At 46.7% G+C, this 105,917-nt stretch overlaps 1 protein-coding gene and 1 long non-coding RNA gene across 3 annotated transcripts; one reads left to right on the top strand and one right to left on the bottom strand.

Annotated features, from left to right (window-relative positions):
• Window positions 1-20,188: 20,188 nt before the first annotated feature.
• Window positions 20,189-81,083, bottom strand: CMTM7 (CKLF like MARVEL transmembrane domain containing 7). 2 transcript variants are annotated; one of them, XM_012435515.3, is made up of 5 exons: window positions 80,874-81,029; window positions 33,406-33,579; window positions 26,273-26,371; window positions 23,400-23,481; window positions 20,189-20,781 (listed from the first exon to the last, which is right to left on the bottom strand). In XM_012435515.3, exons 1-5 carry the CDS (start codon window positions 81,027-81,029, stop codon window positions 20,768-20,770), a joined length of 525 nt encoding a protein of 174 aa, XP_012290938.1. In that variant the 3' UTR covers window positions 20,189-20,767. The 2 variants fall into 2 exon arrangements, with proteins under 2 accessions (XP_012290938.1, XP_012290939.1); XM_012435516.3 differs by lacking the exon at window positions 26,273-26,371 and having other exon boundaries at window positions 80,874-81,083.
• Window positions 47,217-68,831, top strand: LOC105705607 (uncharacterized). Its single transcript, XR_001104706.2, has 3 exons — window positions 47,217-52,945; window positions 53,032-53,180; window positions 68,399-68,831. It is a non-coding gene; the product is annotated as an uncharacterized LOC105705607 (long non-coding RNA).
• Window positions 81,084-105,917: the final 24,834 nt, after the last annotated feature.

The raw sequence follows: 105,917 nt of genomic DNA on the forward strand, positions 1-105,917 counted from the left end.
TTGTTTTGATAAAGAGCATTGTATCAATATGCAATAAGCTACAAGGAGCAGAAAACCTAATTAAATGTGTCTTAAACAGTAAGAAAAACTTATTTCACAAGACATCTGGGTACGGCAGTTCTACACTGGTAAATTCAGTGGCTAAATTGCTGTTCTACAAGTACAGTGATGTGTATCATAGAAATTGACATTATAAAGGGGGAGGCAAGGTGCAGTGGCTTATGCCTGTAATCCCAGAACTTTGGGAGGCCGAGGCAGGTGGCTCACCTGAGGTCAGGAGTTTGAGACCAGCCTGGCTAACATGGTGAAACCTCATCTCTACTAAAAATACAAAAATTAGCCAGGCCTGGTGGCACATGCCTGTAACCCCAGCTACTTGGGAGGCTGAGGCAGGAAAATCACTTGAACCTGGGAGGCAGAGGTGACAGCTGAGATTGTGCCATTGCACTCCAGCCTGTGGAACAAGAGCAAAACTCCATCTCAAAAATAAAAAAATAAAGGGGGAGAAGTATTGTCTTTTCCCCAAGATTTTTATATTTAGCTACTTTTAAAAATTTTTGAAAAATTTTTTTTTGGAGACGAGTCTCACTTCAGGCTGGAGTGCAGTGGTGCGATCTCAGCTCACTGCAATCTCCGCCTCCCAGGTTCAAGCAATTCTCCTGCCTCAGCCTCCAGAGTAGCTGGGGTTACAGGTGCACACCACTACACCTGGCTAATGTTTTTGTATTTTTAGTAGAGATGGGGTTTCACCATGTTGGCCAGGCTGGTCTCAAACTCCTGACCTCAGGTGATCCGCCTGCCTCAGCCTCCCAAAGTGCTGAGATTACAGGCATGAACCACCGTGCCCAGCCTGAAATATTTCAAGCACTGGAAGCACAGAAGGTACCTGTTGTAGACTCTACTAACCTTTAATGGATATAACATTTTGCTATATTTGCTTCAAGGTTGTAACTCTGGTTCATTCATTTTAAATGCTGTTTGGTATTTCATTGTATGAATATGCCACAATTTACTTACTCCCCTACTGATAGGAAAAATTCTAACATTTTCAGCTTTTGACCATCTTAATGTTACAGTGAACAAATGTACTTGAACGTCTCTTGTGTACATGTGAGAGTTTACATGTTGGATAAGTACTTAGAAGTTAAATTGTTGGGGCCGGGCGCGGTGGCTCAAGCCTGTAATCCCAGCACTTTGGGAGGCCGAGGCGGGTGGATCACGAGGTCAAGAGATCGAGACCATCCTGGTCAACATGGTGAAACCCCGTCTCTACTAATACAAAAAATTAGCTGGGCACGGTGGCGCGTGCCTGTAATCCCAGCTACTCAGGAGGCTGAGGCAGGAGAATTGCCTGAACCCAGGAGGCGGAGGTTGCGGTGAGCCGAGATCGCGCCATTGCACTCCAGCCTGGGTATCAAGAGCGAAACTCCGTCTCAAAAAAAAAAAAAAAAAAAAAAAAAAAAAAAGAAGTTAAATTGTTGGGTGGGTCAGAAGGTACGTTATGATTTCAGCATGGCTAAATATTTCCAAATCGCTCTCCGAAGGGTAGACCCAGTTTATACTTCTCTCAGCAGTGAGTGGGGGTGCTTGTTTCCCCGTTTTTGTCCTGCACTTAATGTTAGTTCAACTTCACAGTTTTGCTCATCTGGCACTGAAATTGTGCCTCTTTTTTTTTTTTTTTTTTTGTATTCTTCCTGTTGCTGGTGAACCTGATAGTCTTTTAACTTGTTTATTGACCTTTATTTCACAGAAATAGAAGAAACAATCTCAAAATTCATATGGAAATGCAAAAGACCCTGGATTGCCAAAGCATTCTTAAGGAAAAAGAACAGACCTGAAATTAGCTAGGCACAGTGGCCTGCTCCTGTGGTCCCACCTACTCAGGAGGCTAAAGTGGGAGGATCGCTAGAGCCCAGGAGTTTGAGGCTGAAATGCGCTGTGATTGTGCCACTGCACTCCAGAGTAGGTGACACGATAAGACTCCATCTTTTAAAAAAAGCCACAGTTTTGAAATTGTACTATCAGAAATTAAGATTTGATCAAGTCTGTGTTATTAGCATAGCTATTTAAAAAAATAGCCCAAGGCCAGGCACAGTGGCTCACACCTATAATCCCAGCACTTTGGGAGGCCAAGGCAGGCAGATCACCTGAGGTCAGGAGTTCAAGACCAGCCTGACCAATATGGATAAACACCATCTCTACTGAAAATACAAAATTAGCCGGGCATGGTGGCGCATGCCTGTAATCCCAGCTACCTGAGAGGCTGGGGCAGGAGAATCCCTTGAACCCGGGAGGCAGAGGTTGCCGTGAGCTGAGATCGCACCATTGCGGTGTAGCCTGGGTAACAAGAGCAAAACTCCATCTAACAAAAGCCCAAGAAAGCCAGCAACAGACCTATCCATCTATACCTACTTAAACAGAAGCGACATTGTCAGAGAAGGGGCCGCCCATTGAAACAATAAACTAGATGGTGTGAGGCATTCACACAATACACCAAAACCAAGGTAGAATCAAGTACTAAATATAAGATGTAAACCTTTAAACATTTTAGAAAGTATAGAATATTCCTTATTATAATTGACACATAATTCTACATACTTATGGGGTACAGTGTGATGTTTCAATATATGTGTACATTGTATCAAATCGGGGTTTATATCCATCACTTTAAACACTTATTATTTCTTAGTGGTGATAACATTCAGAGTCTTCTAGCTATCTTGATATATACACTACATTGTTGTGTTTTGAGACAGGGTTGCTTTGTCGCCCAGCCTGGAGCACAGTGTGGCTTTGACCTCCTGGGCTCAAGTGATCCTCCCACCTCAGCCCCCTGAGTAGCTAATTTTTGTAGTTTTTGTAGAGTCGAGTTTTGCTGTATTGCCCCCGCTGGTCTTGAACTGCTGGGCTCAAGCGATCCTCCCAAAATGTTGTAATTAGAAGGGTGAGCCACCACCTACATTGTTCATTTCTGTAGAACACCAGAACTTATTTACTTACTTTCTTCCTAACTGTAACTTTGTATCCATTGACTAACCTCTCCCAGTCTCCTGCCCTCGCCCCCAAACTCACTACCCATCCCAGATTCTGGTAACCATTCTATTCTCTAATTCTATGAAAAACTTTTTTAGATTCCACAGATGAATGAGATCATGTGGTTGTCTTTCTGTACCTGGCTTATTTCATATAACATAATGTCTTCCAGGTTCATCTGTGTTGCTGCAAAAAAACAGGCTTTCATTGTTTATGATTGAACAATATTTCATTGTGTATATATACACACACATGCCACATTTGCTTTATCTATTCATCTGTAGATGGACATTTAGATTGATTTTTTATCTTGGCTATTGTGAATAGCACTGCAATAAATAAGGGAGTACAGATAGCTCTTCGACACACTGATTTCACTATGATTGAATGTATTCCCAGTGATGAGACTGCTGGATCATATGGTAGTGTTGTGTTTAGTTTTTTGAGCAACCTCCATACCGTTTTTCATAATGGCTGTACTAATTTACATTCCCACCCACAGTGCATAAGAGTTTGCCTTTCTCTACATCCTTGTCAACATTTGTGGTGTGTGTGTGTGTGTGTGTGTGTTTTGAGACGGAGTCTCGCTCTGTCGCCAGTCTGGAGTGCACTGGTGCGATCTTGGCTCGCTGCAACCTCCACCTCCTGGTTCAAGCAACTCTCCTGTCTCAGCCTCCTGAGTAGCTGGGACTACAGGCTCATGCCACCATACCCGGCTAATTTTTGTATTTTTAGTAGAGACGGGGTTTCACCATGTTGGTCAGGATGGTCTCAATCTCCTGACCTCATGATTTACCTGCCTCGGTCCCCCAAACTGCTGGGATTATAGGCCTGAGCCACTGTGCCTGGCCTTACTTTTTGTCTTTTAAATAGTCACCAATGAGATCATAGTTCATTGTGGTTTTGATTTGCATTTTTCTCTGATGGCTGGTGATATTGAACATTTTTTTTCATCTGTTGGCCATTTGTATGTCTTTTTTTGAGAAATGTCTAGGTGTTCTGGGCACTAGTGTTTTTTGTTAGTTTTTTGTTTTATTTTTTTGGCTGTTGAGGGGTTTGAGTTCCTTGTATATTCTGGATATTAACATCTTGTCAGAGGGATAGTTTGCAGATACTTTTCTCTCATTCTGTAGATTGTCTCTTCACTCTATTGATGTTTCCTTTGCTGGGCCACAGCTTTTTGGTTTAATGTAGTCCCATCTGTCTATTTTTGCTTTCATTGCCTGTGCTTTTGAGGTCTTACTCAAAAAATCGTTGCCCAGTCCAACCATGAAAGTGGTTTCATGAAGCATTTCCCCTGTTGTTATAGTTGCGCAGTTTCAGATCTTTTAAGTCTATAATCCATTTTGAGTTGATTTTCATATACTGTGAGAGAGAGGGGTCTATTTTATTCTTCTGCATGGGGATATCCAGTTTTTCCAGCACTGTATTTCTTCATTTCCCAAGTTACCATTAACCAGCACCATTTATTGAAGAGATTGTCTTTTCCAACATATGTTCTTGGTACCTTTCTCAAATACCAGTTGGTGGTAACTGCATGGATTTATTTCTGGGTTCTCTGTTCTATTTCCTTGGTCTGAGTACCAACCTCCAAATTTGTCTTTCCTTCCCTCCCTCCCTCTATCCCTTCCTTCCTCTCTCCCTCCCTCCCCTGCCTCTCAACAGGGTCTTACCCTGTTGCCCACACTGGAGGGCAGTGGTGCAGTCCAGCTCACTGCATCACTGCAGGCTTGAACTCCTGGGCTCAAGTGATCCTCTCACCTCCGTCTCCCAAGTAGCTGGGACTACTGGTACATACCACCGTACCTGGCTACCTTTTAAAAAATTTTTGTAGAGATAGACCTCGCCTGTCTCTTGGTTTTTTTCTTGGAATTGCATTGAATTTGAAGATAAATTTTGGGGGAAAATGGCATCTTACTGGTTGAACTTCACATTCATGAACATAGAATCTCTATTGATTTAGGTCTTTTATTCTTCAGTAATTTTTTTTGTTTTCTTCATAAAGGTCTTACATGTCTTTAGTCAGATTTATCCTAGATACTTTATTTTTATAGTTACCCAGGATGGGATATTTATAAGAAATTACATATTCTCATTAGCAAATTACATATTCTGATACGCATACTAGCATATTACTAGTAGAAGTAACAGAAGTTGTCAGCAAGTTTGCTGAATATAAGAGCAATAATCTAAAATTAATTGCATTCCTAATACTCTACATACCTTTACTAGTTCGTCTGTGGATTTCTGTCAGATAACTCACATTCTGGATTTATCAGTTTTTGTTACATTATTTAACTTATTCCTTTATTTCCAATATTTCCTGTAAACTGAACGATAGCCCTGAAGGCATGCTTAAATTCAGACTAAACTTTTTTTTGCAGGTGGTGCTGTATTCTGTGGTAATACCACACTCAGTACACACTTAGTGAGTTCAAGTGCTGACTGCGTGGTCCCCACTCACTGGAAAGTTTCCCATGAACTTTTTAGCTAAAAGGTTTCATCCATTGATCTGTTACTTTGTTAGCAGTTGCAAAATAGCAACTGTATAATTCTGTCATTCCTGCCACTTTTCTTTGCTAGAATTCCTCAGTACTACATAGTATCAAATTTTTAGCATGCATATTTGATTTTATAAAGATGTGTGAGTTAATCAGAACTCCTACTCATCTCCTGAATGATACTAAGAGACCTTAGATGAATGGCCATCAAGTCTTCTCATGTACTATGTTGTTATTGCCTAGTATTTTACATTTATCTTAACAACTTCCTCAAATTAACTATTAATGTTGTTTTATGCAGTCATTGCTTTTTTAGATTTACCAGCATATTTTACTCTTTGCATCTTACCTTATTTTTGGTTACTGTTTTCTAACTCTAGTGTTGGTGTCCTTTCTGCAAGAGTGAAATTTTATTTTGCCCTTACTTTTAAAAATAGCTAAGGTGGGTATAGAATTCTAGATTGATAATGTTTTTTCTCATTACTTCAAAGATACTTTATTTCATTGTCATCTGGCGTCTGATGTAAAAACAGGCTGTCAGCCTACATTTGTACTAGGTGATCTTTGGTTCTTTTAAGACTGTATCTTTGAATTTGGTATTGAGTTTCACTGGAGATGTCTGTGGATTTATTTTATTTAACTTTCTAGGGATGTGTTGTGATTCTTTAATCTGAGGAATGAAATTGAATTTCTGGAAAATTCTCATCTGTTTTCACTTTGAAATTACTTATTTTCTCCAGTTCTAGATTTCTTATGAGATGTATGTGGGACTTTCTCATTTAATCCTCTGTAATATTTAACCTTCCTATAATTTTTTCTACTTTTTTATCTCTTTGTGTTACAGATATTTGAAGCTGGGTGGTAGCCTCAAACGCTAATTTTTTTCTTAACCTGGTTTTAACTTACTCATTGAATTTAACTTGCTGTTTGGCAAGTCCATTGAATTTTTGATTTCATAGACTACATTTTCTTTCAAACTGTTAAGATCTTAAGTTCTTTTGCGCTAATTCTGTGTTTGTTGGATTTACGGAGTCTTCCTCCTCATATTGGTTCCATTTGTGACTCTAGGTTTCCAGTGGCTCAGCCCTTTTTATTTGATCCTCAGGTACTTAACCACCTCTGCACTTGGCATAACCTCTGGATACCTTGCCCAGCCTTCCTTCTCTCATGTGAATTCAGAGTATTCAATACCCAGAAAGACTGTTCCACTAGAAGCAGAATGGGACCTGCTATTGGCAGTGGACAAACCCATGTCAACTGATTGCTTCTTCCCTTGGAATCCTCTTAAGTTAAACCTCAGGTTTATGTGGGCAACAAAGAAAGAAACTAGCTCTTACTAAAACCAGCCTCTGTGGGTAGGTGGCATGGATGGAGATCCTGAAGTGTTAAATCACCCCTGGGTCTAGGTGTAGTGGCTCAAGCCTGTAATCCCAGCGCTTTGGGAGGCCAAGGCGGGCAGATCACTTGAGCTCAGAAGTTTTGAGACCAGCCTGGGCAATGTGGCAAAATCCCCATCTCTATCGAAAGCACAGAAAACTAGCTGGGCGTGGTGGTGCACACCCGTAGTCCATCTACTTGGGAGGCTGAAGTGGGAGGATCACTTGAGCCTGTGACGTGGAGGTTGCAGTGAACTGAGATTGTGCCACTGCACTCCAGCCTGGGTAACAGTGAAACGCCATCTCAAAAAAAAAAAAAAAAAATCACCCTTGACACCTCTTGTATCTCTCACCACAAAAAAATGATGAATACTGTCACCCCAAAACTCAGTGGCTTAAGAACTAGTTGATGGATGTATGGTCATGGTGTAGGCTGCCTGGTGTAGGGCTCTTTTGGTCTTGGAAGGGCTTACTTACATATCTGGGTGCAAGCTCGCTGGTGACGGGAAGCTCCTGCTTCTGGGTCAGCTTGTTGTCAGCTGGGGAAGCTGCCCCCCGCCCCCGTGTCTGTCATCCCTCCAGCAGGCAAGCCTGGGAGTACTCACATGGCAGTGGCACAGAGGCAAGAGGGACAAGCCCCAAAAGGTAAGTGTTTTAGGGCCGCTTTTTATCACATCACATTCGTTAGCATTCCCAAGCCCAGGGTCAGAGGGAGGATACTACACAGTGAGGGGGCAAAGGGCATGGTAAAGGGAGGGATGGAGAATGGGGCCATTCTTCAACAGGCACTCATTCCTTATATCCCACCCATCTATCTGTCTCCCTGAACTTGTGCCCTCAAAATGAAGAGCAGTCGCTCCTGCCATCAATGAGCATCCTCTGATTAAATAATCTTTTTACTGAACAAGGGAATAATTACATTGATGCAGTGAAATACAGAAATTCTCTACTGATATGGAAAGCTGTCTAGCTTAAGATGACATTGTGCCTCGTGGTACAGATAAAAGTAACCCACTGGGGGAGATGAGCAGATTAGAAGTTGAGTATGCAGCCTGGGCAACATGGCAAAACCCTGTTTCTACAAAAAATATTTAAAAATTAGCCAGGCATGGTGGCATGCGCCTGTAGACCCAGCTACTTGGGAGGCTGAGGTGGGAGGATCACCTGAGCCTGGGAGTTCGAGGCTGCAGTGAGCTGAGATCACGCCACTGCACTCCAGCCTGGGTGCCAGTGAGACCTCGTCTCAAAAATAAAAAAGTTGAGTATGCCCAGTTCCCCGAGCTTTCATTGTTTCACAATTCATGCTGGACATAAAGGGACTAAACGCAGAAAGGGACCTGCCCCATGGCGCTCCACGTGTTTATAGGGAAGTTGGAAGGGGCAACAGTAATTATGCAATTCTACAAGAATGGAAGCTCCCTGGTAGAGTAACAAGTGGCTTTATTCAAAAAGGGGCTCCTCAGAGGTTCAGGGGTTAGACTCAGTATATTAGTTCACTGCACTGATTTGGACCTTTTGAGCCATCTCTCCAATAAGCTACTAAAATGAGGGAGGCAACGAACCTCCATGCCATCCAAATTTGTCTTAACCCCTGACCCTTGGGGTTCTAGAGCCGAGCTGGGTCAAGGGTGACATATTTAACAACATGAGAACTAGAGGAGTAGCAGAAGGACATTTGGGATTGTAATGGAAAAAGAGAGTGATTCACTTTCCCTTGGCCTCCATGCACTTCCTAGGGTCAGACATGTTTACACCTGATCAGTTGGGATCTGTCATCCTGTCTTAGGGATGACCCAGGTTGTCATTTTTTCTGGGCCCACGAGTTGCTGTTTTGTTATAGTACATAGCAGGCAGGGGAAGGTGGCCATAGAATACCTGAGAGCATCCAGGTTTTAGTCTATCCACAGAGATCGGAACAAAATGAACCATTCATCTATTTATCCACTGAAGTGAGCTCAGGTAAGCAGAGGGGATTATCAGCTTGTGCAACTTGTAAATAGATGAAGATGGACCAGCTGTCCTGTAGAAGTCAGCATTGAAGAGTCCGGAATAGTTGGCAAATAATACAGTCTTTGCAGTTAAACATGGCTTCCATCATTGACCACTGGGCATCTCAATCCTTTGTGGTGGTTCCATGCCTATGGTGGATTTGAGCACAGGTCCATTGGTCTGTAGTGGAGGTGATGGCCGCGTATGTTTGATTGACTTTTTCATTCTAAATGCTTTTCTCTAGATGTGGTTGCTTCATATAACCATATAGATAAATACTGAGTTTGTAATTTATTTATTTTTTATTTATTTATTTATTTATTTATTTATTTATTTATTGAGATAGAGTCTCACTCTGTTGCCAGGCGCCAGGCTGGAGTGCAGTGGCACAATCTCGGCTCACTGCAACCTCCGCCTTCTGGGTTCAAGCAATTCTCCTGCCTCAGCCTCCTGAGTAGCTGGGACTACAGGTGCACACCACCACGCCCAGCTAATTTTTGTATTTTTAGTAGAGAAGGAGTTTCACCATGTTGGCCAGGATGGTCTCGATCTCTTGACCTCGTGATCTGCCCGCCTCGGCCTCCCAAAGTGCTGGGATTACAGCTTGAGCCACCGCGCCCGGCCTGAGTTTGTAATTTAAATAGTTACATGTCCTCAAGGTAGGGGCCACCCAATATATGGTATGTCTTTTCTGGTCCAGTCCTGGTTGGCCCAAAGATCTGCCATACAGATGGGCTGTTAGTGACAGCCCATGCGGTATATTTAATCTTAGAGCAGTGCTCTCTGTGGCCAGAAGTTCCATCTGGAGTTCAGCCCATTGCACAGAGTGCCCACGGCTGTGGGTCATGAGCCTTGCACCATCACTGGATGGCTGTAGCATCCCAAAGGCCCTGCTTGCTCAGAGGTGGGTGGGCTCTTTTCTTCAGTGATGCTTTCTTGTCAGGTGGCCTATTTCATAGGTTTCACCTTCATTAAAACAGTTTTGAGCCAGGTACGGTGGCTCACGCCTGTAATCCCAACACTTTGGGGGGCTGAGGCGGGTAGATCACCTGAGATTGGAGTTCAAGACTAGGCTGGCCAACATGGTGAAACCCCATCTCTACTAAAAATACAAAAAAATTAGCCAAGCATGGTGATGCACGCCTGTAATCTCAGCTACTTGGGAGGCTGAGGCAGGAGAATTGCTTGAACCTGGGAGGTGGAGGTTGCAGTGAGCAGGGATCACGCCACTGCACTCCAGCCTGGTGACAGAGCGAGACTCCATCTCAAAAACAAACAAAAAAGCAGTTTTGGTAAAACAGTAGGAAAGACTATTTCTGTCCACCACTTGTTTGGCCCACCCAGAAGATGGCTAAAGGCTGAGGGGCTGGGTTTGGTCCTTAATTGGAATATCGATTTTCTTCTCTGGATGAAAATCCAGAGATCAGGAGCTTGTCTCACCCATTTATGGAATTTAGTTCAGAGTTGCAGGATGAGAATGTCAAGTTAAAGACTTTTGATAGGTGAGGCTCAGTAATGCTGGCAGTTGCTTCTCAGCAGCAGGAGGAAATCCTCACGTTCAAAAGCTCAAAGACCTAGAAGAACCTGAGGAGTCTGGTTTGCCAAAGGCTCTATCAACTGTGCTAGTCCCACACCCCTGTAGTTCCTTGAGGTCTGAAGGAGATATAGGCTCTAGGTCAAGGCATCTTTTACTGCTGTCTGGGCTGATAAGATTCTGTTGTTCCGGCCCTCATGCAAATGTGGCCACATGTCTGATGACTTGGGGGATGGAAGCTGTAGGAATATTCCTAGGTTTGGGATGTGCTGTCCAGCAGCCAGCTTTGCTGTGGGGCCACTTTCTTCTTTTTTGGAGTTGGTGGCTATTACAAAGTTTGTCCTTATTTAATTGTGAAATAGCTATTTGAGCTGTGACACAGCCCTCAAGATGGTCACTTGAAAGACAGAGCACTTGGATTTTGTCCTTGTTCAGGGCCCACTGGGTCTTTGGTCAGTGGTGCTTGGTGGCGCGTAATGTCCTGAAAGCAGCTTTCTTTGTGCAGACATGATGGAAACGCCTGCCTGTACCCCACAGTTCACATTGCACTGGGTCTGTCCAACCCACTGATGCCGTATCACTGGGAAATTCAGGGTAATGAAAGTGTACTATATGCTGTGCTGGTGAAAGCAAACTGACATTCCCCACAGAGGGCTGTAAAATAATGCATTAGCAATACCCTAGGTTGCAAACCAAGTACCAGGTATATGATGGCAGCAAAACATTCATTCACTTTTATGACGTCAGCACGATGGAAACGGTGGCCACACTCTTGTTCAAGCTTTCCTAATCCACAGTAGAGCTCCCAGCATCTGTTTGACAGGGATGTTCAGCTTAAAGAAAGCTCTGTAAGGCTGGGCATGGTGGCTCGTGCCTGTAATCACAGCACTTTGGGAGGCTGAGACAGGCGGATCACGGGGTCAGGTGTTGGAAACCATCTTGGCCAACATGGTGAAAATCCTTCTCTACTAAAAGTACAAAAATTAGCTGGGTGTGGTGCTCTGCACCTTTAATCCCAGCTACTCAGGAGGCTGAGGCAAAAGAATCGCCTCAACCTGGGAGGCAAAGATTGCAGTGAGCCGAGATTGCGGAACTGCACTCCAGCCTGGCAACAGTGAGGCTTCCGTCCCAAAAAAAAAAAAAAAAAAAACCTCTGTATAGCACCTCTGTCAGTATAAAACCTGTGTGAGGCTGGGCACAGTGGCTCACACCTGCAATCCCAGGACTTTGGGAGGCTGAGGTGGGCGGATCACCTGAGGTCAGGAGTTCCAGACCAGCCTGGCCAACATGGTGAAACCCTGTTTCTACTAAAAATACAAAAGATTAGCCAGGCGTGGTGGCGGGTGCCTGTAATCCTAGCTACTCGGGAGGCTGAGGCAGGAGAATCGCTTGAACCTGGGAGGGGGTGGTTGCAGTGAGCCGAGATTGCACCATTGCACTCCAGCTTGGGCAACAAGAGTGAAACTCCATCTCAAAACAAAAGAAAACAAAAACCTGTGTGAGAAGACCAAATACTTTTTCTTCTCCCAGGAAGAGGCATTGTTTCAAATGTTAATGGTTGGCAAGCTTTGTGAGTAAACACCATCCTTGGCTATACATCTGACTGCTCCTGATACGAGTCCCCAATGGGTGTCACAATAAATGTATCCGGTGAACAGGTTCTTGCAAAAGAGAAGTACAATCCAGGCAAACACACACACACACACACACCCTCACAAAACCACAACCAGAATGTAGTAAGTTGAGGAGTGTTTGGGGCTTCCTCCTGGGTGGGAGTGAATCGGGATGGAATGCATATCTAATTCTTGTCCCTCTGCTGTCATTTGGCCCAGACTGAATTGTACCAGCTCAGGCTTGGATCTTTGCTCCACAGGAGCTGTGACATCCGCTCCAGGTTTTGTATCAGGTCGTCGGCTGTTCAGAGCACCCTTACGCTAGTCCAGCTCTGCCTGCCTCTTTCATTCCATCCATACCTGGCTTTCAGTCATAACGTGTTATGCAGGGTTTTTTCTGGGTTACTTTTTTTCTGACATGCAGTGGCCTCATTACTCAGGGTTTGCATTTTGTAAGAAATCCACCTCTTGTTGAAATGACTTGCTTGTTTGAGAAGTTTAGTGGCTGAAGACTCGGGTTGTCTCACCCATCCCTCTGGGGCCTTGAGGTCTTTCTCTTTCTAGGCCCCTGGCCAATCAGCCAAGCTGTTCACCACTGCCTTGAGCCTGTATATTTTCTTTCCAGCAGATGATCAGATGCACTGCCCAGAGCTTTGCCCATAGGGAATGTTTTCCTTCACTACTGTCTTTCAAGGCTACCCCAAAAATAAGGCTATTAGTGCAGCCAGCACACATTTTCAGCTTGTATCCACGTGGCCCACTGAGCCATCATCATCATCAGGAGTGAACCAGGGAAGGAGAGGGAGCCAATATGAGGATATTACTGAGTTAGCCACCACTGTGATTGGTTGCTCAGTCCCACAGGACTGTCCTCTGAAAAGCTGTGTAAAATGTGCTTCAGATGGGCTGGTCCAGGAGAGGAGGAGGAAGAATGCGTGCACTGGTTCCTGTGTCCCATTGGCCAATATTCCCTCACAGGGATGAATTCCCCTGTGTGGCTGCTGGTCCCATGCAGTGTCCACAGGAAAGCACTGAGGTGACAGTTGAAGGCCATCTGTCAGGTTCTGCTGGCATGACATGGTCTCTGCCTTGCAGGGCTGACACTGTAGTAGTGACTGAATCAAGGGATAGGTGAGGCCAAGAGGATGTAACATGTTGCATAATGGTAAGTGCATGAAGTCCTGAAAGATTACATACAGTGTGGTATCTTTTCCATTGAATTATAAACTGCCAAGATTATAAGAAATGCAGATCCGTGATGAATGGGGGATTTGGGAGGAAAAAGATGGGAGGGTGATGAGATGAAGCATATTGTTACAGTTAAAAGTAGGTTGTCACAATTCTAGCTTCAGTGCTATTAAAAATAGGGAGGGACGGAGAAAGGAGGCCATACATGGACCATGATCAGAGTGTAAGAGTGTTATGAACTCATGATAGTTAATTTGTGTACCTGAGGTTCAAATAAAACGTGCAAGTGGATGCTTCTAATGTGAACCCTGCCTGGATTCAAGCGAACCTAGCTTTCTAGAGGCGAGGCTCTCCGCGAGGGACGCGGCAGCTATGCTTCCCGCTGGCCGCGAGGGGGCGCGCGCGGCTAAGAGCGGGCACGTAGCCTGTGGGCTCTTGCAGCCACCTGCGCGGTGGGTTTTGTTTTCGCTACAGGAGAGCTGTGTCCAGCTGGGAGGAGTGGCAGCAGGTACAGCTGTTGGCCGGGGACACCGGGGGCTCCCTGGGTAGGGCCTCCGCCCAGCGCGCTGCCTCTGGGTTCGGGAGGAAGCATCTGCCAGACCCGCGGGGCCTCGACTTCCGCAAGAACTGCCAAGATCTTGGGGCAGGCGCTTGCGGGCCCTCCCGGGCAGGGTCGCACCCTAGGGCCCTCCGCGGCAGCTAGCACCCAGCAGGTGTGTTTGACCCGAAGTGTATCTTTGAAAAGTTGTTTGGCAACATTGAAAAATCGGGAAATATTTAGCTTGAAAATTCAGATGACATTTCTCAGGGTCACTTGGGGCATGTGGCAGCACTTGGCCAGCGGCTGCTCCACGCGCCCTCCTGCCCCGCTGATGAGGTTTGTCAGTTTTGGTTAGATCAGTATTCAGCGTGACCATTCTGGCTGTTATCACTATTGAGAACCGAGCCGGCGGCACACTTCACGCTGTGCTAACATTGCCTTTTTTGCACAACTCTACGGGACTATTAATTATGGCCTCTTTTTTTTTATGTACATAGAATATGGCAATAAAACCCCAACAATCCACCGGTTGTCTTCCTGGCCTGGTGCCCAGCGGCCCCTAGCATCTCCCTTTATCTCAGTGGTTTCCACACTTTTTTAAAAGCAGAGACCTCCCCCTTTTCAATCTAAATTATACATGAAACTCCATTATATCAAACGGGAAATGTGGTATGAATATCAATGACTAATTTTCATTTATAACATTGACTTATAAAGTCATTGCATAAGAACAATGGGATTACTTTGGAAAGCCCAGACTTTGGATAAGTAAGGACATAACTGCGGGTGCCGCTCCGCGGTGGGCTTCGTTCTGCTGCTGCGCCTGGGCTGCGGGATGGAGAAGCCCAGGCTCGCCCGGAGAGGCCGTGGCAGGGTCTTTAGCTCTTGCCTCACACTCCGGGTGGCCTTCCGCTGGCGGCGGCTGCACGAGGTGAGTTACCCTGTGCAGGGGGCACGGAGGCCCAGGGGCTCCCAGTGTCCCTGTTTGCTGTTGAAGGCTGGAGAGTGTTTTAAGTGTTTGCACATATTTTACCCATAAAATCGGGTATCTGTGAGTCTGAAGCACCTCTGAGAGTTCACAGGATGCAGTTCAGAAGCTGCCACAAAGGAGGCAAGTGGTGGTTGCTGAGGAGGGGCCCGAAGACCTACTGTGTTTCCATGGCAACAGAAGTTTGCTTTGCTTGTTAGTGAACAGGCCTGCAGGTGGGTGGCCCAGAGAACGGGCAGCTCTGGGTCTGTCTTCCCCAACCTGGGGCCTCTTCAGTGGCCTGGCTGGAGGCCAGACTGAGCTCAGCACAGGGCTGTGGCAGATGGGGCCCCCTCAGGAACACACCTGTTCCCCCTCTGGGCCTGTCTGCAGACACCCAGCTCTGGCCCTGCCCAGCCATCCCAGCAGCCCCTAGTCGGGTGGTCCCAGGCCACGCCCAGAAAACAGCCAGGCCTGGGCTCACACCCAGCTCCATCACTAACCTCCCTTCCATTTGGCTTTCTCCTTGGGTATCCCCACTACACTGTCCTCAAAGATGGGGGTTCTATTGCCACAGGCCCCCCATTACAGAAAACCCCACAGATGCCGTGGTCGTCCAGAGCCTTGCTGAGCTAGTTTTCTGCCACTCTTGTGGGTGGTGAGAAAACCTGGCAGAGGCGTGCCAGAGGGACTGCACCCCCCTCGGCCTTCCTCCTTTCCTCCCCAAGAGCAAGGCCAGGTGGAGGGAGACTCGGCCAGGGAACTGGCTGCTTGTGGTGGGGGATGTGGGCAGACCACCGTCGGCCTCATCTCCCAGTGCCCCTTGTGGTGACAGGTGCCAACACCCTTTCCTTGGGCCTCAGGCTCCCTGCCCCTCCCCCATGGGCCCATCCTTCTCTCAGGTCTTTGCTTGGACCTGCCTGGCCGTGACTGCTCTGGGAGCAGGGGTGGTGGGTTTGGGTTCCACAAGGTCCCTGGGTTGAACCGCTGCTAGAGAGCCTGGATTAGAGAAGACAGATGTACCCCACAGCTGTGTTCCCAGGGCCTATAATGCTTAGCTGTTAGAATATGGGGTGGCCGCTTTTGGGCTGTGGATTGCTGTTTTGGGTTGGAGTAAGTTTTGCTCTTTCAGCTACTGAGGTGCCTATACAAAATCCTGAATTGCCTTTTTTTTTTTTTTTTTTGACAGAGTCTTGCTCTGTCGCCCAGGCTGGAGTGCAGTGGCATGATCTCAGCTCACTGCAACCTCCACCTCCCAGGTTCAAGCAATTCTTGTGCCTCAGCCTCCCAAGTAGCTGGGACTACAGGTGCCCGCCACCATGCCCAGCTAATTTTTGTATTTTTAGTAGAGATGGGGTTTCACCATGTTGGCCAGGCTGGTCTTGAACTCCTGACCTCAGGTGATCTGTTCGCCTCAGTCTCCCAGAGTGCTGGGATTACAGGCGTGAGCCACTGAACCTGGTCCTGAATGGCTTTTCAAAAAAATATGGTAAAAAGAAAAATAAAATTTACCATTTTAAATAGAATTTCCACCTTTGGAGGTGTAGAGCTAAGAAGCATTAAGTGCATTCATTCACTGGCGTCCACCTTTGGAGGTGTAGAGCCCAGTAGCATTAAGTGCATTCATTCACTGGCGTCCACCTTTGGAGGTGTAGAGCCCAGTAGCATTAAGTGCATTCATTCACTGGTGTCCACCTTTGGAGGTGTAGAGCCCAGTAGCATTAAGTGCATTCATTCACTGGCGTGCACCTTTGGAGGTGTAGAGCCCAGTAGCATTAAGTGCATTCATTCACTGGCGTCCACCTTTGGAGGTGTAGAGCCCAGTAGCATTAAGTGCATTCATTCACTGGCGTCCACCTTTGGAGGTGTAGAGCTCAGTAGCATTAAGTGCATTCATTCACTGGCGTCTCGACCTTTGGAGGTGTAGAGCCTAGTAGCATTAAGTGCATTCATTCACTGGCGTGCAGCCCTCGGGACCATCCCTCTCCAGCACTTCTCATCTTCCCAAACCGAAACTGTACTACCATTAAATCATAACTCCCCATGCCCCCTTCCCCTGGCCCCTGGCAACCAGCCTTCTAGTTTTTGTCTCTGTGATTTTGGTCACCCTGGGTATCTCCTGTCAGTGGAGTCAGGCAGTATGCGTCTGTCCACATCTGGCTTCCTTCACTCGGCATCACGTCCTCAGGTTTCATCTGCGTCGTAGCATGTGTCGGAACTTCCTTCCTCTTCAAGGCTGTCTGTATTGCTTTTGACTACTGCTTTATGTCTTATACAAACAGTACAAAATCTGGAAATCCCGACATCAGTGTCTTCTTAAACGCTACTCTTCTTACCTCCAGCGGGGCACAGAAACTCAGGGGTCCCCAGGCAGCATCAAGCGGCCCCTCCATTTCCGCAGCTGCTCCTCCCTGGGGCAGCAGGAGTACAGTCACCCTAAAGGGAGCTCCCTCTTCCTAGTTCACGAAACTCTGCCACATCTGACCTCACACACACATATGTCATTGCATTTTAGGTTTGGGGGTACATGTGAAAAACATGCAAGATTGTTGCATAGGTACATACATGGCAATGTGGTTTGCTGCCTTCCTTTTTTTTAATCAACTTTTAAGTTCCAGGGTACAGGTGCAGGATGTATACAGGTAAACGTATGCCATGGTGGTTTGCCGCACAGATCAACCCATCACCTAGGTATTAAGCCCAACATTCATTAGATACTTTTTTTTTTTTGAGATGGAGTTTAACTCTTGCTGCCCAGGCTGGAATGCAGTGATGGCGCAATCTCGGCTCACTGCACCCTCCACCTCCCGAGTTCAGGTGATTCTTCTGCCTCAGCCTCCCAAGTAGCTGGGATTACAGGCATATGCCATCATGCCCGGCTAACTTTTTTGTATTTAGTAGAGACGAGGTTTCACCATGTTACTCAGGCTGGTCTGGAACTCCTGACCTCAGGTGATCCACCCGCTTTGGCCTCGCAAAGTGCTGGGATTACAGGCATGAGCCACTGCGCCCGGCTCATTAGCTACTTCTTAAAAGGAGTCTTTCCTCCAGTGCAGCTGTGGGTCCAGCAAGAAGTAGGGTTTACTTCAGACACCCACCAACTGACACCATTTCCCGTCTCCTTCCTCCTTTGGTGAAATCAGCCTCAGAGTTGCACCCACCCCAGAGTGTCTTTGATTCCAGTGCCTCACACATGTTGCAGTGCACACACACCACTGGGGCTCGGTTATGATGCAGATGATTCTATTTCAGTTGGTCTTCGTGGGGCCTGGGATCCTGCACTTCTAACCAGCTGCCAGGTGATACCCAGTTTGTGGGCAAGGCTTAGGAATTCCTGGCTCCTGTTTCAGACCTTCTGCATCTCAATTTCTTGGAGGAAGGCTGGTTGCTCCCCCAGGGCGTGCTGTGCAGTGATGAGTTAATGGCTGGGTTTAGAGACTGGTCTTCCCTGGGGCAGCTGAATGGCTCTGTCCTCCTGGCTTATTCACTCCCTAGGGCTGAAGCTGCGCCCAGGGGCAGTGAGACACCATAGGGAAACCAGAGGGTCTCCTTTTCCCTGCTGTCAACAGCGTCTTCAACTGCCAATGGAGAGCCACTATGTGCAGAGGGCGCCAAGATGAGGAGGGCTCAACGGTGCTGGCCCTGCTTCTAGAAAGTCCCCAAGTGGTGGGGGCGCCACCAGGGCTAAAAGAGCTAGAGGAGCAGAGGATCTGAAGGTCATTGTCATACTTCAAAAGTGAAAAGCCAGTGTCCCCTTCGCCAGGTTAGGGGAGGTTAGTGGGCCTCTGGCAGGGAGGACCCTCATGACCCCATGACTCAGAGCCGGCTGCTGGGGGCGTGTTCCCCCACCCAGTTCCCACAGGCATCTCATCATGCCCTCTGTCCACCAAGGGCCCCAGCGCCCGGCTGAAAACTGCCCTCAGCTTCCAATCTTGACTTTAACAAAATTCAGGGTCCAGGAAACTAAAAGTAAATTATGTTCTCCGGCTCCCTGGCGCCCAGATGAGTCAATCACTTTCTCAGCATTCGCCTGCTCTTTCCTGTCATTCTGGTACCTCTCTGGGGATGAAGACTAGAAAGACAGCGATGACGTAAGCACGCTGCTATGTTGCTGAATTCCAGGAAGGTCACAGACAGGCAGGATGGGCTTATTCTGGGGGAACGAAGGTTCAGCGGGATGGCCCATGCCATGTCGGGGGCTAGGCAGTGGCAGAGCTGGGCTCAGCCCTACATCTGCTGCTCCCAATCTGACTTTAGCTCTTTGCTTAAACATTTACTCCCAGATGCTGAGGATGTGGCCACTTAGAAGGGACGGTTTTACCAGACAGTTTTTTGGGAGGCCACAGAAACCCCGGTTTCTAAAAAGGTCCTTTGGCCTCAAACAGCCACCCCTCATCCAAGCCGCTGGCAGCACGGTCTACTGCTCGCTGTCTGTGGAGGCCTCGCCTGGCTCTGCGTTTTGCTTTCCTTCCTCACTGAGCAGACTCTGGCTCCTGCGACTACCCCTCCAACTGTCCCCCACCTTTGCCCTCTTAGGGGGAGGCTCGAATGGTCAAACCCGGATCCTGCTTGCATGGCGAGGTCCGCATTGTCACTCCACAGGCAGGCGGCTCCCAGACCCACTGCCTCACCTGGACAGCGCCCTCCTCAGCCGAGGCTCCTCCATCCCATTGCCCATGAGGAGCCGACCATGCTGGGGGCAGCTCAGCCATGTTTCCGTTCCGGCCCAGCTGGTACCCAGGATCCCCTCCCATCGGCAGCACTGGGGTTCAGATACACCACGGGTGCTGCTTCCTTAGATCATCCCAGACAGAGCCAGTTGCCCCGAGCTGGCCGGCAGCCACAAGCTCAAAGCCCACAGGGGGTGCCTCCAGTCCCAGCAACACTCAGCAGAGGCAAGGACGGGGCCAGCAGTCAGGCAGACCTACATCCTGAGCCCAGCTCCCCACGGGCTTTCCCTGTGCCTTGGGATGGGAGCCCTGATTCATTTCTCAAAATGTGGTCCTATAACTGCCCTCTTGGAGTCACTCTAATTGCTGTTAGATACGGTCGTGAATGCAGGTCCTTGCACACGGGGTTGCCCAAACATTGTTCCGACCCTCCCTTTTCTAGCCAACTGAGCAGCTGAAGACCAGGGAAGCAGCACATTTAGGACAAGATAGTCAGTCATCATAGTAAACACAACCCTTAGCTTCCTCCAAAGCGCGTTCCGAAATGAGAAGACTGGTGTTGCAGGAGGGGGACGTGAATATAATGAGAACCTGCACATGTTTACCTAAAACTCAGCCCTGCTATACCATCCTCCAAGATGGAGAGAAACCTGAAGTCCAGCAGTTCAGCAAGGGGCACACGCAGCATGGGTGGAGGGCCAGGGTCAGACGAGCTCCAGTGGAAACTGCTCAGGCCAGGTTCTGCAGTCTTCTCGTTCAATAAGAAATCCCTGTGCAACTGGCCAAGTCAATATTTTATTAAAAAACACAAACACATGCACGATGGTAACAGAGGCAGAGACGGAGAGGAGACGCGAGGTCTCCTTGGGCACAGGCTGACCACATAGTGTTTCTACAGGCACGCCTCGCTTCAGGAAAGTGGGTATCTCTAAGACCGACTGACAGCCAGATAAATTAGGAGGGGGCTTTGTTTCTTAAGGCTTCACTCCCCTGAGAAGTGAGAAGTAGAAGGGATTTAGGCAGGAGTATTCACAAACCCCTCCAGCTGTGCTAAGTGGGGTGCGTCAGTACCTGAGGTGGTTCTAGAAACAGGAAGGCCGAAAACAGAATTCCCCGGAGGCGCTTTCCTTTCCCAGAAGGGAGGAATGTTCCCCCGGAAGGTGGGAGAAAGTTTCCTGCTGGCTCAGGCGCTCGGGGAGCTGGCTTCCTGGGAAAGCAGGAAGAGGGTGCAGGCCTTTCCTGGTGCCCACCAGCCTGGCAGGACTTTGGCACAGGAACACAGGTCCAGAGGCCTCGCCTGGGGCACTGTCCTCCTTTCTGCAAAGCTCCTGAGGGGCCGAGGGGCTGTGGCCTCGTCAGACGGCTGCATCTTGGGAAGGAAATGGCAGTCAGGACAGCTTGCCACGGGCGGGGCCACCCACAAGCCACACTCCGCAGGCTTGACTCCAACTTCTGCTCGGGGGAGGACTTGTGTCTTCCACCCAGCGCCCACTGTCACTGAGATTATTCTTTTTTTTGGCAGGGGGGGTCGGGGGGGAACGGAGTCTCACTCTGTCGCCCAGGCTGGAGTACAGTGGCATGATTTTGGCTCACTGCAATCTCCACCTCCCGGTTTCAGGCAATTCTCCCGCCTCAGGCCCCGGAGCAGCTGGGATTACAGGCACACACCACCACACCTGAATAACTTTTGTATTTTTAGTAGAGATGGGATTTCACCACGTTGGCCAGGCAGGTCTCGAACTCCTGACCTTGTGATCCACCTCAGCCTCCCAAAGTGCTGGGATTACAGGCGTGAGCCACGACATCTGGCTGATTATTCTATTTTTAAAAAATACATTGCTAATAAAGACAAAAACTTCAATAGTGCAGAGGAGACTCCCATTCCACTCCCCCCACCTCAGTCTTATTCCTCAGCAGTAACCCCCTTAAACCCTTTAGCTGTTTCTTTTGGTGATTCTTCCATAATTTAAAAAACCGATTTATGCCAGTATTTATAGATTTATCCTGTTAGACATCACCTATTAACTTTTTTTCCATATATTCTCTACTTTTAAAAAATCATTCTCTTTTTTTTTTTCTTAAAACAGCTTTACTGGGATATTTTAATAATTAACATATCATACAGTTCTCCCATGTAAAGTGTTTCTCGGTATATTCACAGGACTGTGCAACCACAATTTTAGAACCTTTTCATCACCTCAAAAAGAAACCTTATCCTCATTAGCAGTCACTCCTGAGTCCTCCCTCCCCAGCCCCAGGCGGCCACGGATCTACTTTGTATCTCTATGAATCTGCCTGTTCTAGACAATTCTTATGAGTGGAATCCTGTGCTACGTGGGCTTAGTGTAGGATTCCATGAGTAATGCCCTCAAATAGGAGGCGAGTTAAAGAAACTGCACAGTCACGCCATGGGCTTAATGCTGCAACCCACGCAGCCGCTGAGAATTCCTAACGACGCTGGGAAGATGGGAGCTAGGTGGCTAAGCAGGAGGAAAGAACAGGTGATGAAATAGCACATCAAGTTTGATCCTTTTAAGAAAAGCAACAGATATGAAAAAAGAGAAAATACTGGAAGGATAGACACTCAGAGCCACCTCTGGGTAGTGTGAGGGCAGATGGCTTTTTCTTAATTTTTCTTAGAGACGGAGCCTCACTGTGTTGCTTAGGTTGGTCTTGAACTCCTGGTCTCAAGTGATCCTCGTGTCTCAGCCGCCTGAGTAGCTGGGACTATAGAGGTGCACACCGCTGTCCCTGGCACAGATGGTTTCTACTAAAAATAGTTTTTTGTTATCTGTAGTTTCTAAAAACCTACACTTTATCTGTGTCATTAGGAAACTTAAGAAAAAGTAGGCTGGCTGGGCGCGGTGATTCATGTCTATAATCTCAGCACTTTGAGAGGCTGAGGTGGAAGGACTGCTTGAGCCCAGGAGTTCTAGACCAGCCTGGGCAACACGGTGAGAATCCATCTCTTAAAAAAAAAAAAAAAAAATTGAAATTAGGCATGGTGGTGCATGCCTATAGTCCCAGGTACTCAGGAGGCTGAGGCTGGAGGATCACTTGAGCCTGGAAGGTGGAAGCTGCAATGAGCTGTGATCGTATCACTATACCAGCCTGGACAACAGGGCAAAACCCAATCTTAAAAAAAAAAAAAAAGTAAAGTAAAGAAAGAGAGCGGGCTGGGCACAGTGGCTCACACCTGTAATCCCAGAACTTTGGGAAGCCGAGGTGGGTGGAGCATGAGGTCAGGAGTTCAAGGCCAGCCTGGCCAACATGGTAAAACCCTGTCTCTACTAAAAATACAAAAAATTAGCTGGGCGTGGTGGTGGGCGCCTGTAATCCCAGCTACTTCCTGAGGCAGAGAATTGTTTGAACCCAGGAGGTGGAGGTTGCAGTGAGCCGAGATTGCGCCTCTGCACTTCAGCCTGGGCGACAGAGCGAGACTCTATCCAAAAAAAAAAAAGACGCTGGGCGCAGTGGCTCTTGCCTGTGACCCAGCACTTTGGGAGGCCCAGGTGGGTGGATCACCTGAGGTCAGGCGTTCAAGACCAGCCTCTACTAAATACAAAAAATTATCTGGGCATGGTGGTGCATGCCTGTAGTCCCAGTTATGTGGGACGCTTAGGCAGGGGAATCACTTGACCTAGGAGGCAGAGATTGCAGTGAGCCAAGATCGTGCCACTGCACTCCATCCTGGGCGACAGAGCGAGACTCTGTCTCAAAAGAAAAAGCAAGAAAGCAAGCAAGAGAAAAAAAGTTCAGCCACCTGAGGCTGAAGTGTTAGGGCATCCTTGGACATGTGGAGATGGGAATGTAAGCAGAGGTTCTGGGGTGACATCTCCCCTCTGCCACCCCCTGCGCTCTAATACTACTTCTAAAGTCCCCTTGGGACACCCTTCTCAACAGCAGGGTTCATCCCTATGGTTGAAGTCAAGAACAAGCTGCCCCCCTGTTCCTGAGAGCCTCTGCACACAGATGACCAGAACTCACCTGTGGACTGGGTTACACAGGAGACCTTGTAGGACAGCCACATGCTTGCCATGCAGAGGAAGGTGGCCACGAAACCAAATATCTGCAGTGAGAGAGGGGAGAGGATGTTCACAGCCACAGGGACAATTCCCTGGGCAATCCTGCCTGTTCTCATCTCTGTGTTTGTTCCCTTTACGTCTCTGGCCAGAAAGGAGCTTGGAGAGTCATCTAACCCAACCACCTTGTCCTTGATCGGGTACAGAGAGGAAGCCCAGAGAGGCCCAGCCGCTGGCCCTGGTCCCCTAGGTTGGGCCAGGTCAGGGCTGGCAGCCAGGCCTCTCGGTCTTCACTCCTGGCAGCTCCAGGGCCCGGTTTGGGTTTACATTTACAAGCGAGCTGGGGCTAAGCCAATGGACTTTGATTATCCTGGACAAGTAGAGAAGAAAACGGTGAAATTTTAATTTGGGTTTAGAAAATCTGAGCGTTTCCGTGGTTCGTGGTGCGATGGCGTTGTTTGCATTTCATTTGCAATGGCTTTCTGTTCTGTTCTGGCTAGATAGCCGTGTAAGAGCCAGAAGCCGAGGCCTTTACACCTAGGTTTATATTTGTACATATTAAACAATATTAGACTAAACGAAGTCAAGGCAGCACCCTTTCCCTTTCTCAGTGTCCATCCGGAGCTCTAGTGTGAAGAAGGCTGACCTAGCCCTGCCCCTTCACTTGTAGATGAGGATTCAGGTGCGAGGAGAGGAAGAATGCGTCATCAAGTGGTCGAGGAGAGGCAGGTAGCTTCTTCTGGAATCTCTGGGCTTTGAAGCCTGCAGGCATTTGCCTTGCTTGTGAATAACACTGGCAGCTGCATGGTGAAAATTTACTGACCACTTAGAACAGAGCTGCCAGGGCGCTAGACCCTGGGGGTGTGTCGATTCCTTTAACCCTCACAGCTCTGCTGGCTGGGTGCTAGAATTACCCACCCCTGCTCCTCCATTTTACAGCTAAAGAAATAGAGGTACAGGAGGTCAACTCTTTTGCTAAAGGCCACAGAGCCAGCATGGGCCAGCTATGGGATGGGAGCCCAGGGAGCCTGGCTCCAGCGTCCACGCTCTGCCGTACAGGTGCCTAGGTGTCCTCAGACCCACACAGCAGCCTCTGGTTCACTACACCACCACTGGCATCGGTGGGAATGACGCAGGGGCGGCCAGCTAAGGGGAGAATTTTCAACAAGGCAAGCCCAGCTGCTGCTTTACATAAACAGCTGCCCCCACCAGCGCACACCCACTGCTTCCCCGGGTTCCTTTCCCTGGGCTCCTTTTGTACCAATTGTCTGCAGCACATAATTAGCCCATTAGAGCCTGTCCCGGCCTCTCATTGTCTGTTCTGCACAATTAGCACTTTATATACCGTCCCGGCCCCCAACTGTCTGTGCTGCATAATTGAACAGTTTATTATATCGCTACAGAATGCTATTCTAGACCACAGTGCCTTATTTGCTAATTGTTTCATGTGTCTTGTCTCCTAAGCTAGATGACCACTTTCTTATAAGCAGCGGCCATATTTTAAAAATTCCTCCTAACTTCCCAGAGCCCAGGTTTGGTCCCAGGCACACAGACAGCATGTTATGAGTGTTAGCTATAGAGGTTCCAGGGCTGAGCGGATTCCCAAACACAGTGGGAAAGTCCCCATGTGGGCCCTAAAACACAGTGGGCACAGGTCTGCTGCTTGCCTCTTCCACCAGCCTGCTCTGTACCGGGCAGGCGTTAGCTGCAGGGGCAACCATCCCTCTCCTCAGCGATGGCAGAGAAAGGGGCAGAGGGGTCGGAGGGCGGGCTGTGGAAGGGCCACGCGGAGCGTCAGTGTTGGGAGTTTTGGCCGCTCTCTACAGCGACCTTCTGCCCCCATACTGACCTTCAGAGGAGAAACTCCATCCCTCAGTGGAATTCCAGGAGCCAACCCACTACCAGGCCAAAGTCTGGAAGATTTTGGTAATATGTGTAAATGAAGTACCGTGAGTGTCACACACACAGAGAGCTTTTCCTTTTCTCTTTTTCTTTTTTTAAGACATGGGGTCTCATTACATCGCCCAGGCCAGGCTGGAACTCCTGGGCACACGCATTCCTCCCGAGCGCCTGGGGTACAGGTGCATGCTACCACATCTGGCTTGAGAGAGCTTTTCTTAAAACTCATTTTAAAAATCTCGTCTGCTCATCAGTGAAGCAAATCAGTATTGGCCCACAGGCCACTGAACTATAAACAGTTAGCTAAATCAGCAATCAGATGACAGGAATCCATGAATCTTTAAAAAACAGTACATATGTCTATATGGATATAAACATATATATGTATGTATATATCTCACAGCACTGTATTTTTGTATATTTCCATCTACTTCTATTTATGGCCAGCAAATGGATCAATTTTTGCCTGAAAGATACAGGAGGATTATTTCCTGGCCTGAATCCCGTTAAAAATCAGCAACGGCAAAGCCCAGACTCGTGGCAGATATCTCTAATCGATCACAGTGCATTCCACCCTGGGCCCAAAAGAGGCCACAGAATCCATCTCCGCATAGGGCTGAGGCAGCCAATGAACAAATGATCAGAGTGGGTGTGTGAATTAAAACCCGCCTGGTCCCCTGATTGCAGTAGTGGCTGTAAAAGAGAAAGGCCAGGCTGCTGGGGCTCGGAATTTGCCGGCAGCCCTGACAATCCACCTTCTGGGACTGTGAGCTTCCGCTCACCGCTCTTTGGAGAGAGCTGATGGCTGGATGAAGGTAGGTGTTGACGATTCTGTGAAAGGAATGCTCCAGAAACCAACCCCTTTTCTTCCCCTATCAGGAAGAAAATGAGCATTTTAAATATGAATTCATTCCTAAAGGCTCCCCAAAACGTCCTCACCGCTCCGGCTACCAGTCCGCTCTGGTTGTAACTCTTGGAAGCTGCCACGATGGAGGCGATGAGGAGGAGCAGGGTACCGATTAAATAGTGCAGAAGTTCCTGGGGGCAGAAACAAAGCAAAGAAGTGGGTAGGGTGGTCCAGTCCTGGTTTGGGAAGAGATGAAAGGGAGAGAGTGACGCGTCCTCTTCTCCCTGGCAACACGCAGATGGGATGAGAGTGCAGCTCGCAGGCAGCCAACGTTGGGGCTGACCAGGAAGAGGCCGAGCAAGACAGAAGTGATGCTGGGCAGGCAGGAAGGGAAGGGGAGAGAGAAAGGAAGCTTCTCATGTGAGCAGGGATAGCCACTAAGGACTCCACTCCTGAGAGCAGTCTGCAGACAGGGCTTGACCTCTGGCTAAAGCTACAAACAGCAGACGAGCTTCTTGCAACTTCCAGGCTGGAGAGTTAAACAAAGCTCCAGCTCTGAGAAGCAAAGTGCCTTAAAGAGATGTGTGCCCTTCTCTTCTGCTTCAGAAACATTCTGCGCTAACAATGTGGTGGTCTTGTGTGGCTGACCGGAGCATCTGCCCGCTCTGCGAATGGCCCCGAGTGTGGACTTGAGCGGCATTCACTCCCCCCGCCCGTCAGACTCAGACTCTAGAACGAGGTCAGTGCACTTATGTGAAGAGCCCGTGGACGTGTGGTGCCGCGGCTTCTCACTCCTGAGCCTTCCTGCCTTCTTTTCTTGTTGTTCCCTCTTCTCTCATCTCCAGAAGAGTGCCCTCTGGCCAAGCTCTGCCAATGAATCCACTGGCAGGACTGGCTTCACCTTTGCTTCTCGCCTTGGCGCGTGGGTCGTGCATTTCCACCCATTCACTCATCATGATGAACAAGCATCCTTGCAGGCCCTGGATGAGACTGGGCTTTCCAGTGGCGAGGGAAAGCTTCCACCTCACCCTGTCTCTTCTCCATTAAACACCAGATCAGAGAAGAACTGAGGCTGGGCCACTTCCAGTGCTTACTCTGAATCCAGAGGGCATCCATTGTCAGTTGTCTTCAATGAGAATTTAGAAATCATTCCTTCATGAAGTTTTGTCCCTTGGGGCAGGCAGTAATTACATTTTGGAAAGGCATTCCAATTTAAAGCTGTGGCTCCGCTCAAAGCTATGTAAAGTCAAAGACCCTGGTTTCTCCGTTAGTGACTAGAAACGAATAGCACAAGATAGCTCACAGAGATTTTAACTAAAGAGCAGATGAGGACCTGCAGTTTCCCTACCACCAAGATTCTCACCGATTAAGAAAGAAGAGGAGAGAAGGATGACATGGGACAGAGAAAACCAACTTGAGAGAATCCTAACTGGAAGTATCTAAATACTTTCTCAGCCAAAAATGTGTGGCTGAGTCTGTCCTTCCAGCTTTCATTCCCCACGCGGCCCACTCCTGTGTTTGTCCCTGAGCTTCTGTTCTCTCCTTTGCTTGGTCAGTATCAGGATGAGGGAAGCCCAAAGGAATCTGTTCTCAAAAGAAGCAGAAAAAAATGCCGTAACTTTGAAAGGGGCCTTAGAACTTAGAAGCAAAAGAAATTTCTCTCAAAATAACAGTGGGTAATAATGCTAAATGTGAACAATTACTCTAATCAAGATGCAGAGGTGGTCAGGTCGGATTAAAAAACAAGCAAAACAAGAAATAACTACAATAGGTACTGTCTACGGGAGAGAGACTTTATATTCAAAGCTAAGGATATGGCATGCAAACAGCAAGCAAAAGAAAGCTGGAGTGTCTATACCTAGTATCAGACAAAATAGACTCAGACACAAAAAAGTTACTAGAAATAAAGAGGGATATTTTCTAATAATGAAAAGCTGAATCCATAAGGAATATACAACGATCATAAACATACATGCACCTAATAAAAGAACCAAAATACATGAAGAAACAAATGATAAAATGAAGGAGAAAAACAGACAATTCAAAAATAATAGTTGGAGAATTCAATATCGATACTTTCATCAATGTATAGAACAACCAGGTAGCAGGTCAACAAGGAAATAGAAGATTCAAACAACACCATAAAATGACTAGACCTAGAAATCCTCTATAAAAACTCTTATCCAACAAAAGGATAACATATAAAAGTACATTCTTCTCAAATGTACATAGAACACTGTCCAGGATAGACCAGATATTTGACCACAAAACAAACTTCAATAAAGGTAGAAGGACTACAAAATACGTTTCCTGAACATAATGGAATCAAATTAGAAATCAAGAGCAGAGAGAAATTAGGGAAATACACAACTATGTAGAGACTAAACAACTTATTCCCGAATAATGAATGACTCAAAGAAAAAAATCACCAGAGAAATTAGAAAATATCTGGAGATGTATGAAAATAAAGACAACTATACCAAAATTACGGAATACCAGTACAGCAGTTCTCAGGGGGAGATTAAATGCCAATATTAAAGGAGAAGGAAGTCTCAAATTCGTAACCTAAGCTACGTCATCTCGGTCTGTTTGCGTTGTTATAGAGGAATATCCAGGGCTGGGTAATAAATACAGAACAGAGTTGTATTTGGCTCTTGGTTCTGCAGGCTGCACAAGAAGTATGGCACCGGCACTGGCTTCTGGTGAGAGCTTCAGGAAGCTTCTACTCGCTGAAGCAAAGGTGAAGGTGAGCAGGCATCACATGGCAAGAGGAAGGAAGCAAGAAAGAGAAGGGAGGAAGGTGCCAGGCTCTCTTTAACCATCAGTTCTCACAGGAACTAACGGAGGAAGAACTCACTCACTACCACTAGAATGGCACCAAGTCATTCATAAGGGATCTGCCCCCATGATCCAAACACCTCCCACTAGGCCCCACCTCCAGCACTGGGAATCACATTTTAACGTGAGATTTGGAGGGGACAGCTATCCCAGCTATATTACACATTAAGACCCTAAGAAAAGAAAATCAAACTAAACCTAAGGCAAGCAGAAGAAAGAAAATAATAAAGATAAAAGCAACATTTATTAAGATAATAGGAAAACAATAAAAAACAAAATCAACGAAACCAAAAACTGGTTCTTGAAAAGATCAACAAGATTGACAAATCCTTAGCTAGACTGATCAGAGAGAGAGAGAGAGAGAGAGAGAGAGGGATGCAAATGAAAGAGGAAACACTACTGCACTTACAGAAATAAAAAGGATATAAGAAATACAATAAGCAATTGCATGCCAATAAATTCAGTGACTTAGATGAAATGGACAAATTCCTAGACACATATACTACTGAACTTGACTCCAGAATAAATGACACAACTGAAAAGATTGCAAAATTGAGTTTGAATTAACAATAAAAAAAAATTACCCACAAGAAAAGCCCAGACCCAGATTGTGTCACTGCTGAATTCTACCAAGCATTTAAGGAATAATTAATACCAATTCTGCACAAACTCTTTTAAAAGATAAAAGAGTAGGGAATATCCTAAATTATTCTGTAAAGTCAGGATTACCTTGATACCAGAACCAGATGGACATCAGAAAAAAAGAAAACTACAGACCCATATCTCTTTTAAATATAGATGCAAAAACTCTTCAACAAAATATTAGCAAACTGAATCCACCAGCATATAAAATGGGTTGTACAGTATGGCCAAATGGAATTCACCCCACAAATGCAAGGTTGGTTCAACATATACAAACTAATCAGGCCAGGTGTGGGGGCTCATGCCTGTAATCCCCATATTTTGGGAGGCCGAGGAAGGAGGATCCCTTGAGCCCAGGAGTTCAAGACCAGCCTAGGCAACATCGGGAGACCTCATCTCTGCCAAAAAAAAAAAAAATGCCAGGCATGGTGGTGCACACCTGTAGTGCCAGCTATTCAGGAGGCTGAGGTGGGAGGATTGCTTGAGCCTGAGAAATAAAGGCTGCAGTGAGCCATAATTATACCACTGCACTTCAGCCTGGATGACAGAGCAAGACCCTGTCTCAAAAACAAAAATACACAGACAAACACACACAACAACAACAATGTAAGACACCGTATTAACAGAATAATGGGAGAAAAACCCATCTTATCACCTCAGTAGATAGGGAAAAAAGCATTTGACAAAGTCTAACAGTCTTTTACGATAAAAACTCAACAAAGTAGTACTAAAAGTGAACTTCCTTAGCTTGATAAAGGGCATCTACAAAACGCTCACACCCAAAGTTGTATTTAATGATGAAAGAAGGAATGCTTTCCTCCTAACATGAGGAAAAAGATGATGATGGCTTTGTTGCCATTTCTATTCAATATCTGTCTAATTTATTCAGTTCATTTCTTGCAATAAGGCAAAACAATGAAATAAATGACATTCAGATTATAAAGGAAGAAGTAAAGCCATCTCTATTTGCAGATCTTGTTTATGGAATATCCTATGGAACCACTAAAAATATATTAGAAAAATATATTAGAACTACTAAGTAGTTAAGCACAGCGGAGGGCACAAATCAATATGCAAAAGTAATTGGACTCCTATACACTTGCAATGAACAATCTGGAAATAAAATTAAGGAAAAATCCATTTAAAATAGCATCAAAAAGAATAAAATACTTAGACACAATTTAATTTAAAAAGTTCAGGCCAGGCACAGTGGCTCATGCCTGTAGTCCTAGCATTTTGGGAGGCTGAAGCAAGAGGATTGCATGAGCTCAGGAGTTTGAGGATGCAGGGAGCTGTGATCTTGCCTCTGCACTCCAGCCTAGGTAACAGAGCAAGATCCTGTTTCAAACAAAACAAAAAAAAACAAAAAAACACTTTTGCTCTGAAAACTACAAAACATTGAAAAAAATAAAAGATTATCTAAAAAAAATGGAAAAACTTCCCATGTTTATGGATCATAAGACTTCATGTTAGGATAGAAATATTCTCCAAATTGATCTATGGATTCAACATAATGCTTATTACAATTCCAGCTGATTTTTGTAGAAATTGAAAACCTGGTTCTAAAAATCATTTGGAATTGTAACGATCCAAATTAATCCTAAAAAAGAAGAACAAATTAAGGCCTCACATTTCCTAGTTTTACAATGTACTACAAGGCTACAGTAATCAAAATAGTGTGATAATGGCATGAAGATAGACATAGATCATTGGAATAGAACTGAGAGTACAGAAATAAATTCATGTGTTTAATGGTCAACTGATTTCAACAAGGTTGCCAATACGATTCAATGGGGGAAAGAAGAGTCTTTCAACATATGGTGCTGGGATAACTGGATACCTACATGCAATAGAATGAAATTGAACCCTTACCTCACACCGTATGCAAAAAACATTAACTCAAAATGGATCAAATACTTAAATGTATGAACTAAAACTATAAAACTCTTGGAAGAAAACACAGTAGTAAATGTTCACAATCCGAATTTGGCAATGGCTTCTTACATATGGTAAGAAAAACGAGCTAAAAAAGAAAAAAATAGATAAACTGAATTTATCAAAATTAAAAACTTGTGCTTTAAAGGACACCATCAAAAAAGTGAAAAACAACAGAATGGGAGAAAATATTTTCAAGTCATATAGCTGATAAGGCACTTTTATCCAAACTATAGAAAGAATTCCCACAACTCAATAATGAAAAGACAAATAACCTAATTAAAAAACAGGCAAAGGTCTCGAATAGACATGTCTTCAAAGAAAATATAAAAATGGCCAAAAAGCACATGGAAAGATAATTAACATCTCTAGTCATTGGAGAAATGAAAATCAAAGCCACAGGAAATAACACTTCACACTCACTAGAATGGCTGGAATCGGAAAGTCAGATAATAGGTGTTGGCAAGGATGTGGTGAAACTGGAACGTTCATATACCCCTGGTGGGAATGTAAAACAGTGCAGCCGCTTTGGCGTACAGTCTGGCAGTTCCTCAAACAATTAAATACAACGTGACCCTATGACTCAGCAATTTCACTCAGATATATACCAAAGAAAAATGAAAATATGTCCACACAAAAAACTTGTATATGAATGTTCGTAGCAGCATTATTCATGATAGCCAAAAGATGAAAACAACCCAAAGATCCACTGACGATGAATGAAAAATGAAATGCATTCTGGTCTATCCGTACAATGAAATAATATTTGGTTATAAAAAGGGCTGGCATGGTGGCTCATGCCTGTAATCCCAGAACTTTGGGAGGCGAAGGTGGGAGGATTGCTTTAGTCCAGGAGTTTGAGACAGGCCTGGGCAACACAGTAAAACCTCATCTCTGTTAAAAAAAAAAAAAAATGCAAAAATTAGCCAGGTGTGGTGGCATGCACCTGTAGTCCCAGCTACTCAGGAGGCTGACGTGGGAGAACACTTGAGCCTGAGAGGTTGAGGCCTCAGTGAGTCGTGATCACATCACTGCACTCAAGGCTGGGTGACAGGGTGAGACCCTGTCTCTGAAAAGAAAAAATGGAATAAAGTACTGACACCTGCTACAATATGGATGAACCATGAAAACATTCTGCTAAGTGAAAGATGCCAGTTACAAAAGACCACATATACAACTCCATTTACAAGAAATGTCCAGAGTAGAAAAATTTTAGAGATAAGATTAGTGATTGTTTAGGGCTGAAGGGATGAGTGGTAGGGAGGTGATGAAAATGTTCTAAAATTGACTATAGTGATGGTTATACAACTCTGGAAATATACTAAACTCCATTGAATTGTACACTTGAAATGGGTGAACGATACGGCATGTGAACTGCCTATCAATGAAGCTTAAAAGAATAATAGAGTGGGAAGAAAAAGTCTGGCAACTTCACTGTCTCCTCAGCCCCCATAGTCCCTTTTAGCCAGAAAATCCTATCACTGAATCCTCACAACGGCATCAGTACCCATCATCTTCACCTACAATTTCCTTCTGTGTTTCTTTTCCCAACTCACACACACACAGCCATTCTCTGTCGCTTGAGAAAATAAGAACTGGAGCAATATCCACAGCCTTCCTGTAGCTGGAAAGTGAGTTTTAAAAACCAGCAGGACATCAGGCAGAGATGTCCACCAAATAGGAAATTCAGGGCAGAGGCAGCAAAGAATGGTTAAAGAGGTGAGATGGGCAGACGGGAAAAACTGTCAGGTCTCAGTGCGCCCGCTAGCATCCTGACTTCTGCACGCAGAGGACAGGACCAGGCTCTTACCGACAGGGGCCAGCTGATACAGGTGAGCACGCGGTAGAAGCGGAAGAGGTGGACCAGGTAAAAGGCGAGGATCATTATCAAGTCGCAAATGGTGACCACTTCAAAGTAGCTGTAGGCACTGTAGTCGGTCCACAGGGAGCTCCGCACGCAGATGAAGGCAATCAGCAGGGTGACCTGCCACATAAATACAGAGACATCAGAGAACTGCTTGTCCAAGACGGATACCCAGAGACAAACAACAGAAAACAAACCAAGCATCCCTCTGGCAGGCCCGAGTTGAAGAACTGCTATTAATACAATACAATGGTTATTTCCACACAAACTGGCTGGAAGGTTGGAAAAGTACAATTTCATGTGGTATGCAACTGGAAAACTACATGCTGGTCGTGAACACTGATCACGGCAGAGACTGACTTTGTCCCCTGTGAAGTTTGTTAGATTGTGCCAGCAGGAAGCCTCCTCAGAAAGAGCAGGAAAACAGGAAAACAACAAAGCGGAACCATCCCTTTCATCTGCTGGACATCCACAGAGCAAAGAACACAGCGTGATGGTGACCTGGAGTTTCCATATTAGGTCCAACTGTATGAAGTTGCCAATAATTGATGGTTTTTGACCTACAAAGATGGCAATTCATACCTTACAGCTATCTACTGACAGAGAACAAGTTACCATTTACTGATATCTGACATATGTGATCCCGCTAAGGCCATGCAGAACCCTGCCAGGTAGACAAAATCATCCCCATGGTCATATGGGGAAACTGAGGCATGCAGGTTCACTCATCAGTCCAAGGCTGTCTGGCTTGTAAGCAGTAGAAGTAGGATTTGAATCCAGGTCTGTCTGACTCTAGGGACCAAGTTCCGCCATGCCAGATGCATTTCTACCTCCCAGAAGTGTCAGCTCTCATCATAACAAGCTGAGAAAGGTGGACGGGTGCTCAACGGTGCGGGAATCCTGTTGAAGAGGTGAGGCTGCTCCTGACCAGGGCATGTGGCGAGAGCTCACTAAGAAATATTGCCGCACGAGTGAACGTGCAGAATTAACGGCCTACTACTGAATTAATAATCAGATGAATATTATTAGCAATGCATGAGTACAAGAGAGTACACCAAGTGAGGGAAGAGGCTGGGTTTCTGTGAAGGCCACTCAAAGAGAAGAAATCCTTGTCTACTCCATGCAGGGAACAAACCAGTAGTATACAGGGTTCAATGTGTGTAAAAATCTTGGAATCTATTTTATTTATTTATTTTGTTTTTGTTTTTTTGAGATAGGGTCTGGCTCTGTCTCCCAGGCTGAAATGCGGAGAAACAATCTCAGCTCGCTGCGTCCTCTGCCTCCTGGGCTCAAGCCATCCTCCCACCTCAGCTTCTCAAGTAGGTAGGATTACAGGCGTGTGCCACCATGCCTGGCTAATTTTTGTAATTTTTAGTAGAGATGGGGTTTTGCCATATGGCCTAGGCTGGTCTCAAACTTCTGAACTCAAGTGATCCTCCCGCCTCGACCTCCCAAAGTGCTGGGATTACGGGCGTAAGTCACTGTTCCCAGCCAGGAATCTATTTTAAATGCACAACCAATTTAGGAAAAAGATTATTATTTCATATTGCCTCTTTCGTATAGAGCAGTGTTTTTGTTTTTGTTTTATGTAGATGGAGTCTTGCTTTGTCGCCCAGGCTGGAGTGCAGTGGCGTGATCCTGGCTCACTGCAACTTCTGTTTTCCAGTTTCAAGCAATTCTCCTGCCTCAGCCTCCCAAGTAGCTGGGACTGCAGGCACGCACCACCACGCCTGGCTAATTTTTTGTATTTTTAGTAGAGACGGGGTTTCACCATGTTGGCCAGGCTGGTCTCGATCTCTTGACCTCGTGACCTGCCCACCTCGGCCTCCCAAAGTGCTGAGATTACAGGCTTGAGCCATCGCGCCCTGCCAATGCTCTTATTTTCTAAAGCTGCTAGTCGCTAGCCCTCTATCAAGATCCTCAGCAACAGGTGCAACAGCTAAAAGAGAACCCTCAGCTGGAAGCTTGAAGTGGGCATGGAGAGTGCTCTGCTTACCGGATCAAAACAGAAGAGTGTGGCTCTGACATGCAGAGTCCCCCAGCACTTGTGTATTTCCCTTTGCTAATGAGCAACACACGTGTTTTCATTTTTTCGGTTCCTCTGAAGCTAGCCAGCCATGGCGATACGATGATTCACACCTCTGCCTTACTCAGGAGTGTGCATGGTCGCCAGGGCTTTGCTGTGCATGTCTTACTTCCAGGCCACATCTATATGGGGGAAGTCTAGGGGTCTTCCCAGCCCTACCTGACCTCCTCATGAACTCAAGTATTTTTATTCAAGGCATGACTGAAAATGCAGATAATGTAAGATTATGCAGTGCGATTCCTAGGTAGAGAGGCAATTTTGCATCTCATATAGTGCAAAAATTAAAATAATTTTCCAACTCTTCGTTGAAGACAAAGTTATCTCTTTTTCGTGGTGACACAGGGTTGTGGAAGTTTCCCAACGAACAAAAGGGGCGTGTGCAGGTCTTCCAGCTCTGAGCTGCCAGGGCTGAGCAGTGTGTGGTAGGAAGTGCCTTCCTGCTCTGTCAGAAACATCTCAAACCTCTCTGAGAAACTTGCTCATGAAATAAGACTTCCTGAATTCGGTTCAGTTGGCCTATGGCTGTCTACCAGATGCTCTTCTTTAGCAAAGCCCGATTTTAGAAAATCTAACTAAGCCAGAGCATGGTGTGTGCTTATGTGTGCTCCTGAAAGCTTCCTTTTTTCCCAAGGATTCATTCATTCCAACCTCAAATAGCCAGCACATTAAATTAAAAAAAAAAAAAAGATTTGACTGACACCAAACTTCTCAGAAATTCTTCTAAAGCCAGTAGGTGACTTCTGCAAATGTTGGGTCCCCTTGAATTATTTAGAGACTTAATACCTGGGTGACAAAATAATCTGTACAACCCCCTGCACGACACGAGTTTACCAATATAACAAACCTGCACATGTACCCCTGAACTTAATATACAAGCTAAAAAAAAAAAAAGGAAAAGTGAAGCAGAAGAAGGGAGGAGCAAGACAGCGGCGGGGAGAGGCGCCGGGGCGCGTCCCTGCCCTCCTCCCGCCGGCTCCAGGCCTCTCGGGAACTTCATGTTCCCCGTCAGAAAAGCAAATGAACAAACACGCCTGAATTCAGAGAGGACTGGAGGTCGGGGTTCTGACCGCAGGACAGAGAGAAGAGGCTGGGAGCCTCCCGGAAGACGGGTGTTTCTGTGTAGAGTCGCTTCAATGTGACGCTGTCCAAAGGGTTCACTTGCCTCTTCAGGTGCCTTCTAGCTCCTCTCATAATAATTTGTTCTTTTATATTGAACTGTCATGAAAATGAAATATCTAACATAAATGTCTAGGGGTTATTTTATTTTATTTACTTTATTTTATTTTATTGAGATGGAGTTTTGCTCTGTCGCCCAGGTTGGAGTGCAATGGTACGATCTCAGCTCACTGCAACCTCTGCCTCCTGGGTTCAAGTGATTCTCTTGTCTCAGCTTCCCGAGTGGATGGGACTACAGGTGCGCACCAACATGCCTGACTAGTTTTGTATTTTTAGTAGAGACAGGATTTTACCATATTGGTCAGGCTGGCCTCAAACTCCTGACCTCAAGTGATGCATCCGCCTCAACCTCCCAAAATGCTGAGAATACAGGTGTGAGCCACCACACCCAACCATGTCCAGGGATTTAAAAGTAACACTGCAAGAGCCCTCAACTCAAAGCCAGGGTTCCACAGACCAGCCATGACACTGCAGAGTTAGAATTAGAATTCCAGATTAGAAGCATCACTCCCCAAAACCTGTGTCCATTCTGACTCCATTCTGTCAGAATTCTTAATAGAAAGAAGAGATGAGTTTTTCAAAGGACCAGAGAGTTAGAATTTCACAAGAGATGAAGCAAGCTGACATGATCTGAGAACGGTGATGGTCCCCCGAGGACTCTGGGACCAAACTCGTCTGGTTGCAGCTTGAGTGTACACCCGCAGCCAGCCAGGTGCCGGAAAGTTTGCCCAGGTTCTCAGCCTGGCTGAGCATCCTTCCAGAAAGAAATGAGATTTTGATGTCTAAGATGAAAAATCTGTAGAGAAAACTCGAGGCAGTTTTCAGGAGATGCCCGCTTCTGAGCTGGGATGGAAAGGTGTCTGGTGGTCTCGGGACCCTATCTCCTGCCACCCAGGCTTGGGAGCATTTTCTCAGCAGACCTGAGCCCTCGTGCCTCTGCCAAGTTTGGTCCACCGAGTGTGCCTGTGTCTGGCTGAAGACGGCACCAGACACCTTTTGTTTTGGAAGCCCTGAGCTGGATGCTGGTAGGTCACCCAACCCCACTCTCCCTGCATCTGACCTTGGAATGAGACTTCAGTGAGAGAAGGCAGGAGGAGGGGAAGTAACCGATGAAAGCCAACATCGAAAGTCTCAGACCCGACTCTAAGAGGCTTTCCAGGAAATCCCCGGGAGATGAAAGCCACGCTTGTTCGGAAAGTCAGAGATGTGGAAGGATTCAGTGCCTGGAACCTGGCCCATAAACGACTGCTTGGCAGTGGGCAGGCAGGAAGAGGAACGCGGTATGCTCTCAATGTGGTCTGTCTGAATTCTGCACTGACTGTAAGGCGGTTTACCCTTGCTTCCCTCCCTGTTAAAGTCATCATTAACACCCACTGGCTGAGAAACCTGCCCCAAGGCTTCCTCTAGGCCCTGTCTCACTCACCAACATCAGGATCTCACAGAATCTTGCCCGTGTTCGATCCCCCCAGCACATAGTTTTCTTTTGTATCTATAAATGAAAATGCCATGGAAACCCAAGGGAGGGGGAGTGATCTGGGAAACATGTCAGAGGTCCTCAGCTCCAGGCCTTGGGCAGCTCAATGACCCACCCCTGATTTCTGAATGTAACCGCACAGCAGAGTCACCTGCTTGCAGCATACCAAAAACCAGAGTCTATGTTTGCACTGAATGCAAGGCGGCGCAAACATGCGGGGGCAATTGTGGAAGGACACATAAGAAGCTGGTAACAGCTTGGCTCTGGGGAGGGGAAGGGATATTTAGCAGTTTTAAAAATCCACTTATTTTCTTACATTTTATGAATCACATATTAAGTTTTTAAAAAGCAGTTTTAAAATGACACGTCTTGGCTGGGCGCGGTGGCTCACGCTTGTAATCCAAGCACATTGGAGGCCAAGGCGGGCGGATCACCTGAGGTCAGGAGTTCAAGACCAGCCTGACCAACATGGTGAAACCTCGTCTTTATAAAAAAAAAAAAAGACACGTCTTAGAGATCTACAATGTCATACAAATATAAATCTACCTTTTTATTTTTTTGAGACAGAGTTTCCCTCTTGTTGCCCAGGTTGGAGTGCAATGGCCCATTCTCGGCTCACCACAACTCCACCTCCTGGGTTCAAGCGATTCTCCTGTCTCAGCCTCCAGAGTAGCTGGGATTACAGGCATGCGCCACCACGCCCAGATAATTTTTTGTATTTTTAGTAGAGATGGGGTTTTATGTTGGCCAGGATGGTCTCGATCTCTTGACCTCATGATCCACCCACCTCGGCCTCCCAAAGTGCTGGGATTAAAGACGTGAGCCGCCGCGCCCAGCCATAAATCTGCCTTTTCTTTTCATTGGCTACATTGTGTTCCCCAGTATGGCTTTATTTATCCCCGGGTTGCTCACCCTTGGCATTACTGACGTTTGGGGGCTGGATAATACTTTGTTGCAGGTGGCTGTCCTACAGGTTGTCTTATCACAGCATCCTGGCCTTTACCTATAAGACGCCAGTCTTTACCCACTCCCCACCTGCAACAACCAGAAGTGTCTCCAGACATTGCCACAGGTCCCGTGGGGGGCAAAACTGCCTCTGGTTGAGAGCGAGGCATTCATCTTTTATTGGTGGGTATGTAGCACATCCCCAGGTTTTCATTAATACAAACAACCCTACAAAGAATTAGACGTACTGTTTTGTATTTGCATGAATATTTCTGATAGGTTCCTAAAAGTGAAATTACTGAGTGAAAGCATATGCACATTTAAGATTTTATTATCCAAAAGAGATAATACAAGAGAGTTAAAATTTCACAAGAGATGATTCCCTGTCTTGCTACGCAGGGAATCTTGCCAAAACAGATTAACAGTATTTAAAAAGAATGGAAACTGTATCTTATTGTTTGAATTTTCATTTCCTTAATTACTAGTAGATTGGGTATCTTTTCATATGTTTATTGGCTACTGCCTTTTCACGTTCTTGGCCTAATTTTTTATTGCTTCTATTTTTATTATGGATTCAAAGAACTCTTTATATTCCAAATATTAACTTAGTCTCTTATAGATATTGCAAATATATTCTCTCCATCTCTCATTTGCCTTTTAGTCTTTTGTTTTACTAAAGTTAAAATTTTTTATATAGTCAAATCTATGCATCTTTTTTTTTTTTTTTAACAGTTTCTGGGTTTTGTGTCTTGTTTTCTATCTCAAAATTATTATTATTTTTTTTTTAAAAAGAGGCTGGGTGCAGTAGGTGTAATCTCAGTGCTTTGGGAGGCCAAGACAGGCAGGAGGATTACTTGAAGCCAGGAGTCCAAGACCAGTCTGGGCAACATAGTGAGATCCACATCTCTACAAAAATATTTTAAAAATTGGCCAGACATGGTGGTATGGGACTGTAGTCCCAGCTACTCAGGAGGCTGAGGCAGAAGGGTTGCTTGAGCCTAGGAGTTAGAGGCTGCAGTGAGCTGTGATTGGGGATTGGGTCGTTGCACTCCAGCCTGGGTGACAAAGTGAGTACCTAACTCATAAATAAATAAATAGTCTCCTACGTTAAAAATAAATATTTGCTTCCTTTAAAAATATACATATAGGGCTGGGCGTGGTGGCTCATGCCTGTAATACCAGCACTTTGGGAGGCCAAGGCAGGTGGATCGCAAGGTCAGAAGTTCGAGAACAGCCTGACCAACATGGTGAAACCCCGACTCTACTAAAATCCAAAAAATTAGCTGAGCATGGTGACACATGCCTGGAATCCCAGCTACTCAGGAGGCTGGCTGAGAGAGGAGAATCACTTGCACCCAGGAGGCAGAGGTTGTAGTGAGCCAAGATCGTGTCACTGGACTTCAGCCTGGGTGACAAAGCGAGGCTCTGTCTCAAAAAAAAATATATATATATATACACACACATACACACACACACACACACACACAGTTTTTAGCTCTTTAATCATATCAGGGATTTATTTCTTCTTCTTTTTTTTCAGACGGAGTTTCGCTCTTGTCTCCCAGGCTGGAGTGCAATGGCGCTATCTTGGCTCACTGCAAACTCCCGTCTCCCGGGTTCAAGCAATTCTCCCACTTCAGACTCCCAAGCAGCTGGGGTTACAGGCCCCACCACCACGCCCAGCTAATTTTTTTGTATTTTAGTAGAGACGGGTTTCACCATGTTGGCCAGGCTGGTCTCGAACTCCTGACCTCAGGTGATCCACCCATCTCGGCTTCCCAAAGTGTTGGGATTACAGGCGTGAGCCACCACGCCCAGCCTGGGATTTATTTTTATAGACGGCATGAACTAGGGCACACAGTAGAGTTCTGATTGTGTCCAATTAGTCAATCGGTTGTATGAACCTACTGGACAGCCCGTTCTTTCCCCATTGGTTAAAATGCCACCTTTAACACAGACTTCTACCAGCTCACTTCCAACCCACTGTCCACACAGCAATCATCATCACCTTTAAAACCTTAAAGTCTTACTGTAAAACCCTTCGATAGTCTTATACTCTTGAGTCAGTTCAGCGTCCTCTAAAGGCCCAATGGAGCTACAGGTTCAAATCCCGGCTACCTCTGCTTCTCTAGACACTGGGTTCCCAGAGTTCCTCACATGCTGCCCCTCAGGTAGGTCCCCAGTATTCTCTTAGGGTACCTTTGCAACCTGCACCGTATCTATGTTGGTTAACTTTTTTACTGCTGACCTCCCCACCTAGAATGCAAGTTCGACGAGTACAGGGACCCTGTTGGTTTCACTTATATCCTTTATGTGCCCTGCACATAGTAGGTGCTCAATTCAACACTGGGTGAATGAATGGTTCCTGGGCTTATCCTGCCATCCTCTGTGACAGCTCCATGACACTCTCTTGCATTTAAAAAGCCCATCTCCCTCCCTTACTGGCCTGTAGTCCTTTAGGAGAGGACTGTGTTGTGTTTTTGCCAAATATCACTTAGGGACCTGGCACAAGGTCCCTTGTGACTAGGAGGATGAGTGACTTTTGGAGACGGCCCTTAGAATATCTTTACACTTGGTAGAATGTACTCATCCAATGCCCCCGGGGGGCACTACTCAGGCTCTCCAGGAGGACTACCAGGGCCTGAGTGTCATGTAGAGATTCAGGTTCCAGATTCTTGGCTCGTGATGGGGCCAGAACATTCTCTGCTTGTTATTCTAGCCAGGCCATGTTCTCTTCATCCCTAACCAATTTCTCACAACAGTTGCAGCCCAGACAGATGGTCTGTACCACAGTTCCATCACCGAGTCACCACTGTATTTCACTGGCAAAGGTCATCAGGATCACATTTAGAAAGACTGGGCTAGAAAGCTCAACTTGTCAAAAATGTCACTGCATCCAGAAGGGCAGGAAGCGCCGCCGGCATTTACTGTGCAGCACACCTGGTGCTTGTGCTTGTGTTGAGCTGAACTGAAATCACACATTCTGGTTTGCAGCAAGCAGTGGTTTTTCTCCAGCTTGTTTCTCTTTCAGTGTCTGACACAATTTCCTGGTTTCCTTTGTGACTAAATTTCAAGATAGCGCAAACAGCATTTTCTGCCGCTTGCTCTCGTCATCACGACAGGACACACGTCTTTAGACAACCATGGGACACGGCTGTGGACGGTCATCCCCACAAGAAAATCCCTGGAGGAGTGGGTCATCAGAGAGGACCAAGGGCAGCTGACACAATGTGGGGCTGGGGCATGTGAGGACTGAACCCTAAAGCGAAGGGTATCTGCTCGGGCTGTCAGCACGAATCCCAGGGTGACCAGAAGAGCTAAAGTAATCGCTAACCCTGACTGTACACGCACCACGCACCAAGCTCTGTGTGCCTGGCATCTGTGTGCCCATCTTATCCTCATAAACTTACAAGGTAGGCACTATTACTCTCCTCACTGTACAGAAGGAAGGTGAGACACAGAGACATCGAGTGATTTGAGCTGATCACACAACTAGTGCATCTGGAGCCAGAGCTGGGAGCCAGGCAGCCAGGCTCAGCGGGCACCCTCTTCAGGGCTGCTGCCTCTTGTTGCCATAGCAATAATGCCCCTCACCCTAGAGGCTGTGGCTCCAAAGCATGCCCCAGCCTCATCACTGGTTATTGACGTGGTCAGCAAAAGCAAACAGCATAGAAAGAAATGGGCAGGGAAGATGTCTGGGGGGTCAGGGCCATGGAAACCCCCCGGGGCGTGCGGGGGAAGGAAGCGCTAGCTGAGGCAGGCAGGTGTGGAAGGCCAGGGGGTGATCTGGGAAGCCTGTGGCGAGGGGGCAAGAGGGAGTGGCATCTACTGAACACCTGCTGGGTACCAGGCAGCGCGATCCTGGTGCATTTAATCCTCACAACTGTAGCCAGGTGGGACTCTGCCCAATTCACAGATCTAAAGAAAGTGAGGACCGAGGCAGGTCACTTGCCCAAGGAACATCACCTGGTGGTGGAACCAAGAAGCCAATCAAGGTCTGCCTGACTCCAAGGCTCAGACGAGGGAGCATATCCCAGAGGGAGGCCTCAAGAAGCGAGCTGGGGCTGAAACAAGGCAGTGGCTTGAGCTCGCACCCAACCCACCCAGGGTTAGCAGTGTTGGCCAGGCTGGTCTCAAACTTCTGGCCTCAAGTGATCTGTCCACCTCGGCCTCCCAAAGTGCTGGGATCATAGGCGTGAGACACCGCACCCGGCCTAAAATATTTCACTAAGTCCATCACGACAGTCCTAGGAGGTAAGTACCACTATCATCTTTTTATGTGGCAACTGAGAACAGGTCAAGTAACTCGCTCAAGTCGCACAGCCAGGTTAAGAAGCCAGGCCTGGGCCCTGGCTGAGGCTCACAGTCCCCGTTCCTAACTGCTATGCTGCCTCACTGCAGGCTGCACTTGCTTGTATACAGAGCCCCCGGGCCCAGCTTCTGGCCTCTTTTCAGTTGAGGGCCTAAATTCTGTCTGGTCCCACCTGGGAGTGAGCAGTGAGAACCGAGTGATAGAAGGGAAGTCCGTAATTTAACTCTGCCTGATTCCCTCACACTGGCCAACAGGGCTCTGGGACTCCGACTTACAAGCGTCAGCCCATTCGAAATGGTGCTCATGCCATCTCTTGCTTAAAAAAAAAAAAAGTGTTAATATAATTATAGAACCAATACTTGCTCATTATAGAAATTAACTCAGGCAAGTGTCTATTTAAGAAGATACAAGTTACCCATAATGCTGCTTCTCAGAGATAACCACCTGCCCAGGCATTTTGGGGTATTTCTTTCCATGTATGTATATTTTAAGCACATATGTACTATTTCCTCCTTTCTTTCTTCCTTTTTTTTTTATTGAAATGAAGTCTCGCTCTGTTGCCCAGGCTGGAGTGCAATAGCACGATCTTGGCTCGCTGCAACCTCCGCCTCCTGGGTTCAAGTGATTCTCCTGTCTCAGCCTCCCAAGTACCTGGGATATAGTCATGCGCCAACATACTGTCTAATTTTTTTTGTATTTTTGTAGAGACAAGGTTTCACCATGTTGGCCAGACTGGTCTCAAACTCCTGATCCAAGTGATCCACCCGCCTTGGCCTCCCAAAGTGCTGGGATTATAGGCATGAGTCACTGCCCCCAGCCTTATTTCCTCTTTTCAAAAATGGGATCATACTATACATATGGTTTTATTCTCTGCCTTTTAAAAAGGTAAATATTTTCTCATTTGTAGACGCCACTCAGCTAATCATTCTGCTTCAGAGCCTTATCGCCGCCCAGCAAGTTGTATATTTTACCTGTCTGCTTACTGTCTGTCACCCCTGAATGGAAGTCCCATGGTAATCTGTTGGGTTCACTGTTGTTCTCCCAGTGCCAGAAACCTTGAATGGTTATCGGTTCTCTATTGGGACAAGTCCTAACATGTACGATAAATTATATTGTTTGCTGAGAATGACGGCAAGGAAAACCTAGCCGCCCCGCCCCCAGTGGAAAACTGCTCGGGGCATTCTAAAGCAGCAAAACAGTGTATGTATATCACACACCGGTTAAAACAATTCTTTAAGCAGGGATATGTGACCTGCCCCCGTGGCTCCCTCGTGGAGAATACTTTCTAGTTTGTTCTTGATCAGCGGTAAGCAGGCACCAGCTGCCTAGCTAGTTTATCTTGGGTCTACGAGAAAACACAGAGCACCTGTTTGTTAATAAGAATCACCTGTTCAGAGACTATGTGGGTCAGAATCTACCCAAGGCCCTCAGCCGGAATGCTGTCAGGCCCTGGGGCTCTCAGCTTGGAAGGCTGCTGGGTCTTGGATAGTCCCACTTTACTGTTCTTTCTGGTTGTCTGCATTTTTTTTTTTTTCTTTTGAGACAGAGTCTTACTCCATCGCCAGGCACCAGGCTGGAGTGCAGTGGCACGATCTCTCCCGGGTTCAAACAATTCTCCTGCCTCAGCCTCCCGAGTAGCTGGGACTACAGGCGCACACCACCACGCCCAGCTAATTTTTGTATTTTTAGTAGAGACGGGGTTTCACCATGTTGGCCAGGATGGTCTCGATCTCTTGACCTCATGATCCACCCTTCTCAACCTCCCAAAGTGCTGGGATTACAGGAATGAGCCACCACGCCCGACTGGGTATCTGCTTCTTAATGCCTTCAGCCCCAGCTCTAGGCTGAGCTGGTCTTGGTAGTTCTCCATAGATATTTGTTGAATAAATGAATGAATGAACAAGTGCAATTTTGTATCCTTTTTCTGAGGGCCTTCTGTGGCTCAGGCGTTGTGCTGGGCCACGTTCTTGCTCCCTCTCCAGGTACTGCCTAGAGGAGAGGTAAGTAAAGAAACACAAAACTGGCCAGGCACGGTGGCTCACGCCTGTAATCCCAGCACTTTGGAAGTCCGAAGCTGGTGGATCATAAGGTCAGGAGTTCGAGACTGGCCTGGCCAACATGGCAAAACCTCGTCTCTACTAAAAATACAAAACTTAGCCAGGCATGGTGGCAGGTGCCTCTAATCCCAGCTACTCAGGAGGCTGAGGCAGGAGAATCGCTTGAACCTGGGAGGCGGAGGTTGCGGGGTGTGCGCAGAGAACTGCACTCCAGCCTGGGCAAGAGCGAGTCTCACTCAGTCTCAAAAAAACAAAACAAAACACAAAACCACCACTCTGGTGTGAAGTCTCATCTCTAACACGTGGGATGAGAGCAGCACATTCACACCTTCCTGTTCATCCTGAAACAAGTAGGGGCTTTACACTCAGAAGCACAGGGCCATCAGGAAAGCTGTGTAACACACACACATACACACACACTCAGACATAGATCAGGCCAGAGTGATGGTTCAGTTGGAGACAGCAGCCTACTAAGCTCACATCCCGTCAAGGCTGCCTCTAACCATGGCATCATCAACTGTCTGCACAGTCTGACCTTGTGTGCACACAGCAGAGACTACACGATTCACTGCTGTGTTGCTAGTGCCCAGCACATAGTAGGCTGTCAGTAAGCCATGTAGAACTGAATCTGGGGTTGAATTGAATTCTCAACAGTAAAAACGGCCAGCAGGCTGAGTGCCGCCCCTTTTCCATACTCATTTCTCCACGGGCTCTCTGGGGTTTGTAACAGGGAGCAGCCCCGAACACATGTGCTTTTATAAAGGCAGGAGCAGAATGGGGACTGTCTGAGCAGGCACCGCCATGACAAGCAAATGTGGTCCAACAGTTGAGACACATGCTGTAATGTCCACATGAGATGAAACAGCGCAGGATCTGCCTCACAACAATGTGGAGCAAACGAGTCCAAGGGATCTTTTAGGGGGTGATAGAAATGTCAAAAATTGGATTACTGTGATGGCTGCACAGCTCTGTTTACCAAAAATCACTGAACTGCACACACTTAAAAAGAATGATGTGGCCGGGCATGGTGGCTCATGCCTGTAATCCCAGCACTTTGGGAGGCTGAGGCAGGAGGATCATGAGGTCAGGAGTTTGAGACCAGCCTGGTCAACATAGTGAAACCCCTTCTCTACTAAAAAGACAAAAAAATTAGCTGGGCATAGTGGCAGGTGCCTGTAATGCCAGCTACTTGGGAGGCTGAAGCAGGAAAATCACTTGAACCTGGGAGGCAGAGGTTGCAGTGAGCTGAGATTGCACCATTGCACTCCAGCCCAGGCAACAGTGTGAGACTGTCTCAAAAAAAAAAAAGACTTTTCTGATATTAAGTTTATCTCAATAAAGCTGTTAAACAATAATACGGCAGCGGAACCATAGCTCCACAAGGACTATGAGTTGGTGACTGCTGCAGTCGGGTGACAGGACACAAGCGTTCACTGTGCTAGTCTCTCTACTCTTGTGCATTGCTGAAATTTTCCATTAAGGTTTTTAAAAAATACACTGCTCCAGCCGGGCATGATGGCTCATACCCGTAATCCCAGCACTTTGGGAGGCCGAGGTGGTCAGATCACTTGATGTCAGGAGTTTGAGACCAGCCTAGTCAACATGGTAAAATCCCATCTCCACCAAAAAGTAAAAATTAGCTGGGCGTGGTGGCACACGCCTGTAGTCCCAGCTACTCAGGAGGCTGAGGTGGGAGGATCACTTGAACCCAGGAGGTGGAGGTTGCAGTGAGCCGAGATCGTGCCGCTGCACTCCAACCTGGGAGACAGAGTGAGACCCTGTCTCAAAAAAAAAAAAATACACTGCTCAATAAGCTTAGAGAAAGAACTAATAGGCATTAAGACAAAAGAGGGGAGGGGGAAAAGGATTCAGATTTGCAGTCTTCGCTCTTCCCATAAAGGAACGATAGAAAGTTGTGAAATTATTATTTTTAAAACTATAAAATAATAGTTCTGTTTAATAAGCAATTTGAGCAGTGTGATATACAATGGGGCTCCACCCAAGAGTGGACGATTTTTGGTTCCTTTCGATAAACTGAATAAAAGTGCAATAGTTCACATTCTGACCACAGCCAGGCCAAACAGTGAGGCTGTAGGTTCACAAAAGTCACCAGTGCAAATACCAGCACAGAGCCCTGGTGGAGCGTGTCTCATGCAGTCAAGCGATACTTGACTGGCGTCTGAGTGGGGCCAGGTGGGCAGCTGTCGTCTGCGGCTTTCCACGGTTCTCAGGAGCAAGGTGGGCTGAACACAATTCATCTAAGTCTCCGCGAAGAACAGAAGACACCTTCCAGAGCGATGAAGATCAGGACTGATTGGGAAAACCACCAAGCTGCTTGGATCTACTTGGCAGAGACAAGAGCCTGAGATGTCTGGAAATATGTCTGGCATGGTGTAATTTCACAAGCCAAACAAAGCTGTTACGTAAGCAGAAAAAGGAGCAAAAGGGCTCACACTAAGATGAGACCGACTCCTTCCAGTCCAGGAGTGGGACGCTGAGGCCACAGGGAGGACTTGGCGGCTGTACTCTGGCCACCTCTGGCAATGGGGTTGTTGCAAGGGGTGTGGGGAGCCCTCTCAGCACCTCTCGGGCAGGCTTTGGAGAGAGCTGGAGGGCCTTCCTCACCTCTCAGGGTCCAGCCACAAGCGGGCATCCTTCCCTCCTGCTCCTGTGTCCCTGCCATGTGTTCTGGGACCCAGCAACTCTCCACAGGGAGGACCCTACTTACCAATCACTTCATGGCCCTCAGACCCTCCTTGTGCCCAGGCTATGGATAATGCAGTCTCCGCTCTAGCCAGCTTGACTCAGGGTTAGGTGATGCCACGTATTGGTATAGCTTCCTCAGCAGAGGCGACGGGCATGACAGACACTTAAGTGTTGGATCTAATGAGACTTCCTATTCTAAACGCTACAGAGGTCTAATAGGAAGTCCACACAAAATGAGGCTCACAGCTCACGCCGGGGAATAGCCCCAAACTCCCTTTTCCACGTCTGCTTCCACTTTCCCATGCGTGACTCGTGTCCAAATTGAAGTAGACTACAGGTCATTCTCCACCCTTTAACCTCCCCCTGCCAAACTCCTGCTTCTACGTCAGATTCCAATTGAACTTTCTGTGATGATGGAAATGTTCTCTGCCTGCGCTGGCCAATATGGTAGCCCGTGGCCTCCAGGGAATACTGAGCCTTTATAATGGGCTAGTGTGATTAAAGAACTGAATTCTTAATTTGATTTTCATTAATCTAAATTTAAATAGCCTCCTGTAGCCCGCCGCTCTGGTATTACACAGTTCTAGACTCTCCACGAAGCACTCTCTGCCCTCCTGGTCCCCACACTGAGGGCGCCTCTCCCACCGACCTTCTCTAGCACCTGACACAGCTCCTTCCAGGTCTCAGGCCCTTCATGAGACGAAACTTCTTCAGATCCAGGCAGGGTTTGGGTTTCTCTGGATCTCACAAAGCAGCCACTCAATAAAAGAACTCACTACGTGTTTGTCCTATTCAGTGGGACCAGACGTTTGTCCCTACTTAGATTAAGTATTGGGCTTCAAGGAATGGCTACTCAGCTAGTCTGGGGAAGTCTGTAAACTTTCATAGGTATCAGCCAGGGAGTGGTCCCTCCAGCCATGCCCTGAGTTCATTTCTACGGAAACCCAGTTGTATTTCCAGTTCAGTGGGTGCTGTTTTCTAGTGGTGTGGCCTTAACTTTATCAAGTCTCAATTTCTTCACCCATGTAACAAAAGTGATAACGTACTCTATAAGGAAGTTATGAGGATAAAATCAGTCAACACATATAAAGCACTGTGCTTGACACAAAGTGAGTGTATGATACGGCACATTATAAAGTGTGTAATAAGTAGTGAAATTGCTAACATTTAACGGTTGATGGTTGAGCTTGGATCTAAAAGACACCTCTGGACTTAGCATTAAATTATCAAATATCTTTAAAAAATGCATATCTTTAGACCCGATAACTTCACCTCTAATAATTTTAAAACACTCGTTCATAGAGCCGAGATGTATTTACAAGAATAGTCATGACAGTGTTACAAAAGGGAAAACTTAGAAAACCCGGAGATATCAAACAGTACCTGTCGATCAGATCAATTACAGTTCAGCCTTATGACACACTGCTATGTAGTCATTAACAAAAATGTTCACCTAGCAAAGAAAAAAAATCAGGCATAGAAGTTTACTCCACCCCTTCCATCACCCTAATATAGTATTTAAAGAAAATACTATAGACAAAATGGTAACTGCGACTCTTCGGGGGTCATGGCATTATGGGTGATTATTTCCCCTTCGTGCTTTTTTTTTAATACAAAAAAATTTTGTATTAAAAATATCACTACTTTTGTAATTATTAAAAGTATAGCTTTAAATCATCTTTCATAACATGGGACAATATTCATTACATAAATATTTAAAAAGTTTAGAAAGACTCATGGTGTGAAAATATAACCACTGAGAGGAAAATGGAAGCCACGTGCCTGGTGCGTTGACTGTGGTTAGCTCTGGTTTTAAGTCAGGCTTTTAGATTAGGGGAGTGGATGTTCTAGTTTGCTCAGGCAAATCCCAGTTTTTTCTTTTTTTTTTGTTGTTTTTGAGATGGAGTTTCGATCTTGTCATCCAGGCTGCAGTGCAATGGCATGATCTCAGCTCACAGCAACCTCCTCCTACCAGGTTCAAGCGATTCTCCTGCCTCCGCTTCCCGAGTAGCTAGGATTACAGGTGTGCACCACCACGCCTGGTTAATTTCATATGTTTAGTAGAGATGGGGTTTCTCCATGTTGGCTGGTATCGAACTCCTGACCTCAGGTGATCCACCTGCCTCGGCCTCCTGAAGTGCTGGGATTACAGGTGTAAGCCAACGTGCCAGGCCAAATCCCAGTTTTACATTTGTGACCAGCTGGCCAAATGGTGTCCTTTCCTGCTCAAAAGTATCCTGCTAAAATTACACACCCAACCTCATTATAAGTAGTTCTAATTTTCTCCTTTGTTTTTTTCTAGACTTCTAAATTCTAGTGAACTCAATGTGTTTCCTTAATTCCAATTTGTATCTTTTTCTTCCACATTTTAATGTTGTTGAGATTGGAATGTACTATACAACAGATTCGCACTCTTTCCCCACCAACCTAGCAAGTTATAAAAATCAGTGGTCATAAGGTTGGTGGGACCTTAGAATTTGGGAAACATAGCACGTTAATTTACAAATGGGAAAAATATAGAAAATACATCAAATTCCCTTTTCTTTTCCCTGGAAAGTCAAGATTCTAAGACCTGGAGAACTGGATAAAATCAGACAGATGAAATCCCTATATACAGCTGGCTCTTACTAGGATTAGGAGCTAATGTTTCCCGCAGGTTCTCTGATGAAGTCAATAACAAAATAAAAGGACGTGATTGCCAAGAAATCTTCTCCAGGACCGGCAGGAGTAGGGCAGGATCTACGGCCCTTCCTGAGACATAAGCTTTTTTATAATGAGCTGAAATAATACCAGTATTGATAATTACTTTCATAAATGGGTAATACTCATTAGGCACTTATCATGTGCCAGGCATAGGGCTGTCAAATTATTAGACAACCCTATTATTTCCCTCATTCTACAGATGAGGAAACTGAGGCACAGAGAGGCACCTGCTCTAGGCCATAGAGCTGTCTGCACAGAGTTGGGATTCAGTCCTTTTTATCTGGCTCCAAAGTCTGCTTTTTAACCACTGACACTGCTTCCTGCCTCTTGTTTTTTCTCTGCGTTGGGCCTCTGGCCTCTGTTTTCAGCAAAGCTCTAACTATAAAGGTTTCCCAGGCCAGGACAGTGGCTCATGCCTATAATCCCCGCACTTTGGGAAGCCGAGGTGGGCAGATCTCTTGAGCTCAGGAGTTCGAGACCAGCCTGGGCAACACAGCAAAACCCCCTCTCTACAAAAAGTTGCCAAGTTAGGTGGGTGCAGTGGCCCACACCTGTGGTCCAGCTACTCGGAAGGCTGAGGCTGGGAGGATTGCTTGAGGCCTGGGAGGTTGGGGTTGCAGTTAGCCATGATCATGCCACTGCACTCCACCCTGGGTGACAGAGTGAGACTGTTATAAAAAAAACAACAACAAGAAAAAACCTTTCCCCAAGGGCTCAGTGGTTTGGGAGAGAGGGCAAGAAGCTAAAACAAGATCTCTGCAACCAGATATTCTGATTCCTTTGGCCTTGGTAATGGGGCATAAAAGAACACCCAATGCATTAATGTACTGTGGCTGTGTTTTCCAAAAGCGGCCACAGTGACGCTTCTAGTCTCATATGCTCTTGCAGAACCTTGCCACTCCCTACCAAGAAGCTCTCTCCTGCTGAAGCTGGGCAGAGCTTGGTGGCCGCCCGTAATGTGATGGAAGTGACACGGCGTGACCTGCAAGGCGAGGTCGCAGCCTACGATAGCACACTCCAGAGCGTAGCCTGGTCCACTGTGGACTCTCAGGCTGCTCATCCTAGGAACCCTGGTACCATGTTACGAGAGGCTTAGACCACTGGAGAGGCCGTGTGTAGCTGTCATGGCCCATCAGGCCCCCAGCCAGCATCAACTGCAACGTGAGACCGTAAGCCTTCAGATGACTCTGGCCGCAGCTTTCCAGTCTTCCCAGCCGAGGCCTCAGGCTTTGAGGAATAGAGACAAGCCTTCACTGCGCCCTGCCTGAATTCCTGACCTGCAGAAGTGGTAAGAATAAGTGGTGGTTTTACACCACGAAATTTCTGAGTGATCTGTTACGGAACAAGCACTTAAACAGAAAAAGGTCCTATCTGGCCTCTATTGAAAGTAACATATGCATTGTTCTGGGTTTCATGTTTTGATTCTTTGCACAGGGAAGTTGAAATCTATCCAGGGGACAGTGATAAGCACAGGTGTGAGAGAGACACCATCTGTGACCTGCACCTGGGGGTCTGGCTTCAAAATGTGTCCTCAGCAGATACTCTTGGGATGGCTCAGCTAAAAGGCAGCTGTCACCTCTGAGAAGCTTGTTACTGAATATTATACAATGAAACCACCCTGGTGGCCAAACCTTGAGAATGGCTTGATAAACACCCACCTCCATACTACATCACTGGAGTTCTGTTCGTTCTGAATCCTCTGCAGACTAGAGGCTCTAACGGAGCTACGTGCTGGGCCTGGAGGCTCCGTGCTCTGCTTCGGGTCAATGAAGAATGCCAGAGACAGAGGTACTTGTGAGAGCTCTTGATTTTGGTTTCCCAGTAGCCACAGAAACCAGGAAGGAGCAGTAGGAAGACACAGAGCTGCCTCCGCCCTCCTCTCGCCCCAACCCCGAGCATCTTGTAAGAATCATTTACTCACGTTTCCTGTAAGACTCCATTTGAACAGAGAGTTCTACCAGCAAATACATCTACATATTGATTTTTCTTAAAATGAAATGCGGCCACTCTTCAGTGCCACGGCAGAGGTAGGTCCTTTTGAGTTTGGTGTCTCATACCACCCACCGTGTGCTTTGTGACAATGCAATTATCTGATCACTTTTCTCTACCCAAGCTGCTATCCTGCTGGCCTAGAAGGATGAGAGGCACGTGGACAGTGCTGTCACTGCAGTTACCCCAGCTGAAGCCAGCAGCCAACCCCCAGCCACAGAAGCAAGCCTGATTTATAACGAGCAGAGCCAGTCCCCAGCTGACCTCAGTCAGGTGAGTAAGGCACTCTTGTTGTTGTATGCCCTGAGGCTTTGTGCCTACAGTTATGATGGCTGGACTCAGGATACTTCACCTTATGATTTTTCAACATTACAGTGGTGTGGAGTGATACACATTCAGTCAACATCAATATATGACTTGGCTATTCAATACTTTATTACCAAATAGGCTTTGTATTAAATGATTTTGACAACTGCAGGCTAATGTAAATGTTTTGGGCATGTTTAAGGTGGACGAGGCTAAGCTATAATGTTTGGTAGATTGAGGGTATTAAATGCATTTTTCACCTAACAGTACTTTTAACTTACAATGGATTTCTCAGGAGTAACCCCACCATAAGTATCTGTATTTGTTATCCAGCAAAAGCTAACTGATAGATTTGTTTTCAGAATTTTCCTGGTTTCCCTGTCAGGCAACCCCAGCTTTCAAAAAGGAAAGGAGAATGAAGTTATTTATTCAAGGATTATTTATTGAGGGCTAAACACATGTCCAGCTCTGTGCTTGGCATTAGGGATAAGAGACTGGTTGCCATTTTGCCAAAGAGAATCCTAAGGAACCTTGACACAGAAGAAATAGTTCTGCTGCTGAGCTCTTTGGCCACTATCCTGGGGAAATAAGTATTTGGAGAAGCTGTGGGGCCGGTCCCAGCAGGAGGCCTGGCACCCAGCCCTGGGTACATGCCAGAAGTGAATGCCTGTTGAGCTTCACAGTGTGGGTGTAGGCCGCCTTGATTAAAACCCCAGGCAGCACAACGCCAAATAAGTGCCAGCCTGGGGAAGAAGAAATTAGTCTGGGATAAAAAATGACAAAGCAAGAATACAAAAGCCATTAAGGGATTTGTAAGCACGTGTCACGGATGAAGAATCACTATTGTTAAGAACGTGCGATCATTGCGTGGTGCCCCACGGGGCCTGGGGAAGGAAGTCTGAGTGTTTGCCAAAGGCTGGCCGTCCATCAGAGGAAGGAAGGCCGAACAGGGGCGATAAAGCACAGCTAGCAACCCCCACAGGTCGGATGGTCACTCAACATAGCCAGAAGGGGCCAGTTCACCCCGCTGGGCCTGTTTCCTCATCTTTGGCATGGGGGATAATAATCAAATCAAATGTCCCACAAAGAGTTAATACAAGGATTAAACGAACCAACTCAGGCAAAATATTTAGAACAGTCTGGTACGGCTCCAGTAAATGCTCAACAAATGTTGGCTTTCTTTTCTTTTTTTTTTTTTTTTTTGAGACAGAGTTTTGCTCTTATTGCCCAGGCTGGAGTGCAGTGGCACCATCTCAGGTCACTGCAACCTCTGCCTCTGGGTTCAAGCAATTCTCCTGCCTCAGCCTCCTGAGTAGCTGGGATTACAGATGCCCGCCACCATGCCTGGCTAATTTTTATATTTTTAGTAGAGACAGGGTTTCACCATGTTGGCCAGGCTGGTCTCGAACTCCTGATCTCATGATCCATCTACCTCGGCCTCCCAAAGTGCTAGGATTACAGGCATGAGCCACTGCGCCCGGCCAGATGTTAGGTATTAAAACTCCTTTTAGAAATTTGTTGGGAGGAACGAATGGGATAATGTTTAAGGTCTTGGCACAAAGTAGCACAAAAATGATGGTTCCTCTGAGTGCAGCGTGTGATCACCAGGAGATGAGCATGACATGAGGACAGCTTAGACATGGACCCTGTCCTAAAGGGTAAGGAGCTCAAGATCCAGACACAAGTAACAGCGACAAAACGGGATAAATGCCACCAGAGAGCTAAGATTTGTGAGGAATGATGCCGGGAGAAAGGAGAGGTCAGGCACATCCCCTATGAAGAGTACACGTGGCCCTGGTGTAGCCTCCCCCAGAGGATTCCAACGCACAGAGAAGGGGAAGTGGAGGCTTCTGGCAGTGGGAACACAACCACGGAAGGCATGGGGCGGGAAAGCACAAGGGCATATTTGGGAACAAGAGGGTTGTTGTCCATGCTAGGCAAACAGTACAGATATGTGAAGAGGTGTGACGGGAAGCAAAGCTGGCAGCATGCAGGGGGCATCAGATTCCAAGCTGGGGAAGTAGACGTGCCAGGTGGGCAATGGGGAGCTAATGAAGGTTATTAAGCAGAGCAGAGCCACAGCAGAACTGTTCTTAAGGAAAATGAATCTAATAGCAGGTGGACTGGAGATGGGAGAGAAGAGACACAGAAGTCAGTTTGCAGGAGACTATGTCAGTTCTAGCAAGATAATGGGGACTGAAATCAGGATACTGGCCAGAGGAAAGGGTAGAGGAGCTGGGTGGGAGGGGAGCTGGGTGGGAGGGGAGCTGGGTGGGAGGGGAGCTGGACGGGAGGGGAGCTGGGTGGGAGGGGAGCTGGGTGGGAGGGGAGCTGGGTGGGAGGGGAGCTGGGTGGGAGGGGAGCTGGACGGGAGGGGAGCTGGGTGGGAGGGGAGCTGGGTGGGAGGGCAGCTGGACGGGAGGGGAGCTGGGTGGGAGGGGAGCTGGGTGGGAGGGGAGCTGGGTGGGAGGGGAGCTGGGTGGGAGGGGAACTGGGTGGGAGAGGAGAGCGGCAGGTGGCAGAAAGGCCCCCAGGAGCCTCCAGGGACTCAGGCTGCAAGGGGAGGTGGGGAGCAGGGTCGCCTCCTGTAGGAGGGTGCAGACAGCTGATGAGACCAACAAAAAAACTCCCCCGATGGCTTGGCTGCCCAGATTCCTCAGATTGTTGACAATATGCTCACACTGAGCTGGGGATTCCGTCTGTGCAAACTCTTCCACAAACTAAACTGCTGAGCCAAGCAAGCAGGCCGCAGGCCTCACCACTTCAGCAGGCCATTAGCCAGCCATTCTCCTGCCCCCAGACCCAGCTCTGAGGAACAATTCCCGCTGCTGCATTTTCTAGGGAGCAAAAAGCCAGCGTGGTGGACCGCCCCTACTCAGGCAGACGGCGGGGCTGTGGCGTGGACACCTTGCCCCTTTCTTCCTCTTCCAGCCTTCTCAACTGTGTCCCCAGTTCAAAGGCATGATCATTGTGACCTGCAGCCCCAGGTCCAGCTGAAGTCATCGCAGAAGGCAGGCGTGGAGTCAGCCCTCCCCTGCTGCCCACATTCGCCTTTGCTCTCTCTCTTTTGCGTCATCTGAGTGCTGAAAACAAAGACCTCCCTCCAGAAAGTTCCCCACTTCGCTGGGCTTTGCTTTTTAAAAATAACCTGTTAGGCCGGAACCTGGCCACTCCCGACACTTCCCCTGCAGCGTCATTTTCAGGCCTCCTGGCCGCTGCAAAAGCCTCTGGTGGAAAGACAAAGAAGGCCTTTCAGTCCCCATGAAGCAGGCTCTGGCTGTGCCCGGATCTGGACGCCTCTGGAGGAAACAGGGAGGCCACCGAGAGACATGGACAGAAGGTTCGTCCTCGGCAGTGCCTCCTCTCATGTGCCTGGTAATGGAGAACTAGACTGCTCAGATAAATGCAAATAAGCTGTTCTTCGGAGGTGACAACGGGGACCGAGCACTTGGTAGGACCTCAGTAATGTGGAGCAAATCAATTCGAAGCTAGCTCCTGGACTCAAATACTTCTTCCTAAATCCTGTTCCTGAATTGAGTTGTGTAGCTTCGTGTTTTTCTAACATGTGGGCAAAAAGGAGAAGCAGATAAAGGCAAAAGAACACCAAGCACAGAGAGAGGAGAGAGGCCGGGATTCAGAATAACCCACAAGCTTACAGAGAAGCCCCAGGCTACCAAAAACCCTCCATAAAATATTAGCATATCATATCCAACATATATAAGAAGTAAAAATGCTTGGGAGGCTGAGGCAGGCGGATCACGAGGTCAAGAGATCGAGACCATCCTGGCCAACATGGTGAAACCCCGTCTCTACTAAAAGTATAAAAAACTAGCCGGGCATGGTGGTGCGTGCCTGTTGTCCCAGCTACTTGGGAGGCTGTGGCAGGAGAATTGCTTAAAACCAGAAAACGGAAGTTGCAGTGAGCCGGGATCACGCCACTGTACTCTAGCCTGGTGATAGAACGACACTTTGTCTCAAAAAAAAGAAAAAAAAAATAGAGAAGTAGAAATGCACCACAGCTAAGGTTTATCACAGGAATGCACGACTGGCTCAATATTTCCAAACGTTTCAAATGTATATGCCTTATGAACAGACCAAACAAGAAAAGGCATATAGTCATATCAATTGAGGCAGAAAAAGCCTTTGACAACATTCAATATCCAGTCATGACAAAAGAAAAAACTTTCAGCAAGCAAGGATAGGAGGGAACTTCCTTAACTGAGAAAGGGCATTTACAAAACAACCCACAGCTAACATCATGCTTGGTGAGATACTGCACGCTTTCTCCCTAATATAGGGAACAAGGAAAAGATGGCCTTTCTCACATTCTTATACCGCTGGAAGTTGCAATAAGGTAAGAAAAAGAAATAAAGGCATATGGATTGAAAAGGAAGAAACAAAAACTACTTCACTGGTAGACAACATGATCTATGTAGAAAATCTCATAGAATCTACTAAAAACCTCCTTAGAACTCATAAATAACTTTAGTAATGTCATGGGATACAAAATCAATTCACAAAAATCAACTGCATTTCAATATCTTAGCAATGAACAACTGAAGTTAAAACTTAAAAACAAAGGAGAGGACTATTTACAATAGCAGCAAAAAGGGAAATATTTGTTAGGTATAAATCTAACCTTACAGTATGATGAAAACACTAGAACACTGGGGAAAGAAAGAAGACCTAAATAACTGGAGGGCTCACCATGTTCATGGATTGAACAACATGCTATTGTTAATGAGCCAGTTCTCCCCAAATGGATATGCAGGTTCAACACAATTTCAATCCCAGCGATAGGCTTTATTACTATTATTTTTGTATTATTGGAAAACTGATTCTACAATTCATATGAAAAGGGAAAGGAATTAGAATAACCAAAACAATTTTTCAAAAGAACACCATCCAATTTCAAGATTTACATTAAGTTACAGTAATCAAGACAGTGTGGAACTGATGAGAGCACAGACACACAGATCAATGCAGCAAAACAGAGTACAGAAATAGACCCACAGGAACAGAATCAGCTGGTCTTTTAAGAGAAGTATAGGCTGGGCGAAGTAGCTCATGCCTGTAATCCCAGCACTTTGGAGGCCAAGGCGGGCAGATCACCTGAGGTTGGGAGTTCAAGACCAGCCTGACCAACATGGTGAAACCCTGTCTTAAAAAAAAAAAAGAGAAGTACAAAGTAATTCAGTGGAGGCACTGTCAACAAATAGTGCTAGAACAACTCAATATTCACATATAAAACAATGACCCTTGGCCCATACTTAGCTCCTTCTGCAAAAATTAATTCAAAATGGATCACAGACCTAAAATATAAAACTATAAAACTTTTGGAAGAAAACATAGAAGAAAATCTTTGTGAAAAAATGTGAATAGATACTTCACCAAAGAGACTATATGGATGGCAAGTAAGCACATGAAAAGATGTTCAACATTATAGTCTTTAGGGAAATGGAAATTAAAACCACAGTAAGGGTAATCCCAGCACTTTGGGAGGCTGAGGCAGGTGGATCTCTTGAGTCCAAGAGTTCGCGACCAGCCTGAGCAACATAGAAACATAATCTCTACAAAAAATACAAAGATTAGCTAGGTGTGGTGTTGCATGCCTGTAGTCCCAGCTACACAGGAGGCTGAGGTGGGAGGATCGCTTGAACCCAGAAGGCAGAAGTTGCAGTGAGCTGAGATCATGCCACTGCACTCCAGCCTGGGCAACAGAGTGAGACCCAGTCTAAAAAAAACCAACAAAACAAAAACAAACCACAGTAAGATATCACTACATACCCATCTGGATAGCTAAAATTAAACAAAACCCAAACCAGAAAATACTGATAATATCAAATGCTGGCGAGTGTGGGAAACAACCAGAACTCTCACACATTGCTGTAGGAACGCAAAACGGTACAGCCACTGTAAAAAACGATTTTGCAGTCTCTTCTACATTTGAATATATACTTAACATACGACCCAACAACTATGGATAGGTATTTACTTAAGAGAAATGGAAACTTACATTTATACACACAAGAAAAACATGTAAGTCAATGTTTATAGCAACTTTATTCATGATTGCCAAAATCTGGAAACAGATGTCCTTCAACTGGTAAATGAATAAAACAGACACACATCCACATAATGGAACGCTACTCAGTAATAGAAAGAATATTTTTATTATCCATGTGATAACGTGGATTAATTTTAACCCCTTTTCCTAAGTGAAAGATGCCATTCCCAAAGCTACACATTATGTGATTCTATTTATACGACATTCTGGAAACAGCAAAACTATAGGGATGGAAAACAGATCAGTGGTTGCCAGGAGTTACAAGGTGGGGAAAGGGTTGACTACGAAGGGGCAGCATGAGGGAACTTTAGGCCGATGGAACTGTTCTGTACACACTGTGGTGATGGATATATGACTATGCATTTGTCAAAACCCACAGAATGGTTCTAAGTGTTCTGAAATTGATTGTGGCGATGACGGTACACACTCTGTGAAGAGACTAAAGACTACTGAATTGTCACTTTGAATAGATGATTTCTATAGTATGTGAATTCTATCTCAATAAAGCTCTCATTTTAAAAACTTAAAAGAAAAAGACATCTGCCAAGAGACGGCACAATGACGCTGCCGTGGAATCAGAGTTAGATTGCGGAGGAGAGATGAAATTCAGAGGTCCCAGCCCTTAGTACACTTTGTAAAAAGTTCACTTCATTTCCATAGAACTTTTTCAGAACTCTGACTTTCTCTGCCCTGGAATTTCTCGATACCAAGAGAAAAACCTTCCAGCAATGCCACAGCCCCCAACACTCACAGCTCTTCCACACCAGAGCCCAGGCTTTTCTGAGGTTGCCCAGCAATTCATCTTCTTACCAAGTACATGTATGCACGTATATATCATGATTAGAACAACGCTGATCTCAAAACATTTCCCCTAGTTCACAAGAGAAAACTGAGACCAAGAGAGGGGATGCGATTTACCCAGATTACCCATCTAGTGGGCAGCAGAGCCAAGAGCCGACCCAACGCTCCTTTTTCATCACCTTGATGTCTATGCTCAGTCAAAAACACGAGCTGGCTTGTATGATATGCTCTACAGATGACGGTAAATGCAAAATGAAACGCCTGAAATACCTTGGCCTAAGACCAGGTGGGCTCTCTTCTCATGCGGACACAGACCTGGGCCAATCTAATACTCTTACCAAAGGGACTAGCATAGATCTGTAGAGGTAAGCTGGAGATGTTCAAAGGGAAAAAGGAAATGAAGACCCTGTGGAAAATATTATAAATATGGAATAGTGAGAACAGACCCAGCTGAATTCTGGGGAAAGATGATTAAAGGTCTCACTAGACTACTGAAGGGAGGTGATAGAATAATAACTAACATTCACTCAAAGCTCCAATACTTCTGCACAGTAACCCTGAGCAGGTAATATTATCACCCCCTTCTCACAGATGAGGGAACTGAGGCACAGAGAGGGCAGGTGACTTACCCAAGATCTCACTGAGGCAGCAGGAATCCAGCAGTTCCACTGCCTCAGTTTCCCTCCGTTATCAGGAGATGAAGAGCAGCATCAAAGAAAGTACTGAATCCCAACAGGAGGGCCTACTGGAAAGGCAGCATGACAACAGAAGATGACCTGCAGGTGTCACAAAGCTGCTGATCGTCTCAGGTCCCTGCTGGCTTGCTTGGCACAAGGCAAGGGAAATTAGGAAGGTGGCCTGTGACCTGCATGGCAGTGAGAAAGTCACTACTTGACATTCTCATCCTTTAGAGAGTGTATCCACAAGGAGACGTGTTAAAATGCAGGTCCCTGGGCCCCTCAACCAGAGATTTTAATCCAGTAGGTCTGAGCTGGGACCCAGGAATCTGCATTTTGAACAGGTTTATTTCCACCCCCAGCCAAAGTACCCTGGGCTAGACTGTGGACAACCTTGGTCTCTACAGAAGGGAGGCAAGATAATACAGATTAAGAGCTTGGCTTTGGAGTCAAAGGATTCTGGGGTCAAATTCCCATTGCCTCTTAGCTGTGTGACCTGGAAAGGCTATGTAACCTCCCAGGGCCTGTTTTCCCCCTGGAAAGTGCGGGTGACAAATAGTACCCCACTTAGAGAGTTAGCTCTTCTAATACCTGAAAAGCACTAAGCCAGCTCCTGGCATGCATCACAGGCTCTGCCCGCAATAGCTAAAAGCAAAAGTAAAACCCTCATTGGGTCCATGCAGCACTTCTGTTGTCGTAAACAACCTGCAGGCTCCGTATCATAACATTCTTGGGTTATCATTTCCTCTTCCTTAACTGAATTTTCTGGAAGGAACTCTTCCTGTGTCTGAATCAGAAACTCAATAGAAGCCACACTTCCTCAGCTTCCCTTTCCTCCCACGAAGCTTCGGTGGTGAAGTTTCTTCTCCTCTCCCTTGCCCAGGGGATGGAGATTGACATTGCCTTAAAGTGGACATCTGTTCAGGGGCAGAGGGTCTGTGCAATTTGAATATTTATTACCTTGGTAATTTATACCTCACCTCTTCCTAAAGTAATGAGGCAATAAAAGGAGACTCCTAAGAAATGTCAAAGATGAGGCGAAGAGCAGAGCCTTGCAGCAAACAGGAGCTGTGAACGCAGTGCTGAAATATCACCGTGAAGGGAGGCAAAGAAGGTGCAAACTTTCAAAGTCAATGGCAAGTGAAGAATGAAAACTGAACCAAGAGGATTTAGGTCGGTCCTTTGGGTCTGGGGTGGTGGAATTCCCTGGAAGTAGACTCTGAGAAAGAGATTTGCATGAAAAAGTTAATTGGGGAGTGCTCTCCAGGAGATAACAGTGGGAGAGTAAGCGAGGCCAGGTGGAGGGAGGATTTGAGCAGCCGAAACAAAGACCTTGGCTGATCCTCCCGGGAGCTCTGAAGCTAGGACTGCTCTTCAGAGTTTTCTCTGTTGAAGCGAGGAGAGCAGGCTTTCATGACTCTCCATCGACCGCGGGATACAGGCTGCCCCCAGGGAGACGGCAGGCACCATCTTGAGTGAGGTGAGTCCCTTCGGTGGACATCAGTTTGTGGAGAGGGGCTCAGCAGGCCACATTCTTGGCATGGCGGGTGGGATGGGAGCGGAATGAATGCCTCGGCAATAAAGGGGATATTGGGCACACACCAGGATGTCCACTGCAAGGTTTTAAGTGGGTTCTTTCCCCCAAAAAAGTAGTTATAAAAAGAATAGAAAAACCTTGGCCCAAACTTGAATAGCCACATAGGAAAAAGCTGCCCACTGACTAGGAACCCCCATGCTCGGGTCCCTAACTGGGGAGGGAGAAAGGTATTGTGTCAAATCAGTAACATTTAAGACTTATTAGATACAGCTGCTAGTGTTGCACTAATGAAACAATTAAAAACGATGAGAAATGCTGTGAATGGGAAGAACTGGGATCTATTTGAGGAGTTAAATTGGAGATGAAGATCAGTTACCTCTGAGTACAAACGAAATGGACCAAAGGTACATTAATAGTATCTTCTAATCACTCTACTCTTGTAATAGTTAATAAACGAATCTATCAATGAATCAGCTAATTCATTTGTTCTGATATGTCACTGTCTACGAAGGCCATATTCATGTTACAAAGAGGTTATTTTGAAATCAAACTAAGTTATGTATCCTATGAGTGAATATCCATCTCTCAGAATTTATCTTTTTTTTTTTTTTTTTTTTTGAGACGGAGTTTCGCTCTTGTTACCCAGGCAGGAGTGCAATGGCGCGATCTCGGCTCAACGCAACCGCCTCCTGGGTTCAGGCAATTCTCCTGCCTCAGCCTCCTGAGTAGCTGGGATTACAGGCACGCGCTACCACGCCCAGCTAATTTTTTGTATTTTTAGTAGAGACGGGGTTTCACCATGTTGACCAGGATGGTCTCGATCTCTTGACCTCGTGATCCACCTACCTCGGCCTCCCAAAGTGCTGGGATTACAGGCATGAGCCACCGCGCCCGGCCCCAGAATTTATCTTAAGGAGAATAATGTAAGTCAAAAGAAAACTCGGCTGCATACTGTAAAACAGAGATTGGCAATTCTTTTTGGTAAATGACCAAATAGTACATATTGTAGGCTCTGTGGGCCACACAATCTTTATTGCAACTCCACTCTGCTGTGCCAGTGTGAAAGTGACCATATGTAATACATGAATGAATGGATCTGGCTGTGTTCCAATACAACTTTATTTACAAAAACAGGTGGCGGGCCAGATTTGGTCTGTGGGCTGTAGTTTGCCAACCCCTGAAAATGTTCAATGTAATATCATTTATAGTAGTTAAAAGCTCAAAAGCAACCTACATGTTTAAAAGTGAGTGGTCACGTAAATTTAAAAATGTCCACTTAGATGATTGTATATATTATGTGCAATTATGAAGCTTTTATATCAACAGGGGCGTTACCAAATATTAAATTTTGTAATAGAAAAATAAGCAACGGGCCAGGTGCAGTGGCTTATGCCTGTAATCTCTGCACTTTGGGAGACTGAGGCGGGCGGATCGTGAGGTCAGGAGTTCGAGACCAGCCTGGCCAACATGGTAAAACTCCATCTCTATTAAAAATACAAAAAATTAGCCAGGCATAGTGGCGGGTGCCTGTAATCCCAGCTACTCGGGAGGCTGAGGCAGGAGAATGGCTTGAACCCAGGAGGCAGAGGCTGCCGTGAGTGAGCCAACACTGTGCCATTGCACTCCAGCCTGGGCGACAGAGCAAGACTCCGTCATGAAAAAAAAAAGCAACAAAGGGGAATCTATGATTGTAATCAGTGGGATTACAGCCCTGCAAACTTCACATATCTTCTTAAACAAGGGCCAAAATATGACATTGTGGAAACTGTGGAATGGTGGGCCCATGGGTGAATTTAGTTGTTTCAAATAACTTTCAGATTTAATTATATTAATATTTTTGAAATTCATACTTCTATAACAAACATCTCAAAAACTTAAAAAAAAACACTAGACCCTTCAACTGAAGACCCAGATGAAAAAAAAAAACCTGCTGGAGGAATTAATGATGCAGTGAGCTTGTGTGTGTGTGTGTGTGTGTGTGTGTGTTTGTGTGTGTGTCTATGTGTGTGTCAGGGTCTCACTCTGTAACCCAGGCCGGAGTGCAGTGGCATGATCTCAGCTTGCTACAACCTCTGCCTCCTGAGTTCAAGCAATCCTCTTGCCTCAGCCTCCCGAGTAGCTGGCATTACAGGCGCCAGCCATCACACCCAGCTAACTTTTTCGCATTTTTGGTAGAGATGGGGTTTCACCATGTTGGCCAGGCTGGTCTCAAACTCCTGACCTCAGGTGATCCACCTGCCCCAGTCTCCCAAAGTGCTGGAATTACAGCCATAAGCCACTGCGCCTGGGCTGCAATGGATATTTTAATTTAGGTATATTAACATGCCCACTGCATCATTAATTCCTCCAGCAGCTTCTATGACACAGTTAGCTATGGTGGGAATGCTGGCAAAGCCCAACAGAACCACTAAGTTATTTTCGTGGCTAGCAGCTCTTCCATGCTTCACCACTAACAAAAAGTCCACTTTGTGAACTGACCAAGAATACTGCAACCCTGTACTTTCCCTCCCAACTCTGGGCCTTTGCAGACACTGTTCCCTCCTCCAGAGCACCCTTCGACCTTCTCCTCCTGCCTTGCCCCTTCCCGTGCATTAGGTCTTGGCCTGGAGCTTTGTTCTCCAGGAAGGTCTGACCACAGACGGGAGGGAACCCTGTTATCTGTGCTCACAGCATCCTCTACCATAATGTTCATCTCCCTTCATAATGCTTCGCAACGCTCAGCACCCTGGCACTAGCCACACTTCACCAATTCACAGATGCCTATTCTTTCACATTTTCACCTCCCTCAAGTCAGGGCCTTTCTTTCTTTCTCCCCTTCTTTCTTTCCTTCCTTCCTTCCTCCTTCCCTCCCTCCCTTGCTGTCTCCCTCCCTCCCTCCCTCTCTTTCTCTTTCTTCTCTCTTTCTTTTTTTTTGACAAGGTCTCACCCTGTCACCCAGGCTGGAGTGCAGTGGCTCACTGCAACCTTTGCCTCCTGGGTTCAAGTGATTATCATGCCTCAGCCTCCCAAGTAGCTGGGATTACATGCATGTGCCACCACGCCCCGCTCATTTTTTTATATATTTTTAGTAGAAACAGGGTTTCACCATGTTGGCCAGGCTGCTCTCTAACTCCTGACCTCAAATGATCTGCCTGCCTCGGCCTCCCAAAGTGCTGGGATTACAGGTGTGAGTCACTGCGGCTGGCCAAGTCGGGGTGTTTCTTACAATGGCATTGGAAAAACAGTTGTGTAGTTACCACTGCCTGTGCATGCGGCAACATCCAGCACGCCAGTGTCAAGACGTGTGGCACAGGTGCCAGCAGGAGGAAGAAAATCCAGAGACAAGAGTAGAGCATCTTGATGGGGGCGGCTGATGGGGGACAGTCACTCGGGGGTTGCTTAGCAGCATTCCCAAAGTGGGAATCAAAAGCCCAGCGCTGATGGCCTGTAGTTTTTGTATGGATTCTTCTGAGAAATGCTGCATGGCTCACACTCTTGATGGCATAGAGGACAACAGCTTGTGTAGAAATATCTAAAAATAAAAAGCTTTAGAAGAGGAAGGCTCTGGCTGTAAAAAAGTTTTAGGGATATCTTAACCAATTTATTTTTCTTCACCTATTTTCCTTTTTATATATTCACAAAAATATATAAAATCTATATTTAATTAAGTCTAAAAGAGTTCTTTCAATAACCATAAGACAAAAATTCTAAATGATGAGAGATTTGTGTTACCACATAATTGGTATTTTTCTTTCTTTCTTAGGGAGTGGCTAAAACAATGGCACCTTTGATGTGGTGAAATAGCATCCTTGTTTAGGGTCTCGATTTTCTGCGACAGGGAAGCTGGCTGTGCCTCATTCACAGCTGAATCCCCTGTGGCTCTCAAGGGCTGGGGCAGAGCAGCTACTCTATAAACATCCGATGGAGTGACTTAAGGTAGTGCCTCTGCCGGGCAAAGGGCCACGGCGAGGACCACACCAAATAGCTAACACTGAAGGCAGGCCGGGCATCCGAAAGTGAGACTGCCACTTTGGCATCTGATTCTTATAGCCTTTAATCCAATTAGTAATGCCGCTATTCAGTGTTTCCTGGTGTTGCTTTAAATTAAACCCGGCCCTGACAGCTTGCTAAGCTGACAGACACTTCTCTCATCCTGTGCTTGTCTCTGTTTGCTTCTGCTGTTTTGATTGGGAGTCTGCCGAAACCTGTCAATTCAACTCAAGAAAAAAGAAAGATGCTATCACAACAGGCTGGCAGCTACTACAGAAACGGCATCTCTATTGCAAACTGCCGGCGGGTGGGGGTGAGCCGCTCCAGGACAGGCATCCTAGCCTCTCTTCACTGGGGTACCCACCTGTGCCTTCTCCCAACTTCTTGGCTCACAGGCTTGAAGATACGTGCCCCAGACCCCATGGCCTGTTCTGAACACGGCAGGGGCGCTCTTTCCACTGCTGGGCCCACACCCAGCCCCTTCCCTCAGCAGGTGCCTCATTATTGCATCTTCTAGAGAAGACCCAAGTCTCTCAAGCACTTCATCTGTGCTGACTTTTTGGAAAGAAGTGTTATTACCAAAGGCTTTGTCAAAGAAAACATGCATGTGTTCATTTGAAAAAAGATGATTTCCTGTGTTCCAGGCACCACCTTAGGAACTGGACACCCCGTGGTGACCTGGACAGAAAGGTGGCAGCCCCTCTGCAGTTCAGGTCTTGGTGGAGAAGACCCACCATAACGGGTAATGAAGTGAATTGAACAAAGGGATTCTGGCTGGCCAAGTGCTCTAATGAAATTGGAACCGGGAAACAGGATAGGGTGATGGCAGCAGGGTGGGGCAGGGGCCTGCTTTAGCTGAGGGGCTGGGGAAGGCCCTTCTGAGGCAGCACGGGGGCAGTCCAGCGGGGAAGCAGGCACACCCTAGACCTGGGTTTATTTTCATTTCCTCACCTATAAAGTATGCAAAATGAGAGAACATAGATGATAGCGCTATTGTGAGGATTAGATGAGGTAAGTCACGTCACATTCATACAATAGACTTGGTAGTTAGCCATTGTCCCGAGGAGGTGACATCTGAGCTAAGGCTTTTTAAAAGAACAGGACATCCAGTAAAGCTCAACTTGAACTATTAACTATTAACTTCAGATAGGAAGTCTGCAAAAGGGACTTCTGTGGAAACAGAGGCATTCCAATTCAGACAAGATGTGCCCAACGTGATTTCTCTTCTTTGTCTTCTGCCTCCAGTGTAGCTACAAAATGCGGAGAATCAGAGGGTCCCACCACACCGAGTTTAATCCAATGAAGGGACAGCTCTGTCCTGGACTCCGCACAAATATCGAGGTCATGAAGAACAGGAAAGACTGAGAACTTGTTCCAGATAGAAGGAAATTAGAGATGTGACAACTGAATACGCCTTATGATCTGGGATGGGATCCCAGACCCCAGGACATTAGGGAGTCAATGGCAAGATCTGAGTAAGGCTTGTAGATAAGATAATAGCATTGGTGTCATTAACTTCCTGATTGAAGTAACTGCACTGCAGCTATACAAGAAAGGGTCCTTCTTAGAAAATGCATGCTGAAGAACTGATGGCCAAAAGAGCACGATGTCTGCAACTCACTCTCAAATGGTTTCTAGAAAAAAGCAATAGCATGTATACAAATGGAAAACGATCGAACAAATATAAAATGGTAACAAATGGAGAAGCTGAGGGAAGGGGATATGGGGAGTTCTTTGTACTGTTCTTGAAAAGTTTTTGTAAACCTGCGATTATTTATAAACAAAAAGTTACAAAAATATATAATTAAGAGACTGAAATCATCCAGTACTTCTACAAACACTAGAAAGATAGCACCCAATTCACAAGTAGTAGATTAAGCAATGCTAACTTGACCACTTTAATACATACGTTTTTGAGCTGCAGTAGGCTCATCTTTAAAGATTCTACTAGGATGCAGTAAGATTTATTTGGCATTCTGATGGTTTGGGGGAAGCTGGGGATACGTCATCACCTGTGGAAGGCTAGAAGCAGTGCTTCTTTGGAACGTACTCTCCATCTGTCGCCCCCATCCTGCCATCTGAGAACCACTCTCTGATGTTTTCTTCTGTCTTCATTGTTTGTTTTTCTCAGCAGAAATTCAAGGACTGCTTCTCTCATTGAATAAGCTATCAAGGAAAAAGATGTACTCAAAGCGGACTGAGATGTCACTGCCAGTCTGAGAGGCAGACAGTGTGGCCATCACTTTTCTGAAAGTTAATTGCTAGAAATGAGCAAAGCACCCCTAAAAGGAGAAAAATGAAATGTCTGCAGTCTACAGTGCTGAAGATTTTTAGAATCTGACTGCAATGGAAAATGTTTAATGGGCTGTATTTGTTTCTTTTTTTTTTTCTTGAGACAGAGTCTCACTCTGTCGCCCAGGCTGGAGTACAGTGATGGGATCTTGGCTCACTGCATCATCTGCCTCCCGGGTTCGAATGATTCTCTTGCCTCATCCTCCTAAGAAGCTAGGACTAAAGGTGCCTGCCACCACATCTGACTAATTTTTGTATTTTTGGTACAGACAGGGTTTCACCATGTTGGCCAGGCTGGTCTCGAACTCCTGACCTCTTGATCTGCCCGCCTCGGCCTCCCAAAGTGCTGGGATTACGGGCATGAGCCACTGTGCCCTGCCTGTATTTGTTTATTGTGGCTACTGTAGCAAGCCCACAGATTTGGTGACTTAGAGCAACAGTAATCTGTTCTCTCACAGTTCTCAAGGCCAGAAGTCTGAAATCACTATCACTGGGCTGAAGTCAAGGCGTCGGCAGGATGGTGTTCCCTCCAGGGACTCTGGAGAGACGTCCTGGCCTCTTCCGGCTGCTGGCGGCTGCCCTGCCGCATCACCCACTCTCTGCCTGGCCTTCACATCACCATCACCATCACCTGATGAGGGAGGTCCACCTGGGGAAAATCTTTTCATTAACTCAGAATCAACTCCTGGCTGGGCGCGGTGGCTCATGCCTGTAATCCCAGCACTTTGGGAGGCCAAGGCGGGCAGATCATGAAATCAGGAGTTCAAGACCAGCCTGACCAATATAATGAAACCCCCATCTCTACTAAAAATACAAAACCTAGCTGGGCATGGTGATGCGTGCCTATAGTCCCAGCTACTTGGGAGGCTGAGGCAAGAAAATCGCTTGAACCTGGGAGGCGGAGGTTGTGGTGAGCTGAGATTGCGCCACTGCACTCCAGCCTGGGCGACAAGAATGAAACTCCGACCGGAAAAAAAAAAAAGAATCAACTCCTTTGAGACCCTAACTGCATCTGCAACATCGCTTCTTCACCTTGGCATATGACATCCTGCCACCTGTGCCATATTCCATTGGTTAGAAGCATGTCAGAGATTCCACTCACACTCAAGAGGATGGACTTACTTACACAAGGATGTGACTCACTGGGAGTCACCCTCAGGTGTGCGTACCACGGTGGGCTAGTGTGGGAGCCGCTCCCCGTTCATGGAGAGACAGCACACCATGGTGGAAGCAGACTTGCTGAACCTGGTTTAAACGCTGGCTACAGAACTTAATAGATGTATTTAACACTTTTTTAACCTCTCAGCTTCTGTTCAACCAAAAGGAGGAAAAACTGAATACTCCACAGAGCGGTGGCTCACACCTGTAATCTCAGCACTTCGGGAGGCCAAGGAGGGTGATTACTTGAGGTCAAGAGTTCGAGACCAGCCTGGTCAAAATGGTGAAATCCCATCTCTACAAAAATACAAAAATTAGCCTGGCGTGGTGGTATGCAACTGTAATCCCAGCTACTCAGGAGGCTGAGGCAAGAGAATTGCTTGAACCTGGGAGGCGGAGGTTGCAGTGCGCTGAGATAGAGCCACTGCACTCCAGCTTGGGCAGCAAAGCCAGACTGTCACACACACAAAAAAAGGCATAAAAAGGTTAAACAAAGGGAAATTGCATGTAAAATCACGAGACATAGTAGAGCAGGAACTGAAACTTCAGATCCCCCTCTCTTCCCTGTCCTTCCTGGAGGAATTTAGAACTTAAAAATGAAGATAATCATAATCTTGGGTCATGTGAAAATGCTTCCTAGATCATGGCATATACTTAGTCCATTCAATACCCCAGTCAGGGGTTTTCCCCACTGCAGCTGATTTCACCTCTGACAAAGGATGAGGTCATCACTAGCACCTGCTGTTATGTCTCACAGCACCTCCTTCTAGATCTGCCACAGCCTGCCCATCAAGGAAGAGCCAAATGAGCAAATTACATAGCACGACCAAATAATGGACTGAATGCAGCGATCGCAACACTATTTTCAAACAGTGTTTAATGACATAGGAAAATATACACAACATCATGATCATGAACAAAGCGGGGACTTGGGCTGCCTGGCCCCAAATCCACCTTCAGTATTTATGACTCTGTGCCTCTGTTTCCTCGGTGAGTTTGGGATAATGATACGACACCTCATAATATTGTTGTGAGGATTAAGCAAGTAACACATATTAAAAACACCTCGACCGGCCAGCACGGTGGCTCATGCCTGTAATCCCAGCACTTTGGGAGGCTGAGGTAAGCCGATCGCTTGAGCCTAGGAGTTCAAGACTAGCAACACGGCAAAACTTTGTCTCTACAAAAAATTAGCCAGGCGTGGTGGGCTGCGCCTGTAGCCCCAGCTTTAATACTTGGGAGGCTGAGACAGGAAGATCGTTTGAGCGCAGGAGGTCAAGGCTGCAGTGAGTAGAGATGTGCCACTGCACTCCAGCCTGGGTGACAAAGTGAGACCCTGTCTCAAAAACAAGCAAACAACAAGAACAACAAAAAGCAAAGCAAACAAAACAAAAACCACCTAGCGCGGTGGCTGTCACCTAAGGGCCAAATGCTATTACTTAGTTAAGTACCACTCTCATAACTTAAGAGGAAACGTTTGAAGGAAGAGTAGACTTCTTCACAAACAACGTTGAGAGTTGCCGCTGCCTTCTCAGAGAACAAAGGAGACCCGAGAGGCGGAAGAAACAATGTATTTGGAGGTCACACTACAGTAATTCTCTCTGCTTTCCAGAAGGCTCCACTTCACTCTGTACCCAAAAGCATTTAATTAATTTCTCCAATTAATTAGAAGCCCCTTCCAATTTCTTTCCGAAAACTTCATTTTTCTCTTTTTTAAAAAATGAGCAGCTGGGCGCGGTGGCTCACGCCCATAATCCCAGCACTTTGAAAGGCCAAGGTGGGTGGATCACGTGGTCAGGAGTTCGAGACCATCCTGGCCAAAATGGTGAAACAGCATCTCTACTGAAAATACAAAAATTAGCCGGGGGTGGTGGTGGTGGTGTGCGCCCGGCTACTCCGGAGGCTGAGGCAGGAGAAGTGCTTGAACCCGGGAGGAGGAAGTTGCAGTGAGCCAAGGTCGCACTACTGCACTCCAGTCTGGGCAACAGAGACCGGCTCAAAAACACACACACAAACAAACAAACTTTTGCTTAAACTAAAGAGAGCAGCTCGACAGAGGGAGGAGGGCGGCTGCCCCAGGAAAAGGGAGAGCCGCCACCGCCCTTGCTGATTTAAACACAAGCCAGGTGAGGCGCGTTTTCTGCATTAGGCTGAAAAGGGCTCTGCTGGCGATTTCCACGCAGGAGCGCGGGGCGGCGGCAGCAGTGACCCCGTCCCAGCCGCCTTTCCCTCCGCAGCCCCCCGGCTGCTGCCGGCGCCGGGCTGGGAGCCAGGCCCCTGCCGATCCCGGGAGTCGCCGCGGACGCCGCGAGCCCTGCCAGGGAGTGAGCAGCGAGCCCAGGAACCGGTGAGCCAAAGTGGTGACAAAGAAAGCCAGCGTGCGCGGGCGGCCGAGCCGGGCTTCCGGGGCCGCACGGGGCGGGCGCGAGGCAGATGGCAGAGGGGAGGAAACAGACGGCTGCCCAGTGGCTGCACAGGAAGCGCCAGGGCTGGCAGGAGGACAGAAGGGCGGCCTTCGCCGCAACGGGAATATAAATAAATACACTGGCCCACGCAGGGAACCCCCCAGGATTCCAGGGTCCTGGCGTGCTGGCGGGGCGGGGGTCTCTAGGGCCCCTGCAGTGCCAGAAAACCTATGGGGCTCACACCGACCCCGAACCCTTCCTCTACCCTCTTCCGCCGTGGCCCCCGCAGCCTGGGGGACCTTGGGCTGGTGATGTTTCCATCCCTTTCGCCTCACTCTGGCCAGTGATTCCCAGCCCGGCTGTAGGTGATTATCTCAGGTGTTCTGGATGGGAATTCTTGTCGGTGATTACAAAAGCCTTCAGCTCTGCAGCCTGAATAGATAAGGTCTTCCACAAGAGTGGTACTTCCATTCTTCAAATATATGCAGATCCTGTGGCCATTACTTAAGAACATTTAAAAGCATTTTTGAATTTTCTGGTGTGTCTCTGTCACTGTTCCTTTTCCGAGTCATCAGACACCAAAAATACGGTTACCGCTTAAATGCTATTACTGTCGCACTTGGCTCCTTGAAACTCCTGGATGATAAACGGACACTCGTTAATTTCTAGATGTTAAAAAGTCTAGAAAAGTGTTTTATGCCAGCCACCTCAGAAGGGCAAGAGGCACTTCAGTTCTGTCTCTGTAAAAGGTCAGTGCCGTTCATCCTGAGGAAGTATTTACAGATTTGTACACCAGGATTCTCTACGAGGAGGTTCCTCGCAGCCTTCTTTGTACACAGGTAGAACTGGGAGCTCCCTGAGCCACAGCGTGCTATGGTACCCACAACTACGGTACCGCCAGGACTGGCTAGAAAACACTGTCAGAAATCCAACTGCAGACCAACAAAACGCACCACATGTTAAACAACAAGAAAAGCATTTACAGCTGGGCGCGGTGGCTCACGCCTGTAATCTCAGCACTTTGGGAGGCGGAGGTGGGTGGATCACAAGATCAGGAGATTGAGACCATCCTGGCTAACATGGTGAAACCCTGTCTCTACTAAGAATAAAAATAATTAGCCAAACATGGTGGCATGCACCTGTAGTCCCAGCTACTGGGGGAGAGGGGGCGGCTGAGGCAGGAGAATCACTTGAACCTGGGAGGCGGAGGTTGCAGTGAACTGAGATCTCACCACTGCACCCCAGCCTGGGTGACAGAGTGAGACTCCATCTCAAAAAAAAATAAAAGCATTTACAAATATGTGTAGGATCATTCTAGGTTTTGTTTTTTTTTTTAAAAAAAAGAAAACCACCACCAAAATTATGTGTATCTACTATAAAATACTTTAGTTTTATGTTTTAATCTTGGGGAAGAGGGAGTGGGTGAGTCTGTCTTCTTCATGCTTCCCAAAGTTTCACAATGAACAAGTATTACTTTTGTTAGCAGCAATAAAGCCAGTAACTTATTTTATTATTTTTTATTTTTGGATTTGTTTGGTCACTGACGGAGAGTAGTTTCTTGTCGGGAATGGGCTGAGATCAAAGAATCTGGGCAGTGAGGTTCTTTGCTGCTTTTAACTTTCAACTTCCATGAAGTAGGACATGGGTATGCAGACTGCACCTGGGAACCAAACTAGACCCCCCTGCCCCCACCGCCATCCAGGTGTAAAGCAGAACCTAAAGGGGTGGGCCTTCTGGATGACGCTGGGCTATTCTAACAGGTCTATTCACAGCTAGACCAGAGGCTGACATTCCCCACAGCTGACTTCCACTTGGCACCTAAGCTGTGAGTTCCCAAAGTGAAGCCCAGAATTGCGCCAAGCCCTCTTAGAGGGTCTCTACGACCCACTCTCCTGCCAAGAAACCTTAGTGTACGACCCCTAGCACCAGGTCTGGGAAAGTTCCTTCAATCTTATTTCAGACAAAACATCATTTTAGGATATAAAGTATTTTGCATTGTCCTCATTACTATTCTGAAATGAATAAGATGTGTATGTAATATAACCCTAATCCCTGTGACGAATTAAAAAAAGTTTCCACAAAATTCCAAAATAACCGCTAGGGGGCGGTACAGCCCCTAATTGAGAATCACCTCATCAATGGTGAGTTGATACAATGCTTTGCTGATTTTTCTAAGGACTATGCCTTCCTCAAGATTTGGCAGACCCTTGGGTCTGGTCCCTACATACCTCCAGTCTCATCCCCAATACTCCCACCCTGTTCTCTCCCCTCCAGTCCTAGAGATACTCCTCCCTCCACTAAGAGCCATGGTCCATGTTCTTTTTTCTTTTTTGGGGGGGATGGGAGGACAGGGTCTTGCTCTGTCACCCAGGCTGGATGGAGTGCAGAGGTGATCACCGCTCACTGCAGCCTAGACCTCCCAAGCTCAAGCGATCCTCCCATCTCAGCCTCCCAAGTAGCTGGGACTAGAGGCACATGCTACCACATCCATCTAATTTTTGTAGATACCAGGTTTCACCATGTTGCCCAGGCTGGTCTCAAACTCCTGGACTCAAGCTGTTCACCCACCTCAGCCTCCCAAAGTGCTGGGTGTAGGCATGAGCCATTGCATCGGCCAATGCTCTTTCTTCTGCTTGTGATGTAATTTCCTCGTGTTCAAGTCAGATGTCCCTTAGAAACGCCCTTTATAACCCACAAAAGGTCATACGCCCTAGTGTATGCTCTATACCACTGAGTACTTGTTCTTCATAATTTCCAAACCGGTTTGTAATGACATACTCATAACCATTTGATTAATGTTTATTTTCTCTATTCGGGTATAAAGAGACAGGGGCTCATCTGTCTTCCTTCCACAGTGCCCTAACACACAGTAGTGATCGCCTACTAGTGATGACCGACTAGTTAGCTGATCACAGTAGGTGATCAACAAACATTTGCAAATAAATGAACCTTCTGGAAGAAATTTAGATTTCCATCATTGCCGCTTGTGAAATACATTCTGATTCTCTGTCCATGTTACAGTTATGCAAATGTCACAGCCTGTTTTTCTGCACAGGCAGAAAGAGTCTGTTTTGTTAATAGCTGTATTCCACATAGCATAAGATTAAGAGCATAGCAGATGCTCAGTGGATAAGATGGTACCCATTTCTAAATGTCTGGGGTGGGATGATTAAGAATTATTCCAATACCGGCTCACTTCTTGCTACATCTTTTTCCTTCCCACCTCTAAAATATCACTTATCTCTAACTTAAACATATACTGAATAAAGGCTCTAGAGGGGTAAATGAGCCACTCCCAACCTGACAAACTTACACTCATCTGTCAAGATGCAATTTAAATATCACCTTTGCTCTCTAACCCTCTTCCATAAGGTGGGCAACTATCAGAACTTCTGCCTTCCTCAGCAGCCAATTTTGGTACTTGTTCATCCCCTCAGCTTGTCGGAGGCATCCTAACCAGAGTGACTCCATTTTGAATAAAGGCCAGAGAAAGCACATTCCCAGAGGGTTGGGCAATCCTGGTCACAAGATAAAGTTTATGCTTGACGGAATGAGTTAATAACATTAACTATAAAGACCCAGAACTTACGGAAATGTCCCAGTACTTTAAGAAGAAAAAGTATTCTTAGTTTAAGAATAGGTTCTGTTTTAAAAATAATGGTACACTCATAAATTCTTGCTAAAATCAATGATCACATAGGAAAGTAACAATACTAATAGCTTCATACAAGCTGACCACAAGCTTTTGCAACAAAGTACACTATTTTTAATAACCTGTAAAAGCAAGCACTGTGTTTGCAATGGGCACGTTCCTCCTCTTGTGTTCTGCAGACTCACTACTCTGTAATTGAGTAGTGTCTAGTAAAGTTTTTTTTTTTGAGATGGAGTCTCACTCTGTCACCCAGGCTGGAGTGCAGTGGCTTGATCTTGGCTCACTGCGACCTCTGCCTCCCGGGTTCAAGTGATTCTCCTGCCTCAGCCTCCTGAGTAGCTGGGATTACAGGTGAGTGCCACCACACCTGGCTAATTTTTGTATTTTTAGTAAAGACGGGGTTTCACCATGTTGGCCAGGATGGTCTCGAACTCCTGACCTCAGATGATCCACCCTCCTTGGCCTCCCAAAGTGCTGGGATTACAGGTGTGAGCCAGCGTGCCTGGCCCTGGTAAACTGTCTTAACTTCACTGTACAACTTGCCCGAATTTTTTCCTGCACAAAGATCCAAGAACCAGCAGCTCTTGGTGTCTGGTACAAGACCCTCTTCCCATGACAAGCTGAACCACAGATTTCTTGAGGGCCAAGAACTTGGTCACAGTCATCTGCTTCTGCACAAATGGAGATAAGTGTAGCAGTTATACAGGTCTGTTGAATGAACAAATAGAAGGGAGTGTTGGTAGGGCCACAAGCCCCATCCTGGGGTCTCCTTACTCCCGCAGCAAGAATATCTAGCCCCCTCAGACCCCAGGGCATCCCTTTTAGCTCAGACCCTTCAGGCACTCAGGGGATGCCCTTCAGCCCAGCTTCTGTGACTCTGCAGTGGACACCCCTTCTTCTAGGAGCGGGTGCAGTGGGAACGCCACGGGGATTTCCTGAAGTGTAGCTGTGGCCTCCCCACACCCAGTGGTGCAGGCAAGCACCTGCCCCTCACACTCCTCCCTAGATCTATTTACATAATTACATGCCATTCAGTTCACTCATTTAAAGTATAAAACTCAGTGGTTTTTAATATATTCAGAGTTGTGCAACTGTCACCATCACCAATGTGTGTGTGAGTCTCGCAGTCTCGCTCTGTCACCCAGATTAGAGTATAGTGGTGCAGTCTCAGCTCATGGCAACCTCTGCCTCCCGGATTCAAGCAGTTCTCCTCCTTCAGTCTCCCCAGCAGCTGGGATTACAGGCGCCCGCCACCACGCCCAGCTAATTTTTGTAGTTTTTAGTAGAGACGGGGTTTCACCATATTGGTCAGGCTCCACCCACCTCGGCCTCCCAAAGTGCTGGGATTACAGGCATGAGCCACTGTGCCCAGCGTCACCACCAATTTTTGAACATTTTCATCACCCCCAAAAGAAACCCCATACCTATTATAGCAGTCACTTCCCACTTCCTTTCAACCCCTGCTCCCTGACCGAGGCAACCACTAATCTACTTTTTGTGTCTATACATTTGCCTATTCTGGACGTTTCGTATATATGGAATCATATAACACGTGGGCTTTTGTGATTGGCTTTTTTTTCCACAGCTTAGTGTTTTCAAGGTTATCAATATTATTTCGTGCATCAGTGCCTCATTCTCCCTTTTTATGGTTGAATAATATTCGATTGTATGGATGCAGTTTTAGTTGCTGTTATACATTCATCACTTGATGGGCAGCTGTGTTGTTTCCACTTTCTGGCTATTATGAACACATATGAATGTGTAAGTCTTCATGTGGACATCTGTTTTCGTTTTTCTTGGGTAGAGCTGGGAGTAGAATTGCTGGGTCACATGGTGACTTTTGAGAAACTGCACCATTTCGCAAAGTGGCTGCACCATTTTGCATTCTCAGCACCGCATCAGCGTTCCAATCTCTTCACATCCGCCTTATCTGCACCGCTTGTCATTTTCTGTCCTTTTTATTGTCATCTCCGTGGGTGTGAAGTGTTATCTCACTGTGGCTTTGATTTCCCTGGAACTATTAACAAGCGACAGCTCTGCCGGAGGTATGCGTTCTGGAGCTGAGGCCTCTAGGCCTGGATCGGTCCTGCCACTGCTGCTAAGAGCTGTGTGACTTTAGTGTGTCTTTACCTCGTTAGCCATTTCCTTACCTATGAAACATGTGACTTCACTGGTTTCCTAGAAACATGCAGTGAGATTACACATACATGGTATATAGTATATAATTACTAGAACATTATCAAGAACAATAACAGGTCTCGAAAATGTCACTATTAAAAAAAGTCTCATGCAAGTGCAGTGGCTCACACCTGTAATCCCAGCATTTGGGGAGGCCAAGGTGGACAGATCCCTTGAACCCCTGAGTTCAAGACCAGCCTGGGCAACACAGGGAAACCCTTTCTGTATCAAAAAAATACAAGGCCCAAGACAAGGGAAGTCATTCTCCAGTGGAACAGCCCATCTAATGATTTCTTAAGACGACATGCTGGCAGATCTATTGATCAGATCATAATGAAAACATTTCATGAGAAGCTGAGGACAAAAGGGTCCCCCTGTTCAGTAGGCACCTGAGACATCAATGGTCAAAATGAGAGACCCGTAGAAAGAGAGCCCAATGGGTAGCATTAATTTAGCTGCTTCTGCCCTTTCCTAATGTTAAAACTTGGCTAAGCAAGCATTTTCCAGCAAAGAAGACAGATGGACCTCAAATGCCCAAGCAGAACTTTAGAAGAGAGGAAGAGGAAAACCGGGAGGAGTTAGACAAGAGGCCCAGTAGATAGCCCTAACTAGTTTCTCTAATACGGTCAGGCAGGGGCAACTTTGCCCCAGAGGGTCTGATCAAACAAGGCTGCAGCAGTGATGGAGACGCCTCCAGGGAAGGTGTGAGACTCCCAGCATGGTTGTAAGAGGGACGCACAGAGAAGCAGCAGCCAGCCAAAGAAATTCTTCAAGTCTTTGTTCTCTTTTTCGGAACAACAGGCTCCACTCTTGTGAGTTGCAAATTGGCACAAGGGCCATAGGCCAGAGACTAGCTGAGGAGCTGAAAATGAGTTGGAGGCCAGGTGCAGTGGCTCATGCTTGTAATCCTAGCACTTTGGGAGGCCGAGGCGGGCGGATCACCTGAGGTCAGGAGTTCAAGACCAGCCTGGCTAACATGGTGAAACCCCATCTCTACCAAAAATACAAAAAATTAGACAGGCATAGTGGCTTATGCCTGTAATCCCAGCCACTTGGGAGGCTGAGGCAGGAGAATCACTTGAACCCGGGAGGCAGAGATTACGGTGAACCGAGATTGCACTACTGCACTTCAGCCTGGGCAACAAAGCAAGACTCCGTCTCGAAACAAAAAACAAACTGAGATGGAGATTTTTCATCTCCCAGTATCTTTATTCATCAAACTCATGGACCACAGGAAGCCTTCTCATCTCCATTACTGTTCGTTTTTGGTGTGTTTTTGGTTTTGAGACAGAATCTCCCTCTGTCACACAGGCTGTAATGCAGTGGCGCAATCACAGTTCACTGACCTCCTCGGCTCAATGAATCCTCCCAAGTAACTGGGCCTACAGGCCCACACCACCACACCAGGTTTTTTTTTTTTTTTTTAAGAGATGGGGTCTTGCTATGTTGCCCAGGTTTCATCTCTGTTATGTTTGTGTACCAAACTCATAGACCAAGAAGGAGACTTTTCATCCCATATCTTTGTCCAGCACACTCATAGGCCAAGATGGAGGCTTCTGATCCCATTCTCTGTCTACCAAAGTCATTCCTTCCAGTGTTCAGGTAGGGCCTGTCTCACCCCAGCGCATCTTTTAACGATGGTGAGATGGGCTGGTCTCTTCTATTTGGTTGATCAAATCTCTTAGCTTGGGCCAAAAAATGCCCTGCTCAAACCCAACAATGCTCAGCACCAGATTTCTTGGTACGATGCTAAAATGCCTCTATTCCTAATTTTTGCTTCATCGAGACACCGTTCTTAGGGAGGCAGGAACTCAGTGCCCCCTTCTCTTTAGGTCCGGCCCAAGCAGGACATAAGGGCCACTTTATGCACACCCAGTGTGTGGAACAGCAGTGCCATAGATGCACAGACGTCTGAGACCCTGTGTCCAACCCCTGGGCCAGTCCACCTTGACAGGCCCCAGCTTCTGGGTCTGTGACCTTGCGCCAGCTCCACGTTCCTTTCCCCACACCCCTTTTTGAAACTTCCCGCTCCCCTCCCTACCATTTTCAGTGCAAACATTACAAGTGGAGACTCACAAACGGCCCAACCCAGTTCCAAAACACATCATACAAACGGAAAAGGTGTTTCAGATTACAGACTTTTAAAGAAGAAAAAAACGGGAGGGGAAAAGAAAAGAGTGAACAACAAGAGAATCGGCCAGGCAACGTCTGCCCTGGTAGCAGGCAGGCCCTGGTGCTGAGCTAGTCACAACCCAAGTCCAGACATTCCTCCTGCCTGGCTCCACGGCCGACTCCCATTCAAGAGACTGGCTCCCCCACGTGAGAACCAGCCCCTGAGAACAGGCCTTTCCCAACTGACCACCTGCCCTGGGAACTTGAGAGCGCGGGGGACCAGGACGGCAGGCTAGAGGGCCCCAGTTCTTTTTCCCACCTTGGAACGCGAGACCCCCTGACCTCCTCCCTCAAGCGAAACTGTGCACAGAGCAGGGACGCCCTGCCGCGCTGGGCTCGGAGGAAAGAGGAGGCCGTGGACGGGGAGGAGGTCGGGCTTCGCTGCCTTAGCGCCGCCGCCTGGGCGACTCTTCCACCCCCGGCTCGGGTTCGAAGCGGCGCGGCCCAGAGAAGAGGAAGAAAGACGAAAAGGAACTTTTGCCCGTGGTTTCGGTCAGTAGGCGGGTCAGGCCCGCCGGGCGGGGGCGGGGGGTGGCCGGAGAAACTGGCGATCCCGGCGCCCTGCGTCCGCGGAGGACCGAGCTCCAGCGCGGGGGCTGAGGCAGCAACTTTCCCGGAGGAAGCCCCGCCGCGAACTTTAGCCACGCGGTCCCCCGCCCGCTGCGCGACGCTCCCGGGGCTCCAGCTGGACCCGGGCCCTGCTTTCCCGGACGCCCCGTGGGACCTCCGCCCCACGCCCCGCGCTCTCTTACCATCTGCGCCACTTTCAGCAGGGCCGCGTGGGTGCGGGGGTAGCCGGGGTCCAGCAGCCCCTCCAGGGGGCTCGCGCCGGGCTGGGCCGCACCGGCCCCGGGTCCGAGCGCGCCGCTGCTGCACGTGGTGCGGACGATCCCCGCTCCGTGCGACATCGCGCGGCCCCAGCTCGCTGGCCGCCTCCCGGGGCCGCGGCCCAGGGGCCAGATGCGGAGGGCGGGCCGGGGGCGGGCGGGGGCGGGCGCTGGTGAGGGCGGGGCACCCCGTCCCTGCCCCGCAGCGGGAGCCGCCTGTGGCGGGATCTGGCCGGGAGCAGCCGGCCGGCGCCTTCCAGAAAGGTAGCGGCAGTCCCGGCCCGCGTAGATGCGCGGAAGTTGGACTGGAGCGAGAGGAAACCGGATGCCCTGGGTCGTGGCCTCCCTGAAGTGGGCAAGGCCCGGACCGCAGCTGGTACTGAGCCTCCTGGGATTTTGTGTGGGTGCGGCTGCGGATGTGTGCTGAGAGCACTTTACTGAAGTTTGACTTACACACAGTGCGATGCCCAGACCTTACGTGTTCAGCTCCACTAATTTTTATGTATGTGTACACCTGTGTAACCGTCGCCCTGATCAACAAATAGAACGTGCCCATCACCCCCAGTAAGCTCCGTGGGGGGGCCATCCTGACCTCCCCTCCTTCCCTGTCCCCATCCCCAACACCCATCCCCACCCAGCCTCAGCCAACCCCTGCAGTGGATTCTGCTGTCACTGGAAGTTCGTTTAACCTGTTCTTGGACGTCATAAACTTGAAGTAATACAGAATATTGTCATTCAACATAACACACTAGAAGATCCATCCTGTTGGGAATTCAAGTAGTTCATATCAGTTCCTTCCCTTTTATTGCTGAGTAGTACTCCACTGTGCAGATATCATATTTTTAAAAAGTTTACCCGGCTGATGAAATGAACTTCCTTTCTTCCTTCCTTCCTTCCTCCCTCCCTTCTTCCTTCCTGCCCCTCTCTCCCTCCTTCCCCCTCTCTCCCTCCTTCCCCCCTCCCTTACTCCTTCCTCCTCCCTCATTTCTTTCCTGGCTATAGTGACTATTCTGGTACAAGTTAGGAATACAAACTCTCATTTCTCTGGGATAAATATCTGCAAGTGAACTTACTGGTCACAAGAGGAGCATATGTTTGCTTCTATTAGAAGCTGTCAGCCTGGGCAACATGGCCAGACCCCATTTCTACAAAAAACAAAAAATAAAAATAAATTAGCTGCGTACAGTGGCACATGCCTGTTTGGGAGGCTGAGGTGGGAGGAGCCTCTGAGCCCAGGAGGTTGAGGCTGCAGTGAGCCATGATCGCGGCATTGCACTCCAGCCTGGGCCACCGAGCAAGACCTTGTCTCAATTAAAAAAAAAAAAAAAAAGAAAAGCTGTCAAAGTGACATTCTATTCTGTATCCCTTCTGGGTGGTTTTTTAAATGAAGAGGCCAGGCTCAGGCCTGTAATCCCAGCACTTTGGGAAGTTAAGGAAGGAGGTTTGCTGGAGGATAGGGGTTCCAGGCTGCAGTGAGCTGTGATCTTGTCACTGCACTCTTGTCTGGGTGACAGAGTAAGACCCTGTGTCTTAAAGAAAAAAACATAAAAATGAAGACAGGCCCAAACAGGACTGCCAGAACAAGGTATGTTCTCAGTCTGCCTTTTGAGCAGTGTCCCTGTGGCAATATTTAGATTTACTCGTTTAGAGATAACATCAGAAAATCTGGCTGGGCGCCATGGCTCACGTCTGTAATGCCAAAGTCATGCTCAGGAGTTTGACACAGCATGGCAACATGCAAAACTCCATCTCAACGAAAAAATACAAAAATTAACCGGGCCTGGTGGCACATGTCTGTAGTCCCAGATACTCAGGAGGCTGAGGTGGGAGGATCGATTGAGCCCAGGAAGTTGAGGCCGCAGCAAGTTGTGATCACAACACTGTACTCCAGCCTGGGTGACAGAGCAAGACCCTGCCTCGAGAACAAAGCAGAACGAAACGTAAAACTACCTTTGTGAGTTGATTCCCTGCCAGTGCTGTCTTGTCATCAGAAGAGTGTTCCATGTGGCACAGTCTTAGTAGTTCTTGTGTGTGGATGATACCCATGCAGTCTCTGTTTTGGCAAGCCTCTCAGGTGATTCTGATGCACGCTCAGATTTGAGAACCACTGTCGTTGCCGGGGTCCACTACGGTTGAGACATTTGGGGATTTATTTATTCCACCTTTATGTGTATTTGACAATTCTCATAACCAAAAAAAATTGCCTTCCATGTGTGACTTTGTAGACAACAGTGACAGCTACCTGGTACCTCCATTTCTTTCTCTGTAATACAGGAATCATTGCATCTAGGGGCTGCTGTGACAATGTGATAGAGATGCAGGCGTGCTGTGACATCTCTGGCTCTATGCCCACAGGCATGACGTTAGTATTGTATATCATTTTTTACATAGATGTACATTTCACTCCCATACTTGTCCAAGGCTTCAGAACCCACAGTGGAGATGGCAGGGCATCTTTGTTGAGGCGAGGGCTTCAGGGGCTTGGAAAAACCACGTGCTGGGTAATTTCTCCTTTGAGGGGTCTTTATCCAATTCAGCAATTTTCTAACAGTGATTTTCAATGTATAGTCCCCAGACCAGCAGCACCAGCAGCACCTGAGAACTTGTGAGGAATGCAGCTTCCGGGGCCCCACTCTGACCTGCTGAATCAGAAACTCTAGGGGTAGGGCTCAGCAGTGAGTATCTTGACAAGTCTTCCCAACCCCACCCTCACTCCCCACCCCCTTCACCACCACTATCTGCAATTCTGACGCATGCTCAAGTTGGAGAACCACTATCACTTCTTGAGTCTGCTCAGAAACTGCTGAGACATTGCTGGGCTTTTCTGCCTGGTGTTGCCTAATGCACCACCCACCTCTGATAGGAAATAATCATTGTGCTGGCTACTCCGTGTTAATCACTTTATTGTGATCACTGAAGAGCTGGAGCAAGATGCTTGCCAGTGCAAGGGCCATTGCTGGCCTGATGTATAAGAGGCTTCAGAGATCGGCTTTGCCAAGTGCGCTGAGATGTCCACACTAGGGTGTTGTCTGCTAGGTGTGATAGCTGCCCCCTGGGGAGACCTTTGCAAGGTCTTAGGCAAAAGGCTTCATGGCCCGCTTTTTTTTTTTTGAGACAGACTTTTTCACTTTTGTTGCCCAGGCTGGAGTGCAGTGGTGTGATCTTGGCTCACCATGACCTCCACCTCCCAAGTTCAGGTGATTCTCCTGCCTCAGCCTCCTGAGTAGCTGGGATTATAGGCATGCGCCACCACGCCCAGCTAATTTTGTATTTTTAGTAGAGACAAGGTTTTTCCATGTTGGTCAGGCTGGTCTAGAACTCCTGATCTCAGGTGATCCGCCTGCCTTGGCCTCCCAAAGTGCTGGGATTACAGGTGTGAACCATCGCGCCCAGCCCACAGTCCACTGTAAAGGTGCCACACTCTGGCCGTGGGCAGTGGCTTTTGCCTATAAGTACTTTGGGAGGCCAAGGTGGGTGGATCACCTGAGGTCAGGAGTTCGAGACCAGCTTGACCAACATGGAAAAACGCTGTCTCTACTAAAAATACAAAATTAGCCAGGCCCGGTGGTGCATGCTTGTAATCCCAGCTACTCGGGAGGCTGAGGCAGGAGATTCACTTGAACCTGGTAGAGGTTGCGGTTAGCAGAGATCGTGCATTTGTACTCCAGCCTGGGCAACAAAAGCAAAACTGTGTCTCAAAAAAAAAAAAAAAGATGTCACACTCTAAGAGGGAGCCAGCCAGGTGGATGACCTCTGAATATCTGGTGAGAAATCAAGATGTCCAAGTTCTTCTCTTTTCTCTGCACCAAGGGATTGCAGGTGGCTTATGGGCAATTTCAAAGCTTCAATTGGAGTGGTACTCTGATCCGAGTCACGGCACCAAAAAAAAAAAAAAAGATTGGTACTCTAATTACAACTCTTCTTCACCAGTGTGTTTATGATGTCATATCTGATCAGATATAATGAAAAAAGTAATAAAATTGTAGTTGACTCTGTATCAGTCACAGTGCTTTTGGTGACAGAAATTAAAATTAAGCAAAAAGAACTCATTCAAGCTGGGAGCAGTGGTGCATGCCTGTAGTCCCAGCTTTTCAGGATGCTGAAGTAGGAAGATTTCTTGAGCCCTGAAGTTCCAGGCCAGCCTGGGCAACATAGCAAGACCCTGTCTCTAAAACAAAAAACCAAAAAAACAAAATAGGCTGGGCACAGTGGCTCATGCCTTATAATTACAGGGTCCAGCCCTATAGGGTTCTGTGAGTCCCTCCCTGCTGGTGCAGAGACAAGAAACTGTAGAAATAAAAGACACAGATACAGAGAAAGAGAGTTTGGGCCTGGGGGTCCACTGCCAACCCAAGCGCGGAGACCTGCAGTGGCCCCGAGTGCCGGGACACTCTGGCTTTTATTGAGTACCCAGCAGGGGGAAGGGCAGGTGATAGGGTCAGGTAAGTCACGTGTCTTGAAGACAGGGGGCCTGGGACTTGCAAGTAGCCGAGGCGAGGAGAAAACGTAATGCGTCAGCGCTCTTTACATATTTGTCAGAAATGTCAAGGACGCTGAGATTGTTACTATTATTCTAATCTTTTAAGAAAAAGAGAAACCAGGTGCAGAAGCAGGGCGTGAGAGTGGACATGGAACGTGACCACTGAAGCCCAGCATCACATAGAGACAGTTCAGCCCCTGGATGTGTGTGTGTGTCCCTGGCAGCCGCCAGGCCTTGCCACAAGAGCCTGGAGAAGTGGAGTTTTCTCCTCACTCCCCCAGGAAGGCGATGTCTCAGTCATTTTGGACGTCTCCTCCCCTAGCTGGCTAAACAGCGGGGCTTTCCCAGCGCTGGCGCTGCCGCCCAGCCGAGGCGCCCTCCACAGCCCTTAAGCGGCGTGACAGAGGGCTTAGAGCATCTTGCCTTAGGATCACTTTGTTCACAATGTCACCTCAGTTCCATGCTTCATAACCCGACAGTCATTAGTAAAATTAAAGGTTATACTGAGTATATATCTTTATAAGTGAGTAACTATAGATTATATATGATTATATAAAGGAATAAATATGTGCCTACATTTCTAATTCTTTTCTAAATCAATATTTATATGAGAAGAGGCTGAGGCTTCAGACCCTTGCCGTGACACTTGCGGGGTTTCCTCCCTACATATAATCCCAATACTTTGGAAGGCAGGAGGATCATTTGAGGCCAAGATTTTGTGAGCAGGCTGGGCAACATAGTGAGACCTCTATCGCTACAAAAAATTTAAAACTTAGCCTGGCATGGTGGTGTGCACACCTGTAGTCTGAGCTACTCAAGAAATGGAGGTGGGACAAGCACTTGAGCCCAGGAGTTCAAGGTTACAGTGAGCCATAATCATGCCACTGCACTCCAGCCTGGACAACAGAGTGAGACCTTGTCCCAAAAACACACCAACCAATAAAAAGCAAAACAAAATAATTCATTGGCTTGAGTCATTGTGATATGCAGAGGTGTGTCTATGCCCACTTCAGGCATGGCTGGATCCAGGTGCTTCAGGAACAGTCAGGACCTCCATGTCCCGGCTTTACTCTCCTCTGTGTTGGCTTTTCTGTCAGACAGGCCCTCTCATGAGCTCTGACAGCTCAGGCTTACACAACAATCCCACCTTCGTTGTAACAGCCCGTCTTTCCGCTGGTTCAGGTACTGTCTCAGTCTGCCTGGGTTGCCATAGCAAAGTGTCACATACTGGGTGGCTTGTCAGTAGGAATTCACTTCTCACAGTTCTGGAAACTAGAAGGGCCGTCATGGTTGGTTTGTGGTGAGGCCTCTCTTCATGACTTTCGGTGGCTGCCTTCTTGCTGTGTCCACACGTGGCCTTTTCTCTGTGTGCACGGACGAAGGAGAGAGATCTCTGATATCTCTTCCTAAAGAGACACCAGCCCTACTGGATTATGGCCCCATTCTTGTTACCTCTTTTAACCATATTGTCTCCCCAAAGAGTCTGTCTCCAAATACAGTCACACTGCGGGGTGGGGCAGGGAGGATGCACAGTTCAGTCCGTAATAGGCACTGTCTCTCATTGGTCCAACTATGGGTTATGGTTCCATCTTTCAACCAATTATTATTATTAGAGACAGAGTCTTGTCTGTTGCCCAGGCTGGAGTGCAGTGGTGCGGTCTCAGCTCACTGCAATCTCCGCCTCCCAGGTTCCAGCGATTTTCCTCACCCAGCTATCAACCAATTATAGCCAGAGGAGTGGACCATTTTTGGTGGCCAGGTCAACTTCTACCTACCCCTGAAGCTGGGGGTGGGGTAGGTTCAGCCCAGTAAAACCATAGGAACTGAGCGAGGAAGAGGTGGTTCCAAAAAGGAAAATCAGGGTGCAAGTATCAGGAAGGGGAGTGAATATTAGGCAGTGTTGTGGACTGAATGTTTGTGTCCCCAGCATTTATAAGTTGAAGTCTTAATGCTCAATATGATATTTGGGGATGGGGCCTGTGGGGAGTAATTAGACTTAGGTGAGATCATGAGGGTGGAGCCCTGAGTCGGGGATTGGTGCCCTTGAGTCTCTCCTTGGAGTGAGGGTGCAACGAGAAGGTAGCCTTCTGCACACTAGGAAGAGAGCCCTCACAGGAACCAAATCGATCAGCACCTTCATCTTGCACTGCCCAGACTTAGAACTATGAGAAAATACATTTCTGTTGTTTAAGCCACCTGGCTGTGGTGTTTTGTTAGGAAGTCTGAGCTAAGACAGGCAGGCAAAGGCATCAGGTATCCATGAAAGTCTTCCAATATCAGCCTTTAAAATCCTTTTCCAGTGAATTTTTAAAAAGCTTATTAGGTTCTGTAAGTCAGTTAAACTCTCAAGTCCTTCTGAGAATCACCAGTCAGCTGCCTTATATCCACTGGAAATGTCTCGCATCAGGGTGGCCCATAAGCCAAGGGCCGCCCATCAGTGGGTTGGCCAGTAGGGTTTGGAGTGGCCTTATAAGGGAACTTTGCCTAATAAGAGTGGGAGCTCCTACAGGGACCCATCAGGTCCTCTCTCCTGCAGAGTTTGAATGTGAGGCATTGAGAGGGGTTTAGCAGTTGGGACATGGAGAGGGGGTGGAGCCCTGGAGGCTGGATGGGCCATGAGAGGAAACAGGAGGGCAGAGCAGAAGAGAGTGGTGGATGGCCGGGCGTGGTGGTTCATACCCATCATCCCAGCACTTTGGGAGGCTGAGGCCGGTAGATCAACTGAGGTCAGGAGTTCAAGACTAGCCTGACCAAAACAGAAAAACCCCATTTCTACTAAAAGTACAAAAAATTAGCTGGGTGTGGTGGCACATGCCTGTAATTCCAGCTACTTGGGAGGCTGAGGCAGGAGAATCATTTGAACCCAGGAGGTGGAGGTTGCGGTGAATGGAGATTGTGCCGTTGTACTCCAGCCTGGGCAGCAAGAGCAAAACTCCATCTCAAAAAAAAAAGAGTGTCCGAGGCCCAGCAGAGGGAGAGCGGCACGTGCTCAACACAGAGGGACCGGCCTTCAGTGCCAGGTGGGACCCTGAAACCTTTGTCTCTGTGCTGCGTGGCTGTGTGGCTGAGAGGCAGGACTCCGGAACCAAACTGCCTGGGTTTGGCCCCTAGTTCCATCACTTGCTAGAATACAACCTTGAGCAAGCCTCTCTGAGCCTCCATCTCCTCTGTAAAGAAGAACAACAATAGAAATGGCCCCTCAGGGTAACTGCGGGATCTAAATGGGAGAAGATATATGGAAACTGCCTAGCGTAGCGTCTGGCTCTAATAATAAATGTTGCCTGTTTTATCATTTTCCCTTAAGTCCTCACGTATTGAACCATGAGCCTCCATTATCTGGGGGCTGAGGGACTCCTGTAGGTTGCCATTTCCGTAATCATAAGCGTCAAAGACCATCTTTAAGGGTGAAATAAAAGACTCTGGATTTAGTAATCCAAGGAATTTTGAGAGCTGCTGGGGAAAAGTTTTACTGAGAGAGGAAGGGAGGAGAGGAGGATTTACCTCGTTATTTGCTCACAATCCTCACTCAGCAAACGTTGGAGAGCCTTCCACGTGCCTGACTGAACGCTTCCCAGAAGCGTTTGTGCTTCTCCCCCGGGGAGTGTGTAACCATAGCAATACAGGGAAACAGAGTCTGGTAACCGAGGATGCTGTGGTCGTCATCTCCATGGGGAGGAGTCGAGGTCTGGGCCAGCTGGTTCCCTATTTGTGTCCAGTATTTAGCAGAGTGCCTGGTCCCAAGTGGGACTCAGTTCATGTTTGTGGGATTAATGCAGAGCTGTAGCATCTCTGTAAGGGACGGCTCAAAGCTGGGGGTAACCAGCTTGCCTTGAACTGGGAGGAGAAAGTTTCAAAAAAGAATTGGTGCTTGGGACTAGGTCTTGAAGGGCGATTAAAAATTGATGGGGTTGGCAAGAGAGAGAATGGCACATGTCAAGAAAGGAGGCATGTACCTTGGAGACTGCACCATGGATTCCAGGAATTCCCAGTCCTCTGGCACGGCTGGAGTGTGGGGACATGGGGAAAAGGGCTGGAGCGATACCGCAGGACTGTGGGTTCCCACTTCAGGGTTTGTGCTTTATGTAGGCAGTGAACACTGTGAGGGTCAAAGGGGTTAAAATATGTCGAATGCTGCAACCTGCTGCTGACACTTGGGAAGATGATGATAGTGAGATCTCTTTCTTATCTTTCCTTACCCCATGTTGTGATTTGCAGTTGAGAACCTCCTGTGAAACCTATGAAAACTACACGTGCCCAGGCTCAGCCTTGGAGATTGAGTCAGTGTGCTCAGGCAGAGGCTGGACATGTGTTTGGGAAGAGTTCTACGGGTGATTTTGATGCATTTATAACCCGACTGAAAACTGGTAACCTGGCAAATGTCCACCAAACTCACAAAGTCCAGCCAAAATGTCACGAACTCTGAGAAGCCTTCTTTGAGTGATGAGCAATCTCCATGGCAATATTTATTGAGCATCAACAAAGTGCCAGGCCCTATGTCGGGCACAGGAGTACATGTTCTTTGCCCAGACTGATAAAATGGGCAATCTTAACACAGTATGATAAATGCTAATGATAGGATAAAAGGGAGCCCATGGGGGATAACTTACCCTGTCAGGGATGTGGTGGGGAAGTCAGGGAAGGCTTCCTGGAGGAGGGGCCATCTTAGCTACATACTGAAGGATAAAGAGGTGTTAACCAGCCTTGGGTGGGTGGAGAGGAGAGTTCCAGGTAAGTACCCAGGCATGATAGATTAGAGGGGATGAAGTTCTCGCAGGCTTAAGCATGAGGTCCAAAGAAGTGGGAGGTGCTAGCTGAGGCTAGATGGGTGGCAGGACAACATGGCAGGTGTGGGTGAGTTACCTCACTCCTGCATGTGCACCCAGCCCTTTGCCCTCACTGGAGGTGTGTGACATATCTCACTTTAGTCTTGGCTGACTCTTCTGAGACTGGGATCATAGAAAGAAGACGTCATGTGTGGAAACTCCGCAGTCAGGGTCATGCTGCCTTGGGTTTAAATCCAAAATCTGCCACCTACCAGCTCTGTGAAGTTGGGAAATTTCTAAACCCAGATGGGACAGATGGGTCACACTTTCCCATCGTCCAAATGGGGATGAAAACTCATACCCATGCTTCCTAATCCAATTATCTTCTGCTGCATATCAAAGCAACCTAAAAGTTTGTAGCTTAAAATAATCGATTGTTATCTCTCATGGCTCTGTGATTTGACTGGGCTCAGCTGGGTGGTTCTCACTGGGAGTCTTGTGCTATTATAGTCAGAATGCAGCTGGGGATACAGTCATCGGAAAGCTCAGCTGGGTTGGACATCCAAGATGGCTCTCACAGGGCTGGCAGCTGATGCTGGCAGTTGGCTGGGAGCTCAGCAAGGGCTGTCACTGGAATGCCCACATGTGGCCTCTCTGGGCTTCTCAGAGCATGGCAGCTGGGTTCTGAGGGTTACTCTCAGAACCCCAGAGTACGTATTCCAGGAAGCAGGGAGAAGCTGCCAAGATAGATAAGGAGTGTGCCTGGGACTGGAACATCATTACTCCCTCTGTACGCTACTAGTAGTCAGGGCCTGCCCATATTGAAGGGGATGCGGAAATTAACTCCACTGGATTAGGAAGGTGCATGATGATATGGTTGTGATCATCTTTGAAAAACACAATCTGCAAAGCCTTCTGTGAGGATTTAATAAACTAAGGCATGAGAAGTCCTCAACACAGTGCCTGGCACATAGTAAGTCTTCTCAAGTGTGTGGACTCTTCTTGGCCTTCATCTTGACATCCTCAGCACCAACCACAATGCCTGGTAGGCGGTAGTGGAGCTTTATAATTTTTAAATTAGATAGAGGGAGAACTGCTTACTGTTTAGTGATGCTTAATTGCTATGCAGCCCAAGAATAATTGTGACTGTCATTAAACAGGGCAGATCAGCTTCACTCTTCTATTAAATTAAATCTAATGCTAAACATGAAAGCTCATTCTGCATTATTTGTTGTGCATACAGAATGACCGTCTACTTAAAAGTGGAGAACAGGCCAGGTGCGGTGGCTCATGCTTGTAATCCCAGCACTTTGGGAGGCTGAGGCAGGTCGATCACCTGAGGTCAGGAGTTCAAGACCAGCCTGGCCAACATGGTGAAACCCCATCTCTACTAAAAATAAAAAATTAGCTAGGCGTGGTGGCACATGCCTCTAATCCCAGCTACTTGGGAGGCTGAGACAGTAGAATCGCTTGAACCGTGGAGGTGGAGGTCACAGTGAGCTGAGATCGTGCCACTGTACTCCAGCCTAGGTGACAGAGCAAGACTGCCTTAAAAAAAAATGTGGGGAATAAATTAGAGGAAACATCTGGGAATTCAAGAAAAAAGTGGAAAGAGCACTGGTTTCAGGTTTAGAAGACCTGGATTGGAATTTAGGAGCCTCAGAGCCGCTCTGTGTATCAGTCTCCACATCTGCAAAATGGGGTTCACATAGCTTGCCTCATAGGACTGCGCAAGGACTAAATGAAATGATACTTGTTCAGGTATTCGGTGCCCATTAGTGGCCTCTGAGACAGGCTGGGATGAAAGTGGTTGGGCCTGGCATTTGGGGGCATTGGCAGACAAGAGCAAATAGCATTTTGAGCCAGGACCTAGTAAAAACAAAACTAACCCAAAAGCCCTCCGCGTTGCCCTCTGCTTAGTCCCGCCCTCTTTGCGCGTAGCCCTCGGCCAGCCAGTGTCCCCTCAGGTTCCCAAAACAGAGCTCTGTGCACAGCTGCGGGGGACAATAAAAATTGCTAACAAGTGTTTCCCAGCTCTGGCCGCTCGTACTTAGTTCCAGCTGCAAGAGATGATTTAGTGCTGAATTGCACAGGTGGTCCCGCGTTACCCCATCTCCCCACTATGCAGCTCTAGGAAAACCAGAAAGTTGACTATCAGCCAGATGACAGATCACCACTGATGTTTGTGTGCTTTGACATGATTGGCAAAAACAGAAGGTTTGACATTGGCCAGTGAGGGCATGGTGACATTCGACGGTTCAGGCAGTGAAGCTTTAGACTGCTGACTCGCATCTTCTGATTACTTCCTGGGTGATTATTTGCCACGTCTCCCCAGGTAGGTAGACTGTGGGCTCCCTGTGGACACTCTGCTTTGAGAATGCTCTCTCGGTTGTAACTTGCAGGTGGGTTGCATCCTCCTGCTTTTGGCTGTACCTGTAGAAGGGGCGGGGCAAGGGGAGGAGCCCCTAATTCCTTAAGTAGTAGGTCTGCATTAAGGCTGGTTTTGCTTTACTTGACCTCTGGAATAAGCAACTGGGATTCTAGCTGCTGGTCTGCCTGCAAGTGACCTTGTCCGGACCTCAGTGATTGCATTTGTGAAATGTTCACAGAGAAATGGGTTTGAAATGTTGAGAAAGGCCATCAAACACTACACAAGTGTAGGGCATCATTAGTCTTTGTGCTAATGCTTTCTGCCAGAACTGGTACTTCTGGCTGGGTGTGGTAGCTCATGCCTGTAATCCAAGCACTTTGGAGGCCAAGGCGGGTGGATCACCTGAGGTTGGGAGTTCAAGGCCAGCCTGACCAACATGGTGAAACCCTGTCTTTTTTTTTTTTTTTTTTTTTAAAGGAATATTAAAAAAAAAAAACAAAAAAAAAACTGGTACTTCTATGAAGCTACCAGCAGAGAAGGGAGACAAAAAAGTGGAGACAGACAGGGAGACAGATAGAGAGAGAGGGAAAATCATGTATCTGGGGAGAAAAAGCATTGCCATGTGTTATGGGCTGACTTATGCCTCCCCTGGCCCTCCATCAAATTCATATACCAAAGTCCTAACCTTCAGTACCTAGGAATGACTATGTTTGGGGACAGGGCCTTTAAATAGGTCATTAAGTTAGAATGGGGTTGGTAAGGTGTGCCCTAACTCAATGTGACTGGTGTCTTTGTAAGAAGAGGAGATTAGGAACAGGTGACGTAGTGAGAGGGTGACTAAGTGAGGACACAGTGAGACGGTGGCCATCTGCAAGCTGAGAGCGAGGCCTCAGAAGAAACTCAATCTGCCGACACCTTGATCTTGTACTTCGAGTTTCCAGAACTGTGAGAAAATAGGTTTCAGTGCCAGAAAACCAATAAACCATTTACCTTTTGCATTCAGAACCAATCAAAAATTCTTTCAGAAAACAAATCCCTTACTCATTCTCAAAATATCAAAAGCATTTTTTAAAAAAAATTAAACTGTTTATCCTTAAAACTTGGGAATATCTCTTTGCCTTATTTGTGAACGTAAATATATTATAAAACTGTAAACGTTATAGTAACAACTAAAAGGAAACAGAAACAAAAGCCTTTTAACCACGGCCTGAACTTGCCTTTTCCCTGTCTGTCTGAAACTTCGTTCCCTTTGACCAACACTGCTCTCGTGTCCCCTCGGCCCCTGGCAACACCATTCTATTCTGCTTCTGAGTGTGACTTCTTTAGATGCCACATGTAAGTGAGATCGTGCAGGATTTGTCTTTCTGGTGCCTGACATTTCACTTAGCAGAATGTTGTCCAGGTTCATCCTTGTTGCAAATGACAGGATCTCCTTTATTTTTTTCTTAAAGTGGAACATCATTCCACTATATGCCCACATTTATTTATTTTCTTTCTTTTTTTCTCTCTTTCTCTTTCTCTTTCTTTCTATGGCACAATCTTGGCTCACTACAACCTCCGCCTCCCAGATTCAAGCAATTCTCCTGCCTCAGTCTCCCAACTAGCTGGGATTACAGGCGCCTGCCACTACACCTGGTTAATTTTTGTATTTTTAGTAGAAATGGGTTTTCACCGTGTTGGCCAGGCTAGTCTTGAACTCCTGACCTTGTGATCTGCCTGCCTTGGCCTCCCAAAGTGCTGGGATTACAAGCGTGAGCCACAGCGCCAGGCCCACATTTTCTTTATCCACTTATCTGTTGATTGACATTTAGGTTGCTTCTACTTCTTGGTTATTGTGAATAATGCTACAATGAACGTGAAGTGTAGATACCTCTTTGACATGCTGAGTTATTTTCCTTTGGGTATACACCTAGCAGTGGGATTGCTGGATCATAGGGTAGTTCTCTTTTTAATTTTTTGATGAACTTCCTGTTTTCCACAGTGGCTGTACTAATTTACATTCCCACCCACAGGGTGCAAGGTTCCCATTTCTCCTTATCCTTGCCAATGCTCCTCTTTTTTTTGAGAACGGATGTTCTAAGAAGTGAGAGGTGATATCCCATTGTGGTTTTGATTTGCATTTCCTTGATGATTAGTGATGCTGAGCATTTTTTCATATACCTGTTGGCCATTTGAATATCCTCTTTTGAGAAATGTCTGTTCAGGTGCTTTGCCCATTTTAAAATTGTGTTGTCTTTTTCTTGAGCTCCTTATATGTTTTATTATGTTTACCCCCTTATTAGATTTGCACTTCACAACTATCTTCTCCCTAAACTTAAATGTTTAGTTAAGACCGAGTTTAAGTGCTGAAGAATTAAGGATCATGCCCTTAACTTGTAGGAGAGGCTGCCCTTGAGCCCGTGCCAGCTCTCATTTTATATGCCACTCCAACAAGTCTAGTGAAAAAGAAGAACCGTTCATTAGAAGAGGTTAGGCTGCTGCAGAAGGGAGATGTACGATCATCAACGAGGGACTGTACTGTTCGTCTGGACAGTGAGGAAACAGCCTGTACATCTATGAAAAGTAGACATAGGAATTAAGAATGAGGCCATCTGGGGTGGGACTTTGCTGGATTACAACACTATTCATAATGATCATCATCCCTTATTTTTAAAAATTTTATTTATTTTTTAGAGACAGGGTCTTGCTCTGCTGCCCAGGCTGAAGTGCAGTGGCACGGTCAGAGCTCACTGCAGCCTCGAACTCCTGGGCTCAAGCGATCCTCCCACCTCAGCCTCTCGAGTAGTTGAGACTATAGGCGTGTGCTACCACACCTTTTCTGTTGCAATTCTTTTTTTGTAGAGATAAAGCCTTGCTATGCTGCCCAGGCTGGTTTCAAATTCCTGGCTGCAAGCTATCTTGCCTGTCTCCCAAATTGCTGGGACTACAGGCACATGCCATCATGCTCAGCTATCCCTTATTTTTAAAAAGTTAAAGTCCAATGCTATTTAAGAAACCACAGAAGACTATTACATGTTATACATTCTCTAAGTATGGTGAAAGAATGTTCTGGAATTGTGTAAGACAGCAGAATAGTGTGACTGCAAGAACTTCTCTCCATGTAGGCTAGGAATACAAATGTAAATTCTTTTTTTTTTTTTTTTTTACCTACTATACATAGGTATAGATGTAAATTTTCACAATAATCTTGTTAGTGAAAATTTGTAAAAGAGTGATTTGCAGGCAGGCAGACATTGAGTAGATGGTAACCTTTAAAGACTGAAATCCAAATCCTTCACATTTAGCTTGCTTTCTTACTTTATCCATGAAATCTTTCACAAATGAAATAAATGATGACCAAAGGCGACCACACTTCCTTCCAAAAAAAAAAAAGACAAAGGCAATAGGCGCAGTCCTCTCAGTGGTCCTCGTGCAATTGCCTGGGCTGCTTGTCTGTCTTTGCAAAGAGGCTGAAAGATTTAAATTTTTCCACAAATAGGATCCTGATTTTTTCAACCTGCTAAGACTACTGCTTTATTTTGTTTTTTAGTTAAAAATATTTATGAATGTATTTGATGCTTACTGGAGATTATGAATGTATTTTATGCTTACTGGAGAAAATTGGGAGAAATACAGAAAAACAAAAAATCATCCCATGATCCTGCCACTCTTTCAAGTTTGCTCTGCCTTTTGTAAATTCAGTTACACCAAACATTTTCTACTAAAAACTCCTCATAAACAGTTTTCAGTGGCAGTGATATTTTTGTGTGTACAACTTTTCTCCATTATAGTTTTAGAAAGACATCCTAACGACTGATCTTCGATTTCACAACCATTCTAGCAACCATGTTTCAGCACAGCTTGAGAAATGTATCTGTTAAAAATGCAAAGCAGAGTCATTAATAATGGTGTTAGCTGATTCTGATTCTGAATAATCTTGGGAGGGGTATTGGGAGTATATTGATTTCTAAAGGCGCATTGAGTAGATTTAACTACGTACTTAAGCATTCTCCTAGTGTTAGGGCTTTAGGCTGAAGCTGACTCCAGTTTCCTATTATACGTAAGACAGGACTAACATCTTTGTGCATGAATCTTAAACTCCCAAGAGATACATCCCCAAATCAAGGGAACAAACATATATGTGGTTTTTCATATATAATGCCAAATAGACTTCTGGAAATATATTACCTTATCCCCACAACTTGCAGAGTTTTCGCCTGGTTCTTTTCCTCATAGTCCAGCTATTTTCAGCAAACTAGGCTGGAGGAGTTGGGATGGAGTGAGAAAATCCCATGTCAGCCCAAGCTATTCTGCCTCCTCCCTGTGTAACCATGGGCAAGCCACTGACCACTCAGTGAAGCCTCCATTGTCACGATCAGATAAATGGAGTAGTGGACACCTGCCTAATGTAAGGCAAAGATTTTTTTTTTTTTGAGACGGAGTCTCGCTCTGTTAACCAGGCTGGAGTGCAGTGGCATGATCTCAGCCTACTGCAACCTCCACCTCCTGGGTACTCTTCTGCCTCAGCCTCCCGAGTAGCTGGGATTATGGGCACCCACCACCATGCCTAGCTAATTTTTTGTATTTTTTTTTTTTTTTTTTTTTTTTGAGACGGAGCTTTGCTCGTTACCCAGGCTGGAGTGCAATGGCGCGATCTCGGCTCACCGCAACCCCCGCCTCCTGGATTCAGGCAATTCTCCTGCCTCAGCCTCCTGAGTAGCTGGGATTACAGGCACGCGCCACCATGCCCAGCTAATTTTTTGTATTTTTGGTAGAGACGGGGTTTCACCATGTTGACCAGGATGGTCTCGATCTCTTGACCTCGTGATCCACCCGCCTCGGCCTCCCAAAGTGCTGGGATTACAGGCGTGAGCCACCACGCCCAGTAATTTTTTGTATTTTTAATAGAGATGGCCAGGCTGGTCTCAGACTCTGGACCTCAGGTGATCCACCTACCTCAGCCTCTCCAAGTGCTGGGATTTACGTGAGCCACTGTGCCTGGCCAAAGTGCTGGGATTTACATGAGCCACTGTGCCTGGCCAAGGCAAAGATTTTTTGAGGAGCAACTGATATTATGTGTGAAACTCAAGTATAAAGTTTTAGGTCAAATTGTATGAAATTGCCATTTTTTGTAGGACAGAGCCTAATAGTGGCCATTTCACATGGCTCAACCTAATACCATATCATTAAATGGTTGGAGGTTACTAGGCTCCACAGCTCATAAACAGTAATTTCTATGTTCTGGAAACCCGTGTGCTGGTTGTGTGTTTTCCCGGGTACCCAGTTCATCAGCCACCTGGTAGCTGCTGTTTATCAAGCACTTTTCTGACAGTGTATTTCCGAGCACCACAGATGCATTCAGAGATTCAGCTCTTCACTTTCAGGTCCCTGCTGGCTTCATCTCCCAGCTGTAGCCTCCTGCACCTTCTGGCAGTCTCCCATCCCCACGGCTCTCATTTCAGACCTCTCTCTAAGCTTGGCCTCTCTGTTGGTTTACCTCTATTGTCTTCTAATTTGATAACCCTTCACGGTGTTCCAGGATTCTTCATTAACTTCCCAGTCTCTTCTCTGAAGCAGACATTGAATACATACTATACTCCAGGATGAACTGAATACATATTATATTCCAGGCACTGTGCTGAGCTCCAGAGGGAAGATGGAGATGAAACCTCACCATCCCAACCCTCCAAAAGATCACAAACCAGATGGGACAGAGGAGGCAGTAAACAATTCAACAGCATGGCAGATGGGAGAAGGGCTACAAGGGACATTTTTTTTTTTTTTTTGAGACAGAGTCTTGCTCTGTTACCAGGCTAGAGTGCAGTGGCAAAGTCTTGGCTCACTGCAACCTTCGCCTCCCAGGTTCAAGTGATTCTTACGCCTCAGCCTCCCAAGTAGCTGGGACCACAGGCGCGTGCCAAACACCTGGCTAATTTTTGTATTTTTAGTAGAGACGGGGTTTCACCATGTTGGCCAGGATGGTCTCCATCTCTTGACCTCGTGATCCACCCGCCTCGGCCTCCCACAGTGCTGGGATTACAGGCATGAGCCACCACGCCCAGCCAACAATGGACATTTAAAAATATCCCACTTTTTTTCTTTTAAAATCAACTTTATTGGCTGGGTGTGGTGGCTCATGCCTGTAATCCCAGCACTGTGGGAGGCCGAGGTGGGTGGATCACGAGGTTGGGATATCAAGATCAGCCTGGCCAACATAGTGAAACCCCATCTCTACTAAAATATACAAAAAAATTAGCCGGGTATGGTGGCGCATGCCTGGAGTCGGGAGGCTGAGGCAGGATAATCGCTTGAATCCGGGAGGTGGAGGTTGTAGTGAGCCAAGGTCGTGCCACTGCACACTCCAGCTTGGGTAACAGAGTGAGACTTCGTCTCAAAAAAAAAAAATAAAATCAACTTTATCAAGGTATAATTTATGTTAAAATACACCAGTTTTTGACACGTCTACACCCATACAACGCCGCCAGTCAAGATGTAGAATATTTCTGTCACCTCAGAACATCTCCGTGTGCCCCTTTCTAAGGCAACGCTCCATCCCTATCCCCAGGCAACCACTGATCTGCTTCCTGTCACTATAGCTTTGCCTTTTCTAGAATTTCATATAAATAGACTCAAACAATGTTTTTGATCTGGCTTCTTTCATTCGGCGTCATGTTTTGGTGATTCATCCACATCGTTGCCTGTATCAGTAGTTTGTTCCTTTCATTGTGGGGCAATATTCCATTGTAGAGACACACAATGTATTCATTCACCGTTTGATAGACATTTGTGGTTTTTCCAGTTTGGGGCAACTGTGAGTACAGCTGCTATGCATATTCTTGTACAGGTCTTTTTGTGGATGTATTTCTCCTGGGTGAATATCTAGGACTGGAATTGCTGGGTTGTAAGTGTTGTTTAACTTTGTAAGTAATTTTTTTTTTTTTTTGAGACGGAGTTTCGCTCTTGTTACCCAGGCTGGAGTGCAATGGCGCGATCTCGGCTCACCGCAACCTCCGCCTCCTGGGTTCAGGCAATTCTCCTGCCTCAGCCTCCCGAGTAGCTGTGACTACAGGCATGCACCACCATGCCCAGCTAATTTTTGTATTTTTAGTAGAGACGGGGTTTCACCATGTTGACCAGGATGGTCTCGATCTCTTGACCTTGTGATCCACCCGCCTCGGCCTCCCAAAGTGCTGGGATTATAGGCATGAGCCACCGCGCCCGGCCCAACTTTCTAAGTAATTATACACCATTTTATACTCCTACCAGCAGTGTATAAGAATTCCAGATGCTGCATAACCTCACCAATGTCAGGTCTGTTCTCGCCGAGTTTAAAGAGAAGAAACTGAGGCCAGCACAAGAAGATCTGATGTGAAGGAATTTATTTAGGCTCCCGGAGGAGGTTCTGCGGTCCGACAGGAGGGGCCGGAGAAGTCGCATGGACTCCTCTCAGACAGGGGGTTTTATACAGAGTGAGGGAGCTGGATTGGTTGTGGGAGAGCAGGACTGCTATTGGGTAAGTTACAAGCCTTTACCTAGGACTTGGCTTGTTGTTGGTTGGAATTACTCGGCTGCTATTGGTTGTTAAGACTTGGCTGCTATTGGTTGTTAAGACTTGGCTGCTATTGGTTGTTAAGACTTGGCTGCTATTGGTTGTTAAGACTTGGCTGCTATTGGTTGTTAACACTCAGCTGCTGTTGGTTGTTAAGAGGCTAAGGTTACCACACCTTGTTTGCATACTGGGCTCTTTTAAGGGAAGGTCAGGCTGTGACAGCATGGGAGAAGGGAAAAAGCCTGAGCATGCCTGAGCATGCCTGAGCTTGCCTGAGCTCATCTGAGCTTGTCCGAGCTTTTAAAAAAGAAGTGGGGTGTGTGTGTCCAAGCTCCCGGTGAGGCAACCGGCCTTATAACCAACACTGGTATTGTTAGGTTATTTATTTATTTATTTATTTATTTATTTATTTTTTGCCATTCTAGAGGGTGTGGTCTTAATGGCACCATCTTTGAGATCTAAGTTCTTTTTCTTAAATACCAGGAGTTTAGGTCTAGTCTTCATGTGCATGTTGTTTGGCACTTAATGACCAACTTACCTAGAGAGAAGGACACCGCCTCTCCAGTGACTGTTTGCCTTTATGACAACACGGCAGAATTCTCCTAAGTTAAAATGGCTGGAGGCCAGATGGCTCATGTTTCTCCTCCACATTCAGCTTTCCTATTGCAATGGCCAAAGACCGGTCACGCGGTGCTCCTCTGAGTACCCATCCTCCCAGCTCTTTCTTTTTCTAGGATCTTCCCATGCTATTGCCACCTTCAGCAATAACTTTAGGAAGGCCCAAGTCACTCTCAAATGGGCTCTCAAAATTTCCCCTTTTCTACCCTTTGACTGCTAAATAGCATTGGTGCTAAAGTTAGCTCCTCTCATCATCACTACCATCTACACAGTTGGTAACTTGCTTGAAAGCTGTTTGCCAGGATGTCCTGTGTGTAATGGTGACAATGCATGTTCTTGCAAGTAATGGAAATTAAGTGGGTAGAATTGTTCATGTAATTGCAAAGTCTGAGCTTGGTAGCTTTCAGGGCTGAATTGATTCAATGGTTGAATGATGTTATCATTGATAAAGTTTCTTTTTTTTAATTTTTCTTCCACGATGGAGTCTTCTTCTGTCGCCAGGCTGGTGTGCAGTGGTGCGATCTCGGCTTACTGGAACCTCCACTGGCCAGGTTCAAGTGATTCTCCTGCCTCAGGCTCCCAAGTAGCTGGGATTACAGGTGCCTGCCACCGCGCCCAGCTAAATTTTGTATTTTCAGTAGAGATGGGGTTCCACCATGTTGGCCAGGCTGGTCTCGTATTTCTGACCTCATGATCCGCCCGCCTTGGCCTCCCGAAGAGCTGGGATTACAGGCGTGAGCCACCGCACCTGGCCCGTTGATGAAGTTTCTTGCCACCTCTTTGCTCTTCCTTTGTTATTGTTATCCTATGACTGACTCCCCCTTGTGGTCACAAAATATTTGCAAACGACTTCCTGGCTACCTATTTTCTCACCCAAGGAGAGACTGTTGCTTCTAAGAGTTTCATCAAAAGAGCTGCAGTCAGGTGCAGTAGCTCACACCTGTAATCTTAGCACTTCGGGAGGCTGAGGCAGGTGGACTCAGCCTGAGAGGTTGAGACCAGACTGGATAACATGGCAAATGCCTGTCTTTATAGGAAATACAAAAATTAGCCAGGCGTGGTGACACATGCCTGTAGTCCCAGCTACTTGGGAATCTGAGGTGGGAGGATCATCTGAGCCCAGGGAGGTCCAGGCTGAGCCGTGATTGTGCCACTGCATTCCAGCCTGGGTGACAGAGTGAGACCCTGTCCCTCAAAAAAGAGTAAGCATGGATTTAATAATTTCACAATGTATACATATATCAAAACATCACGCTGTGGCCAGGCGCACTGCGTGCCTAATCCCAGCACTTTGGGAGGCTGAGGCACAAAGATCGTTTGAGCTCAGGATTTTGAGACCAGCCTGGGCAATGTAGTGAGACCTCATGTCTATGAAAAGATTGAAAAATCAACCAGGTGTAGTGGTAGACGATTGTGGTCCTAGTGGTCCCAGCTAGGCTGAGGTGAGAGGGTTGCTTGAGCTCTGGAAGTTGAGGCTGCAGTGAATCATGATGGTGCTACTGTACTCTGGGTAACACAGTGAGACTGTCTCAAAAAATATATAAATAAATAAAGAGAAATCCCCCCAAAGCCACATCACATTGTACCCACAAAATACATACAATTGTCAATTAAAACACAAAATGTTAAAGAAATTAAAACACAAAATGTTGAAGGAAAGGGAAATCATTTATTGTGCCAGGTGCTTTAAATGTAATACATTAACCCCAGCAGTTAATATGCTTGCTTTTCACACTTGCTAGATGACTTTTATAACATTTTATAAAATTGCTTAACCTCTTTGTACCTCAGTTTCCTCATCTGTAAAATGAGGATAATCTAGTATCTACTGCGCAGGGTTGTTCTAAGAGTTAAATGAGATAATAGATGGAAAGCCCTTAGTACAGTGCCTGGCATAAAGGGTCAATGTGTATTAGGTAACACACAGCATGCTTCTTTCCCAGAACTCCCAGGCAAGCCCTGGGTCACATGACTATCTCTGAGCCAATCACTGTGGTGGAGGGTGGTTTTATGCTGATGAGCTGAGGCAGGGCCCAGGCTCCATTCCTAGAGTCCCAATGGAGTTGGCGTCTCACAGAACACTGGGGCTATTAGAGGGTGGTGTGGATACTGAATAAAAACTAGGGCAGTTTGAGAATATGAGGAAAAAAAGCTGTTGGGGAGGCAGCCACAAGGTTCTCTATGCCCTGGGTTCATTTAGCTATTTTGAATAGTTGCAAAAACAATTCTGCCATATATAGGAAAGTCTTCTCAAAACATATCTTTCAAATGGAACATCTCTTTAGTCAACACCCTTCTTCCCACCTACCTTCCTAAGTTTCTGAAAAGTCATAATATTTTCTTACCCGAGGAGAGGACTGTTCCATCAAAAGAGCTGCAGGCCAGGCACAGTGGCTCACACCTGTAGTCCTAGCACTTCAGGAGGCTGAGGCAGGTGGATTGCTTAAGCCTGAAAGGTTGAGACCAGCCTGGACAACAGGATAAAACCCTGTCTCTACAGAAAGTAGAAGGTTCTCTATGCCCTGGATTCATTTAGCTATTCTGAATAGTTGCAAAAACAATTCTGCCATAGAAAGTCTTCTCAAAACATATCTTCCAAATGGAATATCTCTTTGATCAACACCTTTCTTCCCACTTACCTAAGTTTCTGAAAAGTCATCTCTCTGTGATGCCAAGCACTTTTTCCCAAACCTATCTTCTTTTTACTTTTTTTTTTTTTAATTTTAAAAAAAGACAGGATTTCACCATGTTGGCCAGGATGGTCTCGATCTCTTGACCTCGTGGTCTGCCTGCCTCGGCCTCCCAAAGTGCTGGGATTACAGGCGTGAGCCACCGCACCCAGCCCTATCTTCTTTTATATATACCAAAAACCCAAGTTTATATATCCCCCAACTTACAACAACATACATTATAATCTTCCCCATTATTCTAGGTCATCATCAGCAATGGAAGTTATCTTACCTTCCTTCACAGTTTTCTGCTTATAATTCACATTTCGCGGCAGATGTTGCCAGCAGAACATTAATGTGCAGCCAAGTTAACCAATGCTCAGGCTGCCACCTCTCAGAGCGCGTGTGTGAGCGCGTGTGAGTGCGTGTGTGAGCGTGCGTGTGCGTGTGAGCGCGTGTGTGAGCGCGTGTGTGAGCACGTGTGAGCGTGCGTGTGTGAGTGCATGTGTGAGCGTGCGTGTGTGAGCACGTGTGTGCGTGCATGTATCATGTGTCCAGATTTTTTTTCTGTGAAAACTTATCTTTTCAATTAAATTGCAATAAAACCCTTTTTTTTCTGTGAAACTCACCTTTTCAATCAAAATAATAATTGTCTAGAGGAAAAAAATATGGACTTTAAGTGGATTTTCTTACCCGGGGCTACATCTTCAGTTGGCATTTCTAAATGTCTACCTTCTATTACAGACATATTTCATGTATTTATAATCTTTTGTGTGATGATGCCTTGAAGGGATTTTCCTGTGAAGGGAGCAACTTAAAAAGAAAAAATAAATTACTGATATCGAACGTTCTCTTCTTTAGATTTTCTCATAGTTTTCAAATGTTGATATATATTTGTCTTTTGGGGGAAGTAAGTTGGAAATAGCAATAAAGAGAGATTAATTACCTGAAGCATTTTATTGATTTGCCATGAGTGGGTAAATATATCAAATTAAAAGCCGACTCTGCTCCACCAGAGAGGGCATGGAGGTGTTGGAATGGGAGAGGTGAGTGCAGATGGTAAGCGCAGATGGCAGAGATGAGTTTAAGTACCTTGTACACTATCCCTGTAATAATAATTTCAACCCCCCAGAAACCTATTCTTATGCTGGCTATATTGTGTGTGGCTTTTTCTCTTGTTTATTAAGAGAAAAAAATAAAGCAAACCCCACTCACAACTTACAGCTCCAATCTGGACAACAGAGAATCATTTTGTTGTCTAAAAACCTACACTTAAAGCTTATTCATGAACAAGGTCTCAGTATTCAAAAAATGAAATAATAATTTCTTTTCAGCTAAAAGTAAATGCTTTTTGTTGTTGTTTTAGTGAACACTCAGGGTAACACAAAGGATCATGCTCCTGAAAAAACACAAATAAAGACAAGACAGCAGGTGCCCCCGCACGGACACAAACTAGGCATGGTTCTTCTGAAACAGATGCCTTTGGTGCTACCAGTTCAAGAAAGAACTAAAATTACAGTCTACTTTAAGAACATTTAGAAGTGTGGTTTATGGCACTTTTCAACCCAGAAGTTACTTTCTATAAATGTGGCCATGATTATAGAAATGACACACACACACTTGCATGCAGCATAAAAGCAGGCTTCTTTCTGTTTCCAGAAGGAGGCCTCTGTAGGTGACTGTTTTTCTGCCTTTTATGGAGTGTTGTTTGCAATATGAAGTACTTAAAAAACCCACAGGGTATGTGGAAGGTGCACATGCTTTTGTGAGTGTGAGAGGGAGAGCTGGACGGAGAGGCAGAGCATGCCAACTGTAGTTATTTCAACTTTTCTGCAAAACCTGTGATGACTGGGAATCAGCTTCCAAAAGATCACAGCACCAATTGCCTACAGGTCTGTGCTGTGGAAGCTCAACTTTTCATGGCTTGCTACATTTTGGGCACAGAGTGGCCTCGCGTGCCCCAACACTGCCCGCTCACACACAGCCATACCCTGCACTCACCTCTCATCCTTGGAGCTCCCCTTCCCACTACCTTTTTGGGCCTAGTCCACAACCCCAGAGCATTCCTCATACTTTCAAAGGTCTGGGGTGGGTATGACTAGACACAGAAGAATCACAACTTTCCTATATGGAGATCATCAGAGCTTGTATACAGAATTAGAATCAGAAAAAGAACCAGCACAAACAGAAAAAAACGGCACTGCTAAACAGGCGAGAGACCACGAGGCGGAGGCTGCAGGACTCCTGAACCGAGCGCACAGCTTCAGCTTTGCTCACTGTCATTAGCTACACTAACGTTTCTGTGGTTTTTTGTTTTTCAAAAGAAGCTCATATTGAAAAATCATCCAAGATACACTGCTGTACTAGCAAGAACCGTCCTGCCTAAAAACGGTTCCTCTAAGTGCACACTGCCTTGCTGATGTGAGTTCTTTCCTTGCCTGATAATTTCTAATAACGATGTTATATTTGCACTAGAGATTTGGAATATTGAAACCCTTTAGTCCAGCAGTGTTTTATTATTTTATTTAGTTATTTATTTA

The sequence above is a fragment of the Aotus nancymaae genome, unplaced genomic scaffold (genome assembly GCF_030222135.1).
Source record: "Aotus nancymaae isolate 86718 unplaced genomic scaffold, 86718_ANA_hifiasm-v0.15.2.pri h1tg000019l, whole genome shotgun sequence".
Lineage (NCBI taxonomy): Eukaryota > Metazoa > Chordata > Mammalia > Primates > Aotidae > Aotus > Aotus nancymaae.

What these genes read in the sequence shown, in the direction of transcription:
- CMTM7 (XM_012435515.3), bottom strand. Translation starts at nt 81,029, where the DNA reads ATGTCGCACGGAGCGGGGATCGTCCGCACCACGTGCAGCAGCGGCGCG. An exon ending in GTATCAGCTGGCCCCTGTCG is followed by an intron (nt 26,372 to 33,405) that starts GTAAGAGCCTGG and finishes TTCTGCCCCCAG; the next exon opens with GAACTTCTGCACTATTTAAT. An exon ending in GCGGACTGGTAGCCGGAGCG is followed by an intron (nt 23,482 to 26,272) that starts GTGAGGACGTTT and finishes CTCTCACTGCAG; the next exon opens with ATATTTGGTTTCGTGGCCAC.